Here is a 144,179-nt window from a genome sequence, read left to right on the forward strand (position 1 = left end):
TAGACAAAGATCTGTTAAATGAAATTTGAGTCCACAGGAGGAGGAGGAGGAGTGGCAAAAGCATTTCAAAAGCTTTCTAGCTTTAGGAAATATAAAATGAGAGGTGGGATTGGTACTTTTGGACTTTCATGTTAATTAGTGTTAATGTAACTTTATTATTAATGGTAATGGTCCTGGGTATACTTCTCTGGACCATGTGGCAATGCAACACCACCTGGAATTACTTTTGCTTCCACTGTCCTTTTTGCCACTATGTAGGTTCATAGTAGTGACTGGCCACATTCATCTTCTAGCCTCCAGCACCAGGGTTCTAGATGTCACTTCTGCTATTTCATTGGCTATGCTTGTTTAGATCTTTGGTCAGAGAGATATCACTTGGCTTCAATCATTGCAATGCCTTTATTTCTTCTGCATTTCAGAGGCAGAAATGAATGAGGTTTGTAGCTGATGCGCTTGTGAAATTGCTAGGAAAATCCCCAAGAACCCAGGCAGATCCACAATAGACCTTCAAATTCTTGTTCTAGAAAAGATTAGTCGTGGTGAGCAGAAATTATCTGATATGGAGAATGGACTAACTGTGCTGTCCTCCACCTTCTAATCATGGTTCATCTGCTCTAAAGTAGTGACCAGTATGGGTTAGGCCAGATATCCTCAACAACACAGACAAACACATAATTGCTATGAATCAATGAGCTGCTGAGCCATTTTATCTCCTTCTAATAGGGCCTGGAGATAGAAAATCCCTCAGCACTTACCATTTTGGAGTATACAGTAGTATTAAATTTTGTCAATATATAAGTAAGATTTTGCACTCATGCCTAAACATTGAAAATATAAGGAATTATTTATTTGCATAAGAACTTCACCTGTTGATTTTAACAGATCAAAAGACTGCTAGAAGCACAACAGATCTGGACTCCTTTTCTCCATTCTTCTTGGACATTCACTTCATTAAATGTAGCTCATACATAGCATTTAATTGTTATTATGAATTGATGGGATATTTTATGTCACTCACAAACAGGGCATATTAAAACCCCAATTTTCAGATTTGTGCCAGGTTGTGTGCAAATATCTATATTTTCTAAATCAGTGCTTTTCAGCCCCCAGCTACAACTTTTGCAGACATTTGCAATTGTTTGCTTCCAACCGACTTGAGCGATCTCTTACTTGCCCATGCCAGGCAGCGTGATGGCTGTGCTTCTGTGCTATATTTAATATCTACCCATGGTCATTTATTTTAATTGCACTCATCGCACTTCCCATTCCACTGGGCTGACTCCATTTAATTGGCTGCCATTTGTCTCAGCTTCCCATTGTCATGCTCATTTATCTGACGCCATTAAACCCCTGCTGCAGCTGCATTAACCCAATTCTTTCACTTTATATCTTCTCCTGGCCTTCCAACTTTTCAACTAGTTAGTATGTTGTCTCATTACCTGCAGCTCTCTTTTCGACCTTCACCAAAGACATTGTCTTCAGCCAATCTCCTCTGCGCACACGGATACACTTCTCAAACAGGTTTTCAACTTCTTCTGAATCTCAAATTGTAGACTGGCATAGTTAAAGGGAAGCAGACTTAGGTCTTAGCTAATTAAGTCAAGCCTCCTGCAAGAAAGGAACAAAGACTGGGGGAGTTGGAGCTCCAACTCATATTAGTGCATTCATATCAAGAGTTCAGAACAGCAACCAAACCCCATCTCCACTCCTATTAAAACTAATGGTGCCTCTGCTAAATTGCATTGACCTCATATTACTTCTGTCAGAACCCCTTAAAGTTACGGAATTCTTGGTTTCTTCATCTAAAAACTCAGTACATTCTAAATATAGAATAATGGGATTCCCAAGTAAGTTTGTTCAGAAGCTGGATGTAATTTCTATTTCAAAAGCAGTGAAAGAATGTAGGTAATGTTTACAGACAAGCAGTTTCTCATTTGCATTAATTTCAAGTACTTTAAAAAAAACCTACCAAAAAAAACTGTGAAGGCTTGGAATATGTTATTTTTTGTAACTTATTTATTCAATTTATGTAGTTGCCCTGCATTTTCCTTGTTTTTATTTATTTTTATCCCACCTTTATTATATGAATAGTTCAAGGTAGCACACTTATCTAAATGATCTTTTCCCCCCTATTTTCCTCACTACAAGAACCCTGTGAGATAGATGGATGGATGGATGGATGGATGGATGGATGGATGGATGGATGGATAAGAGAGAGAGAGAAAGAGAGAGAGAGAGAGAGACAGACCCTGGAGTCTTAACCACTACACCAAAGTGGCTCTCATTTTCTGCTTCTCCTTGGAAATTTTGCTGTATCCCATCAGTTAGGTTTCTAAGTTGGGTTAATTATTATTGTATTTGTTATCTTAATGCTAAACATAGCTTTGATGGACATAGAACTTGAAAGAAATTCTGAAACTTTGATATTATAATGTATATGTTGACAGTAGCAAGAAACCTACAGTATACGTGCAAAGATGAAAAGCCATACTAATTTCCCCAACAGAAAAATGGGGAATAAAGGTGATAGAGTTAACAGAAAATTGGCAAAATTGTTTTAATTAAAGAAAACAACTTATCTCATTTTGTATACGTGCAAAGATGGAAAGACACACTAATTCCCACAGTGGAAAATAGGCAGTAAAGGTGATAGAATTAGTGGAGATGGCAAAATTATGTTAATTTTTTTAAAAAAGAACTTACCTAGTTTTGTTTCTCTTTGGAAACTACATCTGGGCTTTTTGCTTGAGATGGAAAGAAAATGAAGTGTTGATTTTAGGTTTTGATGATCGGAATGATTTTGGAATTATAGAAGCTGCTTGAAATGTTGTGAAGTTAAAGAAAAGGGTTGATGTTGTATTATGTCTGTAGTCTGCAGCATTGAAGAAAGTTAAAAGCCATTATTTTGCTTTCCCTTTGCACTTCTCTCTCTTATTTTCCTAACTTTGCTTTCTTCTTTACTTTTTTATCTTGTAGTGAAACTTAATAATGGCACCATGTGGCATCTGTATAGGAGGGTCACACGGCGGATCGACCCTGAAAGACAATCTTCGGAAAGTGAGTGCCAGCAACGCCGAAGTCAACGCAGGCAGCACCATATCCGGGTATGCAACAAAAGTACTTCCTAACGGCAAGCCCCACCCGCCATTCCCCCCATTTCGCATGATTAATATAGGCCTTAATTTGGGGGGAGGGGCTTAATTTGATTTTATGCCTATAAAACATGCTGGGACTTCCTATTGGGGGAGGCTGTATTGTTGGAGAAACACAGTAGACCTCCCAAAGTGTCTCCTCCCCCCAAGCACCCCTTGGTCCGCTTAACAACTGAACTGGGAGAGCCTGGATTGTGGCTATTAAGCAAGGCAATCATGTGGGCATTAACAACCACCACAACATATGACAATCATTCTGGGATCAATTGTGGTCGTATGTCAAGGACTACTTGTATTCTCTTGCAGGGATCTAATAATATAATTTCCTTGATTGCAGTCTGGTTCTGGATCTAATATAAAACTTGATTGATTCTCCAAATAATAACATGGTATTGTGTATTGTTATTTCCATGGAAGCTAATGGAAGCAGGATTCTAGAACCTGATTATATTATGTTCACTGACTTATTTGGATATGATAGGATACTTAGTATAAGTACATTGTGCCAGTTAGATTTAGCTTATTGGACTAGATTCATTTACTGTGAGTTGTGATGAGGCCTAATTAGATTTTAATTGTGGGTATATTTTATTTTGCAAATGAAATATGTGTCTTGTAACATTATTAAAAATTATTTTTTTGGTAATAAAGATGCTACTATTATTTTTCGTGTTTTGTTCCCTCTCCCTCCCACTACCTCCAATGTTAAACATGGTGCATCCAGGATTCTAAATTGCATAGAAATACCACTCTTGTATTTATGCAAGCTTTCTGCTGCATCTATAGAGTACAAAAATTGTCATGTCTGTTTTGTAACTTTCAATTGGACAAAATTAGAAGGTCTGGATCAATAATTATTGAACTGAGATAACTCTAATGGATTAACTTTCAGAATGCCGGGACTTAGTACTCCTAAGGCAGGGATATCAAACTCACATCGTCACAGCAGTGTGACGTGACGTGACGTATCGGGACTTTCCCCCCTTCGCTAAACCAGGCATCGGCGTGGCCAGCATGTGACGCATCTGGCCTGCGAGCTAGGAGTTTGACAGCCCTGTCCTAAGGGAATGAAATTTGGGAAATTGTGGCTGCTTCAGTCACTGCAATTATGTGATCCTCATTTACAATGTTCCCTAACCCTGTCCTGGTAACTTGTGCAATTATTTCCTCGCCTCCTGGAAGAATGGAAGGGGAAGAAGAAGGGAATTTCCAATGTTCCCTGCCAGCTTTCTACAAGAAATTCAAAAGGAAGGAAATTGGAAGTTGATCCCACTACTTTTTTGCCTGTCATGGTTACTGTATTTCTCTGTTTAATTAACAAAATATCTCTGAAAAAATGACACATGGGTCACACATCTATTTAAAAAATGAAGTGCTGATGGAAACATAAACATATAGAGGAGAAATAGAAATTGTATTCTGAAGCTTTGATTTCTGATACTCTGTAATCTACATTTATAGTAATGAAAATTAGTGGAATATTCACTAGAAAATATTATTCATCAGTTCCTGCCTCTCTCCCTCCCTCTCTCATTGTATATTAATTTGATTGATTTCTATGCCAGTGATGTTTGTATCTTATACACTTATAGACACAAACCAAATATAATTGCAAGGCTGTGTATATAATTAAAGATCAACAGGTCCTTTTCCAAATGCCTTTAAAATTCACAACCAAGTTTAAGTTGTGGGAGTTTGCTAAGTACATGGGAATGTGCCAGTTGGCCTCTTATTTCTCTTCCTCTGCAATTATTGTGGTGAAGGAGAAAATGGGCAAGCTTGCTAGAATAACAATAGAATGCTGGCACTGCCTTGAACCAAAGATGTTATATTACCTTTCCAAATGTCCCATTGTTGCTTCTCCTACTCTGAAACCATTCCAGGCCTGCTCCTGCATTGGGTACAAATACATCTCTTTGTTTCATTATATTGAGCACATGCTCTGTGTTTCTTGGATCAAATCCCTACAATGATTTGAGGTATTCTTATGCTGTTTGTTCTGGCCTGCCCCAGATGCACAGGACCAGAATTCACCCGCTAGTTTTGCTAAATAAAATAGTCATTTATATCCTTCCATCATTTTGACATTTCTCAATTGTTCCACTGCATATGAGTGCATCAAATCAGAAGCTTTCATTATTTGATCACATCTCCTAGAACCAACAGATCTGTAAATTGCAAGGATGATCGTGAAATCTGATCATCAGGCTAGAATTTCATAAATCGGGGAAGAAAAAATGCTCTCTCTCGTCGCAGCATGTAAAAGTGGTATTTATTTTTTTTAATGTAAACACAATACCAAATGCCAGGGTAACTAACCATGTTTTAGAAATATCCACGGAAATAATTGTATCAATAAATCCATCAAAGACACAGCTGCCTCCCTGGAACTGTGAAGGCATCACTGCTTTTCAAGAACCACACACCAGTTTCCTTGGTCGTAATAACTTCCTTGCACCTTTATGCAGTCTAGTTGTTTACACAGCTGTTCCAGTTCACCTTCACAGAAGACGTGGTAATAGCGGTGAAAAACCGGGTTGGGCTCTGGAGGGCCATCCAGAGGCTGAGAAAGCTTGGCATGTCCTGTCTTTTTCCTTATTCCATCTTTCAGGTGCCAAGGGACTAAGACATCTTGAGTTTCAAAGGAAGTTCTATTTGTATGAACTGGAAGTCTGGCAGGAACCACCTTGTCTGGACTGTTGCTCGTCCCATTAGGCTGATTACAGTCCTTGCTGGGCTGTGCCAAACCTTGGCATTCAGTGCTGCCTGTTTGATTTAGCGTGTCGCTGACAGCTTTGCCAAGCCTTTTATCACTAGCATTTTTCCCTTTCAGATACTTCGACTTCTGCTCCTTGTACTCCTGTTCCATGGCCCAAACGTAAACAAGTGCTTTTCCACCAGGTCTCAGCAGCCGAGTCAGTTCACAGAGCACAGCCTGCCTCCTCTCCTAGTCAAGGGAGAGAAACACAGATACTCATTCTAAAGGTAAAAACGTAACAAACTAAAAACCGTACTCAGAACAAAAACAAAATACAAGACCGAGCTCAGAGAATTAGGAACACGGTACTATTCTGTAGTCTGTTTATTTCTACTTTTTAAATTATACTTCTTTCATGCTTTTCAGCTATTTAATAGAATTCTATATCAATGAAATTAATAGAATAGAATATAAAATGAAATATTTATTTTTAAAAATTCAGCAAAGAATGAAATAAACAAACTTACAGAACAAGAAACAGCTACAATAAACATGTCAACAACTTTATGGAAAGAAAGAACAACTTTATGGAAAGAAAGAACTAAGAACCATTTTAATTATGGGTAGTCCTCAACTTACAACCGGTTGTTGCCTAGCGACCATTTGAGGTCATGACAGACTTATGACCACATTCAGAGTTCGGAGAACTGTCCATGCCTTGCGGTCACATGACTGCATTTTGGGTACTCTGGAACTGCATCAACAGTGGTTTGCAGCATCCTGCAGTCATGAGATTACAGTTTATGACATTTTTGTTGGAAACTACATTTACTTTCAGTTTCTGTGAAAAAAACACCCTTTGTGAATAATGGTTCACTTAACGACTGTGGTGTTTGCTTTATGACTGCTGCAAAAAAAAAATTAGTCAAAAGAGGTCTTCCAGTAGCTATAAAATCCTTTATCCTCTGTTCTGATGCTTACAACAAATATATTGACTGTGATGTAGCTAGTAAAACTGAGAACTACAGCACGCAAGTTCTATGATCTGTTCACATCCAAAATAAGAAAAGTTTATGCCATATTGGCTAACTTGGTGACCGAAGTCTTGCAAAAAGAGATTCAGAAGATTCAGAAGGATCTCACATCACACAACCCTTGATTCATAATTTGCTTCGATAGACCCATCTCCAGTGAGGTTGAAACGGGATCACTGCTAAGTGGTCCAACATGGGCTTTGTATAAACATTTCAGATTTAGCAGCAGCATCTTCAGGGAACAAAAACTTAAGATAATATGCCAGAGAACATGAAGAACCACTGCCAATCAGAATAGATAGAATTTAGGAATTTGTATTGCAGACTGTACGGGGTGTAAAGAAACTTAAAAATTTTTTAACGGTACAGGAATTTCACAGGATGGGAAGTTTCTCCAGAATTTCTTTCCCATTTTCTTTCTTGCCCCCAATCCCACCCTAGAAAAAGGTATAGATTAGAAAAAAAAATAGAACAGTAAGCCTTAATTCAATGGCACCAATAACTGTGATGTAAAAATCAAAGGAGCAATCTCTGGAAGTTCTTTGGAAGATTCATAAATGGAACTGGGAATCACAGCTCCCTGGAATGAAAACAACAACCATGAAACAGAAGGACAAATTATTATTATTATTATTTTTACTTTTAGGCAGTTTTAACCTACCATTGTTGAAAAATGATGGATGACCGCAATGGATATGCAAGCATCACAAGAACCACTCCGTATTGGCACAGTGAGCGCATCGCACACAAAAGCCTGAAACTCCTTCTCTCCACAGATATCTACCAGAGTCTTACTACGGTCACAGCCCAACTGTTAAAATAAAATAAAAAAAGTGTGAAAAGGCTGTACATAAACCAGGAATGAACATTAACGTTATGTAGCTTTACAGAAATAAACAATCTAGTTTTCCAGCTACTGTGCAGAATACAGAAAATTGATTAATTTTATCTCTTTAGGGAAGAACCAAAATAATGATCTAAGTGCTGGATTAACAGCATGCATGCATGTTTCTTCAGTGAAAGGAACAGTAACAGCTGGCTGCCCAGATGTGAAGGACTGTAAACTCCAAATTACACCTGCAGGCATCAAAGCTTTTAAGTTTCTCTCTTTTATGCTGTTCTTTAACACAACCCACCACACCGATTGCCTTGATTTATAAACCTGCTTTTTTCCCCTACCAAGATTTAAGAGATAGTTCAATATTAGCTGCATTTTATAAAAGGTGAGCTTATCAACTCTGTCTAAACCAGGGCTGTCCAACCTTGGCAACTTTAAGACTTGTGGACTTCAACTCCCAGAATTCCTCAGCCAGCTTTGCTGGCTGAGGAATTCTGGGAGTTGAAGTCCACAAGTCTTAAAGTTGCCAAGGTTGGACAGCCCTGGTCTAAACGGTATCTAAAGCAAACTATTGTTTGATCCAGCAGTAGCATTAAGAAACCAGTTCTCTATCTCATTCCTGCCATCAAGACACCCCATCTGGGATAATTAAAAGTAAGGTTTGCATTTTAATTCCACTTTCCATTATCATTTGATATGCACAGAAGCAACTGGAAATGGATCCCGACTGATCCTGTGCTCCAAGTTTCCCACAGGGAAAGGGAATGTTTTCTCACTTCTTCCACCGATTGCATTCCCGCTTGTACGTTCTGTCAATTTGGCAATTTTTAAAAAAAAAAAAAAGCGTGGGGGAAGGATAGCAATGAGAGCAAACATGGCTACCTATGCCCTTTTTATTTGCTTTTTCTCCCGCAAGACAATTCACTTAGGAATGCTTGCAGCAATATTAGCTCTGACCCTGTTTATTTGAAATACATTCTCCTGCCTCGCTTCTCTTCTGTACAACACTCAAAGCAGTTTGGAATAAAATCAATACACATACAGTTATTCAGCAGAGGACATCAAAACTACAACGAATACAAGGCATAGTAGGATAGGCTGAATGCAAAGGCTAGGCCAAGCACAGTTCCACCCACCGTTTATCCAATTTCCACTAAAGATGGCTTTAACAATACATTTTTCATGAGAACAGTACTCTGAAAATGGATCGAGGCTACTGTTTAACTGGAGCCACTTAGCTGCTCTTACTGTCCAATGTGACTTTTGACAAGACTATTTTATAACTAAAAATTTATAAAATTGCAAAGCGGCACTCAATGATCTGAACCTGTGGGAATATGTTAGGAAGAAGAAGATTTTATAACTGAAAATATATATTTTTTAAAAAAATATTTGTACATTTTTCTTTGAGAAACACAACAAATTGCATGTCTATCTGAACCACGTGTTGTCTGGGCCCAATTAATTTTAAGTAAAAATACAGTGATAACCATAATCATACTAGTAATCTTAATAAATCTATCAATATTAATCACAGAATAATAATACAATTAGTTTATCCGTCTTGCAAAATGTTCAGTGCAAATTTTTGTTATCTTTTAAAATTCTGTTTAAGTTTCTAACCTCTGTTCCTGTTAGTTAATATAATAATTAGCAACCAGCCAGGTAATAGGAGACAACTTCAGATTGAGGCTGTTTGTCACTGGTAATGTATCTGTACAAAGCTATCATCTTTGCTTTAGGCCAGGGGTGTCCAACCTTGGCAACTTTAAGACTTGTGGACTTCAACTCCCAGAATTCCTCAGCCAGCAAAGCTGGCTGAGGAATTCTGGGAGTTGAAGTCCACAAGTCTTAAAGTTGCCAAGGTTGGACACCCCTGCTTTAGGCTGACCTGAACCACAAGTTCCTTCAGCCTGTCTTCATTGGTAGGATCAGGGGTGGGATTCTACCGGTTCGGACTTGTTCAAGCGAACCGGATGTTAAATTTATATCTGGTTTGCTGAACTGCCTGGCCCCACCCATCCCACCCCTCCCCTTCCAGGAGTCTCCACGCGGCCCGTTTTGGATGCCGGTAAATTCAGGGTCCGCACGAAGGCTCTAGGAGGGTGAAAAACGGGCCGAACCAGAAGTTCCAGAAGTCCGGAAATGGGCCTATTTCCAGCTTCCAGAGGCCCTCCTGAGCCTGGGGGAGGCCATTTTCGCCCTCCCACAGGTCTGAGGGAAACCTCTGGAAAAATAGCTGAACCAGAAGTTCCAGTAGGCCACGCCCACCCAGTAACTAGTCAGCGAACTAGTTGCTGGGATTTTTGACACCCACCCCTTGGTAGGATAGTATTTAGGTTTATGAGGAATATAAACCACGGTTCTAGAAACGACGAAGAGCAATTTTTGGCAGTGATTGTAAATACGGAAGAACTTCTATCCCCTAATAAACTTGTTCTTATTCAAATAGATTTATCTAAATTTTGGAACAAGCTAGTCTCAACTGGCAGAGGATTCCATCTATAGAATCACTGAGACATCTGCTTTTGGCCTGAAATCGGAGGTTTGTTTTTAACAATCTACGGCATGAAAAGGGCATTTATGCTGTTGCTGTTAGACAGCTATATAGTTGCCTTCCTCCCTTTTTTTCCAATCAATAAGAAGTTCAGAGGCAGCCTGAATTGGGTTTATTAATTTACTAGCATCTGTATGTTTCCTATCACAGCCCAGTTCAAATAGCATGGAAACACACAGCGGGAGAGATCACTTCAATTTTCCATCTCAAGAAAAGAAGCACTGTAGCACTCTCATTTGACCTTCAGATCGCATCAAACAACGTGGAAAGGCTTTGTGGATAGCTTTGGAAGGCCAGCGGGATTGTAGCAGAAACACTTCTACTGTATTATTGCTGTCCACTTGAGAGCAGCAGCTATAGAACGAAGGAGATTTGAAAAGGAAGCACCGGACTGAATCCCAAGTAGTTTTTCGATTGGTGGAAGAAACAAGCAAGCTTGGTAATTCTGCCCCACGCTTGTAGCCTAAAACTCTAGTACAGGGGTGTCCAACCTTGGCAATTTTAAGACTTGTGGACTTCAACTCCCAGAGTTCCTCAGCCAGCAAAGCTGGCTGAGGAACTCTGGGAGTTGAAGTCCACAAGTCTTAAAATTGCCAAGGTTGGACACCCCTGCTCTAGTATGGTCCCCAGGGATACTTCCTCAGTGGTTGGATTCTACAAGTTTCCCTACCGGTTTGGTGATTTTACAGTATCCTTCCCCTGCCACGCCCACCAGGCCATGCCCACAGAACTGGTAGTAAAAAAAAAATTGAATCCCAACACTGGTGTGCGCTCACCTAACACACGCACACAACTTTCCAAACACCAGTTGAGGCCCTGCTGCACCAATCAGCTGAGAGGATAAAGAACAGAAAAGCACAGGGGCGGGTGGGATGACCAATCCTGCGCTTTTCTCTTCTTTCTCCCCTCAGCTTATCGTCAAGAGCTTTTTTTTACTACAGGTTCGGCCGAACAGTAGCAATTTTTGATACCAGTTTGGCTGAACTGGGCCAAACCGGTAGCATTTCACCACTGTGCCTCCTGCAATGCCTGCTGGGCCCCATGTTCTACTTGGTTTTATTACTTTTTAGATTCTTTTTTTTTTTAAAAAGATAGAAAGCTAACATTGATTGGCAAAGCAAACTGTCAGTCTCGAGCATTACCTTCATGTCAAATAATGTTACTTCTACACGGACCCATAAAAGCCAGAAAGGGAGACTGGAAACTTTACTATTTTGCCTTTGGATAAATAGGTATTTTGTGACTAAGCATATCCCCTATGGCAGCCTTTTGTGAAAATGTGTATAACACGCTCTCAAAATTTAGTAACATCCGCTAAACCTCCATAAGTTGTGACTCCTGATTTACATTCTCCTGCAATATATCACACTATTTCCAAAAATCCCACAATGCTTTCTGAACAGAAAGGTGAGTGAAATAAATCTATGGATTTTTTATTCATGGATTATATGTAAACTTATGGTTATTCATAATCATCACGGCAATCCAGGAATCAGTCTGTTTACAGGCAAGATATTATATTTGCAGAAAGGTAATAAATGACATATAAAAAGTTTATTACAGCAAAAAACCAACAGCACAGGGAATCGTGTAAATCTGTGCCATGGATTGCTTGCTATGAATATAAATGTTGATCTACAAGACTAATTTTAGTTGATGGATTAGCTGCTAGAAGACAATAAAAACAGAATGCGAAAGCTGTAAACCTGGTTTGATTCATGCACTTGCATATATCAAATGAAAACAATGCCATGTAAAGTCAAAAGATGGGACATACAAAAACCAATAAACAGTTTCCTTTGGTAACTCTAACTATTTACGTTAACGATTGTGTTAACATAAATAGAACTTTTTAACAACATTTAACAACATTATTTATTTTAGTGTTTCCATTTAGTGTTTCCAGCCAAGACAGATTAAATTCTCAATTTAGTCAGCTTTAACTGCCAGTTACAAAGTGGTTTATTGACAGAATATATGCCAGATCTAATCCTCAAAACAGATTTGCTCCATTTCATTAAAGGGAAAGATCTGTAAGAAAAAAAAAACCATACAATATTCCACATTTCAGTTCTGTTGGATTAGGGTGAATGTAAAGTGCATGCCAATTGTACATAATGCTATTCATATCATAGATTTGCCATAACTGGGAAATCTTTATTGCTGATGGTGCCAACTTCATTACTGGGTATGATCATAAAGACTTTGATTTTAATTAAGAACATTTACAGCACCAGAGATCCCACCACCTGCAGAACAGATTGCCCTCCAAACAAACAAATTGATCCATTCTGGTGTTTACAAAGTCTAAAAGTATTTTTCATGACTGAGTGAAAAAGAGAATGTTAAAACAGTGATGAAAACAATTTTTGACAAGGAGCCCTATTAGATAATTTAGAGCTGGGAGAAAGGGGTGGAATTTGGTCCTTCATATGAACATCTCAGCAACTAAATAGAAACTCAAGAGGCAAACTTGGATCTCTTATAAAGAGGCGAAATTGCATTCAGCTTAATCACTTTTTGCTGTCCCAGTAAAAAAGTAAAAATGGACAGAGAAGCAGGGATTCAATCAAAAAGACAAGCCTGAGATAACCTTGCAAAAGACAATGACACTGTAGTGTGATGAAATGTAATGAGCCATAGCTTAGCTAACCAAAAGGAATAAAGCATGTGACAGCCAGAGTACAAAATTCCAATTTGCATCTAAAGTATATCAAATAATTGTGAAGTCATAATTGTACTGTCCTATGTAGCAAAGTGAATCCACTGCCCAAAATAAAAAGATTACATCTTGCAACAAAAATAAAAATACTTCGGAGCATCCATTATTTCAAGTGTGATAAAAATACAAAGGATATACCAGCTCCTGAGGAAATTTCCCTTTGGCATAAACGTGATGAATGCTGGATACACATCCACGGAAACTGGAAAGAGATGATTACTGCAAACTTTTTATTTTATCGTTCCCCCAATTAACGCTGTGATCTCATTCAGATTATCAGAGGTTATTTTAACATTTTTTTCTAACTAATTAACTTTCTTCCTCTCTCGACATGCTTCTGTGATCAGGATTTATTCAGAGACAACTTCAGTCCAGCAGCCGATTTGGAATGCCAAGGCTGAACGTCGGAGCATGTGCAATAATGCAGATGAATAACAATGAACTTTTTCCCAACAGCGATACAATCACCCAGCTTGCCAACAAGATGTTCTGCATTTGATATGCTATTTGTATTCATACCCTGGATAGACAGAAAAGACAGAAAGGAGAGATGCAACCTTGAGCCTTGTGGCTGCCCATATGAACAAATGGGAACAGAAAAGCAAGGAAGTCCAGAGAATGCAGAAGAGCTTCCGCTATGAGAATAAAGAAGATGCAGGATAGAAAGCAGTGCCTCGTGTAATGGGGACAGATGAAACTAGCAGCTGAAAAAGGTCACACTGCAACTGATGAAAGAATAGTGGAGAGTTCAGGCAAGGAGGCATAGACCCCCATGGACTTCAACTCCCAGAATTCCTGAGTGTTGTGGCCCAGCGGCGGCTGACAAAGCTGGCAGCAGAGTTGGACAGCGAGAAAGTTGGGGCGGAACCTGGGCCAGTCCTAGAGGCTGAGGAAGGCTCGGACGAGGGCTCTGCGTCAGAGGCAGAGATGGGGTCAGGGCAGGCTGACAGTCATCAGATGCCTTCGGGCTTGGACAGCAGTGAGGTGGGGGAGCTTCTGGAACCGGTTCCCAGCCTGCGCATGCACAGAGCTGCCAAAAGGAAGGAACAATTAAGAACTCGAGGTTGACGTGGGAGTAAGGCCACAGGTGGACGATGAATGGCCCCTCCCATAAGGATTAAAAGAGGAGCAAAGGAGGGGGGGCTTTTGCAGGAAACAATTCGTTCATTCATTCCAGCCTCATAAAGATCTATCTGTATAACCTAGAGACTCTGTGCCCAGCCCTTCCCTGTCAGCACTGTGTTTGGAAATATTTACCGGGCAGCTTTTCAAGATAGATAAGGTCTGAGCTCATAATTATACTTTTGAAAGAGTGTTTGCCAGGCCGTGGGTTGAATGTTAATGCAAGAAATTCACATTCATTTAATAAAAGAGATTTTTCTGGGACACAGAGTTTGCTTAGTGTTTTTTGGGGAAGCCTAGGACAGAACACTGACCCAACCATGTCCACAAGTCACAAAGTGGCCATAGTTGTTCACCCTTCAGTTAAGAGTATATCCAGGAAGGGTAGGGTCATATTTCCCTTTTCTCTTGTGAATTTAATTCCTGAAATATATTCGTGATTCTTTTGTGTGTATTCTTTTTGATCATGGCAAAAATGTCAACTACATGGTATGAATATTTGTGGATGTATCTTTAAGCGTACTCTTATTTTCAGATGTTGCATTACTGTCTGTGCTAAGAATCCTGAAATAGACAGGAATTCCTCTGATCTGTTTTAATTTATATGTTGATATTTTGGGTTGGCTACCAATATTAGTAATACTGCTGCTTCATTGTTATGTCATTGTTATTTTATGGCTAACATTTGAATCTTGTTCATGTACAGGTAGTCCTCAACTTACAGCCACAATTGAGCCTAAAATTTATGTAATTAAGTGAGTTTTGCTCCATTTTATGACTTTTCTTGCCACAGTTGTTAAGTGAATCACTGGAGTTAATAAGTTAGTAACTTGGTAGGTGAACCTAGCTTCCCCATTGCCTTTGCTTGTCTGAAGGTCACAAAATGTGATCACATGACCTTGGGACAAAGCAAAGGTCATAAATATGAACTTTGACGACAGACAGAAATCTGCAATTGTGCGCGGTTTCTGTCTGGGCTCGCTGCTGGAGCGCCCCGAGCCGGCTGGTTTTGGGGCCAAGCCACCCCGTAGAGCTGGTGAAGAGGGGGGAGACCGCCAGCAGGGTTGAGGAGAGCCGCATCTCTCCTCCTCAGCTGGCCATTACTCCCTTTCCTGAAGGCGGTTGCAGCGGTGGTCAGAAATGGCCACCACAAAGGAGAACTCGACCGGACAAGAATGTGCAGGAAGATAAGTGAAACTTTTGGCTGACCAGGTTAAATTGTAAAAGCAACAACTAAGGTACCCTGGAATTTAAACTTACAAAAAATAACATCGCTCCCAAAGAAGAGTCGGAAGCAGCGAAGGAAAGTGAAAAGGGAAAGGTTTGGCTTTTTTTTTCTTCCCTCTCCTTCCCTATACTGACAACTAAGAGACTTAAATAAGAAATCGGAAAAATCCGCTTTGACATCAATAGGCAATTAAGCTGAAAATAAAACAAAATGCCAAAGGGATAATAAAGATTTCTGGACATTAAAAATTTTCTTTTTCATAAGCAGGAAGGGAGAGAAAAAGAATAAGGGCAGGGTCTGAAGGAGGGAGGAGACTGCCTAGAATTAAAAAGAATCTACAGTAAAACTTCAACAAGACTTCTAAAAGATACATTTTAACTGAAACTTTGCAACTAAATAGTAACCCCAGGAAGAGAAAGTGAAAAAAAAGAGCAAAAAAGAAACAGCTTGCGTGTATTTGGATTATTTGGTGATCTTTGGATTCTTGGTTATTATATTTGAATGACTAAAATCAATCGGGTGGTTGTTTAAAAATTTATACAATGGCACCACTTCTGGATGAATTGAAAATGGAACTTAAAAAGTACAAAGAAGATGCACAAGAAGGGAAGGGTTCTTTTGGCTTCATTTTTCAATTCTTAGAAATGGAGATTTGGAACTATGAGAAACAACAAGAAACGACTGCAAAACAAGAAGACTGGGACAAAGAAGAAGCCATCTTTAATGAACAAGCAATTTTATGTGGGGAAGAAAAAGGAAAGGGGGAAAGAGAATGGAGAATTTAAGACTTAAAAAAACAACAAAAGAAAAGAAAAATAATTCGAAAAATAAGTATAATACTGAAAGCAACAGAAAAGGGGAATACAGAAGAGAGAAATAGAGGTAGAGAGACAAGGGGGTAAAAAGGGGAGAGAGAAGAAGAGAGGGAAGAAGGAAAGGAAAAGAAGTTACAAAGGACCGGAGCAAGATATAGAGAAACAGGACCTATTTAGAGATAATGGCTGAAAATCTAACTGAAAAAGGGATTCTGTAAAGGTACATAAGATTGTATTGTTATATTAGTAATAGAAATAACTTTAGAAAATTGGAAACAACGTATGATTAAAATGAGGAATAAAATAGTGTAATTTAGTGAAATGTTTGTGAATAAAATAAGTGAAATAAAATAAATGAGAAAATTGAATTAGGAAGGAATGGGAACATTTTAATTAGTTAATGTTTTATAAAATATAAGTGAAGGGGGGAATTAATTATGGAAAGCTTATAATTGTTCCCATAGAAGTATGATATTTAATTGAAAAGTAATGTTAAAGATGTTAAGACTTTAATGAATATTAATATTAATGATAGAATTGAATTGGAATGGAATGTTGTTTTAATTATATACATTTATAATTTTTTCTTTTTTAAGAATACAGTGTGTATTTTAAGAATGTACCAAGCAGAATCCGAATGGAAGTTATGTATTATATTGAATGTTACAACTTTAGGGAAAAGATATAAAGGCGTCATACTCCAATCAGTAACTACAGGAGAAATTTTGTTTAATGAGAAAAGATAATAGATAATTGAAACAGGACAGACAAAAAATATAAATACAATGATTTGAATTGAGATGAGATAATTAAAATAAAACTGAGAAAATTAAAAGAGGGGAAAAGCTATGCAGAAAATGTAAAATAGTAATAAGATATGGAATAGAATATAAAAATGAGCATGAACCTGAATTTGTGTCTGTATGAAGAAATGTAACCCGGGATTACACTACTTTCAAAAAAGATGTTTTATTTGTATTTTTTTTTCTCTTTGTGAAAACTCAAATAAAATTTACAAATAAAAAAAAAAAGAAGTTGGCTCTAAAATGACCACCAAAAACTACAACAACATTAAAATACAATCGTGAGGAGAAAGTAACTTCTAATTTACCGCTCAGTTGATGGAAGTAGCATTTAATAACTAGCAGTAAAGAGCCATTTTCAGTCAATTTCCAGGTAATGAACCTCATCAATTAGAAAACATGCTTTCAGAACTCATGCCTCTGCATGATAACAACTATTTTTAAAAAATCAAATGACTTTTACTTCACAAAAATTATCCTTCAGAAAAATTACTGAAAAAGCCATTTTCCTTAGATTTTTTTCAATAAAATAGAGGATAGAATATATAAAAGAATAGCTTCTGTCCCATTTTTGGTCTTGACATCGAATGACTGCGTTTCTTTAGACCAGAAAAGAAAGAAGTCAAAATGTTATGGTTCCATCCTAGACTGTAGCCATATTTCAGCAGTAGCCCCATTTATTTCTATTATCGAAGTAGCAATTAAGATAGAAAATGCAGAAGAGAATAATTGTAAGGGAGCATGCAACCCAGGAGAGATTAATTACTTATCCAAGTTCAGGGAACAAAAAGGAACATGAGATGCTGTGGGCATTTAGCTCTACTTCATAATAACTAACTCCACCAGGTGGAATTAAATCATTTAAGTCCATTGAAATCTGATTGATGTAATGTATCAGAAAGCTAATGGAGAGAGAACTACATCTAATTCTGAAATCCAGCCACCAAATGAAATTATGTGGCTCCCCAGAGAAATATCTCAGCTATAACTAATAGCATGAGAATCTTGAGAAAGCAAATTAAATTCTGGCAAATGCATACAAACACAGCAAGAAGGATGACAGCCTGCAGAGAAAAAGAGAGAAATTCCATTGGTCTACTTGTTCTGAATCGGCCTTTAACATTTGCTTCACATAAAGCTTTGTTTTCCACCACAGAGAATGCCGTATCACCTTTTTGGGCAAAAGATGCAATATTGAAAATCAGAAGCCTATCTCGCTGGCAGATGCGTTTCCGGCAACTTGCATTATACTTTTAAGCTTTCGCTGTTTGCTGTTTCTAGTCTTTAATGTCCAAGATACTTTAGCTTCTTGGCTGCTAATAAAATCTGAGTATCCAAGCTTCCCACAAGCGAGCCCTTGGTATTTTGTGGAGCAGAAATGACATCCATCAATGGTTTTTACTACAAATGGTTGCCTGGAATGCCTCCAAGGCATTTCAAAACAACAGAACTATTTTCCATGATCTGCCGATGGGGGGGTGGGGGTAAAAACCCACCCAGATTTATTCCATCAAATCTGAAAAGTGAGATGTTTCAAGGTGCTTAGAAGGGCATTACAAAACAGTTGAGTAGAGTTGGGCACCTGACAAGACTCCTGCCATGGAGGTAAGGGTGTTCTCCCCCTTATTCTGCTGTCTCCTGTTCGCTTTTCACCTGCAGTCTGCAAGGGAACAAGGAGAAGGAGCTATAATTGCCTTGACTTTTCCCACTGCAAAGCAATTCAAAATCAACTCAAAGGGAAGGATCACTGAACATTCAGTAGCAACAGAGAGAGATGATGGTGGTGAATCAAGCTCACAGGCAGGGAACTGAGACAATCTTGCTGAAGGATCACGGCAGTATGTTGCCGATACAGAACTAATTCACATATTGCACCAAGCCATGGTTTATCAAATAAACTACAATTGGCTGGGGTGATTTCACGGGCCTGCCAGAATCATTCTGAACATGGTGGACCTGTACAGTAAGGGTTTGCAAACTTTTTTAGACCACACAACGTGTTCATTAGGGGGGCAAAAATGAACTCCTGATAAAGAGACACAATCTAGAGCAGTATTTCTTGACCTTAGTGACCATAAGATGTGTGATTAGGGGGCTGGGGGCTAAAATATATGAAGAACGGTTTCAGGAATTGGATATGTCTAGTGTAATTAAAAGAAATAGCAGCGTTCTAATATTTGAGGGGCTGCCACAAAGAAAAGAGGGTCAACTTGTTTTCCAAAGCACCTGAAGGCAGGACAAGAAGCAATGATGGAAACTAATCAAAAAGAGAAACAACCTAGAACGAAGGAGAAATTTCCAGACAGTTAGAACAATTAATCAGTGGAACAGCTTGCCTTCAAAAAGATTTGTCAACCATTTATCTGAAATGGATAAGGTTTCCTACTTTAGCAGGGGGGTTGGAGTAGAAGACCTCTGTTATTCTGTTATTCTACTCTGGGAATAGAAAACTGGTGGTATTCAATTATTTTCTTTCCATTGTCTCTCTAAAGTCACAGAATACAAGAACACAGTTTGAACAGAACACAAGAACACGACCTTTTGTAATTAGCAGTTATTTTGTAGGAGTGATTTTTTAAAAAAATTGCACCAGACAGGATGATTTATATACTGCTTCAGACTAATAGGGTTCTAAGGAGTGTACAACTAATGGCTGCCACATTTTGTGTTAGCAGAAGTTTAGGTATGACCTTCTTTTCCCCTCTTTCACTTTTTCTCTATATTGTCATCATAAAAATGTTGGAGTCTTTCAGAGTAAAGGTTTATTATTATTATTATCATCATCATCATCCTTGGCAGACACATTTATCTCTTTTCTATTCATTTACAAAATGTAAGTTGCTATTAAAATCTCGGCTATTACAATGCATCTGCTTTCAGCAATCTATTTTAAATCATGAGGAATCTATTGAATTATGAACAGGCATATTTATGCCTGAAAGATGTAGCTTGGACATAATTATTAGTTACATTGTAGACTCCAATCTTTGAGCAAGACCTACTGGACAGAAAAATCAGAGCATCTTAATGATAGACTCCCACAAAAAGAAAGTTAAAAATTGTAATATTTCCTTGTTTCCTCCAAAAATAAACTGATATTAAGATTGACCCAGAGGTGGTATTCAGCAGGTTCTGACCAGTTCTGGAGAACCGGTAGCAGAAATTTTGAGTAGTTCGAAGAACCAGCAAATACCACCTCTGACTGGCTCCGCCCCCATCTATTCTCTGCCTCCCGAGTCCCAGCGGATCGGCTGGGTCTTCTTTTGTTGCCCTGCACAGGAGAACGGAGCTGGAAAGCAGGTTAGTCGGGTGGGGAGGGAATGGGATTTTGCAGTATTCTTCCCCAGCCATGCCATCAAGCCATGCCCACCAAGCCACACTCACAGAACCGGTAGTAAAAAAATTTGAATCCCACCATTGGATTGACCATTTGTTTTTTTGCTTTGGGAGGCTGTAATTTTTCACCTGTGGCAATCTGTCTTTGACAGTACCTACACAGGAGAACTGACAACTAATGTACTCATTAAAAAAAGTATTATATCCTTTTTAATGACCTTCATCCAATTGGATTTTACAACATCTGCATTTTCGTTCTTATAAGATTTCAGCCTACATATTATTTTGATTTGGATTTTTGGCTACTGCAATATCATGCAACGGTGACCATTCACTGTAGATGTTGGGTTTGTTGATCCGTCTTATGACCGAATGTAAGATTGCTACAAAGAAGTACTACAATACCCAGGCTGCAGGCATTCATAACAAGCCACAATGATATTAAAATATCATGAGCATCAGGGCACTGTTGCATAAACTATGCAATTGTGCAATTGTGCATCATGACATCAAAATCAGGTGTAACTTCTGTTGCTTGCATGATGATGTCAATTTCTCCCCCTGCGCATCATGATGGATGCCTTTGATTAGATTTGTATTATTCACTGAAAAAATAGGGACATGAAACTAAATATGAGAAGTTCCTTTGACACTCTCCCACTGTCTACATAATATAGGAATCTCTATAATTATTCCATTCATTTCTTGGCATCTCCATATCAAATTGTTTTCCTGATAATAAGTATCTATAGAAATTAATAGAAAGGTGTTTTTTTTTTAGCTTCAAGGATTTAACAAACATTAACAAAGATCCAGCGAAGAAAATAAAGATTTAGTTTCAAGGTTTCCACAAAGAGGGGGTCAACCTATTTTCCAAAGCACCAGAAAGCAAGGCAAGAAACAATGGATGGAAACTAACCAAGGAAAGAGCAACCTAGAACTAAGGAGAAACTACCTAACAGTGAACACAATTAACCAGTGGAACAGCTTACCTTCAGAAGTTATGGACGCTCCATCAATGGAGGTTTTTAAGAAAAGACTTGGGTCTCCTGCTTGTTGAGGGGGTTGGAGTGGAGGACCTCTGGTGCCCCTTCCAATCTGCTATTTTGTTAAAGGCCCAGGAGTTGAATAAAACAATGCAGTTCTTGAATTTGGATGTGGAAAGGGGACCATCTGATCAACATTGTCAGCTGCGTAAGCAGAGATTCTTAGCAATGCAGTTCAAAACAGCTAGCTGATCACTTGAGACCCAGAACACTGATTTCATGCTTCCAGCGAAAGTAAGAAAACATTTAAAGAGAGGGAGGGAAAGATGAGGTTTCTGCACTGTACATATGTATGTTATGTGTAATATATAGGGTTATATGTGCACGAGGATGCACCCACATTTCAGGCCATGACCTCTGATTCCACCGGCATTGTAACAGTCAAGACTAAACTTGCCATTCATTATCCATAGACTATGACTTGCAACAGTTTTGTAAGAATACAGCCAGTTGTTTATTGTAGTCTCAATATCTGAGGAAAGAACAATGCTTGACTGACACTAACAAATAAGCTTTGCTGTTTTTGACTGTCAAGTAAGCACCCACTGTGTTGTAGCTTAAAATTCCCATGGTTTTACCTGAAGCAAAACAAGCAACCTAGATTTATTATTCATTAGACAAAAATAATCCCATTTCCTAAAATGACCTTCAAAGAAAATAAAATAGGAAAGAAAGTCGTTTCTTCCAAGTAAGTCCCTATAAACCACCTCAAAATGGCCATTCTCAAGAAAAATAGCTACAAAGGCACATTTCCTCTTGAAACAGCTGCACTAAAAGTCAACAAATTCTTTTTTCATTCTTGCTCCAATGAATTATATGGAACCAAAGGACATTTATCACACTGCTCCGCCAAGCAATCACCAAGCAAGAAAGTTTCTGCTATACTCACAACTGCTCTATGGACTGACAGTGTAAACTCTCTCCTACTTACCTCACTCTTTGGATTGCCTACATTTTATTTCCCTCAAAACTTATTTTCTCATCTCCTGTCACCCCATACTATGGACAATACTCCATGCTACTGCTAATGTAGATGATGATCCAAAAAATCTCGGTAGATATAATTCTAACAAACAAAAAAACCCAAACAATTCTAATTTGGTAACCATGTTAAGTCTGAAATAGCAAAGGCAAAAAAATTATTGTGCATTTTTAATTAAATTTCAAGGTATCAGGTGTTCCTTATTTGTTTAAAGTCAGTAGAACCTGATGATCAGAAAATGTTCAGCTGCAACAAGAAGTCCTTTATAACTCTTCCTATCTGAAAAAATCCAATAATCATCTGAAATTGGCAGAGGCTTCATGAAAAATGACATGAGACTTGCAACCTGCAGATCAGTGAAACAATTATTCAGCTCCAGCAGCCCCTAACTGAAAGTAATTTCATCTAGCTCCTAAAATGCTATCCAGTTTTAATTAATTGTATATACTTAATTGTATATACCTCTGAGAACATGTAATTTCCTGATTATACCCACCACATGGACCTAACCTCTTACACCTAGATGGTAATGACTTTAACATATGGCCCCCACAATCAATATTTGGTTTGGGCGATGTGGCAATGAACAACTAAAACCTTTTAAAGTAGGACTTTGTAGGCAGGACAAATTTAGAGAAGCCAGGGAGGACAATACATTCACTTTACAGATTACACTCCATCAAGCCCAACACTTTGAACAGCAATTGTAAAAAAAACCCAATTAATCTGAAGCTAAGCAATCTCTCCTATGGTTTAATCTTCGGATGTAGATTAAAAACCTGTTGCTTCACTGTCTGTGCTCTCATATTTTCTTGACTTTTTGGGATAGGATTACATGATACTTCCAGCAGACATTATTTGATTTTACAACGAATATGAATCTGGACATAGTGAACCAGACTGTGGTTTGATTTATTCTACTATCTATTCTTTGTGTTGTAGTGGCCTGATTTATTCTATGAAAATGGAAAGTAGCTGTTTCAGACACACTCAAGGGGAAAATGTGAAAGCCATAGAAAGAAAACAAATGGGATTGGTAAATATAGTCAGAAAATTCCTTGCTAGGAACTGTGCAATCTAATATTAAGAACAGGCCTAAAATCCTATCCAGGACTATGTATGGTTAGATTTAAAGGCATACTTCAGATTTGTATGAGTCAAGTTGGACAGATCAGGAAACAGAAACTATAAGAACTATTGGAATTCCACTTTATTATTAAAGTGTACAATAATATAATCTTAAAGGCCTGGCAAAGATTATATTTTACTGATCTTGTACCAAAGAGAATCAAGGTTGATCAATATTCAACCTTTTGGGGCTAAGCTATGTTTATTTAATAGCTGCTGATACCTTCTTCAAGGCCAACTCAGTACAATTACAGTACAATGACATGATCTTGAGATTGTAACCATCATAACTACATGCCAATTGCCAAGCATCCAATTTTTGATCATGGTACCACAGGGATGCTGCAACAGTCGTAAGTGTCAAAAATGTCATAAGTCGCTTTTTTTTTTTGCTGTTGCAACTTTGAATGGTAACTAATCAAATGGTTATAAGTTGAGGACTACCTGTCCTCTTTCACAGCCTCCCCTAATAAAAGATTTGGGGGATTTTTCATATATCTAACTTAGCCAAAATTATTTTGCAGCTGGGTTTGTTTAAGCACTGAAACAACTTGTAAAGGTTCTCTGAAGATTTATTCAGTTTAGATGTGCTTTGATTATTTATGGATTTCACCATACTTTTAATCTGTTTCTTGACTCTAATCTAAAAATAAAATAAAATAAACTGCTATAATTTGGTGGGATGCCCGTAAGGACACCAACAACTACAAGTGATTATCTGTTCTAAATTTAAAATGGCATATAAATGTAGCACATAAACGAACACATTCTGGTAGGGAGAACTTCCACTATCTCGGAAGACTATACCTCTGGTCTCAGTGACTGAAGATTGGATCCTGCAACATTATCCTGGGACATATATTATTTGCCTTCATTCACATAAACAAAGCTTACAGAAATGCAAACCATATATCATCTTACCATATACAAGTCTTTGCGGAGGCCTAGGTACTTTCCATTGCCACAACCAACATCAGCCACAATTGCCCCATGTGGCAAACCTTTAAGGAACTCGACCACTTGTGGCCATGGACTATGCCTGGTGTTGCTGAAATGCCTGGCAATGTCTTCATACACTTCATGGACATACTTCTGCTCCAGCACAGAGGCGTCTTTGTCGCTATTGTGAAACAAGGGCGCCCTCTCTTTATGCCGACTGTCGCATACGGAAGGAAATGCTGGGAGAAGAAAGGTGGAAGATACATTTATTTTTAATTGCTATGTTTTAGACCCAGAACTATCATTTTTTAAATTTTTATTTTCTTTTTTTAAATATTTTTAATTGTTTTATATCATACATTTCCTTTCTATGTTGAACAGTGTGCTCTCTAGATGTCCAAGGTGTTAACATACAAACATCATCATCATCATGATCATACACACACACACACGTGTATGTGTGTATGTATGTATGTGTGTGTGTGTGTGTGTATGTGTGTGTGTATGTATATATAATGATGATGATGATTGGACTTACATTGTGGCATTTGTTAAAGTTGTCAGCACAGTTGTGCTTTTGGCAGAATCTCATCTGCCATCATCAGGCTTCTGTATTGTGTCCGTCTGTCAGATGGACAGAAGCCTGATGATGGCAGATGAGATTCTGCCGAAACGTTGCTACAACTTTAAAAGCACAACTACAATGACATGGGAAAATACCCGAACAAAGCTGAATGCCATACATGTAAGTACCCGTGAAAACTTGAGAAAACATATATATATATCTATATATAAAAACAAATATGCAGTAATATGATGACATCAATCATATTATAACATATATTATCTTCCATTATAGTATCAATTATATAACCGTCAGAAATATTTACTCATCTGTTTTTCTTTCTCCTATAAACCATATTTCACCTAATTCCACTCCTCTAACCTCAATATCTGTCATTTAACCATTTATAGAATAGTTTCCATGTTATGAAATAGTCCGAATCTTCTTTTCCTTTAATTTTTAGGGTTAACCCATCCATCTCCGCGCATTCCAGAATTTGTTTGATTATAATATCGTCTGTGGGGGTTTCTGGGCTTTTCCAACATTGTACATATGCAATCCTAGCTGCTGTTAGGATGTGTAGAACCAAATATGTGTTACCCTTATTGTAATTTCCTGGAATCAAGCCCAACAAAAATGTCTCAGGTTTCAGGTATATTTTGTCTTATCATATTTTCCAGCCATGTGTGTATTTTCTTCTAATATTTTTTGGCTTTGTTTTCTTAATGGAGAAAATACAGACAGTTGCAAATCGAACTGCAACTTTCAATTTTAATTTTTATTGCAAAATTTAATTACAGATAGTCCTGGGTCAACAACAGCTATTGGGACTGGAATTTCTGTTGATAAGTGATACATCTGTAAAGCGTGACATGATTGTACTGCTTTGCAAAGAAATTAAGGCATTGTTCACAGCACAATGGTGCTGTGAATCTTGTACCGTTGTTAAGTGAGGATGTCATGTGGTTGCTATTTGCAACCTCCTGATGCCTTCCCCATTGGCTTTGCTTGTAGGAAGCCAGAAAAGATGTCATAAACTGTAAGACTGTAGGACATTGCTACCAATTAACTACCAGTTGTTCAGCACCACAATAAATTTGAACAGTTGTTAAGGGAGGCTCACCCATAGTTCATTAATAAAAATGCCAGCCCCCAGTCTGTTGCTTATGAACAGATCTACTCCTCTTAAATTAGAAAATTTGCCATTTTCAGAAGATAGTCATCCCTAATTAGGACATTATGAAACAGGATTGGAGTAAGCAATGAGTCTGTAGATATCTCTCTTGGCAGCCAACAAACTTCCTGTCCCACCTAATACCCTTTTATAAGTTAAACACAATATATATAATTTTAGCCAACGGGCTAAAATCTGTTTATTTGCCTCTGAACCTCAAATAGATGTCTTAGGCATTCTTAACCATAGAAACTATGGTAAGAAACTATAGTAACTATGAAAATATTGCAGAACATACAAATTTAGGAGACGAAGAGGAAATTAGAGAATAATCTCACCAGATTGTTTATTCTGGGTAATTGTCAATGAAACTAACCACACCTTTTAGGGAAAATGCCTACAACATGTTCCCAAAATTAGAAATATGCCTAGCCCTGCTATAAAAGTAAATAAATGATTTACAGTGAATTAGCTGCTATGAAAATCATATTCCAGGAATAATACGCAGTAAACGGTATGGCCAAGATCTAATCTATCCCAAACATTTCTCTATTAATATAATAACAAATAAAAATGTCAGGCTGGTGGCTGGTAACATTCACACATTTATCCAGCCAACAATATGGATGAAGCTTGTCATTATGTTCCTCAAGGATATTTTTCAACTTTGCAGCATAGACTGCAACTCTTCTGCTGGTTCCCTGCCCAAAGACTAAGCAGATCCAACTTTATTTAGCCTGTTTGGGAATGGCCAAAGTTAGTTTGCTGCTGCCATCTACTGGACACTTGTATGTTGGAGCTCCCTCCTCTTTTCTACTTCCAGGTCCTTGTAATCTTCTAGCGTCTTAGAACCTTCTGGAATGGCCTTTCTGGAGACATCAAAGGGTTTCATTTGAAGAGAAGCCCCTTCTCAGGGATCCCAAAGAATCCCCTCTGCCTGCCTGTTTATTTTCCTCTGGTTCCTAGCAATTATAAATGTCAATATTAATTGTAATTTAGCTACCTATGCACTCATTTTTTTTAAAGTTAATTAGAAAAAATGGTCAATGAGATAAGGGGATTATTTATTTCTTCCATTTCATCCAAGATTTTCAGAGCTTTCGGACTGATCAAAACAGAAGGAAGAGAGAAAACCACAATGAAGGCAAACAATGTTTTTCTTTGCTTTTTGTAACCATGTACTAAACCAGCCATGTTAGGATTTTAACACCCAGAATTCCTAGTCAGTTTATACAAGGCCAAACAACAGAGAAAGAATTATGTGGGGAAAAAGTTGACCTTTATTGTCTAGGCTAGTAATTATGTATAATGATACCACAGTGACACCAATTTTAATGGCCCAGACTTTATACAGTGTATTTCAACATAACCCATTTATTTCCATACAAACTTTTTCATCAGTAGCCTAATGTACCATCACAAAAATAAACATAAGAAATCTGGCTGTGAATTTCATGTACACGATTTGAAAGAGGAAAACAAAGCTATTATCCCAAGACACTTCTTACAAGTGACCATGCTAAACAAACTATTTTATTTTTACATTCATATAGCATCCATTTAACTTCTATTATAGGAAATTAATATCCTGGAAAGCAAAGCAACAGCCTACAGCCTCATCTACATTTCTTGGAAGATAGAAAGAATTGATAGTTGGCCTTTCAGCTTTGTTGGAAATGTGCCATCTGCACAGAAAAAGAGCAGTGGGAAACGTCTGCGGGTGATGCTTGGTAATTTCCCTCAAGATTGGCTAGGGAATTCTGGGAGTTGAAGTCCACAATCTTAAAAAAGTTTGGAGATCCCTCCCTAAGAGCCATTCTCTGAGAACATTTACAACAGTGTTTCTCAACCTTGGCGAAATGAAGGCGTCTGGACTTCAACTCCCAGAATTCCCCAGCCAGCCTGACTGGCTGGGGAATTCTGGGAGTTGAAGTCCAGGTACCTTCACCTTGCCAAGGTTGAGAAACATTGATTTACCATATATTCTCCTTTATACAGGTATTCCTCGAGTTATGGCCATAATGGTGCTTGTCCATTTCAATCGTAAGTCATAACCCAAAGAACCGCGATGGCGCAGTGGTTAGAGTGCAGTATTGCAGGCTGCCAGCAGTTTGGCAGTTCGGGTCTCACCAGGCTCAAGGTTGGCTCAGTCTTCCATCCTTCCAAAGTTGGAAAAATGAGGAGACCCAGATTGTTGGGGGCAATATGCTGACTCTGTAAACCACTTAGAGAAGGCTGTAAAGCACTGTGAAGCAGTAGATAAGTCTAAGTGCTTTTGCTATTGCTTTGCCAAAAACTGGATCTAAGTGTCGGTTTTCAGCAAAAACATTGTAAAATGTGGTCACTTGACCTTGCTGCAAACAGCCATAAATAAGGTCACATTGCTGAGTAATGTGCAGTCACTTGACCATTGGGGGTGGGGAATTTCAGTTCTGCGTCATAAGTTTCCCTTTATCAAATAGGTTGTTTTTTAAGCGAACAGTCACAAATTGAGGACTTCCTACATATTCACAATATATTAGAGAGATTAAGGTGCTGAAAGCAAGATGATGCGTTCTAGTTCACTCTTAGGCATGGATCCTGGCTGTGTGACTTTGGGCCAGGCACTCTCTCTCAGACCAATCCATCTCATAAAGTTGCCGTTATGAGGAAGATACACAACCTTATGAACACCATTTTGAATTGTAAAAATAAAAAAGATATAAATTTAATAGTAAGTAAAAATTCTCATAACTCCAAATGAGTCCATCAGGACAAAAGAGCGTAGGAAACCCCAGAGCTAAGAACTAATAAAACAGACAAGTAGCTTTCTAGTTCTCCAGAATTTTAGAACTCTTGGCCTTTTGTAAGGTGGTTCAGTTGCTACACTGAGCTTGTTGAACAGAGGTCAGCAGTTTGGTGGTTTGAATTCCTAGTGTCCATAATAGAGTGAGTTCCCATTACTTGTCCCAGCTTCTGCCAACCTAGCAGTTTGAAAGCATGTAAAAAAATGCAAGTAGAAAAATAGGGACTACTTCGGTGGGAAGGTAACAGCGTTCCGTGCGCCTTTGGTGTTTAGTCATGCTGGCCACATGACCACAGAGACGTCTTCAGACAGCACTGGCTCTTCGGCTTTGTAACAGAGATGAGTTACCGCCCCCTAGAGCCAGAGGGGAACCTTTACCTTTACCTAAAGTTCTGAATGTTCTCTCAGGCGTATCAGCAGCTGGAATTTTAAACCAGCCTTGTGGGTAGATCTGTCTTGTTCTTACCATCATTGTCTTGTTCTTATCATGATTGAAAAAGGAATGATGACTTTTAGGCCCTGGATCTAATTATATTACTGAACTCTTCAGTTACTATTTTGGGTAATTATTTTAATAATCATGTTGTTTTATTTTAACCCTCTATAGACTGTCTAAAGCAGGGGTGTCAAATTCGTATCGTCAAAGTGACATATCGCAACTTTTTTTCCATTCACTAAAACGGGGGGCATGGCCAGCGCATGATGCATCCGGCCCGAGGGTCGCGAGTTTGACACCCCTGAACTAAAGTCACCTCTGAGGTAGATGACTATATAGGTAGCATACTGTAGTAAAGATAAGCTACAATGTAACTCACAAAAAATCAGACATGTCTTAATTCAATATCAATTCCATGATTAGATGGGTGGAAATTTTTTTAATACAATTCTGCAATAGGGACATATGATTGCTGTTTTCAAAAGCTAAAATGATTACTGAAAATCACACTGTTTTGAAAAAGATTCTCACCAAGAGGCTCAAATTGCAGCACAGTACTTACAACAGCAACAGGGGCTTCTCTTTATTTTCCTGAAAGTGAAAGATATTCTTTTTCTTCTTTTGTTTAAGGTTAACTTTCTGATGTCAGCAGTGATGCTTCCCACGTTCTCTCCTTCTGATGCTTGAACAACGTCAAATTTCCTTGGTGTAATGCTTTAAAATAAAAACAGAGGTCGGGATTTCACTCCCTTTTTTAATATATTTCATAAATATCACATTTTGCCACACATGCTTTGAGCTAGATTTTTAAAAGTCTATGAAACATTAAAGAATATGAATATTTAGAACAATTTCAGCAAAGACAGAATCTTTTTTTTATCTACCACTAATTTTTCCTCCCAATTAATTCAGGTGGTAAGTGTCAAAGGACAGTAGCACAAACAAGGATAGTGACCAAAAAGGAAGGTTAGCTAAGTAAAGCACTCCATAACAAAACCTTTGATCCCATTTGTATACAGAAGTAGCAGAAAAATCACCTTATCATACCATAATAAGGATGGTAAATAGGGAATATTTAGATTTAAACTTCAGAGCTTAATGTTAAATAGATAAATTGTTTGTTACAACAAAAGAGATGTGCAAAACCTCATTAAATTCAAGAAAAAAAATATCTGAAAAACTTCATAATCTGTTCCTGAATCTGCATACATGATATTCTTCCGATTAAAATCGAATTCAAATTTTTTCATCGCGCCCCCCTTCTTCTCCTCCTTCCTCTCCCCTCGGAGGTCCCCTGAGTCAGGAGCAGGGAAGCAGCTGCCCAGCTCCGGAGCTGATCCACACCACCGGCTGGAAAGGAAGGGTGTTGGGTGTGTGTGTGCGATTTCTTGGTGCGCGGCGCTGGGTCTCTTTGGCCGGCCCGAAAGAGCGCACGCGGGGCGGGCGGTGGAGATGCGGGAGCGAATGCGAGAAGGAAGCGAACCTCGTTGCAAAGTGGGTTTGAAACTTGCACTCCAGAGGCTTGGAATTAGTCCGGGTTTGGGGAGGGGGAGAACGGAGAAAGGTGAGGCTGGGCTGCTCCAGGAGAAGGTGGAAGGTGCCCTGGGGTCTGAGCCGCTCGCAGCGGAAACCACCCTTAGCCCGACGTGGGGAGAACGAGCGAGGTTAGCGCCAGCCAGCCCGTCCTTCCCGCCTCCGCGCTCGGTTTTCCCTACCGGCGGGTCCTCCTTTCGTGCGGAGGGCTGTGGGGGAAGGCGTTCGCCGAGAGGATCTCTCCTCTCTCTCCCTGCAAGGTCAACGTCTGCGCTGCGGAGGAGGGCAGGAGGTTCCTCCTGCTTGCTGAGAGGTGAGGAAGCCGCGGCTCGCCCGGCGAGAATTGGGAACGAGGGGCAGGAGGAGGCACGCACACACCCGCAGCTCACTTTCCCAGCTTTGCCCAGCCCTCGCGGCTCTGGCGCGGCCCTGGAGGGCAGCGGCGCCTCCCGCTGGACCCTCCGCTCATCCTGCCAGGGCGCGCCAGAGCCGCGAGGGCTGGGCAAAGCTGGGAAAGTGAGCTGCAGGTGTGTGCTTGCCTCCTCCTGCCCCTCGTTCCCACCTCGCCGGGCGAGCCGTGGCTTCCTCACCTCTCAGCAAGCAGGAGGAACCGGCTGCAGCCCTCTCCTCTGCAGCGCAGACGTTGACCTTGCAGGGAGAGAGAGGGAGAGATCCTCTCGGGCGAGCGCCTTCCCCGCAACCCTCCGCACGAAAGGAGGACCCGCTGGTAGGGAAAACCGACGTGCATCGGAGCAACCCCACAGTCCTCCATGAATCAAGAAGGGGCTTTAAAGAAAAACCTCTGGAGGTCCAATCGCCCAGGTAGAGCAGCCTCACTTCCTGAGAGGCGGGGGAGGGGGGGAGAGGTTTCCCGGGGATGCGGAGGTGTGGAAAGAGCCAGACGGCTGCAGCTCCCTCCGGAGAGCGAAAGCAATGTTCATTTAATAAAAAATTCCCCTGCGGGAAGTCGCGCAGAGGGGAAAAAAAAAAAAGAGCTTGGAGCCACGACTGGAACCGGAGCTCCCTTGATTAACAATTCTGATTTTTTTTCCCTTTCTTTTTTTACTCCCTTCTCGCCATTGATAGGGCGGTGGGGGGGGGATGATTAGATTTGGGGAGGAGGGTGAGGTCGGAAGGAAAAGGCTCCAGGATTGGGCTTGATTTGAAACGGAAGACTTTCCAGCCCATAGGACGTAATAGCCAGCAGAGTGAGCTAGTGTAGGAGCGCTGAGGCGCGTGCTGGCAGCGTGCATACATTGCATGCATGCCCAAAAGTCGTGGTGTGGATATTTTCTTGCATTTCGCGCCAGACTGCTGGATTTGACCTCCTGTACAAGATAGCAAAAACAGCATGGCTTCTCGGTGGAAAATTTTGGAAAGAAAGGATGAAGCCCTTGTCAGGAAAATTGATGGAACTGTCCGTGACAAGTGGAATTGGGAATGGACCCAGAGAACTGTTGATGGCACCATGATAGCTGAATGCATCAGAAAAGTCGCAGAACCAGGGAAAGCTTTTTGTGTCTGGTGTGAAAGTGTTATCACCTATGGAAAGGGTGGCCTGGTTGTGATAAAGCGGCATATGACCAAGAAGAAACACATGGATGTGAAAAAACTTAGGAAGACAAATTACAGCCTTAGTGGTAAGTTTCATCTGTGATTTCATTTATTTTATATTTTATGAATGGGGTTTTTATGCTGGTTTGATTTATTTGATGAAATTTAATTAGAGAGTAAGTGATTGAAGGAGTGTTTAGTGAATGCATCCAAACTTATTTTTCAATTTATTTATTTATTCTATTTATTTATTTTTGCCCAGGGTAGCTTTATCAGTGGTTATTATAAACTGGTTTACTGTATATGATGGCCCTGCATATTAATTAATATAGCATCACAAACAAAAAAAATTGAATAAACATATAATTAGACTTGATCACAAACAATTTTGAATAAACAACATGTAAATAAGCAATTGTGAACTCAGCAAGTTTAGATCAGGAGAAAAATCATGCTTCCAATTCAATATCTGCCTCAGAGGAAATCTATGAACATTTATGACTTTAGGGAAGATAAATTTGTAAATAATTTCAAGGTATTGAAACATGAAGTAAATGCGTCATAAATTGTACTTCTAAAAATGTTTTAAAGCGTGACAAATCTCACAATATCTTCAAAAATTATTTCTTTCCTGTAATATTAATTATATAGGAAATGTCAGTACATAGTATCATAAATTTTAGTAGTACATTGTTAATAATAATATAATAATAATTATAATTGTAGTTATTATTATCACCATCATCATCATCATTATTATGATGTCATATTACTTTGTTTTACCTCTCCCTCTCTCTTTTTACAGCTGCATTTGCTCCCTCAACTACATCAACCTCCAGCTCAATGTATGACTTGCACCCTTCCCTTAAGTCAAACGTAGCACCATCTTGTCCACCTCTTCAAGCCTCGGTTCCTCTCGTGGACAGAGTTACTAACCACGAGGCCATGCTGTTGGGGTTTCTTGCAGAGAAGTCGCTTCCATTCAGCTTGGCACCAGATTTGATCAGCTTGTCACAGACTCTTGCTGGAGATCCCAAGGTCCTAAGTCAACTCTCCATGGACAGAAACACTGCATCATATAAAATGCAATATGGCATTGCGAAGACTATCAAAGATGACTTAGTGAAGGACCTGCAAAGCAGCAAGTTCTCAATGAACATTGATGAGGCAACCTCTGACAGCAACAAGAAAATTTTGACTCTCCTGGTGAGCTACTACTCTGATTCTCTGAAGAAGGTTATAATTCAGCACTTTGCCTCACTTAGTTTGATAGTGGTGAACAGTGAGAATCTTGAAAAAGAAATCGATGCATTGCTAAAACAACACAACATACCATGGGAAAATGTCATGTCTATTCTCATGGATTCCTGCAATGTTATGAGGGGCTCAAAGGCTGGATTGGAGACACGGATAAGGACAAAGCATGCTCCTCATCTCCTGGACATTGATGGAGATGTGTGTCATCATATACAGAATTCTTGCAAGAAGTTCTCAAGTGCTTTTGAACATTATTTAGAAGAGCTATTCACCTCCATCTACAATGATTTCAAATGGTCTACGGATCTTCGCCAGTACCTGGAGGAGCTGAGCATCATTCTTGGAGTAAAGTTCACCATGCCAGAGAGATACGTTCCAACCAGGTGGCTTAGTGTGTATGATGTAGCAGTTGACACTCTAAGGTTGTTTGAAGTGTATACTATCTTCTACTTCTCCTTCCTACCTTTATTCGACCGTCAGCATTTTTTCTTCTTGTGCAAGGGTATCTTCAACACAAAGGATATTGGAGACAAAGCTGTCGGGGCTATCAGAGCAATTCAAGTCAAGCTCAGAGAGAAGAAGATGACAGGAGAGGGGAAAGAACGAAAAGAAAGAATCACACAGAAGCTGTTTGTGAATCGCAGCTACACAAGATTGCTCCTTCATTTCTACTGTGCTTCCTTGCCTCTATTGAAGAAGTTTGTTCTGGTGTTTCAGAAGAAGGAAACAAAAATCCACAAATTGCATGATGAAGTTGTAGACTTGACAAAGAACTTCTTTGCATGCTTTGTGAAGCCAGAAGTACTTCGTGACTGTAAAGTGTGTGCAGTAGATGTCCAAGCTGAGACTTCTTTGTTACCATGTATAGACATGTTTGTTGGGCTTGAAGCGAAAGAGATTCTCAAGAAAGAGAAGAAGGAGGTGAAGAACAGATTCCTTACTAGGGCAAGGTCTGCCTATGTTTCAGCTGGAAAATGCTTGCAGGGAAAACTGCCTATCAAGAACAGATTACTTGCTCATTTCTCAGCAACAGACCCCATTGTGAGAGGACACTCCCAAGCACTGAAGTGCATGAAGGCACTTCCACAGCTTCTACCAAATGTCTTGGAAGCTTCAGAGGTAGAGACCTACATACTAGAGGTTCACCAGTATCACAGTGATGCCAGGATACCTAGTGCAGCAGACCAAGCAATAATAGACAACTGGTGGACTGGGATTGCTTCAGCAGGAAAGTATCCTTGCCTCTTCAAGATGATGAAAGCAATCATGAGCTGCTTCCATGGACCCCAAGTTGAGAGTTCTTTCAGCCTAATGGGTAACATTATAACTTCCAAGACATCTCGCCTTGGCATAAGGACATTTGATGCTCTTCAAAGTGTTAAATACTCATTGAAGGCTTCAGGGAAGTCTGCTGTACAGCAGTATCAAAGGAAGGACCTTGAACATGGCCCAGTGAATCCAAGTCTTGTAAGAAATATGAGAAGGGCACATAAATTGTACATGGAAGAACTGAAGACAATAAAACAGAAGCTTGCAGCAAAGAGGGCCAATCTGGAACTGAAGAGGAAGACAACTGAAGCCAAAAGACAGGCCAGACTCAAAGTTATGCTATCAGCTCAACTAGCTAGAAAGAAGCATAGAGAAGCAATGCTGATCAAAGGAAAGGGAACAAAGAAAAAGTCCAATTAGAGATGAAGCATTGTGGCTGTTTTTCTGTCTGTTAAGCAGGGTTTGTTTGTTGTTTTTGTTTGTTTGTTTTATTTTTTAAATGTGAAATCCTTTGCCCGAGAGCATTCTCATGGTGCTTTTTATTATTATTTTTTGTCAAATAATAAAACTATCATGCAGACTCACCTTGAAAAATCACTTTTGATTACTTTACTCTGCTAAAGCTTAAAGGGGGCGTTGGCAATTTAATTCCCACCGGGGCACTGCGCGGACCGCGGCGGGTGCTTAGGTAACCCCTGCATCCCTGGCTACTTTTCAGATTTTTTTTTCAGAGGGGAATATCATGCCTGATCTGTGAGCTTTCCATAACCCATATAATAAAACAATTAACCCAATTAAAACAAATGTTAATTAAAATATGCAATAATAATGACAAGTATTAATGAAGTTACATAACTTCATTAATATTTGTCATTATTATTGCATATTTTAATTAACATTTGTTTTAATTGGGTTAATGATATATGAAAAGAGCTGAACATAACCGAAAGAGAATATAAAATCATATTCAGAAATGGTGGGAAGTCTGTCAAAATAAAAGTTAAAGCTCTGAAAAAGTGTAGCTTGCAAGAGATATCAAAATCAATAAAGATGTATTATTTGGGTATGTTAGAAATAGAAGGAAAATTAAAAAGTACAGGGCTATTGCAAGGAGAAAAATGGTGTAATGGTAGTAAGTGATGATAACAAGGTAACTCATTTAACTTTAATTATTCTATCTTTGTTTTAACTGCCTCCTTTTGTTGAAATATAATGTTTTATATGGTTTTTGTGTTTTTAACGGTACACCACCCAGAGTTGTTCTGTGACTGTGATGGACAGCCTCTGAATTTCATATATAAATAAATAATATGTTGTATCTGTATTCTCAGAAGGAAAATGAAGCTCTACCCGTCCAGGACTACTGAAGGAAGGAACTATGCTTTTAAGACTGACAAGGAAAAGATAAAGAGACAAATTAGCTAATTGAAATTAATTTAAGTAAAGACTAGAAGGAATACGTCCTAGGATATTGAAGGAGATGATCACAGAATCACTCTTGAAATCCCAATCTTCTGAAATATCCTGAAAGATTAGCAAAATCACAAGACAGAAAGGGAGCCAATGTTATTCCCATCTTCAAAAAAATGAAGGAGGAAGGGGGCGGAGCTGCGTCGCGACGATACTGCATGCAATCTCAGAGGTCTGAGATTGCAGCCGATATCTTTGCCTCTGGACGGTCCCAACGGACCTAAACCGTCCTGAAGAGACGGTGAAAGTGAAGGGCGCATCCTGCCAATCCCAGGGACACCGCAAAGTCCCTGGTTGATCCAGGAGAAGCCCTTCTTGCCGGCGGCACAGAGGCAGCCATCAAAGCTGCTGAAGTTGGGACAGCTCCGATCGGAAGAGACTGGAAAGAGAAAGTGTGTCGGTTTGGTGAGAACTTTTTTTTTTTTTTTTATCATTACTCTAAGACTTAAAGGGACACCCTAAGGAAAAGGAAAAATCTGTAAAAGATTTGACAGAACGGAATAAGCGGCGGTTTTTAAGCGGAAACGTCAAAGTAAGGCTTGGCTTTTTATTTTTATTTTCTTATTACTGGACTTCTATCGCGATTTAACATTTGCTAACTGGACTGGCTTTTTCTTATTTACATCTATTTTTTTCTTCTTTTTGACTTTGCAACATTTTAGGTTAGAGGCTCCCTTTAGTTACTTTTCTTTTTTATATATATACTTTTCTCTTTTTTTTAACTTCTATTACCTTTTGCCTGAGAAAGGAGGGGAAAGTGAGAGTAAAGAAACTTTGTAACACTGCCAACTAGAGGCTTGAAAATATCTTAGACGAAGCTGAGAAAGCTGAGAAAGAAAGGACATTGCAACGTGATAAGATAGAGGGAAGATCTTCAAAAGCATTATCAAGCTGCACATCTATGGAGATTTTAATAAGCATGCTTCAATTAACAGGGGTAAGAATGGGTTTTGTAACAAACAAATAATTCTGGATTTATCACCTTTTCCTTTAATAGAGATACTAGCTCAGGAGAAGGAAAAGATTGAGACTAATACCTCACAGTCTTTGACAGAATGCTTCATAATACTCTCCATTATATGGTAAAATATGGACTAAATGATATTACTGCTGAATGGACTCATATAAGATATTATGACTGTCAACTCAAAAATATTCCTCTGGTCTCTTAGAGTTGCCAGCAGAAAGGGAGTGGGGGCAGTAGTACATTCCTTAAATGCTTCATAAATAATTTCTAGGCAACCGAAGCTTCTGGCAGGCAAGATTATTACTGAAGGATGTGTCCCATCAGAGAATATACATCTAGGGGATAGGGGAAAGACCAGGGTCAAGGGTGAAATGAATGATGTGTCTCAGAGTCGGCTACACCCAGGTAGCACCAGCATGTTCACTCCTAATAAATCTTTAAACTCTGATGCAGCTAGACACTCATGATTTAAATAGGGGTGGATGCCGGAGCCCTGACAATGATGTTGTAATATATATATAAAACGCATTGAGTTGTATGTATTACACAATAATGCCTATTTTGCCTCAACTCCATTTGGTTTGAAGTGATAGTTTCTTTTATTAAAGGGTGCTGGTTGCAGTAGAGTCAGACTAGAAATAAATTTCCCACGCGAAAGAATACAGGCTCTCCCCTTCAATCCATCCCTCCCCCTTTGACCAGTCTATTTCCAGCCAATGGGTGGATGTTTAGGTGTTTTGGGAACCTTCAGTATTTGGAGTAATCAGCATTCCATTCCCAAGCATCTTCGGCTTCTCGGTGACCTTGAAAACTGGCACGAACTGTTTCAAAGCATCCCTGATCTTCCTTAACAGTCATTCCCCACTCCCAGTTTCCCAGCACTATCCTGATACAGGTTTATTGTCCATTTGTTCTCCCAGTGTCCCCACTCCCCTAGCTTTTGATGGCAGGATGCCGAAGATGGTAGATCTGACATAGTGTTAACGCTGAAGTCTCCAAGGACCTCCATCTATACTTTCTCACCTGTGGATGTGCCCTGAAACCAGTCTATGACACCTGTGCCTGAAATTCCTTCTGTAAAGAATCTCCCCCCCAAAAATAATAATAATAATAATAATACATATGTCTGACAATCAATGACGTGACCAAACAAGTCCACACACATACAGCTCTAAAACTAAAACCTTAAAAAGAAATGTGGATACTCCAGACATCACTAGCAAACTGTATGGAGGCAGCATAACTTCAGTTGAACGTTCATCCGGATGTTTAAAAGGGGACATGAGAACGGTGCCTTTCTATTAAAAGCAAAACACTTGCAAAGACATTCCTGCTAGTACCATTCTTGTTCCTACAGAGCAGACCCAGAGTCAAAAGAAGAATCAAAACAGGCAACATGAGAAAAAAAGGCAGGCAGACAGAAAAACTAGGTATTTCTAGGATCAGAAGAACAAGGGCTATATTGTAGTAGTCTCCCCAGTGGGATTTCTCATAAGTAAAGCTTTTCTGAGAGCACACAACAAATCAAAGGTCAACCTAATTGTCCAGGTGCGTCCTGCTTTTCTTCCTTACAACAGTGGAGTATTGTGTTGCCAAATCTGCTATATACTTGAACAAGATTCTGATGGGTTTGGTGCTTTTTTTTTGTTGCTTATATCTTAGATTTATTGATTTTAGATTTCTTTTTTGCCATTTTTGTCTCTTCGATCCTGTTTAGCGCAGAGCTTGTTTCTCTTTCTTCTATAGCTTTTTAACATAACAAGTTGGCATTTTACTTTTCCAAATAATAATAGTTCTTTAATGTAATAAAAATAAAAAGGTTTCCCTCATAGGAATATGTCCACATGCTGAATAGCAAATAATGTATGAGCTTAGGAGAGGATGGTGAAAAGAAGACAATCTTGAGAGGACAGTTCAAAGATGATGTGATGGCAGGAAGCAAACAGCAGCAAAAAGCTATTTCCAAAGCATCTATTTCATATTAAAGAAGGCAGGAAACAGGGAATATTGAATAATATGGAGAGGGCTTAGAATAATCCTGTTTGATAATCAGCTGCCACAGTGCGAAATCTGCCTCTAGGAACTAGCATGGCCTGGCATGGACCAGCTGGCTTTAAAAAATCCCCAGATTTTCAACCTTCAGGATCATCAGCATTTTATTTCCAACAAGATAAGCCTTCTGCCTGTCTATGTTAGAAACCTGAATTTAGCCTCGTCAAAGGAGCTACAGCAAGACAAAAAAATATTATTGGAGAGCAAAATAATGGGTGGCTGTAACTGATGAGCAAAGTACAGTTGTGGCCAAAATTGTGGAAACTTTTCGGGAAAAGTGTATTTTTAAGGTTTGATGGCTAATAACACCACTTTTTTTGGAGTAGTACCATAAAATTATATATCAATGGAAAGATAATTTAATTAAGAATGTAATGCAACAAAGCTTAATTATCTGTATTCTATGAAACTTTATAGCCAAATAACCAAAAAAAGGAACCACAATTTGCTTAGGTTGATATCAGGTAGCTTTCCTTCATCTGATTGTAGCCAATGAGCATGTGTTTAGAGAGCCAATAAGGTATCTTCTTGTTTTGGCAATAAACCAATCAGATCACAGTAGGATTCAGTTATTGATGTCATGTATTGAAGCTGACAGGAGGACATTTACCAGTGCCTTATGTGATCACTATCAAGTTTGTTGGGTTTTTTTTTTGTGTTCTTTCATTTAGTGAGCTTGTAATACATAATAAAATTAAAGTAATGGTGCAAAGAGTTGACTGGTCGCCCAAAATGCAATGTAAAATATTATTATAAAGTGAACAAGGCTACAGTTATAAAGAAATTAGAAAAAAAATGGTGGAAACTTAACCAAAGGTGGCATTTCTACGTTTTTGAAGAGGTATAAGGAGACCCAGTCACTGCAAAACCACACTGGTAAAGGCAGGGAAAGATGCACAACAGCAAGTGATGATAGAAGAATTAAGAGACTGTGCCTACGTGATAGAAGAAAATCATCTGGGTGTATACAAGATGAAATGGCGCAATGCAATGTGAAGTTGAGTGCAAGGACTGTTCATCACAAACTTCAGGAATTTGGCTTAAAATCTAGAATTCCACAAAAAAGCCACTTTTATCTCTCAAACAAAGAGACTGAACTGGGCTAAAACCCATGTTACCTGGACAGAGGATAGTGTTTGGTAGTGATGGCATAAAAATACACTTTTCCCAAAAGGTTTCCACAATTTTGGCCACTATTGTAAAACCAAACACAAATACACCTATGTACACATTTCATAAATGCCAGAAGCATAATCTTTCCTTTTCACGAAATGGGTGTTAATTGGCCAAATTGATGAACATTTTATGTATATTACAGGTAGTCCTCAATTCACAATCACAACAGGGACCAGAATTTCTGTTGTTAAGCAAGGTGATTGTTAAGTGAATTGCACCCATGTTGTGATCTTTTTTTTTTTGCCATGATTGTTAAGCAAATCACTGCAGTTGTTAAGTGAATCATGTGGTCTTTAAGCAAATCTGGCTTTTCCCCTGACTTTGCTTGCTGGAAGTCAGTTGGAAAGGTTGAAAATTCACAGGTGTCAAATTTGCGGCCTCATGTTGCCGTCATGTGACATATCGTGGTTTTTTTCTTTCGTGGAGCTGGAGTGGGTGTGGCGTACATGTAATGCATCTGGCGCACGGGCCGCCAGTGTCGCGACTACGCAACACACGCATTTGAATCGAAGCCACAGCGACCTGAAGGATGGCATTCCTTTTCATCAGAATAAACTCTGTATCGTAATAATATGCGCGGTCTATGTAAAATGCTGTGAGGTGAAGCTCTGTGCATTAACCACGATTCATGTGATTGAGTTCATACGAATAATTATCATTAAAAATGGTAATCATGGGTAATAAGGATAATCAGGGGTAATGAAGGGTAATGAGGGGAAATTATTATAAATATCGAATCCCAGGAAACTCGGGTTAGATCCAACATTATTTTGTTTGCTTAGCTATTTTCTCGGACTCCTTGCGGAGGAAGGAATAAACAATAAGCTTTTGTGTTACTAAATACTGAAGCGAAGAGTGTCTTATTTTCTCCCTGCATTTGTGCCAAAGAGTAGCTGAGAGCCAGTTTGACACCCCTGTTGTAAATGATGGTCACACAATCCCAGAATGTTGCAACCACTGTAATCACACACTGAGATGACAAGCAATCAAATTCTTAACATGTGACTTTCGGAATACCACTGCATAGGTTGTACGTCCGAGGCTAATTGTAAATCACATTTCACAATGTCATTGCAACTCTGAATAGCCACTGAATTAATTGTAAGTCAAGGACTACTTATAGATTAGATTTCAATGAGATTTACTACATTCTAAGTTCATAGATCTTATTACGCCACAAAGTGATACTTTGTTCTAATTTGACATGATGTATGGAGCAATTAAAAAGGAACTTGAAGCCCTGTTTTTTTGTTAGTTTGCAAATCCCAGCTTGTTTTTAAATGCAGTTTATCAGAATCATAATTTCTAGCCAGCTTTTCTATTCCACACTTTTCTAGATACAAGCTGACAAAAACAAACAAACCCAAAACCGAAAAACTAACCAAATCATCCGTGCTTTCTTTTCTCATTTGCAATGTCTGCTTCAAAAACTCCTAGTTCAATGTTATATATCAATGCATTTGCTTTATTCTACTAGCTCACTATTCTTAAGCTGCTGTCTTTAAATGTTGGAATTTCAACTCCAAACTTCCCAGCTAAGCATGACTATTCACAATAACTGAGGGAGGCTGCTTTAATTCTATCAGTTTCCTACTTCTTAAGTTTCCGGGAACTGCTAACATATCCTGCTCTCATTCTGATGCCCTCTGGAATCCAGGTGTTGCACTGATTAACAGGTTCAATTAGGTGGAAGGAGATTCCAATTCAAATCATTCATCTGCCATAAAGCTTTGCAGATGATTAAAGTCACGACCTCACAGAATTAATGTGAAAATGAAATATGCATCTGGGGAAGCTCCTTGAAGGAAAATCAGGGTTAAGAAATGTCATCCACCATAAATACTTGCACCTTCACCCAGGTGGCATCAATGTTTGTTTTCTTCCTCAACAAATAAGTCCTGTATGAAAACTTTAATTCTTTAGATGTTAATCGAACAGAAAACTGAGCTTAATATGTATAAGACCTCTTCCTTCATAACTGCTCTCACAGTCAATCAAAATTTAGATGATAGGTACCTTAAGATGGTGACTTGTCTTTTATGCATATTATTTACAGGATAAATAGGCTGTTTATGTTACTGACCGCTAACAAAAATAAACGCTCACTACAATACACTGCCAATTTATAATTATTTGACTGCAAGGTAAATACCAGCTCTTACCCATGGGTCCAGAGGTATCTGGACTCTCCAGACATCACTAGCAAACTACGCTGAGGCAGCAATACTGCAACTGTGCGTCCATCAGGGTGTTTAAAATCCATAACAATCTGCAGAAAAGGAATGGAATCCAGAGTTATTTCTTGTCATTGAAAGTTATCAAAACGTGTACTTGTAAGATGCAAGATTTACAATTCAGATCACGTGGTGAGAGACACACTAATGCCCTTTCTGCATTCTGTATCATAAGTTAATGGCCCTGAAAGGCACACTGGTATTCACAGGAGGAGGGTTAATGATACCATGCACTAAGAAAGAAAGAAGGTGGTCAAGAACTATTGTTCACGGCCACAGAAACGAGGACCAAAAGTAACAGGTTTAAGTTGCAACAGCCTACATTTCATTAAATTTTTTTAAAAAGGCTTTATGATAAATAATCTGTATAACTGTTCGTTAGACTGTCATAATAATGGAATAGTCTTGTTGATGTTGTAGGTTTTCCATTGTTGGAGGCTTTGAAGAAGATAGAAAACCATCTCGCGTGGATAGTTTAACTGGTTTCCTGCAGAGGGATAAATTATATTATCCTGGTAGTCCTTTCCAACTTTCCAAACTTACAATTCTAAGCTTTCACAGATGTAAGTGGCCTTGAGATCTCAAGGTGTGTGCTCTTGGCCTAAAACTTTTCTGTTTTCTTTAATACCACCCACATCCCCTTTTAAATATATATTTTTTTTAAATATATCTAGTTGAAAATCAGCATTTACAGCTTCTACATTCATCTTCAAACAACGTCTGCCCCTAATTCATCATCACCATCTTGCCTCTACGTGGGAAAGTCCTGATCCCAATCACTATTAAAAACCAGGTGCCAAAGGAGACAGAGATGACCTTGTTGTGCCTGTTTGTGAATCTTTATTTTTGTCCAACAAAAGAACTGCAAATTTCCACTTCTTTGTTTCATTCCCTCACACGTCCATAGATTCAAAAGAAAAGAGGCATATTAGATGCCTGGCCCTCTTTTTAATTCACTAAAGGCTCCCAATCAATAGCGCTACTTCTGCCACTGCTGAATCAATCCATCTCATGACAGGTTCTCTCCAACTGGAGCTATTTCCAATTACTATTTTTGTTCTTATCCATTTTCTTTATTCCCAGAGGTGGCAAAGTCAATAAAGATCAAATTTCTACCTTGCCCATAATACATCATCAGAGACCGCAGTCAATAATAATTTTTTTAGAAAAGAAAAAAAAAACAGAGAGAAGAGTAAGAAGCTTGATGTGTTGATCTCACACAAACCTTTGCCATATTTTTTTTTTTGCAACTATACGTAGGGGGAGAAACACACATGAAGATAATAATATAGCTCTGCAGGGAAAAACATGACGCTGGAGCCAACATTTGTGCTAAGGGGCTCTGTGATGGATCTTTCAGAGATGCTCAGACAGCTATAAGCCACCACTTGCATTTTGAATGCTGCTCCTGCTATGTGAGACACAACCCAAATAATGCAAGCAAAGTGTGAGCATCTGTTGGGATATGTACAAACAAGAACAGAGGGAGCAAGAGATATTTCTTAAAGGTATGAAAGTTGTGCAAGGCTGCTTGTTCAGAGATGAAATTAGATCTGGTGAGCCATAGAAGAGACGGCAGAGAAATAATTGTTGAAGGGGCTATAAAGATGCTATATAAAGTGAGTCATTGCTTAATGATGTTCATAGTCACTGCACTATTAGCACAGAGAATAAGCGATACAAAGCCCTTAAAACAAATATGAAAAACTTGCAAAAGAAAAACATTTAAATTCTGGGAAACATTGCAACATCCCATCAGCTACGGTGACCCAGTGGTTAGAGTGCAGTACTGCAGGCTACTTCTGCTGACTGCCGGCTGGCTGCAATTTGGCAGTTCGAATCTTACCAGGCTCAAGATTGACTTAGCACCCTTCCATCCTTCTGAGGTGGGTAAAATGAGGACCCAAACTGTTGGGGGAAATAGCTGACTCTGTAAACCGCTAGGGGGCTGTAAAACACTGTGAAGCGGTATATAAGTCTATTGCTATTGTTTCCAGATTGTGCTCAAATGGTTCTGAACTCCTGCAACAACAGAGTTTATAGAAAAGAATAGGAAGACCTCAATACAGTAATGTTGTATTGAATTTTTCAAGTGCAGAACTAGAGCCTGATTCTCACCCCCACCCTACACACAATACATACATGTATGCACACTTCTTCCTCCCTACACAAACACTGAAAGAAAAAATAAGACTAGGAATAATACCAATGCGGTATAGTAACTGAAGAGTTGAACTAGGATAAGAGATGCCCAGGGTTCAAGTCCATGATAGCCATTAAAGCTCACCAGATGATTTTGGGCCAGTTATTCCCTTTCAGCAAAGCCCTTTTCACAGAGTAGAAGAATTATGTAAACCACTTTAAACTCTGGAATAAATCTAAAAATAAATTACGCTAAATGATATGACAAATGTAACTTAAATAGTTTTAGTTAATGTTTAGTTTAGTTAGATGTAATGCTCTTTCAAATTTCTTATCTATTTGGTAGAGTTTTTATAACATTTGTTCATCCAACTGTAACTTGAAGATTTTTTTTTAAAAAAACCACACAATGATAGGTTTAATACAGAAATACAGGTAGTGACTGCCTCACACAGGAACTGTTCACAGTTATGACAGTGATGAAAATGTAACTTTGCAACCAACCCTCATATTTATTATGACTTTTGCATATATGCAAAGCAACAGAAAACTGAAGTAAGATTATAAGCACAGTCATGGTTTTACTTAGCAAACATTTCACTTAATGACCATTCCTAAATATGGTCACTAAATGAGAACTACACCTGTCTCTGAAACACAGCAGCATATTTTTCAAACCATTTTGAATCAGGAAATATCCATAAGCCTTAAATAGCTTTCAGTTTAAAACACACACAAACCCAGAAAATAGATAAATATTTCCATTTTCTATCATCACTTATTGCCTTTAGATTGCTCTCAAAATGAGCTAGCTATCCAAAAGTTCTCCAATTCTGTTTCATTACCATATTTTCACAACTGTATGTAATCATTTTGTGATAATGCTAATCCAATTTACATTTTGTCTCAGGCACCGGTGGCAACTCAGAGAAAGAACACTTATCACAATGAGCTTAAAATAGAGGCTGGAATCAAATGTTTCAACGATAGTCTAATGCAGATAGTTTCTATAAAGATGTTTTTGCTTCCGGAAATTGAATTACATATTCATCTTGATCAAGAGAAAAATACAACACAGCTTATCGTTTCCCATTAACTTTGTTTTAACTGTTGTGTGAACTCCAGGAAAGGGGTTTAAAATACAAGACCTCAGTTGGCCAAAAAAATGTTCTTGGGGGTATAAGTTCAATACCCAGTAAGACATGATGCTTCTGAGATCCAGCAGTATGAAGTGGAGTGAGTATGGATTTGGATATGAATTGGAGAGATACAATTTCAAGACTCCATTGGACCATCTATCTTAGAGAATGATTATGAGCCTATCACAGTCCAACCTAAAGGAGGAAATTTAGCTGGCTTGTATTACCTCCTTGAATGCTTCTTTGTGCTCCAAAAGAAAAGGTGGGTATACTGTAAATGCATTAAATCATATAATTAGTATTACAAGTTCCAAGGCACAATAGGAATGACCTTAGATAGAAAAATCTAACCACACGGGTTTCACAGCAACAAAGCTCATTCTAGGGAATGTTCCATTGTTATGTATTTTGTAAATATTATCACATTCCTTCTGATTAAATAATAGTTCCCAATTGGAAGGATAAAATTATATCTGCCAAGGGGATGTAATCCTCCACATGACTTCAACATAGTTTACTGTTTTATCCGTTGTCCAAAATTTCCATTACATCAGGCTAAGAGCTATTCCTTCTTCCCTTCCCAATCTGTTTAGAATGAGTTTGGTTTCCCTACCATGCAAAATATTTGTTATTGCAAGCTTATTGCCAAGAACTTTCGACTCCTGGGGCAGTGAACTTAATGGTGTTCATTGTCTCTTGATCTTTCAGCTGACTGGTATATCAAGAACTTAATCCCTCTAGGAAAAGTAATGCAGGCCATGGGCACCTTTTATGATTTCAAGACCAATGATTCACTTAGGCTTCCAGCATTATTAGATTTCACTAACTGCCCATGTTCTGCTCCAGATAAAAGACTCTCATAGTTGTCTAACTCACTTTATTTCTACAAGTAAGAACTATTTAATGCAATTTAGTCTCCTTTTTTGGCTGATATCTTTAACAATACTGGAACACATATTGAGTTGTAAATTAAGTAGAGAGATAGGAAACCTCTCACTTGACCTGATATTTTAAAGGTTTCAACAAATCTGTATAGGAACAATAACTCCTACCCCTTCCTATCAGCATGACTAGAATACAATCCAAAAAGCAAGGATAAATCTCTTACCGTTTATAACCTCACAACATTCCTTTTTGATTTATGAAACTGATATTGCTAAACCTCTAGAAATAAATTTATTTAATTATTATTATAGCTCGGTAAAGAGAACAAATTAAACTTACAATTTGAAAAATTTGAAGAGTTTCACACAAAAATGAAACAGACCTCTGGGTTATTATCATTAAGAGCAGGATTAAAAACAATGTAGAAACTGCAGGGAAGCAAATTTTGATTAAATATTAGATGAATCATAGAATCAGAATGTTAGGGAGGATTATACAGACCACCTAGCCACCTATTCAGTGCAAGAATCCAAATTAAAGCATATCCAACATCAATCAGCTTTTGAATGGGAGTTCTTTAATTCTTTTGATAATTGATTTTATTTAATAACTACTTAATCCCCATAGCAACATTTGGTGGTACATACAGCAGAAACAGCTACAAAAAGCTACAAAAGAGAAATAATCCTACCATAGCTCTTGAAATATTAATTAACTACACTGGCAGCAACAATTAGTTCCACCATCCAATAGATCTTATTATTAGGAAGTTTCCAGCAACTTAAAATCTTTATTCTATATCCTGCCTTCCAGGGTGATAAATAACAGATCTTGATCTCCCATGTGGCATTCTTTCTGTGCTACCATATTGCTCTTCGGTTGCCTTTTTTTCAAGGATAAATATATCAAATTCCACTTCCTCCCTATTCACAAGACTTCACTTCCACATCCCTTATCATGACATGTTTGAAACATGTCTGTTTTTGCTCTGTATACATACATATATATATGTATATATGTCTGTATATGACCTGTATACAGTATGAGTCAAAAAGAGGGCTGTGAAAATATCTACAGACCCCTCACATCCTGGACATAAATTGTTTCAACTTTTACCCTCAAAATGATGCTATAGGGCACTGCACACCAGAACAACTAGACATAAGGACAATTTTTTCCTGAATGCCATCACTCTGCTAAACAACACACCGTCAAACTACTTAGTAAGACTTATTATTCTTCTCATCCTTCCTATTACCACTTCTTCTTCCCACTTATGACTATAACTATGTTGCTGTATCTTTACAATTTGTTTTGTTTTCCTAGCATGTTTTGATTGCTTATTAGTAACCTATATATGATTTTATTGCTTATTAGTAACCTATGACTATCACTAAGTGTTGTATCTTATGATCAGAGGTGGGATTCAACTGGTGTTACTATCATTTTGGTGACTATGTTTTGTGCAGAAAGTAGAACAATTAGATACATATACAAATCTGTTACACAAATACAGTAATAGGCACACATTTTTATTTTCTATTTTTTTAAATGGGACTCTCTATCATGCACTAATAGGAATAGCCAGTTTGGGGACTGAAATATCAACAATGTTTATTTTGCATCCAGAAGAGAGACTATCAGTGAACTGCAATAATTGTTTGTTTTCTGACTTTTCACTGTTTGAAAAACCAATTGTGCCTCCTACTGGCAGTTTTAAACCACAGCTTCATGTACAGGCAGAAAACTTTGCAACTGAGACTTGCGAGCCTTAAAATAGACCCCTATAACAAAAGGGGAATGACATCACAGGCTAAATGAAATTACTCCCCCTTTATTGAACTCCTGAGGCAGAGACATTACTGAGTTGCAACAATTCCTTGCTAAAGCACCAGAGTTCACCTTGACAGCTGTTAATTTCTGACAAGCACCAGCAGTCTCATTTCATGCTCCATGTATTAATCTTCCAAAAATAGATAGCAAAAAGGGGTTTTGATTAAAAATGTATTAAATTTATTTTTGATTTTTTTTAAAAAAAAATCCCCTTAATTTGAAAAAAAAAAAGTTTACACAATGGGAGAGGCACTGTGTATAGAATTTTTGGGACTGAATGTTAGAACAAAGAAATGAAAATGTTATCCATTAGAAATAAGATGATCAAGTATCAGAACTTTCAGTCTTTTATTTTAAGAATAAAGCAAACACAGTAGTGTTGAAAGAGATTATGAAAACAGATTTAAAATGTCAAATGAAACCAAGGGGAGAAAAGAAGGCCAATTAGATGTTAATTGGTAAAATCTTAGACCAAGCCTGGAGAATTGGTGGGTCTTTCAGTTGATGCTAATAAACTTCCATTAGCTGTACCAACGGTAACAGATGTAAGAAGCTGGAGGTTAGCAACATCTGTAGGTCATACATTGCCCACCCAAATTAGAAGTACTTTTAGAAATCACTCTGAGGAACAAAATGGAGGTTAACAAATAAAGGTAACACACAGTCAAACACATGTCTTGGATGAAGGGGAGGAGAAATCACATCATGGTTGCTAGGAAACAATTGATACCCATCTTTACTCTAGAATCCAGTAGTTGCCTAGCAACTATTACCAGCTTTTCGTCTATCCCAGGATAGATCTCAGTCAAAAAGAAGACGCAGTTCCTCATAAAAACCCACCACTAGAGCTAAAGTGACAAGTGTGAACGAGGATGTAGTCAATTATTTTAATATCTGTATCTTTGGAAAACTGGAAATGTTTTCTGCTCCTTTCCCTCAATACCGGCAGCAGAAAAGCTTGTAATTAGCATATGATGTATGTTCATTATATACAGTTAACGTCACTGAGGGTGAAGGCGCACACAGGATGAATGTTACGTAAAGCCCCCTATTTTTAAAACAAATTAGCAATATGACAAACAGTGGTGTAGTAAGTGGAGGTGGACAACAGAAATAAATCCAAGGTGTGTGAAAGGCAACATTGTGTTAAGCTAATATATAGCCGGTCGATTAATCTGTGAATATTTATTTAACATTTATTCAGCTTGCAGGTGGGGAGGAAAAGAAAAAGACAAAATGGCCTCTCAGCCCCAGAAGGTCACCCATTGTTGAAATATTTCAAAATGTTACAAGTTTTTTCTTTCTTTTTTTTTTAAAAAGTGTGCTTCATATTTGGTATTCTGTTTTGAGACATGAATTAAAAGTAGACGTTCTAATTATAGCATGCTAAAATATTCAATGAATTCAGTCAGTAATGTTGCATTAATCTGAGAGTTGGCTCAATCATTCTGGCCTTGTGAAAAATGGGCAATTGGAGACATGTGAAGAGCAATCCATGTATTTCCCATAAACACAGACTAGTGACTTTCCCACCAAAGTTGTGCCCATTTATCTACTCACATTTGCATGTTTTTGAACTGCTAGGATGGCAAGAGCTGGGGCAAGATTGGGAAGTGCTCAGGTTTCGAACCCATGCTTTCAGCTTTCCAGCTGATAAGTTCAGCGTCTTTAACCACTGAACCCCATTACTTTTTACCTACACTGTAATAAAAATAATTAAAATATATAACGAAATAAAATTGAAATTCTGGAAGAAAAATACAGTATTTTCATTCTTTTTCTTAGTCTTAATTAATTCTAAATTCTGTAGCATCATGGAAAACATTACAAATAAGGAAGAAAGCCAGTAACTATATCTATATTTCTCAACCTGAGAACTTCAAGAAGGTTGGACTTCAGCCCCTGCTTGTGCAGGTGTGGAATTCTGGGAATTGAAATCCACCCATCTTGAAATTCGTAACTGGTTGTCTAACTTTCACTTGGGCATATTCAATGAAAAGAAACCCATTACATTTCTGGGCAAGTGATGCTATGATTGCATTGTTCATACTATTAGAAAAAAAAAATTCTATAACATGCAATTAAAATCTGTCTCCCTATAACTTAAATAATTATTTTGCATCTTGCTTTGACAAATCTTGACATTATTTTACGTGATACAATAGACTTGTCAACCTGAAAGATTCTTACAAAAGGGATGTACATCTTTTTCTGGACTGAGGGACGCATCCAGCATTGAGTACCTTGTCTGGAGCTACCTTCTGCAGCCAAACAATTAGCAAAATGTAACATTAATTTAACATACCTTTAAAAGTAATTAAAAAGTAAATGTGGCTAATGTGGTTACTCTCAGTCATGTATCTTCTTCTGCTGTATTAAAATTAGCTTGATAACGTATTTCAGAGGTTTCCAAGCACTATATTCAAGCAAGGTTTTCAGGAGCTTCATGTGCTCTACTCACAGACTTTATGTGATGCTACAGAAAAATATTCCATGTAACTAATCTTGACTCTCATCCTCAAAGCTGGTTTCATAGAGTGCTGAGATGAGCCACACGCTCTACTGTGAAAACTGTTGAAAGGCCTTATTCTTTTTCATACAGCTTACATGAGGCTAGCAGAAAGCATGCAAGAACTCTTCACCAGCATGTTCTAATCCCTTTATAAAAGATGTCCCACTGAAAATAATTTGGACAAGGGCACCTAAACCCTTGCTCATCTCAATTCCCTGAGGATAATCATCAACCTGAAATGCCAGAGCAGTTGAGCTAAGAACAGACTGTGGCTTGAAGAGGTCATTTGATTTGACAGGCCAATGAATCTATAAAGGCTTTCCTAAAGGCAAATGGTCTGAAAACCACTAATTTAAAGATGAAGGCTTTTTTTAAAATGCTATTCTCTTTCCACCTGCATTGCTTTTGCTGATGGTGCCATAATGACCAGCTAGACAAGCCTAGCTACAATATGCTATTTTCCTGAAGACTTCTTCAAAGTTATTGAATGACTCTCATGTTCCTTTTCTCTGACATGAGGATAAATAGTGCCTTTTACCACCTTTTAATGGAAGGGCTTGTTTACCATCACAGATGGGAAGTCAGGTTAAGGTTGCTTTCTATTCTACTTTGCACCCAGGGACCAAAAGGGTTGAATACAGTTTTACGTGATTTTATTTAAACTCAGTTAAAACTATCTATTACAGGTCAACTTACAACCTGTACGTGGGATTTTTTTTTGATTATTTATTCACTTATTAAATAGATTTATACGCCCCTCCAACTTATACAGTGGCTCCAGATAGCCTACAACATTAAAAAAGCAACAATATAAACACATCCGACATCCAACCCTCACCCTACAGCAGTGACAAACACAATCATACAAGCCTCTTGTTCAGCTCCAAATCAACCTGAGGCCCTCAGGCCTACTGATAAAAACCATTTCTTCAGGCCCTTTCAGAAAAGTAGCAAGGGGGGGCTAACTTTATTTCCAGGGAAATGATGTTCCAAAGGGAGGGAACCACTACAGAGAAGGTCCTTCTTCTAAGTCCCATTAGGTGTATTTCCTTCCATTGACGGGACCTACAACATACCCAGTCTTCCCACTCTGATGAGCTGGGCAGATGTAACTGAGGAGTGGTTGCCCTTCAAATGCCCTGGCCCCAAGCCAGGCAGACCTTTAAAGGTGATAAACAAGCACTTTGAATTGCACCTGGAAGAAAATCAGAAACCAGTGCAGCTACTGCAGAAGAGGCATGCACAGAACTATGTGAGCCACTGCATTTTGGACCAACTGAAGCTTCCAAATACTCTTCACGGACAGCCCAAGTAAAACACATCTATATATATAAAAAGTGAAATGCCATTCATGCATCATCACAAAATCTCCAGAACCATAATGCCTACAAACCTGAAATTTGGCACATATGTTCCTCTTGGTTTCTAGGTGCTCACTAAGAAAGGATTTTTCTAAATGACCATTAGAGCATTAGTATTTCATATATTAATTATTAACACGCTCTGATGCTAAGGAGTTATACTCCTCCTCCCCACCTGCAAAACACAAGTAGAGGAGAGTTTCAGTTTCAGTTTTAGTTTCAGAGCAGCAAGCAGATTTAGTACAGAACAGTTGAGCTAAGCCATGCTCAGGTTCCTTGCTGTCTCCTTCTTTCTCTGTATCCAAACAGCCCTCAACTCTCTCACACCCTGACAGGATGCAAGCCAGATGAATACAGATGGATGCTGGTAGGCAGAGGCAGAATTTTTCCCCCTTATTTTCCTCCCCAAAAACTAAGCCCGACCACATAGTTTCGTAGCACGGGTATCGAGCTAGTTTCAATATAGTTTAACTGGGAGGAGACTAGGCTATGGTGGTCCAGGAACGGTGTAGCTGGTATACAACACACATGAATGCCACCTGCTTCTCAAGTTGGAGTTGTAAGTCCAGCAGAACCTCAAATTATGCACCTGATCTGTCTGGGGCAATGTAACCCCATCCACGACCAAAGACGGTAATTCTTCAAGAAACAAAGAGCCGCACACCCAAAGCTACTCTGGCCTTAAAAGATTCAGTTTTAAGGATTCAGATATTCTCCATCCAGATCTTAACAGCCTCCAGACACTGGGAAAGGACAATCATGTCATCACTTAATTCACCAGAGATGTATAGCTGCGTATCATTAGCATACTGATATCTCACCCAACAGTTTCAGATTTATATTGAACAAAAACAGAGAGAGCACTAACTCCTGTGGAAACCCCCAAAGTAAGAACCGAGGGCTGGACCTTTCACTCCTGATCAACACTGACTGGACCAGCCATGGTGAAAGAGGCAAACTAGGACAACACTGTGCTCTTCACTGTCAGCTCCATCGACTGCAAGAAGGTACAAAGGAGGAGTTGAAGGTGGCGGGGAGAAGCGGGGGACGGCTGGCTGACCGGTTGCTCGGCTCGCCTTGCCTTGGTCGTGCGTGCTGATGCCAGTACCGGTCCGTGGATCGGTCCGTGGATTGTACCGGTGCGTGGTACAAAAAAGGTTGGGGACCACTGGTTAACGTTATCAAAAGCCACTGAAAGGACAAATAGACCAAGAACACTATTCCTGTTCTCATTCCCACCGGAGATCATCAAAAAGCATAAGCAATGCCATTTCTGTCCCGTATCAGGGCCTGAAACCCAATTGAAAGGGATCTAGATAATACATTTCCTCCAGGATCCTTTGAAGCTACAGTGTGAATACCTTCTCAACATTCCCCAAAAAGGGAAAGTTGGAGAGAGACAAAATGGAACTTGATAGACCTACTCAACTTAAAGTCTTTGAAATAATTCAGATTCTCCTTCTTTTGCACTTCAAGTTTTCTTTTCTATACATCAATGTCAACCTACGTAACTGAAGTAGAAAGACAAAAAGACAAAAGTTTCGGACCCGGGTGAACCAAGATACTTCAATGCCAGGAACATTTTATAAATAACATATAAAATAGCAGAATAAAATAACTTCTCATTTGCAAAGGCTTCTTAGGCATGGCTCCCTACAGGAGCTCTGCTGGCAGCAGAGATACTTCTATGAAATTCTCTTCTTGCATTAAAAATTCAACAGGGAGAGGCAGGATGACTCCTGGGTGAAGACAAGAGAAAGCAAAATCTTTCTTCCTCCTTAGTCAACTTATTTTTAAGAACAGCAGGACTTTTTCCCCCTCTGAAATGAGCTGTCAGCAAATGTATGAAATAGAAATATATTGCCTCAATAGAATACACAATATATATGCTGGGGTTGCAACGTGCGGAATTCCTCATCTGCTATGGGACTAAGATATCTTAGCAGCTAAGCCAAGAAAGCTGCAAATCCTTTGATGTCCTGACAATCATGTGCTTACAAAAAAGCTCAGGAAAAGTGCACAATGCCAGCTACTTGATTGTACCCTTCAGTGTATGCTGTTCCGGCCTACATCTTACACCCTGCCACTATGTGTTGGGCTGTACCTGAGTCCTGTCTACACAGGCTGCCCCTCTGGTTCTGTCTATTGTGGTAGACCGCTGCTTCTATGGATCTGGTGCTTAGTGCCTGGTCCTCAGAGGTGATATTCAGCAGGTTCTGACCAGTTCTGGAGAACCGGTAGCAGAAATTTTTAGTAGTTTGGAGAACCGGCAAATACCTTCTCTGACTGGCCCCACCCCCATCTAGTCTCTGCCTCCCAAGTCCCAGCTGATCGGCTGGGTCTTCTTTTGTTGCCCTGCACAGGAGAACGGAGCTGGAAAGCAGGTTAGTGGGGTGGGGTGGGAATGGGATGCCCACAGAACCGGTAGTAAAAAGTTTCAAATCTCACTACTGCTGTTCCTGTGCTATTATAATCAATCCCTCAATACTGTCTTTTACTCCAGTCCTTTCCAGACATTGGTAGGATTTCCAAATATATATTCCATAGATAGAGGGGTGGATGGATGCATGGATATGCAGTTAATAACATATGTTATAAGAAGATCCCACTGAACTGAAAAAGGGCTAACTTCCCTATATGTGGGTATCCAAATCCTACCTTAAAACACTATTGACCTTCGTAAAAATGATGATGTAATCTTACAGAATAGCTCAAGAAATCATGGCTAAATAAGAGATGTGAAATCATTATCTGTCTTCACAGCAGCCTTCCCAAACCTGCTCTTTCCAGATGCGCTGGGGCTACAATTTGCAGAAGATATACCACATTGGGGAAGAACGTTCCTGAGTTATTATAAAGACCACTTTCCCTACCGTAAACTATTTCTCTAATTGTCGTGTTCACTCCCGAAAAATCAAGCCTAGAAGAAAATACCTTTTCAAGAAAAATGTCTTCCTACTGGAAGTACACACTCTGCAAAGAACAGGTGCAAGGTAAAGCAACAAATATAAATTAACATGCTTTCAACTTCTAGAGGAAATATTTAAAAGATTTTTAAAAAAATTACCTCAGCTCCTAAACTTAGAGATATTATTTCATCTTCGAAAGCAGAATGAGTATCAATATGAGGAGGGATTCCTATAACATCAAATAAAAACAGACACAAAGAATAAGAGGAAATCAATCAGCCTTTATTCATCATTAGTCCTACTTTAGTGTAGAAAATAAGAATAACTACAGCCCTCTGATGACATTTATTTGGGGAACAAAGGTACATGAAATGGTGGGAAACAGATCTTCTAAAGCAGATATGGATTTCTCACCCAAACGAGCACATTATTGTGATTATATGGTCATACGTTTAGAATACCATAATGCAGAACATATGCTTGTTTTATCCTTTCTTCTATAGCACAGGTGTCAAACTCAATCACGTCACAAGATGTATCGTGATGTATCGCAACTTTTGCCTTTGCAGAGCCGGGGGTGGGCGTGGCCTGTGCATGACACATCTGGTCCGCGGGCTGCCAGTTTGACAGGCCTGTTCTATAGGGTCAAGAACTCCAGTTTGGCAGTAAAGAATGTGCAGGCTTGTAAAAGATATGAAGTCTGATATCAATGGGCAGCCTAAAAATACAGCATTATAACTGTTCATGCTGACTGGTCTGAACTGATAAAAGGTAGCACTGGTATGATCTTATTAATACAGAATACCTGATTTTATGTTACTGTCATGGGTACTTATCCTTATCCTTAGGACTGCCAATTCTCCTCAGTCTTCTCACATCTCCATGCTTAATATTTTTCCCCAATGCTGGATTTACAATACTAGAAAATCTGGTCCCAGAAGATCAGGTGAGGATAATATAGAACCCAGGTACATACCTTGTCCAGGTTCATACTGATTTATAGTCAGTTGATCAGGTTTCTGGTTAATGTATCCCATTTTCAGACACTTTGCAAGAATTGTGGTGCAAAAATCCGGGAGACCTGATATTTCAAAACAAAGATAAATTTTTGCCTCTTTTTTGTCCCCTCAGAAATTCTTCATGAGAGAGACTATATATGATAAATAAGCATGTAATAAAGTTTGAATTGAAAAACAGAATGGAGTCCGTTACTATTTATAGCTTTCTATAATATAATGTCTCAGGGTTAAAGACGTTGAACTTGTCAGCTGGAAAGCTGAGAACCAGGGTTCGAGTCCCTAGCACGATGGGGTGAGCTCCCATTACTTGCTCCAGCTCCGCCAACCTAGCAGTTCGAAAGCATTCAAATGCAAGTAAAAGGTAACAAATATTCTGTGCACCTTTGGTTTGTATCCATGCTGGCCACATGACCACAGAAACGTCTTTGGACAGCACTCCCTCCCTCAGCTAAGAAACAAAGATGAGCATCACTCCTTAAGAGTCAGATATGACTGGACAGGGGAAACTTTTGCCTTTACTTTTATAATATTTAGACTGCTACAATTTCCCCCAAAATGGCTTGGGAATTGATAAGGATTATTTTAATCAAAGCAATCAAGCTGCTCAAACACTGCTCTACATCAGGATTTTGCTTTCACAATAATCAGATTTTTACAAGCCCATAAACAAGACAGTGCTGTTCAATATCTTCTCATGGTTACTCCCCAGGATAACCATATCCTCCATGAATTTGTATCTTCATCATCATCATCTTCTTTCAATGACCCAATAATCCCTTGCAGGGTGGAGTCTGGGCAACTGAATGGAGCTAGCAGAATGTTTTAATGGCCAGATGCCTTTCCTGTCGCCAATGCAGAGTTTTGTTCATATTCTCAGTGTGCCCAGAGAGAGAAGTATCTGCCTCTACCTAGGATCGAACTCACAGCCTCCTGATTTGTGAGGCGAGAGTTCCACATCTAGGCCATCACACCACTCCTGAATTTGTATGATCCCTTGAAATCATGTAGTCTGTGATACTTCTACTCCGTATTCTAAAGTTTGGTCAAGAAACATCCTACTTAGATTGACCATTCTATAAACATACTTAGGCATGTCCTCATTAACTTAAATGGGAATTGAGTACACAACCCCATTTTTTATATGGACTTAAAGTACAGTAGTCCTTGATTTATGATCAGACTATCCCACAACTACTTAAAACCCAGATTCAAAGTTCCAATGGCCACTCATGCTACACAGTCACCTGATCACATTGGCAAACTGCATTTATGGCCACTCGCAATGTGCCACAGTCACAAGACCACGATTTACGATGTTCTTCCAGAGACCAGCATTTACTTCTTGTTTCTGACAAACAACAACCCATTGCAATAGATTCACTTAAAGATGACCACAAAATTGGCCATTAAATTATATGGATATGTAGTAACCCGCTTAACAACCAGAAGAATTTACAACCGTAATCCTGGGCTCAATCACAGCCACATGTCAAGGACTACCTGTAAGTTTCGGTTATTTCAATGGGACTGCAAAGAAACGCAGCCATATTTGTATAGAATGAAAATGAAAATGAAATTATTGCTCATTGGCATGAAAACCATTTCACAGACACAGGAAGACTGATAAAGAGATTCTGATTAGATACCCACCTCCAGGTAATGGTCTGTCTCGATCGACATTGTTGTTATCATATTGAAATTCATATCCAAAATGTTTTACCCTCCTATGTTTTAAAGACTTCTGAGCTATGAAATAGAAAGAAACAAGGGATTAAAAATATAGTTGTAAATACAATATTGGTTATGAGGCTATGTAATCCTATGCCTATGAATCAGTGCTCAGCTCAAATTCTGCCATAAGCTCACAATGTAGTCTCAGGAAGGTCATACTTTCCTACTTACAACATCTGCAATGAAATTGAATTGATGTTGTGAACATTTGAAAGTACTATACTGGTTGTTAACATTACTATTATAGTAATAAGTCCCAAAATGGAATTGCGCTATCATTGGAGCTGAATACTCTCAACACCCTTAAGGGTAACCAATCAGAGGTGGGCTGCATTTACATCACCAACTGATTTGATGGTTGTGAGCACCAATGGCTCTTCAGATATTACTTGCAGTTTCCCCTTCTGTTGGGTAGGTGAACTAGGATCATTGGCAGCTATAGTTCAGCTGGAGGACTACAGATTCCTCTATTCTGATTTCTCTAGCAAAAACTATTTTCTTGTCCCCAAGGAACATTTCTTGCACCTGGTCACCTAAGCCGCCTCCAAGTCAGAACTCTCTGATTGGCAGGGACCAACTATTCCAAATTATTGGCTGCACTTGAAAAGTCACACTTAAGCAACTTGGATAGATTGGAAAGACTCCACCTCATTTTCTGGATGGTTTAATGCCCAAGTCTGTTATTATTATTATTTTTGTATAGGGACTTTAGAACAAATCATGTGGATTGATTATGGAAGTATTCTGCTATGCCCAAGAATACTTTATCATCTATTGCAAATGTGGTTGAAGTCACACATCATGATAATCCATGATGTATTTATTCTTAATTTAATATGTATTATGTATGTATGCATGTATGTATGTATGTATGTATGTATGTAGAGCACATGTTTTTCAAGAACTTAAAGCACAAGCAAAACACCCACAATCTGGCTTACGCACTGTTAAAATAACATACCACTGGGAATGACCTCATCCTCTGTCCAATTAATGTTTTCCAGGAGTATCTTTTCTTCTTCAGGTGAAACCAATTCTTCAATTACTCTCAAACCAGGGAGCAAGACTGAACGGCTCATTTCTTCCCAAGGAACTAGTAGCATAGGAAATATTAAAAGCATTCATGAAAATTTGTGTTTTTTTTTAATTCTATGTGAATTAAACACTAATATTCAAAACAATTTTTGACAGATACTAAAGGTCTCCATCAGGCCAATTTTTTCAAAATTGATCAATGCCTCTCTGAGCTTCATGAGTTATGAACTGAGTTCTCTAGCAGTATGTTGAGAAAAACAGAGCGGAAAAGCAAGCTTCTTCAGTAATACCTTCTTTTACATAGTTGAAGTACAGAACAACCTTTTGGCTGGAGTTGTCTAATATTAGTTCCTTTCCATTGAGAGAGTCATAGGCCTGCTTGGAGTCAGCTATCCTTCCATATTGCACAAATGAATAGGGTTTATTTGGAGGCATTAAAAGGCTTTCTACTTGTCCACATTCTTCTACCACAGAGTGCAATTGGCATCTGTCAACACCATTACCCAGACCTCCATTGGCAATAACCAGACTCTAATGAAGGAGAGAATAAAAGAGACATAGATACCAATAATTAACATTGGCTTGTTCATCTGGAAATAGCATTCTGTAAACATGGTAATTAAAAATGAAAAATAGTTTCTTCTTCTTTTCTTTTTCTCTCTTACATTTATGTATGTGTTGTTGGTCTGTTTTAATTGTAAAATCAATAAAAAAATTATTTTTTTAAAAAAAAAAGAAAAATAGACCATTGTCCCAGAACTTCTGTTTGATCAATTCTAAAGATCTATATATGGGATGTGGTGGCTCAGTGGCTAAGATTCTGAGCTTGTCAATCAGAAAGGTCGGCAGTTCAGCAGTTCGAATCCTTAGCACCGTGTAACAGAGTGAGCTCCCATTACTTGTCCCAGCTTCTGCCAACCTAGCAGTTCAAAAGCATGTAAAAATGAAAGTAGAGAAATAGGGACCACTTTGGTGGGAAGGTAACAGCGTTCTGTGCACCTTTGGCGTTTAGTCATGCCGGCCACATGACCATGGAGACGTCTTCGGACAGCGCTGGCTCTTTGGCTTTGTAACAGAGATGAGCACCGCCCTCTAGAGCCAGAAACGACTAGCACATAAGTGCAAGGGGAACCTTTACCTTTACCTAAAGATCTATATAAAATCTTCGGATTTGAAGTAGTCTTGTGCTACAATTAATATTCATGGACTCAATGAAATGTGTGGCATATCTATATAAGCATTATTTAAGTTACTGGCCTTCTTCATGGATAACATTATCACAATATGGTTTATTGGTTTCTGGCTTCTAGATTTATATCCCACTTTTCTTCAAGAGCCTAAAGGAACCATGTACAACTTTCCTTCCTACAATTTTTTCCCCACAACCACCACCATAGAATATAGATTTGACTGAGAGAGAATCATTTTAAATCAGCCAAAGTCAGGCAATGGCCTCTGGTCCTAGTAGAACATCATAACCACCGAGAACCATCACACTGGTTCTCAGACAGTGACTTACTGAGTCATGCAAACTGACTTTTTCTAACTTAGTGTTTTATGCAAAGAAGACTATCACTTGTTCAAGTAAAAATCAGGGCGAAGGATATGTATGAATTTGAACCATAAACTGGATAAGTCACAATAGGCTAGATGGATGGACTTGATTACAGTGGTGATGGGTACTGAAAGACCTTAAGAATCAGATTGGAAAAATATAATTCCACAGATCTGTGTTTGATCAGTGTTGATACCAGTGGTGGGATTCAAATATTTTTACCACTGGTTCGGTGGGTGTGGCTTGGTGGGCGCACTTTGCGTGTGTGTACACATTTTGTGTGTGTGTGCCAAACGCACACTTTGCACAGGCGCAGAGGCGTTTGCGCAGGCGCAAAGGCATTCTAACTCACCTCCTGCAAGCCTGCACGATCCCAGTCGCTTCAGCAGCTGCCGCACAGCATTCTTCTGTGCCACGCAAAGCAGCTGCGCTTCAAATTCAGAGCCCGGGCGGGTGGGCCCAACAGCAGAGCGGTGGAGAGAACCAGTTTGGTCTCCGCTGCTCATCACTACTAACTTGGCCAAACCGGGCAGAACCGGTAGAATACCACCACTGGTTGATACCAAGACAATGGCACATAAATAGTCAATAAATCATCTCTTGAAACCATGCTCCAGACTTGGTTCATACAACTTACTAAGGTGAAATGTGATTTCTTGGGTTTTGGTTTAAGATGCTATACAAACCTAACCAACTATGCTGTATTCCTATTTTGTGTAAAATTGTAAGCTATGCCTAACGCAGTATGTGAATCCAACCAAAATGAAACAAACAAAATGTTAAAAAGTTATGATATTTGTGTAGTTACAGTACTTACCAAGCACATCTAAATTATGTTAAAGTAACCAAAATATCTTTACAATCCCCAAGGCATGTCACAACTTTTAAGCACCCCAATGTTTGGCAATTGAAAGTTGAAAAATCTGACACATCCTAAAAAGAGTCCAGTTTTTAATCACCTTAGTTGGGTATGATACACACTCAATACCCTCGTGTCTTAGCAAGGTGTATCTGGCCTTCATCTGTTTTTGCCGCAACTTCTTTTCTGCTTTGCTTAGTTTGTTGTTCTGAAGACTGATGTCATCTAGTTCCATATTGAAAGGGCCAAGTAGGAACTTATTGGAAGAAAGTGCCAAAAATGGGATTCCTTTAAAAAAAATGAAACAGCACAGAAAAAAAAAAACAGAATTCCAATTTTTTTTAAACTGAAAACTCAATGGGTGTGCCACACTGTGAACACAGGTTATTTCCATATAGTGTAATACCAGTTTTGATTTACAGCTAACTATTTGGGGATTAGAATAGCTCAAGGGCCACCTTTTCCCACCTGAAGCTGAATTTGTAGTCATCACAATATGCATATGAGGCCCCCCCTCAAGATACAAATTATAGCCAAGACACCTGAACAATAAGAGGTCCTTGGTGCTCTCTAAAATCCAAGGGGCCTCATTTCAACCATGAACTACAATTATTCACCTTTATTGGTAACACCTAAACAATTCTGTTAGACTGTAGAAACCAGGAATCTATCTGAAAAAATGAAGCAGGTTTGACATGGCTAATTCTGAAAAAGCCAAGTTGAGTTTTATCTGCTTATCATTAGGATGGATGACCCCTGGAAATCCTACAGTTATCTCCTGGGTGGAAAATTGAAAAATCATCCCAGAACATAATGGCAAATTGTTCCTGAATTGTTGTCAAGTTAAAAAAGTGGGTTTTTCCTGGAAATGACTAGAAATGAAAGATGATTCAGATATTTTACCTTTTTACAAGATTCACCACTGCTTAAGTTTTATATATTTATAAAAATAGCATACTTTATAGAATTGTTGTAAGGATTAATGTGCACATGCATGCATTATAAATTAATATTAAGGAATTTTACATCTTAGATTTATTGAAACTGAATATATTCTGCAACAAGCAAACTCTTTTCTCTTTGGGAGTTTTTCAAGGCTGAAGCAGCAAAGTATATAAAACATACAAAAAGATATGTTGATAAATAAAATATATTAAAAGAAACTAAAATATTAGATTTGAACAGCTTTTTGCAGATGATAAAAACGCCAGTTCCTTGCTTTCTCCCTGATCAAAAATATGAAAGCTCAATAAATAAAATAATTCAAAGAATCAAATCTATTTAATTTGTGCAATGTATTCAGGATGCAAAATCAATTTTTTATTATAGCAATATTTAGGTTAGCTCCTTATATGCCATTCCTATTATAAAACTTTTATTTTATAATAAAATAGTTTGTTTACCTGTGAGAAACACTCACTGAACATATAATTTGATACGAAACAAATGCATATGTTAGGCTTCCTACCAGGAAAATAACTTCTTTTCTTCAAAGCATTTAAGACTGTTTTTGTGTACCAGCAGATGGTGCAATGCCACTATTTATTATTTCTCTCCTAACCATTTTCAATTTCATTTTTGCACATGTTTAGTTTTGAAACTAATGACAATATTAAAACATATACACACTTGTGTAACTTTGCTATTAGCAACAGTTCAAGCTTTACTTTTTATACTTGCCTTCACTATTATTTCGGCAAGTTAGTTGAATAAATGGATAATTTTCAGTGGAAAACATATCTAGCATTTAGATCGTTATATAGAAACATAAAACATTCCTATAACATAACACAAACAACTCAGTGCCCAGTATGTTCATTCTCCTATAGTGGGTCTGGAAAAGTCTATTACACAGAACAGAACTACTAAGAGGCAATTGATAATTGGAGACAACAAACAATTCAATATAAACACAGCCTTTTATTAACTTTTATCAGATGTTAAAAACTTACTTTCAAATGCGGTCAGAGCAAATACTGGTTATAAAATTTTGACTCCCTTTTCTGATAGGGACAAAAATACAGCTTACGTTCTTTTACATCTGGATCAAGAGTGTTATTCGTGCATTAACACACACATTGAATAAAAGATTTTAAATTTATAGTACACGCTGCTCATGTACATGTGCCTAAATAACACATTTTAATCAAAGAATGCCACTATTGAATTTCAGGATTTTTTTTCCTGGGGAAAAGACCACCACTCATATCAGTAACATCTTTACAGTGAGGGAAAGAAATGGAAACTGTATATTAACTTGGTCTTTAGGGAGACATGATTAGGATCAGGCTAGAGGAAGTCCAGCAGCATATAACTTTGACATATTATTAAAAACACTGTGCTGAAATAATACCTGGCAACAAAGAGCCTTTCAGGAGCTTTTTAGTCCTTTCCCTTCAAACTTCATCATATATTTTGATATAGGCACCACCTAACTTCTCAATTACTCTGGGCAGCTTTCAATAAAACAGACAAAACAGTACGCTATGAATAAAGAAGCAAGCTAAAGAAGAACAAGTAAAAAATTTAAAATGATAAATCTAGCCAATGACCGAAAACATATACAAACCCAAAGGGCTCCAGACATCCATGAGATGTATTTGCATGTTTCCTCAACACATGATTAGAAGGTGTGTTGCAAATGATTATCAACACATGATTAGAAGGTGTGTTCTATGCCTGCTGATAAGGATTCTCAATTTTTGTGCTTTATCATGGTGCCATAAAAATCATATCCTTATTTAATGGCGTTTGACAGAGAAAGAAGGAAAAAGAAGCAGAGAAACTTTTTTCCTCTAACTACTCTCAATAAACGTGCTTAGTGCAACTATTGTAACAAGCACAGTACCGATAGAATCACTATTGTTAGATTATTTCTACTTAGTCCAGATTCAGTGGATTACAATTTTCAACCACATCAGATTAGATGAGCTAAGAAATTAGACATCTGGAGGAACTGCTTTGCCCATCAAAGTATTTCTATTTGCAGCAACTGAAATACAACATTGTAGTGTGCAAAAGCTCCGATGCAAATACAGACTTTAAGTCAGAGACAGAAATCTCCCTAAACTAAACTAAATTCTACCTCCTTCCCCTGCAAAAAGTAACTTTTCTCGGTTATTTTTAAATATTGATGAAGCACAGCGGACAAATATCCCCTTACCTAGCAGAAGGCAGCCATGTTGGAGGGCAGAACTGCAATTCCCATGAACCTCGTTGCCTACATTTCCCATCATGCTTATGAACGCCCAGCTATTTAACCCCTTAGTAGAAGCCTCCTAAAGCTTTCTACTGTACAATACTCATTGCATACCCGGATTTTAAAATGCACTAATACTGGTTTCTTTGCAATGGACTTATAGGTAACCTTTTTAATAGAGAAAAATAAGATATTATCCTTCCTTAAGTCAATTTCTAAGTTGCTATCAAAATATTGATTTTAATTGATTATGTGTCATGAAATCATTTTCAACTCAACAGCCACATAGGTAAATTTTCTCCATGGCGATTTATCCCTAACCTGGCCTTTCAATAGTGCACATCCCTACTGATAACTGAATCCATCCACCTTGCCACTAGTCATCTCTTCCATTTTTCCCAGCATTAATTAGATCCTATTCCAAAAAGCTAGGTCTTTGCATAATGTGTCTAAAATAAGATAATTTGAGCCCATTTGTGCATCAAGTAAGAACTCTGGGTTTATTTATTACAAGGGTCTTCAAACTTGACAGCTTTAAGACTTGTGGACTTCAACTCCCAGAATTCCTGAGCTAACTTGACTGGAGGAGGAATTCTGGAAGTTGAAGTCCACAAGTCTTAAAGCTGTCAAGTTTGAAGACCCTTGATTTATTTGATGATCCATTGCTTTTTTTTTTTTTAACTGTCCATAGGATGACTGGATGGATAGAAATATGCTTGTGCTTAAGTTTAGAAATTAACGTACAATTTATTTCCTCCAGGAGCTCAAGGCAGATTACACAAGTATCTCTTTTTAGCCTGCAATAAGCCTTTAAGGCAGGGTCTCCCACTTTGGCAACTTTAAGACATATGGACTTCAACTCCCAGAATTTTTCAGTCAGCTATGGTGACTGAGGAATTCTGGGAGTTGAAGTCCACAAGTTTTAAAGTTGCCAAAGTGGGAGACCTCTGCTTTAAGGTACATTAGCCTAAAAGACTGATCGAAAGTCACCCAGGTGTCCAGAGCTGAAGATGGATTTGAACCACAATCTTCTCAGAAATAGCCCAGTATTTTATTAATGACATCATAATGTGATGATGTCTTTAAAATTAATGAATGGCTAGCAACAGTAAATAAAATTTGTATTTTTAAAAAATTAATTAAAAAATTAGGCATAACTTTGCATTCTATCTGAGCACTTGGGATTAGCATCAAAGGAAAGTAAGTAGATGTTACAGCTGGCACATACGTAGTTTGTGCCTGCCTTCACGTGCAAGGCCACCCCAGATATGGAAGAGGGAGAAAGTCCCATTTAAAATATTGAATATTCCAATCCTTTATATTAATGAAAAAATGGGCAGAACCCAAATTGGGTTTCCCACACATTTACTGAATTATTGTTTATGTTGGTTGATCTGCAATTTTTTAATATACAGTAATTAAATCATGATCTTCTAGCATGACATAATTAAGGACACAGCAATAGAATTAATATACATAAATTATTGCCCCTTTAACAAATATCATTAACTTTAAATTCAAAAGCTGTTCAACCAAATCTATCAAATCCGGGCTGTAAAAATCCATATGATAAAAACTGAGCAATTTTTTGCATGTCTCTACTACAGGGGTGTCAAACTCAAGGCCCATGGGTTGGATCCGGCCCACAGGTTGCTTAGATCTGGTCCGTGGGGCCACCCTGAAAACAGCTAAGGACCGGCCCCCGGCACCTCTGCCAGCGAAAACGAAGCTCACACTTGGCCTTCCTCGAGCTCCATTTTCGCTGGCAGAGGGTTGCAGGAGGCCATCGCAGCCAGAAACAGGGGGCAGGGGAGCTCCGTTTTGGCTGGCAGAGAATTAGGAAAACAAACTAAAAGCAAAACAAAAGGATATATGTTTCCCTTTTTGCATTTGAGCATCCAAGAAGGAACAGGAAAAGAGAAAGGAAAAGAGGAAAGACAAAGAAAAAGAAGGAAAGATGCGAAGAGAGCAAGGAAGGAAAAAGAAGGAAAGAGGGGAAGGAAGAAGAAGGAAAGAGGGGAAGGAAGAAGAAAGGAGAATGAAGAGGGAAGGAAAAAGAAAAGGAAGGAAGGAAGGGAAGGAAAGAAGGAAGGAAGGAAGGAAGGAAGGAAGGAAGGAAGGAAGGAAGGAAGGAAGGAAGGAAGGAAGGAAGGAAGGAAGGAAGGAAGGTTTAGCATGCTTAGCACTTGGCCACCAGCAGCCCTGCTGCCCTTTAGCCATCCCCTTGTCTCCTCCTCCTGACCTCTCCTGGTGGTCTCCCATCCTGAGAGTGCTTTGGTTACAAAGCCGGGTCTCCTTGAGTGGAGAGGGAGTGGGCCTCCCTCTGACCAGCACCCTTTGCCCTCCTGCACACACCCTGAGCAACCTGGCCAAGGAGAGCGAGAACAGCAGCAGCAGGCTTGAGGAGGAGATAAGCACAGCTGGACACCCCCACGTGGAAGCAGGGCTGGGCTGTGGGGTCCCAATGCCCTGGGAGCTCGAGGGCCAGGTTGGGTGTCCTCTGCTGCTTAGGGCTCTGGATAGCCTGTGCTGCCGTCTGGGACTCCTCCGCATGGCCCAAGAGGGACGGCAAAGCTCCTCGAGGACAAAGGTCCCTGGTTTTACCTTCCTCTGCTGGAGAAAATGGATCCCCCCAGCCCCACCCAGGCCACCACAGGTGCCCCCAACACAAGTGACATCCGTCTGGCCATGCCCACCCCCAGGTGTGGGATTCAAAAATTTTAACAACCGGTTCTGTGGGTGTGGCTTAGGTGGTGGGCGTGGCTTGGTGGTCATGTGACTGGGTGGACACAGCTTGGTGGTCATGTTATTGGCTGGGTGTGGCCAACTCAATATCACTCACATCGAGGCAAGCATCTCCTCGCTTGGCCTTTCAAGACTATGGGGATGCTGCAACAGTCGTAAGTGTGAAAAATGGTCATAAGTCACTTTTTTTAGTGCCATTGTAACTTTGAATGGTCACTCCACACAAGCAAAGTACCAGCAAAGGAGGGGGGAAAAACTCCAGAGAAGTTCCTGAGACAGGAAGTCTAGTCTTGCCAAGAATGTAATAAGGGTTAACGGAGAGGCAGTTTCTGTAAGCAACACCAGAATGTTTCCTTCCTGCCTTCCTTACAGGATTAGGCCAGTAATTTCTTCTAACAACGGGTTCCCTGAACTGCTTAGAATGTTAACAACTGGTTCTACCAAATAGATGCGAACTGGTAGAATCCCACCCCTGCCCCCCCGCCATGCCCACCAGACCCCCGAGGTCAAACACAACCCTGATGCAGCCCCCAATGGAATCAGATTAGACACCCTGTTCTACTACATCTCTTGCTCATCTTATTTTTTCAAGCTCATATAACAAGATCTTGACTATTCAGCTTGTATTTTATTTGCTGATCTAGTAACTATATTTAAATAAACACTGCCAACCTCTTGCCTATCTGTAGCAATAAAACCATTAACACACAAGATACCACATCCCACATCATACCCAAACTGTGGATGTTGCTACAGAAGAGTTTATCTCCAATTAAAGTTACAATCACAGAATTGGAAGGGAAAGTTTAGGTCCCTGAGTCCAAATCAGTATAGGAATCCTAATGAAAGAATCCCTGAAGATATGGATGTTCAACTTGAATTTAAACACATCCAGTGTTCAGATTTCAGATTTTGGAAATGAAAGCGCCTCTTTCCACAGCAGAGAAACAAAATTATTTTGTTAGATAACTCCATTGCTGAGCCGGCTGTTTTTATTTCCCCCTAACCTAAGATTATATATATCTCTGTTCTATATTTATTGTTAGATTGTTATACTTTTTTATACACAGTATATCTATATATTTTTATGCATTGCCCAGACTTGCCTTCAGTGAGAGGGCAGCTATATAAATTTGATATAGATGGATGGATGGATGGATGATTTCCTGAACTAAAACTAAATGAAACATTTAACAACTTTTTTAACATTTAACACTTAATTCCTACAGCACTCTAGGATATTTACCTATGTAGTAGGGCTGTATTATTACCGGTATTATCCTTCTCATCTTTCCTATTATTTTCTCTTATTAGTATCTTATCATTATATTATTTTGTTGTTTGTATATACACTGAGAGCTTATGGACCAGAGACAAATTCCTTGTGTCTGTCTAATCACACTTAGTCAATAAAGAATGTTCTAGAACTAAATGAGATCAATTATTCTGACATTTAACAAGGGAACAATAACTGGTCCTTCTAACCCACATGTCCTATTTGCTGTGAGGTATAAAATAGCTAGGTAGAAATTTGAGCCATTATAGTTTTCTGCCACCGTAAATCTATTGGTTCTTAAGGTGCCCCTTTGCTCTGTTTATTGCAATGCAGCTACCAGTATGGAAAACCCGTTTGGCATTCGAAGGATTAGAAACTTTCTCTTCTTGTTTTGAGCTAGGCAGCAGGAACAAGCAAACTTTTTAAGAACATTGCTATCAGTAGTTCCTCATTTCCAAGGCCTATTGATTATTGAGAAGAATATGGTAAATAAAATGAATCTGAATTCTTAATAAAGGAAAGCAAATTCTGTTTAAAAGCTGCAACAGAATGAATGGCATACTTCTGCAATTGGAATATGGCAACTCAAAGATAACAGTTGTTGAAAAGGAACAGAAATAATAGAAAGGAAGGAGGAAGGTGTGTTCTGTGGTGGGATTCAATTTTTTTTACTACCGATTCTGTGGGTGTGGCTTGGGGGTGTGTGACTTGGTGGGTGTGGCAAGGGAAGGATACTGTAAAATCTTCATTCCCTCCCCACCCCACTAGCCTGCTTTCCAGCTCCATTCTCCTGTGCAGGGCAACCAAAGAAGACCCAGCCAATCAGCTGGGACTCAGGAGGCAGAGAATAGATGAGGGTGGGGCCAGTCAGAGGTGGTATTTGCCGGTTCTCCGAAACTACTCAAAATTTCTGCTACCGGTTCTCCAGAACTGGTCAGAACCTGCTGAATACCATTTCTCTCTGTGTTAAAAACACTCATTCCTGCTCAGAAGTCTAAGTGAATAAACTTGGCAATGCAGTAGATGGCCAGAAGTGAAAGGAGAACCAAGACCCACTGTATAAGCAGATCACTCAGAACTTCAGATCTTTGTCAGGTAAACAAAAAAAGTGAACCTGCTAGATCAAAAAACCAGGATGAAAAATAGCAATGAAATTCCCATATATAAATGTGAACTTCTTCATTCATTTGGGGGTGAAAAAGTCAGCAAGTATAGGTACAGGATGGTGCTATGCCACTTTGATGTAAAGAAGGTCTTGGAATTGTGGTTAATCATATGCTAATATGTGTCAAAAGTGATATCCTTGCTGAAATGGAAATTTTCATTTTAGGCTGCATTGAGTTGTGACCCCAAACCAGAAATAATTATGCAGAACTCCACTATATCTTACATCATTCAGTCCCTGTCTTAAATACACCAAGCAGTTCTGGGCATTACATTTTAAGGATGATTGAATACTGCCAGAAAAGAAAACCATGATTAGAAGTCTGAACAAACAATGAAGGGATACTACTGAATTTTAAACTCAAGGGAGTTCAAGACCCTTTTTTTATGAACCACAAAACCTGTTTTAGCATAGTTAGAATGTTCTACAAATACAGTCTATCTGTGAATGTGTATAAGATAGCAATATTAACAGAATATTCTTCCTCATTAAAACTTTGCATTAAAAAAAATTTGATTGCCCAAACAGTTGAATTCCCTGCATGATTTACCTCAAATGACCTATTTTAAAACCACCAATTTAAATTAATATAAATGGGAAAAGTAATGTCGGGTACAGTTCATTAAAATCAATGGTTCCCTGAACTACTTTGGGGGATATGTAAATTACAGGATTATGTAAATTATGGGAAGTAGCAGATATTTTTTATAGAGTACAGTTATGTTCTAGGCAGAAAGCAGGTCTAATAAATATGCAGTGACCTATTTAAATTATATTTCTGCTTCTAGGAAGGAAGGGAGGAAAGAAAGACCAATTCTCCATAGCAAACTCCAGAGATAAAAGAAAAATGAATACCGGAAAGAATAATACCAATGATTTCCATTCTAATAAAGCTCCTGATTTTACATTTTCATCATGCTGTCTTTCACATTTCAAGATTATCTAAGAACTGTATGGGATTTTGAGGAAGTCTCTCACCTTCTTTAATCATAGAAACAAGATGTCACATTCTCTCATGATAAGGAAGAGCAAGGAACAATATGTATTTTTAGCCCAGTGTTTTTAACCTTCTTTCACCCACTGCCTCCTTCCAACCTTGTTTTTTTTTCCTGTCCCCATCCCTCCCCCGGATGGCCACCCCAGGATATGGACATGGATCTTAACTGCTATCAACCAGACAGCATTTGCAGTACAATATTTTCTGCACAATGTTTTCTGCTTGTTTTTTATGGTGGCAATAAGTAATCTCAGGGCTAAGAATCTACTCAAAATTAGATTTCTTTGAATCAATTAAGACACAATTGAGAGCGTTTTAATAAACTGCATCACTGTTTGGTGGAGGCAGTGCCTCAGATAGAAAGTCCATACAGAGAGTGGTAAGGACAGCTGAGAAGATTATAGAAAACTCATGTCCTGTTATTCAGGATAGTGCTTATAAGCACTGTGTGCTTAGAGCTCGAAGCATTGTTAGAGACCCCACACACTTACTTTGCGGCCTGTTTCTGTTGCTCCCCTCTGGGAAGAGGTTTCGAAATATCTATAACAGGACTACTTGATGCTGTATCAGCTTTGTTCCTTATGCCATCCGTCTTATAAACTCGCAGGATTCTTTTTTCCCCACCATGTATATGTACACATTCGAACTAGACTGTGATGTTCCTCTGTGTCATATATGTGTGTGTATGTGGGTATATGCATAATGATTATCTTTTGAGAGGTGAATGCAACAAAATTTCATTTTAATGTATGCTGATGAGTGTACTTTTAAAGTGACAATAAATATTTTTTAAAATTCTATTTGAAGTGGTAGTACATTATTGTTTGCCAAAACAACATTTGCCTATTACAGACATTTGGAAGAGTTATTGAAGAATCCTTTCTCAAGGTACATTATTAATTTATTAAATTTACATGCTAGCCATCTCACTCTGCAAAGCAACTCTGGGTAATAATTAAAATAATATTAATAACAATATTAGGTACAAAAATATGAAAAAGGCAATACATAAATACATAAAGTAAGTGATGGGGCATGAACAAGCCAACAGGCTTTTGATGGTGGCTTCTATGTCAGGGAACAACTTATTCTAAGAAGTGTGTGTAGCACCAATTTTCCTTGTTTTCTGGAAGCAAGTAAACTAGTATTGTTTCAGAGCACTTTGGTGATCATACCAGGCAACCACAAAGGTTTGTGCATAATACCGACACAAGATGAAAAATCAAGAGCTTATCATTTTTACGCAATCAAATCAAGATGTGTGACTTTTCTAAGCTTGTGGACATAAATGTATACTGAATTCTACTGGATAAAGAAATTTGTTTTGGTTTATTTCAAATGAAATTAAATGTAATTACATTATTAAAAGTATTCTCCAGTAAAGTGGTTTTTTAAAAAAATACCCTCTTTTGTGATATTAAAAAGTATAATGAAGGAAAAACTTTTAGGGGCAATGAAGATCAACCCAATATTGTGCATTTCTGAAAAATGAAACACATGACTTCCCCCAATTCCATGTATAAAAACTAGTCAAAATGATGACTGAATTTTACTTTAATGCTGTCAAAAGAATTACAACTGCATGGGGGAATTTGGCTCTGGTCTTGAAAAGGAGATGGGAGAGTGAAAATAATTCATCATGGGAAAGTAGAAAGCATGAGAAAAAGATTCAGAACAGCCCCAGCTTGAGCTAGGTGTCATTTTATAATTCTGTTAATGGCTGTTTTGAAATAAAATAGCATTCCTGAAATCCCAGTGTGTCTGTTTCTTGATCTGGCCAATCTCAAAAATCTGACATCCTGATGGCAACATCTAGCAAATCAAATCCTACCTTATATATGCTTTTTAACACTTTGCATTCCTCCTCTATGGCCTACCTTCTGTTATCCAAAGCAACTTTCTTAGTCAAATGACAAGGCTAGCTCTTTCCTTCACAAAGAAATGGGCAACTCGCTTCATGCAATATATTTGGAGAAGGTGAGGGCCACAGAAAGCAGGGTGATGGTGCAAAATGGATGAGACTAGGATGTTCTGATCTTTTGTTGTTCTTTTCTGATTTTTTTTTAAAAGCTATTTTAGGACTTACATTACTTACAATACTGTAATATACATTACTGTATTACTTTTATAGTTCTTAAGAGTGGTGTGGTGGCCTAGAGGTGGAGCTCTCGCCTCACAATCAGGAGGCTGTGAGTTTGATCTTAGGTAGAGGCAGATATTTCTCTCTGGGCACAATGAGAATATATCTGCTGAACAAAACTTCACACTGGAGACAGGAAGGGCATCCGGCCATTAAACATTCTGCTAGCTCCATTCAGTTGCCCAGACTCCACCCGCAAGGGATTATGGGGTCGTTAAATGATGATGATGATTACTGTATAGTTCTTGCCTCAGATCATCTTGTTGGTTTTGGCTAACCAGATTAGAGGAAACTCTAGCAAAATTCAACTGCGGATTGTCTTCGAAAGAACACCAATAAATAACATTATGATAACATAAGGAGTAATTGTTCTATTTTTGCTTATGTTTACTTTGTTTCTGGTGTGAAAGACTAACACAATCACCTCTCTGTAAATTCAAAGAAACATTGTGTTTGAAGGATCATAGCAACCATTTATCACTAATGTTTTCCCCTTAGCAGCAGATTCCTTGCTGCAGTTGGAGATCAAGGATTTGATGGAGGTCACAAGAGACAACATCAAGTAATCAAGTGGGTTTCCAACAAAAGCCCTTCTTATCCTGCATTTCTGCATCTGTGTGTCTTGTTAAGGCACTGTAAAGTGCTGAATATCCTGAAAGCCTAGATGGCTTTTGGCTTAGATCCCATTGATTGAAGCAATGTATTTTTGGCTATAGTCCATAGTAGCGTTTAAGTTTAATTTACTTGCAAGTTTAATTAAGAATTTAAGCAGTCCCTAGTTGCTTTTTCTTCTAAGGTGCTAAATTGGTTGCCCAGTCCTTGAACTGTTCTATTGGCAGAAGCTTTGCAAAAATAAATGGAGCACTTAAAGGACCAGGGCATTCCTACTTAAACATTGCAATGGGGATAAAAGTCTTGATTCTTGAGACCAGAATGACATTTCCCAACTAAAAGAAAACAGTGGGTATATGGGACAGGCATCCAGCTTGGCAAGGTTGTGAATTGATGGAGGATAAGCCTGCATTCGTACACCATGCTGCATTAAATTAAACCAAAATTTGTGGAATAGAATAACTGGGTTGACCATACAATATGCAAAAGTATAAGCCAAATAGACAGCATTAAGCCTAGATAAAACAAACTATATTATGGGTTAGCAAAATGTGCACACACAGGTGAGATTTCTCAACAGAAGATGCTACAGGTATTAACAAGAAAACTTCTGAATTCTGATAAATTGAGCAGCATATGTTGAGAGGAGTTTGCTTTGTAGACCCATGTAATAGCAATAGCACTTAGACTTATATAACGCTTTACAGTGCTTTACAGACCTAAGTGGTTTTACAGAGTCAGCCTCTTGTCCCCAACAATTTGGGTCCTCATTTTACCCACCTTGGAAGGATGGAAGGTTGAGTCAACCTCGAACCTGGTGAGATCTGAACTGCCAAATTGCAAGCAGCTGGTATTCAACAGAAGTAGCCTGCAGTATTGCACTCTAACTACTGCGCCACCATGGCTCAGTAATGTTTAATATGGGGTGGGTATCAATTTTTTTTACTACTGGTTCTGTGGGCGTGGCTTGGTGGGCGTGGCAGGGGAAGGATACTGTAAAATATCCAGTCACAGGTGGTATCTGCTGGTTCTCCGAACTACTCAAAATTTCTGCTATCGGTTCTCCAGAACTGGTCAGAACCTGCTGAATACCACCTCTGGTATGAACAGTATAAAAGCTTAATGCAATGTGTAAACACAACCACTGAATCCATTCTGTTCCTACAGCAGTAAATGTGAGCACATTATAAGTAGTGCTCAAGTTACAATCAAAATTGGGATTGAAATTTTGAAGTTATAATAGACTTACAAAAGGTGATTTAAAACCTATTCTTGAAGTGATGATTGTCACACAACCCTACAGCCAAACGATCGCAATCTGAGCGGGTGGCAACCAGCTTACATTTACAATGGTTGCAGCATCTTGCAATCACATAATCGGGATTTTTGATCTTCTCAATCAGCTTCCAACAAAGTCAGTTGGGGAAACTAGATTCACTTAACAACCATGTGATTCATTTAACGTGATATGCTTAACAACTGCAGTAAAAATGATCATAAAATCAATCCTGTCTTGATGACTTGTTTAATAAAGGCATCATGTTACGCTCAAAATTCCAGTTGCAATTGTGATTATAAGTTGAGAACTACTCATAATGCATTCATATTCACTGCTGCAGGAACAGAATGTTGGACTCACATATTGCATTAACCTTTACTCTGTCTCTGTTCACACGCCATACTAAACATTAATTGCACCCAAACAGCAACACTACTGGACAGACGCTTCTCACTCTTACTCCTGGAATTTAGAATTTTTCTGGAGACCTCTCTCTTTTGAAGGGCATTCAGAGATCATATAGAAAGATTTAAGTCTGTAAGGAGTTCTAGGTTCTCACCATTCATGTTCTGTGGTTTTACAATCAAAATATTATGATTGCTTAATTGTGCCATTCATTAGATATTATGGTTGGCATGGATACTGTTTTATTGTGCACTATGTTGCTGCTATAAGTCATTTAGAGCTTTGATCACTGCACCAGCACTGGTAATAAGGAAACCATTCACATGGTGGTTTTAAGATGTGTCATGTGTGAATTCAGTCAAGGGTTTTTACCATTGCAAGTTCAGTGAGAAGTCTGCCAAGTTCAGACTTTTTTGTAGAAGTAAAACCTCTATCCTGCTACAGACTATAGGTGGACCTTTTATTCTTGCCTATAGGAGCATTTTAAAGTAAATGTACTCAGGGAAAGGAATATAAACCCAATAGGACAACTTGTATGGTATAAATGCCTAAGGAGATTCTCAGTCATCCAGATCATGGTTGTCCCAAAAGTGCTTTTTCAAGAGGCAACTGGACTTTCTGGTTTTTCTTGGAAGACATTTTGCTTCTCATCTTCTTGCTTCTTGGATGAGAACCGAAACATCTTCCCAAGAAAAACCCAGAAAGTCCAGTTGCCTCTTGAAAAACCACCTTTGGGATTGTAGGGCGTAAAGCAAGGCACAAAAAGGACATTTCCTTGAAGAGGAATTTTCAGTTCAATCCTTGGAAATGTAGGCTGCTGGGAAATATTTATTTCTCTTTTAGGCTCAAAAACAGTAAATGCCTGGATGATTACTGTCGTGTCCGTCGAGAAAGGAAGCTCGGAGTCAGTGACTTGGTTTCAGCTCTTTATTGGCTCCTGATACAGCTTAAGCTTGAAGGGAAAAACTGCGGCTTTATTCTCGAGCCGCGGCGGTCGCGCCAATGACACCGCTGAATCTCCCGCGATTAGTTTCCACCAATCGCGGGGATTCGCAGCGACCAATCAGGGCGGCTCGCTCGACCAATCCGGTCGCGCGCGCCTTAACCAATCGCGACGCGGGCTACGAGTATGTAAATTGACTTGTACAGAACACCCCTCCCCTCTTGGTTCGGTCCACGTAACGTAGTCCCGTAGGTAGGCGGGCTTCGTACTTGTCTACTTGACTTGCGCAGCTTAGTTGTTGTTTGGTTCCCGGCCGGTTCGGTCGGGACTTCTGTTTCTCTTGGCCCTGTCGATGGAACCCCCTGGAAGGTGTCGCTGGGCCTCTTGTTGCAGCTCCCTCCCGGTCTACCCGGGTTGGTCGAGCTGCGACTTTCGCCGCTCCTGCCTGGTCTTTCCGGGCTGGTTGAGCTGGCCTGGCTGTTCCTTCCTGGTGAGACTTCGGGTTGGCTGTTGACTGGTGAGTATTGCTGGTTATTTCCTATTTGATCCTCTGTGTCTTCCCTCCTCTTGGTTTGTGTTATCGGTGTCGTCTGTGTTTGGTTGCGTGTCGGTTGTGTTTTTTGTTCTTGATCTTATTTGATCGATGTGGCGTTTCCATGTTTGTCCGTCGGTTGTCTGTAGCCGGTAGGAGTGGGGTCCTGTCAGTTGGGTTATAGTTGCCGGTACCCATAGTGGGTCTCCGGTAAGGTTTTTTGCATAGACTGCGTCGCCTGGTGCAAAAACCGGTGCTTGCTAGATGAGTCCGGGGTTTTTCCGGGTTGTATGTGGGTGCAGTCTGTCGAGTGGTGACCTTAGTTTTCTCCCCATTAGTAATTCTGCCGGGCTTTTGTTAGTCGTTGTGTTAGGGGTGATATGTTGTATTAGGAGCATTTTATTTATTTTTCTTGTATGTCCCCGTGTTCGATCTTTTGGAGGGTTCTTTTTGTAAATTGAACCATCCGTTCTGCCCTACCATTGGCCGCCGGATGCGCCGTCGCTGTCAGTGCGTGTCGTATGCCTCGCTCCGCTAGGAATCTTTCGAATTCCAGTGAGGTGAACTGGGGTCCGTTGTCTGACACGATGACATCCGGGAGACCGTGGGTTGCGAAGAGTTTGTTTAAGACCTTGGTTACTGCATCTGTTGTGGTGGTCTTCATGTTGCTTACCTCCAGCCAGTTGGAGTAAGCATCCACCGTGATGAGGAATGTGTTCCCTTTTGTGGGTCCGGCAAAGTCTATATGGAGTCTCGACCATGGTCCCTGGGCGTTTCCCATTCTAAAATTGGTGCTGCGGGGGATTTGGTCTGGTTTCTTGGCAGCGCGAGCACTTGGCTACCCAGGCCTCGATCTCCTTGTCCATACCTGGCCACCAAGCATAGCTTCTGGCTAAAGCTTTAGTCCTCACAATCCCCGGTGCCCTTCGTGTAATAATTGTAATACCTTCCTTGCAGTTTTTCCGGTATGACCACCCTGTCCCCCATAACAAACAACCTTTCTGTAGTGACAGTTCTGTTTGCCGGTTTCGGAATGTCCTGAATGCATCATCGCTGTCTTTCTCTGGCCATCCCCTTGCTACCCAATGTAATACCCGCGCCAGACGCTTGTCTTTATTAGTCTCTCGGGCAATGTCTGACGCGGTTATGGGTAGGTCCGGCAATGTCTCTATGCTGAGGGTGGTCGCCGTGGGAGCTGGATCGTCGTCTAGGTCGGGAAGCGGCGAGCGGCTCAACGCGCCTGCATGGGAGATCGCCTTACCCGGTCTGTGTGTGAGCCGGTAGTCGTAGGCGGCGAGGAACTCAGACCACCTTGTCATCCTGGGGATAGGATGTTCGGGTGGCCTTGTTCCCCGCCAGGATGCCTAGCAGCGGCTTGTGGTCCGTGATGAGGGTGAATCGGCGGCCGTAGAGGTACTCGTGGAACTTCTTTACTGCTGCGACGATGGCCAGTGCCTCCTTATCTAATTGGCTGTAGTTTCTTTCGGGTTTGCTGAGTGTTCTTGAAAAGAAAGCGATGGGTGCTTCTTTTCCGTCTGGGAGTGTATGGCTGAGGACAGCGCCGACGCCAAATGGTGAGGCATCGCATGTGACGGCGATGGGTAGGGTCTCATTATACTGAATGAGAACGGCATCCGAGGTGAGCAGGTCTTTGGTATTCTTGAATGCGGTGTCCTCCCGTTTCCCCAGGTCCATTTGGCCGTCCTGTCCAGGAGCCTATGCAAGGGCTCCGCCGCGGTCGCTTTTGGGGCAAGAACACATTGTAAAAATTTAGCAGTCCCAGAAATGCCTGCAGCTCTGTTTTGTTCTTGGGTGTGGGGGCTTCCTTTATGGCTTTGACCTTGCTTCCGGTTGGGTGGATGCCATGTCGGTCTAGGAGGTACCCCAGAAACTCGACTTGCTCTGTGTATAGCTGGCATTTCTCTTTCTTCACCTTTAGCCCGGCCCCTTTGAATTTTTCTAGTACCTCCCTTAGGCGACCCTCTAGTTCCTCCTGGTTGGCTGCTGACACCAATACATCGTCAAAATAGGGAACCACCCCTTGATTCCTCGCAGCAGTCTCTCCATGAGGCTCTGAAAATTCCTGGGGCTACGCTGACTCCAAACTGGAGTCGGTTACACGAAACGCTCCCGGTGGGTGACTATTGTTTGCGCCTCGGCGGTTTCTTCATCGACCGGCAGTTGCTGATAGGCTTGCGCCAGGTCGAGCCAAGAAGACCTTGCCCCCCAGCGAGTGTAATAGGTGTTGCACTACTGGGACGGGTAGGCGCTTTGTTGCAGGGCGCAATTGAGGGTGGCCTTATAGTCCCCGCAGATCCTTACTGACCCATCTGGTTTGACTGGGGTGACTATAGGGTCTCCCACCGGGCGTGGTCGATTGGCTGCAAAACCCCTGTTTGACGAGTTTGTCAATCTGCTCGTCTATTTTCTTCCGGAGTGCAAAAGGCACCCGTCTGGGTTTTAGGCGTATGGGGGCGACATTTGGGTCTAGGCTAAAAGAGATAGGGGGCCCTTTGTACTTGCCTAGGTGCCGTCGAATACTTCTTGAAGTCCTCGCCAGCTGCTGCTCCCAGTCGGCCTCTGTGGTGTGGTTTACTCCCGTGACCTCGATCCCGAGTGGCGCGAACCATTGGAGTCCTAAAAGGCTGGGTCGGTTCCGGTCCACGATAGTCAGGGGAAGTTTGCGGTGCGGTTTTTGAAAGTCACCACGAACTGTCCGGTCCCAATGACGGGGATGCGGTTCCCCTGATAGTCCTTGATGATCAGTTTCTGGTTCTCCAGTCCTCTTTTCTGGATGTTTGGCACCAGGCGCTTGAGTTCTTTCCAGGCGACCATGGAGAGGTAGGATCCGGAGTCTACCTCCATCCGGCATGGTTCGCCTCGATGCTCACCTCCACGTAGACCTTCCGGGCATCCGTGGTTTCGGCATGGCCGATGGTGACCGTCTGGTGGGTTTCTTCTCTCTGTCGGCCTTCCCCGCTCCGTCGTCCTCGGTTGTCTCGGCCCAGCGATAGTCGGCTTGGCGATCTCTGGTTCTCGGGGGTGTCGCTCGCCCCGGTTGCTTGGTTCTCGCCGGCGGGGCTGTGTGTCTTTTTGAGTCGGCAGACTCGGGCGATGTGGCCCTTCTTGTTGCACTGCCGGCAGATCGCGTCGATAAAACGGCACTCGGATCGAAAGTGGTTTCCCCGCACCCGGCGCACTGGTTCCCGACTTACGACCCCGTTGATCTCGCCGGTCCCGCCCTGTTTGTAGTCGGTGGACGTCTTCCTCCTCGTCCGTGGTATCGGAGGCGGAGTCCAGGTCCCCGTGGTGTGTGGTGGTTTCTCGTCGGCTTGTCTCGGGGTTTCAGTGTGGTCCCCGTTGTCTGCCCTCCGAAGTCTGGCTGCTGACTTCCGGGTGGCTTCGCTGCGGAAGCTTCGCCAGGGCGCCCCGAGGTCGATGTTGCCTTTCGCCATCAGTCGACTTTTTAGTGCCTGATCCCTGAGGCCTAGGACCACGCGGTCTCGGAGGACATCGCCCAGGTCCCTGAACTCGCACATCCCCCTAGGTCTCGCAAGGCGGCTATAAAGTCGCTAATGCTCTCGTCCTGCCGCTGGTTTCGCCGATAGAACTCATCCCGCCAGATGAGGATGGGCACAGCGGGGCGTAGTGGTTCCGAAGGAGTGGCTCGAGATCGGCCCAGTCCATCGCCTTCACGTCCTCTGGCTTCGCGAGGGCTTTGGCCATCTTAAACACTGCGGGCCCGCAGTGTGTGAGGAAGACGGCCCTTTTCTTCTGCCCGTTCGCATCCTTCAAATTGCTACTTTCGAGGAACATCAGGAATCTATCCGTGTACGATTCCCAGTCCTCGGTAGCGGGGTTGAAGGGTGCTGGTGGGGTCATGCTGGCCATCTCGTCGGTCCTTTGTCTTCCTCGGGACACGTGCTCGGTGGTTATTCTCTGGATCCCACCTTCGTCGCCAGTGTCGTGTCCGTCGAGAAAGGAAGCTCGGAGTCAGTGACTTGGTTTCAGCTCTTTATTGGCTCCTGATACAGCTTAAGCTTGAAGGGAAAAACTGCGGCTTTTTATTCTCGAGCCGCGGCGGTCGCGCCAATGACACCGCTGAATCTCCCGCGATTAGTTTCCACCAATCGCGGGGATTCGCAGCGGACCAATCAGGGCGGCTCGCCGACCAATCCGTCGCCGCGCCTTAACCAATCGCGACGCGGGGCTACGAGTATGTAAATTGACTTGTACAGAACAATTACCAAACTACAACTGTACTCCCAGGCAAGCCGTATTTCCAGGTGGGACGGAGGGAGAAGCATGGAAACGCAGAAGCCCAAACTTAAAACTCTTCTCAGAACCAAGTCGGCAAAGGCTGCCTTCGCACAACTTCTCCTTGGCTACTAACACCTTTACTCAGCGAACCTAACCCTAAGGAGGCTGCCTTCCCAGAAAACCAGGCCCGACCCTCGCTGTGGGTGGGGGAGACGGCGGTGGGGGCTCCGCGCTCTCCCTGACCTCGCAGTTCTCCGTGCTGGCCGGCAGGCGGCGGGCCGAGTGGGTTCTCCAGGCTGCCGGCAGCGATTGCGCCTCACCTGGCCCAGCGCGGCGACTCTTGTCTGCGGGGCGGCCGTTGCCTTCCCTCCTCGAAGCCTTGCGGGGTGACCCACATTCCGGGGGCTCTCGTCGTTGCCGCGAAAAAAAAAACTCGGCGAGACGGCGGGAGGGATGGCGCTGTGGTGGCTGAGGAGAGGGTGAGCAAGCGGCAGGGGTTGAGGTAGGATCCCTTTGCCTTCAGATCGCCCCCCTTTTTTTCCTTTCTCGTTGCAGCGGCGGAAATATCCAAATCCTGGATCCCCGACCCCTCGGCATAACCCCCCACACACACACACCTTTTTAAACCTTGCCCTTCTTTTCCTTTGCACCTCAGCGCTGCGTCGAAATGATGCGCGCATTATTGCAGCGGGCAGCGCAAGCTTAATTCCTTCCCCACCCCAAGGCTGCGTTGCTTGCATTGGGGATTGGGGGTTCTTTCTAGCGGCCGAGCAGGCTGAGGTTGCTGCTGTGGGGGGAGGGTAGGGGAGAGACTTTAAATCCCAGCGCTGGTCGCCTAGCGACCGGCGATCAATTAATCATAAGGAGCTGCGCGATCTCCCGGGGGCGCACACGGTTACCCCGCTGCCCGGTTCCACCATCTGGATCTCCGAGCCCGCAGAAAGGGAGGCGGGGGGGGGGGAAGAGGAGGGGGCGGCGGCATTGCGGTTATTGATTGTGGCTTTGGGGCATCCGTCGTTTCTGCGCGGCCCGCTGTGGCGGAGTGGTTTTCCCTAGTCGATTCCGGGATATTGGGGGATCGTGCGGCTGGGGGAAGGGAGAAGAGAGGGGATTCCACTCCGCCTTCCAAAAGGCATCCCTGCCGTTTAGCAAAGGTGGGAAAGAGGCGCCCCGGGAAGGTGAGTACCGAAAGAAAACGGACTTTTCTTCTTCTTTCTTCTTTTTTTGTATTATTATTTGTGGATTTAATTCACAGGTTGGGTTTCTGGAGCGCTGTCACAGCTGACCATTTTAGGAAGGCGATCCTAACTCCGCGTGCTTTACCTGGCAGAAAATACCCGGGTTGCGATGCAAGGTGTTGCTGGATAGCTGTGGATAGTAGGGCTGTGCTAAGCATTGTAAACATTTGCTTCCAGCCCAGGGGGGAGATGAGGGTGTCATGAATACCTTTTTGTCATTTATTATTGATTCTGATGTGGGGTTGTGAAACAAACAACCTTGACACTTGAGAGTCCAGAAAATAAAATAGGAATAAAAGAGAGCAGATCTGACTTAAAAATCCACCTGGAGAAAGAGCACACTATTGCAGAGAAGTGGGACAGGAAAAACGATAAAAGCAGATGGGTTTAAGGTGCTCTCTTGACTTCATTTGTTTCAATCGATTTTTAAAAGGACGACTTTACTGTTCAAAGGAGAGGGTTTCCTTTCTTCCTCCTCCTTTTATTTCTCAGAAAAAGAGAAATATTAAAATATTAAAATTAAAATATTAAAAAATATTAAAATTTCTCTAGAAATTTTATTTCTAGAGAAAAAGATACACCCTTTGCATAAAATTCTTTAGGACAAAGACAATTTACTTTGTACCAGTACACTGAACAGGGTCTAAGGTGTGCAAAAATCTAGATTACCAATAGATGGCAGGAAAACAAATGTCTCCTGGATTTTGCATCTCAGATACAGTTCTAATCAAACCATAGTTTGATACAAAAGTCTGTAGAGATTCACAGTCATCCAGGTCATGGTGGTTCCAAAGGTGCTTTTTCAGGAGTCAAATGGACTTTCTTTTTTTCTTTTGATGATGTGAGCTGAAGAAGCTTCTTGGATGAGAAGTGAAACCTCTTCAAAATTAAAAAACAAACAAAGTCCAGTTGTCTCCTGAAAAAAAGCACATTTGGGACATAGTTTGATACCATAGCTGGCTGCAGAATGGCTATCAAGATTTTTGGGTGATTTGTTTATGCAGTGATTCTAAAGAGCTCAATAATTTCCTTCTGTTGTAGACCTGAAATGGTGGCTGTGTTCTTACAATACATTTTTCTATAATGTAACCATGAGTTATTCAGATGAGTAATATCCCATTTTAGGAGTTGGCGTTGAACTATACAGGTACACTGAATCATACATTAACCACATAGACTGGATTTACACAGTATACCAAGCGTTCACGTGTTGCAGTAACCCACTGTTTGCTAAACCATGGTTAAAAATGCTGCAAGTCACAATTCATAAAATGCACTAACTCAATATATTAAACCAAAATCAGTCAGATCCAGCATATGACTTAGCTCAATGGTGTTTGATCATCTAGAGTTCTAGGTAAGTTTTTGTAGGACTGCAGCTCAATCCTATGGCAATTTACTTATAATTAAGTCCCATATTGGTCACAGTACAAACCTACATAATCTACTCCTATGTATCTCAATGGGATATAACTCATAAATTAATTTTCAATGAGGCTGTAGAATTCTGCGTAGAAGAAGAGGCAGAGCCTGGGGGTGGAGTTAAGAGAGTTATCAGTCTGGAATCATTATGTTGCCACAAGCAATTCAAGTCCAGCACTCCTTGAATTCCATTGACTCTTATCTAGCACCAATTTAGTTGCGCTGAATAGCTGATTAGATTCTTGTGCATAAGTTTGAGCATTAAATTTTCTGAATTAGAACTTAACATGTGAGTCTGATTCCTTGTGCCTGACATTGGTCCCAAAGCAGAGTGAAATATATCTCTTTGCTTAACATCCCAATTTTGCTGTGCCTGTTTCTTCTCAAACACAAAAGAAGAGAGTAGCCAATACTGATCCCTGGGAAGATGTCAAGGGCTCCTCTGCTGGAGCTCTGCATACTGAAACAACAGCTGACTTGAGAATAGCTGTGGAGGCAAAGTAATATCAATTGCAGCTTTACTCCCACTTGTTTCCTTTTCTCCATAATCCACTCCAGCACTAAGCAAGAGCTGCAGAAATCCAAGTGATTACCAGTTGTGGAAGCAAAAACTGTTATAAAGTAACATAATACCAGGCCAAATAAAAACAGAATAAATAAAATAAATGGGAGAAAAAAACTAGAACATGGACATCAAACTCGCAGCCCACAGGCCAGATGCGTCACGTGTTGGCCACTCCCGGTTTAACAGAAGTCACGATACATCATGTAATGTCGCCGTGACAGTGTGAATTTGACACCCCTGACCTAGAGAATGAATATACTAAATTAATATATAATTTATATTTATTAATATAAATTAGCTAGATTTGCTATATTTTCATTTAATCATTGAACAGTAATCTATCAAATTTCACATAAAAATATATCAATGCTTGTAAGATACGAAATCTATGCCAAAAGGTATGGGGTCATTTTTTTGATTAGTAGAAAAACAGCCTTTTCAAAAAGTGGTAAGTTATACTCTGTGCTATTTAGGTAAAGCACTTTCCCAATCTTTCCATCTGATATAACCAAGATTCTTTGATTCTGGGACATAACCATGATATATTTGGCATGTCTAACCTGAAAATGCATCTCCTTATATACATTTCAATATTATTCTGAAATTAAGTAGTTATTAACTAATATAGTTCACAGTGTTGAACTGTGTTTACTGTATGAATGAGGATCTTCTCTGCATTTTCTCTGCATTTGTTTTTTAAAATTGCAATAATGTTGAGGAAACAAAGAGGAATGGAGAACTCTCTTTGCTGTCATCTGGTGATTATCCAGATGTTTATGGCTCAGATGCCACAGCCAACCCTGCAGAATCAGATGTCAGGGCTCTAAATAATACGCCCATAACAAACGGAACTCCAAGGCATGTAAATCAAAGAATTGGTTTATTGGATATATCATATTGGCATAGCCTGGTGAAAAACTGACTCTGAATATTCCTGCGGTTTTCACCTAATTAAAAGTAAAAGTTTCTCCCTCTTCCCAAACAATCAGTCACATGGTCCAATCACTGTCCTGTCCGGTTGCCAGGTTACATCGCTCCTCCTCTCTCCAGTCACCTGTGGGAATGTCCTTGGTTCCCAGGAGAAAGTATTTTGTTTTGACTACAAACCTCTCCCCCATCTCTATTCCCCCCCCCCATCCCTCAGCTCCAGTGTGGCAACACTGAAGCCTCAAAATGGCCTTGGTCAGGTCAGCTTCAGGGTTGACATCAGAATTGTCAAAGGTATGGACTGAGGAATTGGCAGGAAGCAGGGTGCCAGGGGGTATTGTATTTTTGGCTCCAAAGCTTCTGCCTTCCTTCTTTATAAGATGCTGTAAGCATTCCATTCTTAAATAAGTTAGATTCCAGCAATGGAAAGTGAATGCAGTTTACATTGCAGTTCTTTAAAACTGGGTACCAAGCTGTGTGGATTCTTTAGGTATAACAATCTGATGTCCCCAGGAGATACATAGCAGCTCTTTCATAGGGAGTTTTGACAGATGCTTTCCCCAAACATCTGTTGACGATGAGCCCTTCAGAGTTTGTCTTGATCTGTGGATGAAGATAGTGAAGAAATATTGCTCCCCAAACACCCAACTAAATTATAACATCTTTTTCTTTTTCTTTTTACAACCCTGCAATCCTTTAATTCGACATGGAGTCAGGGGCAACTGAATGGAGCTGAGCATTTACTGGCCGGATGCCCTTCCTGATTCCTATGTGGAGATCGCAGCAGATATTGTCTCTCTATGCCCTGCTAACAAAAACATCTGACACTACCTAGGATAGAACTCTCAACCTTGCGAGTGGGAGGCGAGCATCTTCACCTCTAGGCCACCACGTCTCTTGAATTATAATGTCAATATGTACCATTGATTTATTTATAATGTTTATATAGCTGTCAATCTTTCAGACAACTCTGGGTGGTTCCCAGTCAAAAATCATTTTAAAAACTATAAAATTAAAATTTTATAAAATTAAAATATAAAACATTAAAAACAACAAAACACTGGTGCCAGCCATGCTAATGTGCCATCTTCTCATCTTCTCCCAACCCTTGTCAGTCAGGTCTTCAAACTTTACAGAAAGCTAAAAAGATGGGAGGCCTGACAAACTTCAGGGGACAGTGTTCCATAAGGCAGGCGCTGCCACAGAAAAAGCATGCTTCCCAGCCTTCCTTCAATGGCAATATTTAGGGGAAGGGACTAGGGGTGTGCTCACCCTATCTGATTTGGTAGGATGGGTAGATGTCCTTCGGGAAAGGCAGTCCTATAGGTATCCTGGCCCTGTGCCCTATTGGGCTTCAAAGGTGATGATTTGTGCACCTTGAATTGCATCCGAAATGAAACCAGAAGCCAGTGCGGTTAGCGCAACAGAAGCGTTACATGGGCAAACCTAGGACCCCCCATTACTGTGTGCTCTGCTGTATTCTGGACCGGTTGAAGTTTCTGTGTCGTCTTCAAGGGCAGCCCCCATATAGGATGCGTTGCAGTTGTCCAATTGGGTGGATTAGTAAATATGAGCAAGGCCTCTCGGTCTAGGAAAGGGCTCCATTAGGTACATCAGACAAATTTGTGCAAAGTTCGCCCTAGCCACACTTGCATATGTTCCTTAGAGAAGCAATAGTTAAGCAAGGCAGGATGTAGGTTATCTTGTTCTGCTGGAATATTTAAGTTGTGCTGATGGTGTGGCATCTCCAAGCTTAAGAGGAGCAGTTGGCAGGTTTTTAACAAAAGCTCCAGTGAGATAGAATGGAAACAACCTCGATCTAAGTTAGTGATGGCTAACATTTTCGGCACCAGGTGCCCAAAGCGCAAAATGCAATGCACGTGCATGCCTCATGCATGTGTGTGTGCCCCCCACCTCCTGTGCATGCATGCATGACCACCGTCTGCACCCGCCCCATGCCTGCGCACACAATCACTGCATGTGCATTCACCCCTGTGCATGCGCGGCAGAGACCTGAAGACCAACTGGGCAGCGGGAGGCATGCATGCGCAGCAGAAGTGAACTGGGGCGATGGCTCGCGTGCCCAGAAAGAGGGCTCTGCATGCCACCTCTGGCATGCGTGCCATAGGTTCACCATCTTGGATCTAAATTATGACAATACCAAATTTGAGATCCATTTCTAAGGAGAATTTGTCTCCCTAGAAATGGGGACTACAGAAAGCAAGCAAAGCATGAGCTTCCAAGAACAAGAATATTTTTTTCCATCCTGTGAAAAATTATACATTCTGCTGTAGCTCTTGATAGTGGAATTTATGAGCTATTAAAGCAGAAGTTGGAGGAGTTTGACGCCATGATGGATCATACATTTTTTCTAGTTCTAGGGGTGAATGAAAACTATGCACACAAACACACATGCATGCATCCGTTTACCTGTAAGACAAGACCACTACTTGGTTTCTTGCCAAATCAGTATTTGTCAAAGCAACCTGTTTTCCCTAGAAGATGTCAAATTAAGGAAGGCTTATCTATAGCATAACTAAATGAGAAACGAGAAGTTTACTATGGGTTTAAGTTTGAAGTTTGTTTTCCTAAGTGGGTTGGCTTCTCCAAAGTCTATGGAGCGTCACCTGCCCACAGTCCCATTGTGGGAGCTTTGCCCTTCCACTCGTGACACAGGAGATCAAATCCATCAGGACAAGATTCAGCAGTCCATCTGCACCTGAAAGACAAAGGTTACTCTTTGGAAGTCAGCAAAGTCCACATTTTGGACAGAGAGAACCACTGGTTTGAATGAGAGTCCAAGAGGCCATCTATATTAAAATTGAACAACAGAGAGGGACGAACACGACACTACCTATCCCCTGTCTACAACACAGTCCTTTCAGCAGTCCCAGTAAGGTCCCATATCCATTTGCACTCTAATACAGGTGACACTGAGGTTACAGGTAAAGCCCCAAGTGGCCTCAACAATTCTCAGAGAGCTAACAACCAACCTTACCAACAAAGATTAACCCCTTAGGAACTTACATTCCCAATAATGTTGCTCTTAGGATCATTGAAATAAAAGAGAATCCACATTTTTTTTAATTGTTCAGTGCTATTAAAAGAAAAACGCAAGATCATTAATTCTTAATTCTTCAAAATGTATAGAAATATATATTCATAGAAAAATTCATGTTTCTTTTATTGAAATACAATTATACATTTAAATCTGTCTGGTTTTACAAACCAGGGCCTGCAGTAGAGAATGCTGCACCAGGAGATCCAGAGAAGTATGTTTATTTGAATTATAAAGTCTGTTGAATGACAAGATACCTTTACTTTACTGCTTGTGCCTGGGGAGTTGGCTGACAGATACAATAGGACTAGACAGCCAAGCTTCATTCTAGCTGCAAAGTGCTAATGTATTACTACATAAGTTGGCAGATTTTTTTCTCTCTCTTTGCCACTTATTCAAAAACCTTCTGCTTACAGGAGAGCAAAACTATTTGCCTCACTCCAGTTGGCAATCTTCAGTGCCTCATCTAAAAGTTCTGCAGATATATGTCATTGTTCCTGCTTTTTGCTAAATGTGGAACTTTAGTGGCCTTTCCAAATAGCATTGCTTAGTCTTATCTATGTGTGTCAAGGGCTACTGCGAGATTGTACATCTCAAATTGGAGTAACACAGCTGAATGCGAAATTGAGGTCTTTGAGAGAGAGGGAATTATTTTGAAGTGGAATGATTTCTTGCTGCTTTCCTTCCTCCTTTCTGTTCTAGAACTAGAGACAAACCATTTCCCTAAAATAAACAGAAAGGCATTAGTGGTATGAATAAAATGAATATAATAATGAGTAAAAATGCTGGATTTCAGCCAACATGCTTAATCCTTCTACCAATTGCTTTGTCCCTTGTGGGGGAATGACACTGTCAGACAAAATATTGGGTTGTAGCTATATGTCTTAAAGAAAGTAGTAGAATAGTAGATCATAGTAGCTACATTTCTTAAAGAAAATAGTAGAATAGTACAGGTAGTCCTCAAGTTACAACCACAATTGAGCCCAACATTTATGTTGCTAAGTGAAACATTTGCTCAGTGTGATGATCCTGGGGCATGACACAAAAGCAACAAAGTCACAAAAATAGGTAAAGTCCCTTTAATACCTCCAGCTTGGCCCCCAATGTCCAGTTATCATCGGCTGGAGAAAAAACTCTCCCGAGAACAGTTTCTAAAGGGAAGAAATTCTGTCCGAACCCAAAGTACATATAAATTATAAATAAAAACCAACACAAACCATGCTGCAGCAATTAATAAGACAGGGCAGGATAAGGAATTGAAGACTTCAAAAGATAACGAAACACACACAATTGGGAGGACGCCAGAACCCAGATAAGACTTGACAAACCAAAATAATTCACGCTTTGCTTCCAGCAAGGAGCTGTTTTCCCAGCTGCAGCTAATGAAGGGAATCAGGGCCTTTTTCTCCCCCATAACCCACGTTGCTCCCTTCTCTGCTCCTCCCTGCGTGCCCTAGGATGAAGAAGGGGTGGCCTGGTTCTTCCTCTGAATGCCTAGCCAGACTGTGCCCTTCCTCAGTTTCCTCCACAACCACCGGAGCCACACTCCCACTCCCTGTCAGCTATTCCACCTCTCCCTCGGAATCAGATTCCAACAGGGGCATGACACTCAGTGAGTTTCTCCCATTTTAAGACTTTTCTTGCCACATTTATTGTGAATCACTGCAGTTGTTAAATTAGTAACCCGGTTGTTAAGTGAATCTGGTTTCCCCATTGACTTTGCTTGTCAGAAGGTCACCAAAGGTGCTCACGTGACCCCAGGAACACTGCAACCATCATAAATATGAGTCAGTTGTCAAGTGTCCAAATTTTTGATCACATGACCATGTGCCGTTGCAGCTTTGAATGGTCACTAAGTGAACTGTTGTAAGTCGACAACTGCCTGTAGATGTTACATGGAGAAAAGAGTGTGCCATGCATCACAGAATCTATCTAAAGGCACATTTTTGTTTCTGAGTACACTGTTACTTATCTTGAATCTTGAGTCAGCTTTCCTCAGTCTACTTCTCAGGTGTGTTTGGACTGCATATTAGAGAAAGCTGACCTAGAAATTGGTGGGTTTTTTTTTTAACCTGCTTGACCATGATCAGTCTATTAATTCTAGACATTTTTCTATTTCTGTTCATATAACATTAAGGGTAGTTTACAAAGATTAAAAATTGCCTATGCACTGTAGCGGTTAAGATGTTCAATTAGAAATGGTGAATGTTCATTTTCTAGTCCATATTGGACCACAGAAACCCAATGGGAGACTCTGGAAGACTTTTCTCAACACAACCTACCAGCCTACTTATAGGGAAAATAAAGAGATGGAAGCACCGTACAACATGGTCTTGAGAATCTGAAGGAAAAGTGGGATACAAATTTATTTATTTAAAATTCACATTTCTGAGATCTCCCCACTTATTATTAATAGAATGATCTATTCACCTGATGGATCGATACAAGTAGACAGCTCACCCTCCCCATTTGTGTAAGATGGAGAGTCCAAGTGAAAGAATGAGGGATAGTCAGAATAAGTTGATATGGATATACAAATACTTTTTCTTAATGGAGCAACCATCATCGTCAGCCATCATCTTCCTGGCTTTCAGAAAGTCAGAGTGGGAGGGAAAGTGATGAGAAGAGAGTGGGATCTGTTGTTAATCTATCAACCACTCCCTCTGTGAAACCCTCACATTGGAGCCCCAAGACAGCTGGCAGAGCCAGTTTTATGGAAGGTAAGGAGGTTGGAGGTGACCTCACTGAGGGTGATGGTGGGATAAGAAGTTCCAAAGGACAGGAACAATGGCACAGAAGGGTCTTCTCCTGGGCCCACCAGCTGGAATACCCTGGCTGATGGGACCCGTATCTGTCAGGGATCTGCCTCCAGACCCCTTTTTGGAGGAGGAGTTGGCAGAGGAAAGAGCGGAGCTGAGTGATATCCTGTATGGGGCTCAGAGAATGCTAGCCTGACAGAACAGTGTCAGCTGGGTCGAGTGGATGAATGACAAGCTGAGGCTGAGAGAGGTGAGCCACAGCTGCAACAAGTTGGTCAGGAGGCTCCAGGCAAGGACCAGGAAGCAGCTGCTGCCCATTAGCAATGAGGAGGAGGTAGAGTCCATACCTTCTCCCGATCCAAAAACACATGGGCCAGAGAGGAGACAGGCACAACGCTGGTCAGTTAGCCTACTCATGAGGAGGCAACTTTGCCTCTTGCGAAGGGCTGCATTGGCGCCACTTGCTTAATCACTCGCCGAGGACTTGAGTGTTGCTGGAGCAACATGCCCAGCTCCATACTTCATAGACGGCTTTAGTGTGTATGCCTGTTGGACTCGATTATTCAGTGACTCTTGCCATGCTGGAATCTGAACCTGCACAAAGGGGTGTTTTCTGAGGACCTGTTTGTGGGGGTTGAATAAACACCTGTAGAACTCTTGCTGTACACCTATGTGTGTGAAGGGGGCAGGGCAGCACAGAACCATGCTTCCTCTGCTGACACAGGTGGGGCAGGCCAATCCCAGTGGGATGAGATGGTCCTTCAAGTCACCTTGGCCCAGGCCATGAAGGGCTTTAAAGGTAATTAACTACACTTTGAATTGCAACCCAGAAGCAAACTGGCAGCCAGTGCAGGTTTCAGAGCAGTGGGGTTATATGGTCTACCTTTGGGAGCCCCAAAACTGCCCATGTGGCTGTATTTGCTTAGTTTTTAAATGACCACTTACCAACAGGAAAGTGTCTTTTGAATGCTTGCTTTTAGCAGGTGACATTACAATAGATACATTCACAAATGTTCTGGAAAAAAAATATATGAAAGGAAGAGAAATTGATAGGTGGAACAAAGGATTGCCTTTAATCTTCCATTTTGTTGGATTGCACAGTCTGATTGTGTGATTTTCCCAAGGACTACCGAGTCCTTTAAAACAGTCTGAAGAGAGAAATGAGATTTGTCATTGAGCTATGGGTTATATTCGGTTTGTACAATCTTAAATGAATGGGAGTTTCAGCTCATGGCATATGGGATCCTTCGAATGATTTTAATTGCAGCATTGTAGTCAGGAGAGAGAACACATCAAGGTTTTGATACAGACAGAAATGGATTCTAGTGGATTTGGAATTGTGCCAAGATAAAAGCTGGTCTCTTGCTTGCTTCAAACAAAACTGTGCCTGAGAAGAAAGTGTCTGTGCTTGTCACTGATTCTAAAAGCAGGAATAGATTAACGCTGCATAGATTAGAACTTAGTTTTCAATGCCTTACTTAGATAATATTTGCACAGCAAGTCACACTCAGCTGAATTCAGTTTTACATTTAGCACGGGGTTATTCTTTTTAGAATAGGATCTCGGTAAGCAGCATATAGGGCGGGGGGGGGCCTAACCTTTTTGGGCTCCTTGCCAAAAAGTGTGCGTGTGCTTGCACACTCGTGCTCCCGTTCCAGCACCCAGAAGACAATGTGCACCCCCCACGCATGCGTGCGCAATCTCCACCCACCCCCACCCCCCGCCGCCTTACCTGCACTGCGCCTCACAGCTGATTTTCGGCTGGTTTGAGGCCTTTTTCAGCCTCCCAGAGGCTTAAGGAAGGCTTCTGCAGGCCAAAAACTAGCCCCGTTTCGTCACTTCCAGTATTTTCGGAAAAACGTGAAGTGATGAAACAGGGCTAGTTTTCGGCCTGCAAAGCCTGCAGAAGCCTTCCTCAAGCCTTTGGGAGGCCGAAAAAGGCCTCAAACCAGTCAAAAATCAGCTGTGAGGCATGCGCATGCGCAGTGAGGTAAGTTTGCCTGCGGCTCGCGTGCTGGCACAAATGGCTCTGTGTGCCACCTGTGACACGCGTGCCATAGGTTCGCCATCATGGATATAGGAGTAGTCCCTGTGATCATCATTGAGACTGGCAATTATGTTTATAAGTTGTGATAGTCATAAAAGAGGGCGACCACACATGACCCAACCTGATTTTACAATGTTTTTCATGGCAGTCATTAAGTAAACTTTGTGGCCATTAAGCAAACTCATTGTTTGCCTTGGGCTGGTTTTTGCCCGAACTAGAAATTAGTGCTGGTTTTTTGCAAAACCATTGTAAATTGTGGTTGTTGTGGCCTGTCAGCTTCCGGCCCCTCCAGCAGCCGAATTGGAGGAGGAGGAGGCATGGGAGTCAGGGTCAGCATCAAGGCAACCTGAGAGCTCTGAGGGGGAAGAGAGAATGGAGATGTCATAGAGAGAGACAGAAAAACAGAGAGTCAGAGGCAGAGCCTGGGCTGTCCATCAGCCCCCAGGTCTGGAGGTGACTTATGAGGAAGAGGAGGAACAGCTGGGCTCAGTCCCTAATGTGTGGATGCACAGAAGGCAGAGGAGAGGAGAGCAGTGGAAATCTATGGGCCGATCCTTCGGACAGAAGAGCTACTGCTGCTAGCGAAACCCCACCCTAACTCTGCAGATAAAAGGCAGGGGACAGAGATGAATATTCATCTCCCTGCCGGACAGACTTGTTAGCCTGTGTTGAGAGAGAAACTTTTTGCCGGGGCGGCTGGTGCTCCTAATAAAGGAATCATTGATTTAAATACAGAAGGTTTCTCGTGTTTGGGGAGCTGGATTAGAACAGCTGTCTAGTGATTGAAGGGCACTGCAAACACCTGGAAATGTGGGCTGGTTGCCAAACATCTAAAATGCAATCACATGACCATGGGAGGAGGGCAACAGGAGAACTTAAAAACCAGGTTGCAAATAACTTTGGGTGGGGGCATCGTAACTTCAAACAGTCACTAAATGACGCTTCATCAGTCAAGGGCTACATGTATAGCACAAGAGAAAGCCTGGAGGAGATGCTGTTCTATCATGAATAAGAAATAAAAGATCTGTGACTTGGACCATGTCATTTATTCGTACATGTGTGGAAGTTATAGATCAGCTTCCTAAGTAATTACTAAACTGTAGGGTTCTGCACTTAGGTACGGAAACCTAGATGCACAGGTATGGGATAGCTATAACAATAGCACTTAGACTTATATACAGCTTCATAGTGCTTTACAGAGTTTTCTAAGCAGTTTACAGAGTCAGCATATTTCCCCCAACAATCTGGGTCCTCATTTTACAGACCTCGGAAGGATGGAAGGCTGAATCAACCTTGAGCCAGTCAGGATTGAATTTCTGGCAGTGGGTTAAATTAGCCTGTAACACTGCATTCTAAACACTGCGCCACCACGGCTCTAATAGGTACGTTGCTTAAGAACAATTGTGAGAAGGATTTATTGTTTGGTAGTCCAGCAATTAAGCACAAAACAGCAATATGCTGCAACTGCTAATGCAATTTTGGGCAGCATCAACAGAAATGTAATGTCAAGATTGTGGGAAATGATAATGCTGTCTATGTTACACTGCTCAGAGTTGAATCTAGAATACTAGATCTAGTTCTGGTCATTATACACTGCTCAAAAAAAATAAAGGGAACACTTCAACAACACAATGTAACTCGAAGTCAATCACACTTCTGTGAAATCAAACTGTCCACTTAGGTAGCAACCACTGATTGACAATCAATTTCACATGCTGTTGTGCAAATGGAATAGACAACAGGTGGAAAGCAGAGGCAGTTAGCAAGACATCCCCAATAAAGGAGTGGTTCTGCAGGTGGTGACCACAGACCATTTCTCAGTTCCTATGCTTTCTGGCTGATGGTTTGGTCACTTTTGAATGCTGGTGGTGCTTTCACTCTAGTGGTAGCATGAGACGGAGTCTACAACCCACACAAGTGGCTCAGGGAGTGCAGCTCATCCAGGATGGCACATCAATGTGAGTTGTGGCAAGAAGGTTTTCTGTGTCTGTCAGCGTAGTGTCCAAAGCATGGAGGTGCTACCAGGAGACAGGCCAGTACATCAGGAGACGTGGAGGAGGCCGTAGGAGGACAACAACCCAGCATCAGGACCACTACCTCTGCCTTTGTACAAGGAGGGACAGGAGGAGCACTGCCAGAGCCCTGCAAAATGACCTCCAGCGGGCCACAAATGTGCATGTGGCTACTCAAACAGTCAGCAACAGACTCCATGAGGGTGGTATGAGGGCCTGATGTCCACAGGTGGGGGTTGTGCTTACAGCCCAACACCGTGCAGGACGTTTGGCATTTGCCAGGCAACACCAAGATTGGCAAATTCGCCACTGGCACCCTGTGCTCTTCACAGATGAAAGCAGGTTCACACTGAGCACATGTGACAGACGTGACAGGGTCTGGAGACGCCATGTCAAACGTTCTGCCTGCAACATCCTCCTGCATGACCACTTTGGCGGTGGGTCAGTAATGGTGTGGGGTGGCATTTCTTTAGGGGGCCACACAGCCCTCCATGTGCTCGCCAGAGGTAGCCTGACTGCCATTAGGTACCGAGATGAGATCCTCAGACCCCTTGTGAGACCATATGCTGGTGCGGTTGGCCCTGGGTTCCTCCTAATGCACGACAATGCTAGACCTCATGTGGCTGGAGTGTGTCAGCAGTTCCTGCAAGACGAAGGCATTGATGCTATGGACTGGCCCACCCATTCCCCAGACCTGAATCCAATTGAGCACATCTGGGACATCATCTCTTGCTCCATCCACCAATGTCACATTGCATCACAGACTGTCCAGGAGTTGGGGGATGCTTTAGTCCAGGTGTGGGAGGAGATCCCTCAGGAGACCATCCGCCACCTCATCAGGAGCATGCCCAGGTGTTGTAGGGAGGTCATACAGGCATGTGGAGGCCACACACACTACTGAGCCTCATTTTGACTTGTTTGAAGGACATTACATCAAAGTTGGATCAGCCTGTAGTATTTTTTTCCACTTTAATTTTGAGTGTAACTCCAAATCCAGACCTCCATGGGTTGCTAAATTTGATTTCCATTGATAATTTTTGTGTGATTTTGTTGTCAGCACATTCAACTATGTAATGAACAAAGTATTTAATAAGAATATTTCATTCATTCAGATCTAGCATGTCTTATTTTTGTGTTCCCTTTATTTTTTTGAGCAGTGTAATATCTGAAGGACACTAAGTAATTGGAAAGGGTACAGAGAAGAGCAACAATAGTAAGATTAATAGTGGTGGCCTAGAGGTGGAGCTCTCATCTCACAATCAGGAGGCTGTGAGTTCAATCCTAGGGAGAGGCAGATATTTTTCTCTCTGGGCACACTGAGATTATATTTGCTGAATATAACTCCGCATTGGCGACAGGAAGGGCATCCAGCCAGTCAACACTCAGCTCCATTCAGTTGCCCAGACTCCACCCTGCAAGAGATTATGGGGTCATTAAAAGATGATGATGATGATGATGATGATATAACAGTAATTATGTTTCAGGCTAGGGTAGCTAAATATTTCTGGGAACTAAATTCACAAGTTGCACTTAAAATTGAGGGCCTTCCGTTATTTCTTTTTCGTGAAGTAGACTTGATCAAATTAGGGAGCTTGCACTTAGCTATCATAGCTGACAGGTATTTATCATTAGGGATTAATAATGTGTGGCCAGCTACTCCTAATGGTGTAAATCTGTCATGCCCTTGTTGGAGTCTGATTCTGAGGGAGAGATTGAGCAGCTGACAGGGAGTGGGAGTGTAGCTCCAGTGGCTGTGGAAGAAACAGGAGAAGGGCACAGTCCTTGTGGGCATTCAGAGGAAAACCCAGGGCCGTCCCCTCTTCAACCTAGGGCAGGCAGGGAGGAACGGAAAAGGGAACAATGTGGCTTATGGGAGAGAAAAAGGCCCTGATCCCTTTCATTAGTTGCAGCTGGGAGAACAGGATATAAGTGGGGCATTTGCACACAGCTCATTGCTGGAAGCAAAGCATGCATTATCTTTGTCGAGGCTTATCTAGGTTTTGGCATCCTCCCAACTGTGGATGCTGCATTATCTGTTGGAAGTCTGTAATTTGTCATCCTGGCCTGCCGTGTTAATTACTTCAGTGTGGTTTGTGTTGGTTTTTTATTTCTAATTATCTTTACTTTGGGTTTGGACTGCATTTCTTTCCTTTGTAGACTGTTTTTGGAAGAGTTTGATATCCAGCCGAGGATAATTGGACATTGGGGGCCAAGTTGGAGGCATTAAAGGGAATTTATTCTACTTTTGTGACTTTGTTATTTTTGTGTCATGCCCCGGGTCATCACAAAATCGGTCGAGCCCGTGGTGAAAGATTCTGGGAACTGAAATATCTAGCAATAGGCTAGAAACCAGGAGACCCTCAGATTTAGTCCCGCCTTAAGCACAAAGCCACTTGAGTGACCTTGGAAAAGTTACTCTCTCAGCTCTAGGAAGAAGACAATGCCAAACCACGTCCAAAAATCTTGCCCAGTAAACTTCAGGGATTAATCCAGGCAGGTGCCAGGAGTCAAAAGTTGACTCAAACACCTCAAAAAATTGTTAGGTTTTTCATGTATCTGACACTGAACTTCATTTAATCTAGTGTGCCTCACATTCTAGGTAAATATTTTCTGCAAAAATATATTTGAACTTCAGCAGTAGGATGATGTTTGAAAAGAAGATTCAGCTGTGCTTCGAGACTGTTTATTTTTCACTGATCACTTTCTCTTCATAGCCTCAACTACTTCTGGAGACGTTGTTTGCCTGTGCCTAATTGAAGATCATTGCTATAACTGAAAAATAAAGCCGCCATCATGAAGCACTTCCTCAGGTAAAACTTTCCTTTGTTTGTAGAAAGGCCTTGATTAAGACAAGTTCCAACTGTGATTGGTTTGAGACTGCTCTAAAATATTTCATCTAGGAAATCAGTTTGCTCAAGGAAAGCTGGATTATATAATTGTTTGCTATTGAGCAAATTACATAACCAACCATAATTTATTCATTACTTGTTCATTTATGTACTCATTATATTTCTATCCAACATTTCTGTGAAGTGTGTAAGGCAGGGGTCTTCAAACTTGACAGCTTTAAGACTTATTTTAACTTCAACTTAACTCCAACTCCCAGAATTCTCCCAGTTATTAAAAGCAAACAAATCAAATTAAAACACGTTTTTTTTTTTTTTTTTTTTTTTTTTTTTTTTTTTTTTGGTGGTTTTTTTTGGGGGGTTTTTGTTTTTTTTTTTTGGGGGGGGGGGGGGGGGGGGGGGGGGGGGGGGGGGGGTTTTTTTTTTTTGGACGGCAGTGGGCGCCTCCTTAGGCAAAATTTCTGGAAATTATCTTTGCCTTGGAATTTTGTATGCAGCAAAATCTGATCGTGTGATATTAGCATGTTGATTATATGATTTCCAAATCTCCAAGATTTCTCGAGTTTTTTTTTTTTCTTCGAGGGGGCCCCCCGCGCCGGGGCGGGCGCAACCCCGGAGCCATGCTGGGTCGGTCCGGGGCGGGAGGCGTCCCCGGGGCGGGGGGGGGGGGGGGGGGGGGGGGGGGGGGGGGGGGGGGGGGGGGGGGGGGGGGGGGGGGGGGGGGGGGGGGGGGGGGGGGGGGGGGGGGGGGGGGGGGGGGGGGGGGGGGGGGGGGGGGGGGGGGGGGGGGGGGGGGGGGGGGGGGGGGGGGGGGGGGGGGGGGGGGGGGGGGGGGGGGGGGGGGGGGGGGGGGGGGGGGGGGGGGGGGCGCGGGGGGGGGGGGGGGGGGGGGGGGGGGGGGGGGGCCGGGGGGGGGGGGGTGGGGGGGGGGGGGGGGGGGGGGGCTGGGGGGGGGGGGGGGGGGGGGGGGGGGGGGGGGTTGGGGGTTTTTTTGAATGCAAGGTATTTTATACTATTTCCCGTAAAGGTACACTTCCAAGCAGTTTACAGTTAAAGTTGCACCATACAAATTGCATTGTATTATAATATACAATTATGAAAGCAACAAAAAATAGTGGAAAAAGATGTGTACCGTTACGTAGGAATAAAGTCATTGAAATATTTAGGTGTCACAATTCAGTCTTTCTGAATGTTTTGTGTCTCTGCACCTGTTGAACTGTATAATTCTGATGCTCGAGTTGTCTTTAAAAATTGCGCTGGTCATTGACCACATTAAAATCTGTGTCTGCCTCTCTTGTCTATAAACAGTTGTCATATATCGCTGATTTAAGATGTTAATTGAAAATAGCCACTGAGTTTACAGTAATTTCATGTTTGTGGACTTGTAGGATTCCCAAGACGTAATTTCTCAGTTTAAGACATTCCTAAAGCGTGTCATAATTGGGATATTTGAAAAAACAATACTAGTAACAAATTAGTCTGTTCAAGAAAAAAGGAGGAAAGAAAGGAAAAGAAGCAGTTTGTGCTTCTTTGACTAAGAGAAATACTGTGATACAATCTTTTTTGAGCTTGAATCTCACTCTGTGCTTCTGGTGAAGTAGGGTTTTCTTTTTGTTTCTTTTTTATGGGGTCTTTTTTATTCTATTGTAATGTTTGATAAGCTGGAGGAAAAATACCATTCAAATTGCTGGGAAGATTACAAGCATCAGATCTAATTTGGGCTGTTGAGGTTGTTCTTATTAGAACGCAGAAGTTCAGTGACCAGTGCAAGATAGAAAAGACTTATTGTTAGAACTGGGCATTTTACAGCTGAGGAATTTATCTTTTGCACCATAACTCAATAGGTTTTTTTTTTTAATACAAGCCCATTTCTGGTAATTTTGACCTTCATTTCAGCAAGAACTCACATTGCTATTGCTAAAAAGGACAATCTCCCAGTGTTAGTTCAGTGATCTCATTCTGTCTTTAATTCTTCTACTCATTGTAGAATACCTTATGCCACCAGACTTGAAATTCTAGAACTAGAAAACCTTGAATTACGCCGTCTTCGGTCTGACTTAAGCATGGTATATAAAATCATACATTGCAATGTCCTACCTGTCAATGAATACTTCAGCTTCAACCATAACAACACAAGAGCACACAATAGATACAAACTCAAAGTAAACCGCACCAAACTTGATTGCAGGAAATACGACTTCAGCAATAGAGTGGTCAATGTCTGGAATACTCTACCCGACTCTGTAGTCTCTTCCCCAAACCCCAAAAACTTTAACCTTAGACTGTCTACTATTGACCTCACCCTTTCCTAAGAGGTCTGTAGGGGGCGTGCATAAGCGCACCAACATGCCTACCGTCCCTGTCCTATTGTTTCTTTATTCTTTTATTTTTCTTATATGTACCCATTTCATGTATTCACAACTATGTATACACTTATACTTATTATCTTGTAAACAATTGGCAAATCAAATAAATAAAATAAATAAATAAATAAATTACCTCTAATATACAGTATTACAGGTAGTCTTCAACATTATTCATTTAGGGACCATTCAAAATTGCAATGGTACTGAAAAAGATAGTTATTTATTTATTAAATTCTATGCTGCCCATCTCACCAGTGGTGCTATTCTACCAGTTCGGCCCGGTTCTGGTGAGCTGGTAGCAGCGATGAGCAGCGAAGACGGTACCGGTTCTCTCTGCCTCTCTGCTGTTGGGCCCATCCGCCCGCCTGGGCTCCCATACTCACCTTCATCCACTGAATTTGAAGTGCAGCTGCTTTGCACAGCACAGAATAGTGCTGTGTGTCAGCTGCTGAGCCAACTGGGATCGTGCAGGCTTGCAGGAGGTGAGTTAGAACGACTCTGCGCTTGCGCAAATGGTTCTGCACCTGCACAAAGTGCGAATTTGGCATGCGCATGCATGCAAAGCACGCCCACCAAGCCACGCCCACCAAACCGGTGGTGGGTGTGGCTTGGTGGTCATGTGACTGGGTGGACGTGGCTTGGTGGTCATGTGATTGGCTGGGCATGGCCAACTCAACATCACTCACATCGAGGCACCATCTCCTCGCCTAGCCTCTCATGACTGTGGGGATGTTGCAACAGTCATAAGTGTGAAAAATGGTCATAAGTCACTTTTTTCAGTGCCATTGTAACTTTGAAAGGTCACTCCACACAAGCAAAGTACCAGCAAAGGAGGGGGGAAAAACTCCAGAGAAGTTCCTGAGACAGGAAGTCTAGTTCTGCCAAGAATGTAATAAGGGTTAACAGAAAGGCTGTTTCTGTAAGCAACACCAGAATGTTTCCTTCCTGCCTTCCTTACAGGATTAGGCCAGTAATTTCTTCTAACAACTGGTTCTCCGAACTGCTTAGAATGTTAACAACCGGTTCTAGCAAATAGGTGCGAACCTGTAGAATCCCACCCCTGATCCCACCACTGCATCTCTTCCATAAAGTGACTTATGACCAGTCCTCACACTGCAACATCCCCATAGTCATGTGATTAAAATTTGGGCACTTGGCAACCAGCATATATTTATGACAGTTGCAGGATCCCAAGATCATACGATCACCATTTGGAACCTTTCCAGATGACTTCTAACAAGCAAAGTTGATGGCGGAAGTCAGAGGTGACCTAGTGACCATGTCATTTACTTAACAACTCTGATAACTCATGTAATGATCAAAGCAAAAAGATCATAAAAATGGGTACAACTCACTTAATAACCACCTGCTTAGCAACAGACATAAACTGTTCCTAATAGTGATTATAAATCAGGGAAGACTTGCATAGACATTCCTGTAAATAATGTCTCTATGAATTACTCCTATAATAATAACTAATAAGGTCCCTTTTTTGAACATTCCCCTCTGTGCTGCATTCTTCCCAGGTGTCTCAAAGCAGAAATGTTTTGTTCTGGCACGGTGAAATGATCTGCTCATACATAATCTTCTACTTTGATGCTGTGACCTAAATTATAAAAGCAAAGTGGTGGCTCAGGATCACACAGCTGTCTGCAGGTCACAGTTGGTGCGGAGGGAGGATTCAGCATGAAGGGAATCCTGTTGCATGTGTCAACAGAATTGCAATTATTCTTTATTCTGAATTGGCTTTTTTTATGAACTTGGATGGGGAATTTTTTTTTCATTGAGTTAGAGATTGTAGTGTAAGGACTGTACAGAAGAACCCTGAATCCTGAATCTATAGGCTGCTGCAGCTGCACATGTTAGAATCAAATTATTTCACCTTCTTATGCTAAAAATCCCATTGCTATCGATACCAAAAGTTTGTGAAAACTCAGTATTTTTAGCAAAATCCAAGCCACACAAGGAAAATAAATCCTGGATTGGGTATATATGAGAATGACTGACTTCTGAAAATGAAGACTATAAATGTGCTATATATCCTAAGGCGTGAGATTGCTATTTGAGTTGCTCATCCCAATCTATCAGAAGAAGAAAACACTTTCCTTGTCTCTGTCTAGACAGAGTGTTTAACTACAACTCTTTGAGTTGCTTGCAAAACAGACCCAGTGAGTTAATCTTTGCAGATCAGTCTCTCTGGTACTCTCCATGGTCCTGTTGCTAAATAAAGAGCTATTTAGCTACAAATCAGAGCTATTCTATCAGGCCTCTTAATTTATTTTAAAAAGCAGTCAGAGCAGAACAAAACTGCCTAAAAGGGGAAGGAAATTAAAATACAAGAACCAGTAGTTTTCCTTTACTTCATAATCAGGTGCAAAAAAGCTTTAAATAGAATTAAGGTCTTAAGGTTGTGGAGGAGTTGTATTTGTTCTCTAGAGACTACTCTGGAGAGTATTGAGCTATGTTGTTCTAAGAAACATGGGTGGGAAACCCAGATTCTAGCCAATGAAGCATTTTAAAAGGGAATGATAATTATCTGAAGCTGAAATGCTATAGATATATGTAGAGGCGAAGATCAATAATTAAATAAGCACTTTTGAGTTATGGTTAGAAGCAAATGTTTCCTAAAACATCCATTTTGATGGAGTGGTAACACATAGCTTCATGAGGGAATAGTCACAGATTTAGTCCAATTCATATGTCTGGGAAAAACTGGGAAACAGCTATCCATTCTACTAGTCATCTCTATCCATATTTTAGTTGGGGAATTTTTGACACTTAAGCTCATCATGGAATTGATAGGTGGGATTAATTAGCCGGTTGCTTTTGTTAATTGTGCTTTTTTTCCAGATTGCCTATGCTTAGGATCCATAGATCCATTTTTACTATATTTCTGCACACTAATTTTATAGCTTCCTTACAAGGGACAGCAAATATCTATGGTGGGTGTGATATTTATTCCACTCACATCTAGAGAAATAAATCGTTGCTGAATCGTGAGACCAATCTGCAGAGTCTGCAGTGTTTTTGAACGCTTTATTATGTTAATAATTCTGGTTGCCATGGTGCTTTTTTTTATCTAAACAGATGGATAAAATGAAAAACCAGTCTTGTTTTAATCTGAAAAAATCTAGTTGTTATTGGGGGAAATTCAAGGAAAACCAAAATAGCATCAGTGAAAGACAGAGAAAGGTGGCCAAATCCAAGTTAGGTTTTTTTTAATTGATCTTATGTGTTATAAAATATGTACTCCAAGCTTGAACAAATATTCAGACCCATTATCTCTTACTTGGTAATTTTCTTTGTTTCTAGTCTCTGCCCATGTATGGTTTTTATTATCAGGCAATAGGCTTGCATTTATATGTTGCATTTTGGTAACTGCAGGAAAACAACCATTGTTAGTTGTCCATAAGGCTGGGTGTAATGCAGGGGTGAGCTACTATGGCAACTTTATGACCTGTGGACTTCAATTCCCAGAATTCCTGAGCCAGATGGTCATAAAATTACCATAGTTTGCCCACCCCTGGTGTAATGAGATGCCTTTGCATTCAGTTCAGAGTCCATCATTATGTCGCTGGAGATTACTTTCACTTCTGCTTTAGGCACTAAGCAGATGCTTCTTTCTATAGATAGACCTCCTGTAAATTAAATAGGGAAGGTGGAAAAAATCCAGAATCGATTGCTGGATCAGGACAATCACAACAACATCATAACAGATACATAAAAGATAAAAATTCCCCTGAGTCAAGCTTGAGTCCTAGAAATATTTCCAAGACAAATGTATCCATTTCCGAAGCATCATGATGCTTCCATGCTCAGTATTTACATATTCTGAGAATGTTTTTCAGGGCCTTAATAAATTAAGATATTGCTGGAGACAGTTACGTTATTTGCAACATGACTATATATATATATTTTTTTGTCTTTTAATGACCCCGTAATCCCTTGCATTGGGTGGAGTTGGGGCAACTGAATGGAGCTGAGTGTTTCCTGGCCAGATGCCCTTCCTGTCACCAATGCAGAGTTTGCAGCTGATACTTTTACTCAGCGTGCCCAGAGAGAGAAATATCTGCCGCTACCTAGGATCGAACTCACATCCTCCTGATTGTGAGGCGAGAGCTCCACCTCTAGGCCATTGCACCACTCTGCAACATGACTACATATATCTCGTATTTCTTGCTCTATAAGACTCACTCCCCCCACCCAAAAAAGAAATGTCTGTGCGTCTTATAGAGCAAATGTTGTCGAAGCTTCGCCCACCCACCAGCCCCTACCCTTCGGCCTCTACCTCCCAGCAATTTGCCTCCCTGCAGCAAACAACAAACAGCCTGGTCAACTTCAGCACAGCCTGATTTAGCATGAGGAGCTGTTTGGCGATTGGATCAGCCACCCGGAATACCGCCAATCAACTGTTCCAAGCTGCAGGGATCACCACCTCTACACGCCCCATTTTCAGCTTCCACGTGTCCCGTTTTCAGTCCGTTCCAGGTGGCGGGGATTGCCACCACCAATTGCCATGGCTGCAGCGATCGGCAGGGATCGGCAGAGGCAGCAGCAATCCCCGCCACCTAGAATGGGCCAAAAATGGGATATGTGAAGGCCAAAAATAGGGCATGCAGAGGCTGAAAATGAGATGTGCGAAGGCAGCGTTAGGCGGTGCGACAGCGATCAACAGCGCTGGCGATGGGCATCGGCAATCCCCACAGCCTGGAACAGCTGATCAGTGGTATTCTGGGAGGCCGATCCAGCCACCAATCAGCTGCTCGTACTAATCAGGCTGTGCTGAAACTGACCAGGCTCTTTGCTGTTTGCTGCAAGGAGGCAAATTGCTGGGAGGCAGATTCTTGTTTCCCTCCCCCAAAGCTAGGTGCATCTTACAGTCTGGAGCGTCTTATAGTGCAAAAAAATATGGTACTTGGTAAAATCCATTTTTAACATAAGTGGGTTGCAAAGAAACAACCAGCTTGCTCCTTCCACCCCAAGTTAAAAAGTTCCTCAAATAGTAAGGTTGGAGGTTTATTTGCTGCAATAAGAAAAAAGAGAGAGCTATTCTTTTCCTAGGGAATGGCATCCAGGCAAAAAGAAATCAATATTGATGAGGAAAAAAAAACCTTACAACTCTCACTGATTCAAATGTAGTTTATTAGAAGAGGTAGAATTAGGCTGGTGACAGCTCTCTCCCCATCTTTGGCCATGTCCTGCATTCAAATTCATTGGAGAAGGCAACGCTGCTAGAAATGGTTAGCGGAACAAGAAAAAGGGGCAATCTAAGAACATGCTGGCTTGATAACATCAAATCTGATACAAATGTGAACATCCAACTATTGAAAGAAGCTGCGCTTGACAGAGTAACATGGGGAGCATTCGCCTATAAAGTCACCAAGAATCAGACACAAACAAATAGTTAGAACAACAATACACATGTGGTGCAAGAGTATTTGGCATTGAAATTGTACTCCTGTTTTTTTTTAAAGAGAGGGGCATTATCTTGTGATCTTGGTAAAATTAGAAAAGTCAGACCATCTTAAAAACCTAATCCATTTCATAGTGTGCTTTTATTGCAGGATTTCTACAAGCAAGAATTTATACTGTATATAAATAAACCATTGAAATGATAACAGCCTTAACTGTACTTAAGTCAATACCATTTTGCTCCTAAAGAAGATCTCCAATGTCATAAGTTTAAGATGGAGGAATAGTGTATCATTTAAAGGTACCCATCAAATGAATGTTCACTTCCTGTAGATAACCATTCTGAGATGTAGCACTTCCTTTGTAGTACCCCACTGTAATATAGTTATACGCCCCACCATCAATTTTAGTGTTATGACTGTGATGTGGTCTTTACTACTAATTCTATTCAGTTTAATTTGCAGTTTGACTAAGGCCAAGCAGCTCGATCCTTTGAATGTTGGGTTGGAAATAAAATGGTCTTAGTAAGTGTGATTGGGTATAGAGTAGAATGTGTATCCTGAGGAATAATAATTACAGGGTACAGATTCCTTGTGCCAGGTTCTCTTAAAAACACAGTGTCACTGGTCATATAGGTTTCTTAACCAAATGCAGATAGATCAATTCTATCACATGAATTTGTTCTTGATAAGTGTGGAAAAAAAACATGTCCCCTGAGAATTAGAACTAAGCAACATACATTTTTCTACTTCCACGGAAGAGGAAGTGGATAGAAAGAATAAACTAATTCCTTTTTAGCACATGCCTTTTAAAGTGTACACATTATTTTAATTTATGTAGATTGCAACCCTTTGTGCATTTACCAGGGATTAAGCCTCAGTAAATACTGTAGGGCTTTGTTCATACAATGCTGAATTTAGCTAATTGTCTGTTTGACCAATATGCTCATTCATAAATTAACCATCCTGACTGCCTTCATCCAATGCACAGAAATGAGCCAACCCGATTTTTAACCTAATTATGTTGTATAAACAATGTCTGAGACTTTTGAGAAAAGGTATTTAGGATGGTGCAGTTCATAAGTATTGTACAAACTGTAGTACGATAATAGAACATGATGGATCCTTGCCTCAAGCTTGTTTTCTAAAGTTCACGGAGTTCCTATATAAGCAAGCTTCGTAACGTCTTTAAATGACAGAGGCCACTTAGTGCTTTCAAGGACAGCATGTGGAAACAATATGCAGTGAAAGATGTAACAAAGGGGAAAACTGCATGTACAAGATCTCCATGTGGCCAGATCTTGAGGATGACTATGTTCATTTGTTAAACGGTAATTCATCTGAGCCTGCAAACCATGAACCACAGCAAATCTTAAGTTCACACATTGTGCGCGCACACACAGAGCAAAGAAGAGCATGAGGATGAGGATTGGCTACATGCACTGTGTGTCTGAAACCAATAAACAGTTATAACTCTTAATTATGGTTTGAAAAAAAAAAACCAATATGAAACCATCATTTATGTACTCAGCATTTTTTTAAATAGCATTAACTGAATACGTCAACTGTCACACATGCAAAAAGAGATATTTAATTAAGGCACAATGCTCCTTTTCCCCAGTCAAACCATAATGCCCATACAATGTACTAAGGCCAAAATCGAAGGCCCTTGTGGGGTTTAGGATTTTGACAAACCCACATAGTGTAATTATAGCCTAATGAACCCCTTTCATTCTGGTTTAATCACTATAACATTGCTTAACTATTTGCTTAAGCCAGGGGTGTCCAACCTTGGCAACTATTTGCTTAAGCCAGGGGTGTCCAACCTTGGCAACTATTTGCTTAAGCCAGGGGTGTCCAACCTTGGCAACTTTAAGCCTGGAGAACTTCAACTCCCAGAATTCCCCAGCCAGCTGGGGAATTCTGGGAGTTGAAGTCCTCCAGGCTTAAAGTTGCCAAGGTTGGACACCCCTGGCTTAAGCAAACCATACAGCGGCCCCCAAATCTTTTGGGTGCCAGAGACCAGTTTCAAGGAGAGGGGATTTCCACAGACCGAAGGGGGGTGATTTTACATGCTGCCTACACCCCATGCATGCACGGATGGGGCTTCGCTTTTTTGCATGGCCCGGTGTCTGGCACCCCGCAGACTGATGCCGCGCTGCAGACCAGGGGTTGGGGACCTCTGGATTAGTATATTGTATGGACACATCCAGTATGGGTGCATGGTAGAGTAATTTAGGTCAGTTACCTTACTGGAACTGTGTTTGCACATCCCACTAACTATGCAATTCTTTGTACCACGTGAACAATGATTTGAAAAGGCAGTGGTTAAATTAAACAAGCTATGCAAAAATAGTTGGGAAGTAGTGCCATTCTGTAGTCTAGATCAGGAGCCGCAAGTCTTAAAAGTTTCCAAGGTCAGAAACATCAGGTTTAGAGAATCCTGCAGTATGGAAGAAGTTGGACTTGATAACGGTTTAAGTCCCTTCCAGTTCTATGATTTTATAAGAGTGCTTGATGAAAAAAAACCAAGGGAAATAAGGCTGAAGTTTTGGCAGAAGCTTTTAGGGGTCTGGTTTTATTCATAGCCTTTTGGAGATTTAATAGTCTTATTTTGCTCTTCATTTCAGCAAAAATATTATTTAGAAAGGTTTTTTTTTTCTTTTTTAAAAAGTCGTATGGCTCATGAGTTTCCCATTCTGCTCTAAAATATAAAGGATGTGCTAAGCGTTTTCCTCCATAACATAGAACAATTGCATTGCTACAGAAATTAAGTCATGGGTGTGATCAATCATGCCATTGGTGTCCCTTGTTCATACCCTATAGCCCTAGCAATTCTCAAGAACAATTATTTTTGTTAGTGGTTCTTTGTTTACAATGCTAAACCTTTTTTAAAAGTCTAACTGTCCTAAAAAATATTGTTCTTAAATTCAGCGAAGTTCAGACATGTTGTTGCCACCAAGGATCATTTTGCTGATTTAAAAAAAAAAAAAGGCTTTCCTGGTTTCTAATTTGAAGGATTCTTTTGACAGAATGCTTGTCCAGGTATGCCTGTACTTCTATTGCAAATGCTTATGGCGCTGCCTGAAATTTGTGGCGCGGAAACTGACCGGACGCTGTGAGCTGCAAAGGATCTGCTATAATATCAAGCCTGGAGCCGAAAGAACCTTGAAAATTGGTAAGCACCTTTAGGGCAACTCTTAATCTTTATTTTCATTCACCATGCTCATAATAAAAGGGTTGACTTGTTTGTTTGGTTTTATTGAGAGTTTCGCAGCCATAATTCAGTGCCAGAAAACGGAACACAGATGTCTGATTTAACATCTTTATAAACGTAAATAGATTTTACAAACCAGTTGTAGATGTCTCCAACATGGAGCAAACTCAACTCTTAAGTTGGACTCTTTGTGTTGTGAAATATTTCTTATCTGTGATTCTTGGCAGTATCGTACAGTTTTGGCAAGGTTTGTGCTTATCAAAGTTAATTAGTTTGCAGCAGCCTTTTAACCGGGGATTCGTAAGACTCATTAAAAGGTTTCTGTTCCCTTTGGTTATTATTTGTCTTATTGGAAAAAGGCTTGGGTTAGAACAGTTTATCTGTGACAAGATGTTTTCAACAGAAGACAAAAGTTAGCAAGCAAGCAAACTTTTTATCAAGTTGGGTTCGTTTATCATATTACATCAGTTTCCTTATTAAGAGCAAACAGTGGTTGATATAGGAAAAAAACAATTTTTCCTTGGACTACACAGAGTTATTTCCAACTTTCTTTTTCCTGCGGAATTTAGCAAAATGGAAACAAAATGGAACAAAAGCCACTTGTTCTGTTTTCTGGTGTAGTCTGGGTTTCTTATCATTAATTCTTCATAGTACTTGATCTAATGCAGGTAGTCCTCAACTTACAGCCATTGATTTAAGGGTGGTTCAAAATGATGACAGCCTTGGAAAAAGTGATTTATAGCTGTCTTCACATTTAGAATGACAAAGTTGGAAGGGATCTTAGAGGTCTTCTAGTCCAACCCCCTGCTTAAGCAGAAAACCCTATACCATTTCAGACAAATGGTTATCCAATGTCTTCATTTACAACTGTCACACCATCCCCACTGTTACATGGCCACAATTTGGGTGGTTGGCAACCAGTTGTAGTGTCCTTTGATCATGCGATTGCCATTTAAGATCTTTCCAGCCAGTTTCCAGCAAGCAAGTCAATTGGGGAAGCTGGATTTTCTTAACAACCGTATGACTTGCTTAATGGACATGTGCTTTCTTTAACAACCTCAGTAAAAATGGTTGTAAAAATGGGTCTGTTCCCATAATGACTAGCTTTACAATTGCATCAACTTACAATGGAAATTCCAGTTCCAATTGTAGTTGTACTTTGAGGACTGTCTATATACTGCAATAACTTCTGACTTGTTCTGTTTTTTTATCCTAAATATGACTTTGGTTATATCGTCCAATGTTTGATGATTTGGGGATCCCAATTGGCCATCCTGCCTCAAGAATAACTGAGTCAAACAGCTTATTTTTTAAAAAAAACTTATTAATCTTTAACATCATTGATTCCCCCCAAATATTTTGTATGCATGTAAGAATTTGACCCTCTTTGTTTCCTAATAAAATCCCTCCCTTTGTTCATTTTTCCTTGCTGGTGAAATCCCATTGATAAAATATTATGTGGTTCTATTAGCCATATTGTTAAAAATGCTAACATATAATAAAATAATTAAAATTTCAAAAATATTTTTCCCAACAGAGACATCATTGAGGAATTCAAAAAACAAGGTGGGTAAAAGTCTCTGTATTGTGTTCATTTGGTGTGACAATTTTAGCTCTGTGATTTATATTACAACAGGAGTATTTGAGCTCAGTTACAAATAAGACTGAAGGAAAACATTCAGATAACTGAAGGAAATGAAACATAACCTCTATATCTTATTGGCTCTGAGATGCTTATTTGACGTATTTAGAGGTTCAGGAATTGATTGCCTGGTACTATCAATGCTCATTGATTTGCCTTAGCAAATAGTGGTCTTTCCACCCGTATCCTTTTGATAGCTGTCAAATATGCATGAGATGGAAATTTGAAAGTTCCTCATGCATTGAAGACTTTCATTACTATTCTGTTTTATTGTTATTCAGTTAAAAAGAACACAAATGATCATCTTTATTGGACACCATGATGCATAGGTGTCCAGAAGATAAGGAGGACAGAAAACAATGGCTGCCACCTTTTTATAACATGCATAATGGATCACAAAGGGGAACAGAGTTTGAGTGCGTGATACAGCTCTCATCATGATTTTTTAAAATTTCCCTTGCTTCTCCCCACCCCTCAAATAGGCCCTACAAATATTTCAGTGTGGAGTTAATCATGATTTGGTATGATGCAAGCCTAAGTAGATCAGGGTTCTATCCCTCTGACAGCGATTAATAATGGTTTCAGTAATTTATTTTTCTACTACATTTCACTTCCTGTGGGAAAACTGATATATAATAAGTTCTTTTTGTTTCAGTTCCTCCAAAATTCCATTAGCGTTCATCCAGATGCAATTGAAAAAACGGTAGATGCCATCATAGACTTGAAAAAGATTAACCCAGATGTAAATCCACAGTAAGTTTTAAATAAGCAGCATTGGGAAACAGAATGTTTCAGTCTTCGCCCTTTAATTTCTTTCAAAAGTTGGTTTTCCCACACATTTCCCATGTTTTGCACGTTTTGACAAACATTTTGTGAAAGATACAGGTATTAAGAGCCACAGTGGCGCAGTGGTTAGAGTGCAGTACTGCAGGCTACTTCTGCTGCCTGGCAGCTGCCTGCAATTTAACAATTCAAATCTCACTAAGCTCAAAGTAGACTCAGGGTTGGCTCCATCCTTCTGAGGTCAGTAAATAACTAAGATATGAATGTGCACGCTAAGCATTATATATGAAATGATCATTAGATAGTAAGGTAAAGTGGTAAAGAATTGGTTCCAGATACAGCTGTGCCCGCTGTTGTGGCGCAGTGGTTAAAATGCAGTATTGCAGCCTACTTCTGCTGACTTGCCGGCTGCCAGAAGTTCGAGTTTTACCGGCTCAAGATTAACTCAGCCTTCCATCCTTCTGAGGTTGATAAAATGAGACCCAGATTGTTGGGGGCAATATGCTGACTTTGTAAAAGCCCATCTCTAAGTGTTTTACAAAGTCAGCATATTGCCCCCAACAATCTGGGTCTCATTTTATCAACCTCAGAAGGATGGAAGGCTGAGTTAATCTTGAGCCGGTAAAACTCGAGCTCATGAGGGATCATGTCAAAGAATTAGGTAGTTCTTGACTTACGACCACAGTTAAAGATAGTTTGTTGCCAAACACCCGAAATGCAGTCACAGGACCATGAGTGAAGGGAATGACATTTCCTTAGAAGCAAAGCAATGTCGTAAGTTTTTATTTCAATCAGACAAAATATACAGATTTCTTTTATCCCCAGCAAAAAAGAGAGAGAAAAATATTTCTTTAGCTGTGAGGATAAATGTCCAAGGAAAACAGAAAAGATGAATTGAAAGATGGCATGGCCAGAAGTTCCTTATAGTCACTCTAAGCAGGCAGCTTGATATAGAATGCACAGAAAGTTCAGATTCTTGAGCAGTACACGTTGTCTCAAAAAATGCTGATCATCCAGGAAAAAAAGAAAAAAGAAATAGACCACCATTCTATACTAAAATAATACCAATCCCACAAAGCCGAATTACTGAATTTGCCATGTTCTTTGCCTTATCTTTTCATTTTAGGCTAAGTATATCTCTGCAGGCCTGCCTTCTGCAGATTGTCGGATACAGAAATCTGATTGCAGAGGTGGAAAAACTGCGTCGAGAGCCATATGATTCTGAAGAGGATCAGCATGAAGAAATGCTTCTGAAGGTATGTGCTGGAGCTATGCTTACCAGTGAGCTTTATCTGTTTAAGAAGGCCATGGATGGTCAGTTACATGCTCAGAGTCTTGATAAAAAGATTTAGATATCATTGAGTGAATTGGAGAGCTTCTAAACTGGGTGGGAAGGTACAATTTTTTGCTTATTTCATTAGCTTCCAAAGACCACAGGCAACAAACTGGTATTAAAATTAGTATAACCAAGATTTTCAATCTGATGTTATGAGAGATAGGGAAATAAAAATGGATAAAATGGGGAAAACCTGACTTTTGGGAGCATTAATATGGCCAATAAATATATATAATTCCTGTTCTGTTCCATTCACTATTGCTTCCTCTATTTAAAAATCTCTCAGAGGACCACAACTTTTCATAGTAGAGAAACTCCACAGCTGATCAACCTTCACTGCCAGAAAGTTTGCTCTTAAAGGAAGCAATATATAAATTAATTTGGTTTATTAGTATGGGCCAAATCTGCTTTCGCACAAAAGCACCAATATTAAAGTCTTTGCTGTAACGCCAGTAGCCTTACTGATCGAATTCTGAGTGCTGACCATTACCTGAAAGCACCAGGATATATCCAGTACCAAAATGTAGAATGCCTGGCCAGTTCAAGCTTTTAGAGATGACCATCTGAATCCATTTCTTTGAGAGGGCAATAGTCAAGTGGCAGGCCTTTTCATTAGTAACCCCCACAGTTTGGAACATGCTGCCACACCACACAGGTACTGTCCCTTCCTGAATTTCCTAAGGTCATTAAGATAATTTTTTTCAAGTGCAAGAAATCAGGAGCCAGGATAGGCTTCAAAAGTACTGCAAGTTAGTTTCATGCTACCTAGACACAACAATCTGATACTAACGGTCAATGCAAATTGACGTCAGATAAGAATCAACAGACTTCAAGGGGGACTAGACTTATGTCTCTTACAGGGGCGTAAAGACTCCAAACTGATGGTGCATTTGACCCTGCCCTCAGGTTCAGCTTAGACAGCTCCTACATCTCCTTTATCCCACTGTGTCTTTGGCCTTGAACAATTCTAGAGAACCATTATTATGCTATTCTATTTTTGTTATATAGTTTTATCTGTTTTATTCTTTGTTTTACATTACCCGGGGTCTTGGTTAATTGGGGCAGTTTTCAAACAAGCAGAAGAAGGCATGGAAGATGACGATGAGAGAGACTTGTCATCTCACAATTAGATGACTACAATTCCACTTGCACTGAATTGACTTGAAGATGACTCAGAGGCTCCCATTGGCACAGATTGTGGCTGCCTGCCTGCCTTTAATTGGTTTAGCAGATTAACACCTATTTTTGCAGCCAGTTCATTTGTTGCCACAAGCTCCTGGACACAGTTCAAATGCTGGTAATTAACAGCTTCAACAAAGTTCCAAAGTTAATGAAAACTTACCAAGTATTTTTTCATATCAGTTCTCTGAAAACTGAAAACATTATAGCCATTTGCTTGCCTGGTATTCTAGCAACATTCTGATCTGAATTTTAAGCCCTAGCTGAGGCATGAATATCCATTTTTGGGGGCAACAGAGTCTCCAGTATGACAGCCCCTGATATGCTCTTACAAAATTAGCATAAGGGAGAGGGGAAAAAATCCCTTTATAGCTAATGGTATTTACAGCCATTCTATGATTTTCAGCTTTGCCTAGAGGTTTGTGCCAAGCTAGAGAAAATAACTATGAAGGCCTGATCAGGATTCTTGCACCATTTCTGTATTAAAGCAAATCAGATTTCCCAGGGGCCATGTTTGAAATGTTTGCAGTGTCAAGGAGAAAACCTTGCTGATTTTTAGCTGCCACATCGCCCCAGGATCCTGCAACATCATGCATAACAATGAAGGCAAAGCCAATAAGGATGGATTTTTTAAAAAGTAATAATCATTGCACACAATGTGTTATAACAGATCTGTGATTTTCTTTTACTTCCAAAGCTATGGAAATGCTTGAAACCTGATTCTCCTTTGGAAGCTCGGATTTCCAAGCAGTGGTGTGAAATTGGTTTCCAAGGTGATGATCCTAAAACAGATTTTAGAGGAATGGGGCTCCTGGGGTTGTATAACTTGATGTAAGTATCTTTTTATTTCTTTTCATATCATGAATTAAAAGGTACAAATTGTATTGGTCTTTCTTTCTTTCTTTCTTTCTTTCTTTCTTTCTTTCTTTCTTTCTTTCTTTCTTTCTTTCTTTCTTTCTTTCTTTCTTTCTTTCTTTCTTTCTTTCTTTCTTTCGGAAAAAAATCCAGGCTTTGTCAAGACAACTATTCTTCAAACATTTGGGTAGTCTGTATTCAATTCATTGCAACTATCTGTCCCTGGGTTGATGATAATTTCTTCAAAATCAACACGATAGCGCCTACAGTGTAGGAAAACTAAACCAAGGGTTTAGTTTTTAAACACAACAATTATAATGTCAGCAGTTGTTTTTTTTTTAAATAGGAGTATCAGATCTCTACCTTTTCCACCCATGGTGCTCATATATAATGATTTGATTCTTCAGTTGGTGTACGTTCCCATATATTTTTAGACAAGTTAAGAACATTTCCTGGTATGCATTTGGTTAGATCAGTGGTTCTCAATCTTTTCTTTGCCATGGGCCCTCTTAACATCTTTTGTGGCCATGGATCCCCAAGACTTAATTAAAGATTTAAATCATAGCATTTCTTCAAGACTTCACGGACCCCCTGTGACGACATTGTGACCCCCTCGGGATCCGCAGACTACAGATTGAGAATCACTAGGGTAGATCATTTTTAACAGGAGAGTACTTCATTTACGGAAAGAACAGGTCTCAGTTTCTTACACACACAGAGTGGTTTGTCTGTGCATTCTAAGACTATCCAGATGTTGAAAAAAATATATACCTGTCATGCATATGTGTTTTTCACTCTCCCTTCTAGATACTTTGCTGAACATGATGGACCTGCAGCTCAGCAAATTCTCTTAGACTCACTTCAGCCCAAATATAGGTAATGTTTGAAGCTGGAATTAGCAACAGCATCTAATAAATCATTTGAAAGATCAGTTTGCATCCCCTTTTTTCTTGATATAAAATACTCTGCTTTTCTTGCATTCTTTTACTTGGGGGTTGGGCTAGGGATGGGATAAAATGCTTTGACATATTTATTTCATTAACAAATCATGAACATGAATCCACGTTTAGACTTTTTTTTTTACTTCTTTTCTTTTCTTTTCTTTTTTCATCTTTCACAATCAAGGGAAATCACTAAAGAGGAAATAAGGTATATATACATATATTTCTTTTCTATTTTATAAGCTTTGCACTAAAGTTTGGAATCAGTTGTAAAGGAGATTCAGGGGAATAAACTAAAACAAAATCTGGGAAGTTGGCTCTACCAAAAGTCAGACATTATATAAATTAATTACTATTGGTGGTAGTGATGGTAGTTGCACAGCCAACCAAGTGTTTAGATTGAATTTGGCATTTTTGCCCACCTATCGAGTCACTCCAGTTTTGTTTAATAATGTTAAAGGTATAATCCCAGGATGTAAGCTGTTCCAAGTAAAGCTGCCTTTGCAATTGACTAATGCTGACGGTGTTCAGGTGGTGCTCCTGTTAGTTAATTTGGCATTGCATCCAAGGTACCTATTGTTAATATTATTAAAGACCCTGAAAGGCTTCCTTGCAAGAAGACCTTGGTGAGGGAGAAAGGAGTGATTGCATAGTCTAGGTGCAGATGAGGACAAAGAAGTCAGTCAATAAAAAGAACCAAGAAAGAAAGGTTGAAAGAAAGAAATATGTTTTCCTTACCACTGATGAGGCTGAAGGAATGACTCAATGAAAGTTTAAGTGTGTGTGTGTGTGTAAAAGTGTAAATATTCTGAAAAATCTCTGAAAATCTCTCAGATAAAAAAAATGCAAAGTCTTATTTCTAAGAGGGCAGGTCTTCATCTAATAAAGGGGTGTCAAACTCGCATTATCATGGCATTGTCACGTGAACTAACTTTTCCCCCTTCGCCAAACCTGGTGTGGGTGTGGCCAGCACAGGACGCATCCAGCCCATGGGCTGTGAGTTTTGACAGCCCTGATTTAATAGATTTAAGTTATAGAAAGCTATATTTTGCCTTCATCAAAAAAGAAACTTCTGCTTAGAAGTTTCAACAGCCTCAACATTCTTCTCTGTTTCAGGATTTTGTTCATCTGTGAGTTTGAGTAGATTCCATGGTCTCCTCTCATGCCTATTTGTAAGTCTCCTCAAGGGGGGATTTTTTTTTTCAAGTCTTACAGTTGGGTTGACTTCTGGGGCACTTCCTGAGGGCCAGATGAGAGCTAAAGAGGAGAAGGCCCTCTTCTCCATGTGATAGTTCAGCAAGCTTTGGGCAGCAGGACATCTTCAAAAGGACTTTTCATACTGGTAGAAATAACAAAGCAGGTTCATAGCAGGAAAGAGAATTCCTCAGATATCTACCTCAGATATCCCCACAACAACCACATTGCATTGTAACATGTCAATCAGTAATCCTACTATACTATAAAGTTCCAGTTCTTATTTTTGTAAAAAAAAAAAAAAAAAGGCAATAGCCAAGAATGCTGGATTCAAAAAACAATTGGAGAAATATATTGAATGTTGAATGTGACTTGTTAATTTTGCTTTTAAGGGAAAATGCTGGCCTATTTGTCTATTTTAGAGGACAAATTAAACTTTATTGGAAATCAGAATATACACCTTTCCACATAACAAGATGAAGTCATTCTTCATCTTCCAAAAGACAAATAGGAGTTTCAAATGTTCCTATTATTCTGTCTCAATGTTTCTTTTCCTAGAGATTTTAATTCAGAATTAGTTTTGCAGACATGCATGTAATTCTCCAATTAAAAGCATCCATGAAAGAGGGAGGGAGGGAGAGAGGAGAGAGAGAGAGAGAGAGAGAGAGAGAGATTAGCTAGGTAAAGCAACTAACTCCAGTTGACTATGGGCATCTCATGACTTAAAAAAAAAACTGGCAGAAAAGAATATTTGTAGCTCAGTATTGACCTGTGAGGTCCTTGGTGCTCTCTGAGCTTGATTGTTTTCTTGCAGACATTTCATTATCAAACTAGGTAATATAATCAGAGCTACTGATGATGTTACCTAGCTTGGTAATGAAATGTCTGAAAGAAAGCAACCAAATTCAGAGAGCATCAAGGACCTCACAGTTCAGTCCTAAACCACAAATATTCTTGGGGGTTATTGATGTTTAAAAGTTAAAGGGAATGGTATCGTATATCTCCTCTAACTGAAAGTTTAGTGATTTAGAAACAGAATAACAGAGTTAGAGGGACCTTTGGACCTCCAACCCCCTGCTGAAGCCCTACTGAACTATCTCTAATATTAACTCTAACTATCCAAAATGTCTTAGTGGTATTTCTGCCATTTCACCTATGACAAGCTTTTCTTTCTTCACTCCCAGATACTTTTTCCTCCCAGGAAGGTGTTGAATAATTGTCATGCAAAATGTAATAATGGAATCACCATTCTCCATCTTAGTAGCACTCCCCCCTCACACACCCCTACTCCAGTAATCCAGGGAATGTGATTACATTGCAATCCCATAAGCTCTGTAACTGGGTTTGTTTTCCTTTTAGGCAGGATAAGATGGTGGGGGGGAGAGTAAATAGATTCGAAATCACTCCTTTCTCTTTTAACAATCTTCTCACATAAGAAGCCTCCTGAGATGCAGCCTATCTTGCTTGAGGGCGTAAGGCAGCTTGGTGACTCTTCTGGGGAGAGGGGAGATGCTGGTGGTAGTGGCACGTGGGCCAGGGGTTGGGGACCCTTGATTTAAGGGAATATGGGTTATTTGTCCATTTTTTTTAATGATACTAAGAACTGCGATTTCCCATCCAGATTTAGGGGAATTCACTTTTCAAAACCAGATGAATACATTATCAGGAATGTGGGACATCACATGTAAACTAGTTTTCAGATGTTTAAAAACAATTCCACATGAAGGCAATGCATTTTCCTCTTTTCTCCTTCCAATAAGAAAACGTTATTTTTCTCTGACTTTTTCAAGTGACTTGTCTGCAGTCAGGCTTGCAAAAATGTGAAAGAAATATAGAACAGTTACATTTTTCCCTCTCCTTAGTGTACTCTAATTTTTAGGCTGCCTGAAGAATTAGTCCGTGTCTATGACACAAAGAGGATCCGTCTCAGAAACATTTTAACACGGAAATAGGTTTATAAGCCAAACAAGTTACATTGGCTTCAGAGATAAACAGTTTGAAAGCCCAACTCAAAAGACAGAATACAATGCTAGCAAACTGATTAGCTTTTCCATTGGCATACTACGGGGAGAAAACCATTTTCATTTGTAAACCATTCCTTTATTTAACTTTTTCCAGCAAATATAGCAAGACTGAATGGGAGAAGAAAAAGTATGATAAAGCTATTGGGTAAGTGCAACATTCCAAACCTGAAATCTCATTAGAGTCATCCTCATTTGCTGATCATTTTATAATTAAATTCCTGCTTGCTTTCCATAGAATTATAGAAGGAGATTTCTTATCTTCCAGAAATACTTCTGCTTCATGCAGTTCATTTTTTGAAGTCATGGGTGATGAGAGTGGTGCTGTGGCCTAGCAGTGGAGCTCTCACTTCACAATCAGGAGGCTATGAATTCAATCCTAGGTAGAGACAGATATTTCTCTCTCTGGGCACGTCAAGAATATATCTGCTGAATATAACTCTGCATTGGTGACAGGAAGGGCATCCGGCCAGTAAACACTCAGCTCCATTCAGTTGCCCAGACTCCATCCCACAAAGGATTATGGGGTTGTTAAAAGGAGATGGTGATGATTGATGAGATAAGATGTGCAATGTAATAACACTCTGCTTAGCTGTTGATTTTAATAAGCTCCATGCTGTCCTCCATTGGGGAGTGAGCATAGTCTAGGGGTTACCATGGTGGACTAGAACAAATTCAAGTCCACCCTCCACCAAGGAAGTTCACTGGATGACTTTGAGTTAGTCATTCTCACTCTCAGCCCACTTGCACAGTTGTGGAAGGGATACAATGAAGGGAGACTGTGTACACTACCTCCAGGTGAAAAGACCTCCAGTGTGCAAATCCCTGTGACTGCAGAGATGCTGCAGGGTTCATAAACGAGAGGACTGGTTGTAAGTCCATTTTTCAGCACTGTCATAAGTGTCAGTTGTTAAATGAATGGTCATAAGTTGAGGACTACCTGTATACTCTTTTCCAATCATGCTGTGATGTTGGGGGAAAAAAGCATGAGACAGGAAGTAGACATTCAACAAAAGATGGCAAATTCAGATTTTCATAATGGCATGCAATTGCAACTGAAAAAAGAAACTGTTAAACGTGACTTTTTGGAGAGAGAGAAATGACTGTGGATTTTCTAGTTGTCATAGTTCCATCCGTTTTAGTTTCATTCCTTGCAATCTCATTTCTGTATTTCTTGCAGCTATTCCTTTGCTATTGTTGGCATCAACATAACAGAACTTGCATACAACCTGCTTGTGAGCGGTGCTCTGAAGACACATTTCTACAATGTTGCCCCGGAAGCTCCAACGTTAGCCCATTTCCAGCAAACATTTTGTGAGTATTTGTGTTTGAGAGAGAGAAAGGTTGGGTGGGTGGATTTCTCTGTGTAAGAGAGAATGACTGCATTTATGTATGCATGCAGGTGCACAATTTTTCTTCAAATCACAATTACATAAAATGTTGCTGCATTCCAATGACTAAATATATGCTTTATATTAAAACTAATATTAGGTTCTTAGAATGACCAATATTTGGCAGGAATAGATCTGTTTCAGGAAAAATAAACCATTTTTTTTAATGCAAAACCTCATAACAAATGAACATTTTCCCCATGTTGGCTAAAGTTGACTTGTCTCCCCCCCCAGAAAAAAACAGTTTTCAAATGTCTCCCACATCCCACTTTCCTCTGTATTGTTTGATGATTAAAACTTTTATGTTAGATAATTTTTAACATTATTCAGGACGATTTGTGCAAATGTGACATTAGGATGAAATGTTGTTATTATTTGCCAAGGCCAGCAGATGGTGCTGTTTTATTTCTGCCACAATCAAACACTCATTTTTTTAATTCTTGTCTTCCAATTCTGCCCCTTCCTTATTCTTTCTGTAATAACATGGACTTTGACTACCTCAGGATTTCAACATATCGCACAATTCCTTTGTTGCTTCAGCCAAAGCTGTGATAGTTTCCATTCACTAAGCAACAACAGGTTTCAAGAGAAAGAAGTCATACATTTCAGATCTTTTTTTTTCCAAAATGTCTCCTAGTGTCAAATACACTAACGTTGCTTTGCAGTAACCGGATCAAATTCTGACTAATTTTGCATTCATTCATTCCCACTGCCTTTTATTGCATTTTCCTGTGTGAAGCTTAGCCATCAACAACTGAAGTAGAATTTTTGGTTCTCCCAATTTCGATTTATCTAAAGCTGCTAAATACGGAGGGTTGATGCATACTTTCAAAACTGAACGTACATATAGGCTGTATGTGACTTACTACCATAATTGAACCTGCCATTATGGTCACAAGTCACAATGGTCATTAAGCAGGTCACCATATGACTGAGCCTGATTTTACAATCCTTTTTTTGCAACAAAATGCCATGGTCATTAAATGAATGCTGCTGTTGTAAAGTGAACCCATGGCTCACGCTGAGGTGTCATTCACTCACTCATTCATTCATTCATACGAATTTCTGTAGCTGCCCAACTTAACCAAATAATTCTGGGAGGCTTTTTGCCAAAAAATACAAATAAACACCAGCAAAAAGGCATAAATCACGGTCATGGGATGTCAGGACACTACATATAGCTGCAAATGCAGGCCTGATGCCAAGCACCCAAAATATATGGTGATGTGACTGCATGGAGGCCTGGCTATCAGAACTTCGAATCTGGGTTGTAACTAGATTTTTCAGGATCTGACAGTCAACTTCAAATAGTCACAAAGTGGTGGTTCATAAGTCAAGAACTACTCATTATGAACCTGCCAAAAGTTGTGTGTATGTGTATGCATGTGTATTGGCTGGGGAATTCTGGAAGTTGAAGTCCAAGCATCTTCCAAGTTACCAAGGTTGAGAAACACCAATATATATCATATATTTGGGAACTTCTTGATCTCTTGGAAGAACTATTGGTTCAGCATTTATATTTCATTTTACCTGATTGAAATGGCTGCCATACCTGAATCATAAGGTACTATTATTAAATGTTGTGTCTTATGATTCTTGACTTTTGACGAATGTATCTTTTCTTTTATGTACACTGAGAGCATACGCATCAAGACAAATTCCTTGTGTGTCCAATCACACTTGGACAATAAAGAATTCTATTCTATATTGAAAATTCTGGTGCACAGTAGTTCTCCATTGGCCACAGATTTACATTTTCCATTCATATCCTTGGTTTTATACTGTTTATTCAAAAAATGCTCTTCGACTAGCAGTGTGGACGCTGTCTACATTGCTAGTTTGAGACAGATTCTGCTAGAAAAAAACATTCAAAAGGATAACATTGTGAGGTTCATGTTTTGGAGGTTTTGTTTTTACTGTTATTTGGGTAAAGTTGGAGGACACTTTTGCAAAGATACTTTGAGAAAAAAAAACCTTCTGGGAAACTAAATTTTTCAATTTTTGTACCTTCTGGGTTTTTGCTCTGCTAGAATTCCAACCGCAGGCTTCTTTTTCATTTTTTTCCAACTTTATATGGTTTGGATTATAGGTTCATGCAAATGCAGTGTTAAAATGCACAGTTTAAAAATGATGGTTTAAATTTTAAAACAATAACTTAGCTATTTGGTTTTGATTTTGTCCTTACCTAGAAAAATTGCACTGAAGAAACAAGTCAAGGCCTTTTGGAGAGTTAGTGATAATAAGAATGATAAGAAAAAAACATTTTCTTGGGATGGCGTAAAATATCTTTGATACAAAATAGTCTATGGAGGTTCTCAGTCACCCAGGTCCTGGTTGTCCCAAAGGTGCTTTTTTATTTCAAGAGGCAATTGGACTTTCTGGTTTTTCTTTGAAGATGTTTCGCTTCTCATCCAAGAAACTGAAAGAGCTTCAGAGCTGAAGAAGTTTCTTGGGTGAGAAGCAAAACGTCTTCAAAGAAAAACCAGAAAGTCCAATTGCCTCTTGAAAAAAAAAAAAAAGCACCCTTAGGACTTTGATTTTTAAAAAAAAGAGCACCTGGAAAAGGTGAAAAAGTAATTACATACACTTAAATACTGCAACATTAAAATGTCTGTAATTCTATCTGCATTAAAAAAAAAAATAGCACATGGCTTTTTTCCAAACTAGTCCTTTTCACCTGTCTTGTGTGCATGCGGGCAGAGATTTACGAGAGCCCATTTGGGCTGACTTGCCTTCAGCAATGCTTCCTTCTCTCCATGCAGTTTGTATTCTCCCACGTTGCCAAAGAAAGTCATAGCATTCATTGACATTTGGATTAGGTTATATTTAGAAGAGGAATGGTAAAACTTTTGACGCACCAAAGGAAAACCCTGATTCACTTGAATTCAAATTTCCGTTGACTTTTTGTCCCCGTAGGCTACTTGATGCATGAATTTCATAAATTCTGGATTGAAGAGGACCCCCTGGACATAATGGAGTTCAATCGGGTGCGAGAGAAATTCCACAAACGGATTATCCGGCAGCTGCAGAATCCGAATATGGCATTATGCCCTCACTTCGCTGCCTCGGAAAGCTTGATCAACCTGTAGCCATTCTCATGGTTTGATTTGGAAACACTGCCTGGTTCTTGTGTTATGCCACCATCTAGAGATAAATTGCTGATACATTGAATGATCACAGCAAGTGCATGCCTGCTTCTCTTGACGCAGTATTCATTTCTCGCGCTCTCTTTCAGGAACCGCCTCCCACTGTTCCGATGGAGAGTTTGGTTACTGTCAAAGAGAGCTCATATTGCAATATCTTGCAGTGTTAAACACTTTGAATTGATGTCCTGTGTTTCTTTCCTTTCTTTTAAACCAATGTGTCTCAACCTTGGCAGCTTTCAGATGCGTGGACTTCAACTCCCAGAATTCCCCAGTCAGCCCCTGCCGCCTGGGGAATTCTGGGAGTTGGAGTTCACACATCTGAAAGCTGTCATGATTAGGACACACTTTTTAGGTTCTTAGCTCTTCGCTTTGCTACTGGATATTTCATTTAATTAAAGAACTGTATTTCTGTAGCTGGGTGGGGGATATTTTTTTTTGTTTGTTTGTTTATATAGACAGAATAATTTAGTTGGAAACTTGTACTGTGAAAACCTTTTAACTTATTCATTTTGTTTTATGATAACTGTTTTCTTTTTTTAAAAAAAGGGTTGTAAGTCAACTTTTTTCAGTCCTGTTTAACTGAATGGCACTGAAGTGAAAAGGACTGAAAAATGCTTGTATTAAACTGGTCTCATGCATTGAATATTATTTAGAAGGCAGTATACATGACTTCAGCCTAGTCTTGGCAAAATACATTAAATGTAACGATTTCTCCCTCATGCAAACGTGCATGCTTCATGAAAAAAAAGTCAATAGTAAGATTTGTAATAAAAAAATGTGTGAATAATTTTATCATACATAAAGAATTTATAATGAGGCTATGATGGCAGGGAGGTTGAATGAATTTGAGGGAATGAGTTAAATTGATAAGAATTAATGGATGTAAGCAGGTCACCAACATTATGTAACTTGGTGGCCTTCATACAGTATGTGCTGGACTGTTCTTCTCATCAGATGTTCTTCTCACCGCCAACCACCATGCTTATAAAAAAGTATCCTTTTGGAGAAAAAGAACAGAGAGATTTATTCCTTGATGGTTTATACTGGACTACAGTCACAGTATTCAGCTAAACTTTGAAAGTGCAGAATTCACTGGTTGTATTTCTGCATATCTGAGTGCAATTGGATTGTGTGTGAGTGTGTTTTTGATTGCTTTAAAGGGACAAAGCTATATTTTCTTCATTTTTCAATTATTGAATTTTGGCCTTGGATGATCAGCTTTGTTCCTAGCTGAAAGGAATTAACAAAGACGCATGAAAGGAGCAAACGTAACTGGTTATTAAGCAAAGACAGTGATTTAAGGGAAGAAAATGTGCACATTCTGTATAGAACATTCTCATAAAATTGTACTGAAATGACTGGTAGATGCATTACCTTTTCCATGAAGCTCATGCAAATATTCTTTTTTTTTTTAAAGTGGGATTTCAAAGGAACAGGTCCATTTCGGTTGTCCTCAGCTCCCTTTGATACCCTGGGTAATCTACACTCAGTTGTATTTATCACGGTATTTCATACTGTACCATTATTTCTTTTAAAATCATTCTGACTGTTATAGGGTAGGCTATGAAATTGCTAACATTGAAAGTTTGAATTTGAGGTATTGCCTAATTATTTGTGAATTATATGAATAAACAATATCATTCCAAATAGGAAAAGTGTGTGAGGGTCATTATTTAAAATGAAGCAATGTTAAGTGTTTCTGCTCAAGTATTTTCAAGAGAAGGATTTGGAAGAAGAATGATACCGTCTTACTCAATTCCGTTCACTAAGGAGAAATAGTGTATAATTTGTTTCCTAATGATATGGTAGAATCCAGATTTAGCTGATTTTAAATCCATCCCCAGATCTGGGGAACCCACTTTAATGTGGTTCATTTCAGAGTGTGTAGGAAGTTCATAAAGGCAAAAGGATCTCCTTTGAATGACAGTAAAGAGAGTTTAGGGACGCGGTGGCTCAATGGCTAAGATGCTGAGCTTCTCAATCAAAAGGTTGGCACTTCAGCGGTTCAAATCCCTAGTGCCGCGTAAAGGGGTGAGCTCCCGTTACTTGTCCCAGCTTCTGCCAACTGTTCGAAAGCATGTAAAAATGCAAGTAGAAAAATAGGGACCACTTTGGTGGGAAGGTAACAGCGTTCTATGCGCCTTTGCCACTTAGTCATGCCAGCCACATGACCATGGAGACATCTTCAGACAGCACTGGCTCTTCAGCTTTGAATCAGAGATGAGCACTGCCCCCTAGAGCCGGAAATGATTAGCACATATGTGCGAGGGGAACTTTTACCTTTATCTTTAAAGACTTTCTCTTTTGTCCTTCCATCTTGTCCCATTTTATAGCTCAGATGTGGTACAGTGGACCTATATTCTCTGGGTTGCAATGTATTAAATAAATAAATCTTCCTGCTACATTTCCCACTTTTTTAACCTAGGGACAAAAATCAATGGAATGAAGATTGATGTAGATGCAAAATAATCTTCTGTCTGGAAACACCCCATTTAAGTCTCTTGCTGGTCCTTAGTCCAACTGGAACAGAGTCTGATAGAGGGAGATCTGAGTTCTCTGTAAGGATTAAACATCTGGGGGATCCCTTTAAGTTTGATATGATACGGTTGCCAAGCACTAGCAGGTTGTTAGAGCACTTGAAAACCACAACCCTTTGCATCTTTAGGGTTTAAGTGGCAGTGAAGTGAGTGGTTCCAACATCACCATAAATAGCATAATTGATGCTAAACATTGAAAGACAGATTCAAAGGGCTGGACTGACATGCAGAATAAGTAAGACCTCTAAAGAAGGCAGAAAGCAAGTCATAATTTATGTAATACTTTTAGGGATATCCAAGGTAATTTTTCCGCTATGTCATCATGATCTCTGAATTTACTATAACCCATAGTGCTCAAGCAGCTCTGCTCCTCACCATTCTTCTGGTTTTTGACTCTAAAATGTAAAGTGTAAAATCACCGAAACGGTAGTTACACCGGTCCGGATCCCACCCCTGATTGTTACCAAGGAAATGTTACAGAGCAGTAGAGGTCAGCTCCAGTGTACATATTATTTTACCATTCACCAAGAATTGCCCACTCCTGTTCTAAATGGACCTTTTAAAAGATAAAATATAGCTAACTATGTTTTATATAGGGAGCCAGTCCAGTGAGGTGGTTAAGGTGCTGGCCAGCCTAGAAAACCAGGAGGCAGTGAGTTCCAGTTCCACTTTAGGCATGGAAGTTGGCTGGGTGACTTTGGGCCAGTCCTTCTGTCTCAGCCCAGCCCAAATCACAGGAGGGTTGAGGGAACAAAGGAGGAGGAAAGAGTATTATGTATGTTCACTGCCTTAAGATATTAGAAACAATATAATAAAATGATATTTTAAAGAAGTTTGTATTTCTTGCAGCACCCCATGTCTTTTCACCATTAGAAAGAGGGGGGGAAAGCTATAGGAAAAATAGTATTTCTGCTTCTCGCTAGCTTTTTTGCTTAAGCCTAAAGTGTCCTGGGCTGGGACTCTTTGTTAATTTTTAAAAAATGCCATACAACTGTCTCTCATGGGACGGGATTTCCCCCGGCTTCTCTGATGTGTGTCAAGCAGCTGAATCACATTTTCTGCTTGCCTTTAAACATGGCCTTTGAATCAATGAGAAGTATATTTCGAGCACATTCCATGGCTCCATACTTGACCAAAGGCAGGGAATCTAGGCCAACAGCTACTGAAGCACTAAAGCATTGGTTTCATATGTATATTCCCAAGGGGTAGGGAAGTATTTTTAAGCTGGGGTAGAGATCTGAGAATATGTGATGATGACACACATATTCAAGTAGGATAGATACCAGAAGAGTATATGAAACTGCCTCAGTGACAGGAAAGTCACAAAAAATAGATCGCTTGTTTTCTGTATGGTGCTTGTATTGGTCAGCAACTAGCCAGGAAGTGGAATAGAAATTTGCAAATTACTCAAATAGTTGTTGCTTCTTTTGATTGAAGATGCTAAATGTCAAGGCTATGTATAATCTCTCTTTTACCATAAGTCAATTTCATTGACCATCTTCTCAGGTTACCTTGCTGGAAGGATGGTGTGATATGCACGAATGTTTGGCATCATGTATGCAACAAGAAGCCTGAGAGGGTGCAAGAAGATCTGATGCAATGGGTCTTCTAACATTAGGGGTAGAAGTGGACTTAGTGACCTGCAAATTGGACAACCCCAGGGTCACATACAGCTCTGAAAGCTTTGGATGAGACCCCTCAAGACTTAGAGTACATTATCCAGTGTGACAAAAGCAGGAAAATGGTGAAGTATTTGAGGATTAATGGTACTCATCATATTTGTTTTATGTTTCAGTTAGGGTTTTAAAAGATGAAGTCCATTTCTGGACAACAGGAGAAATGAGAAGACTATTTCTAGTCTAATCTAGAAAAAAGTCTACAGGGAATTTGCCCATTTATTTGTGGATAAAGTCTCAATGAATGTAATGAGATCTCCCAAGGGGACGAATCTCTGAGAAGATATATACCAGGGCTGTCAAACTCCCAGCCCACAGGCTGGATCCGTCACATGCTGGCCATGCCCCCGCCCAGTTTAGCAAAGGGAGGGAAGTCCCAATATGTCATGTGATGACGCCTTGATAACGTGAGTTTGACACCCCTGATATGTATAGTATATTTATTTGATATATTTCTGTGCATAATTAAGAAACTAGATTGTATGTTAAATAGATTTAACACACCATATTATGCCCTTCTTCTGCCTTTGCAAGATCCTTTCTGCAGATCCCTATTCTGGAACTCTTCAATTGCAAGGTTTTATGTTTATGTATTTATGTTTTGGTGGGGAAATGACATGGCTCACTGATATGCAGGGTTGAAGGCCCCAGATTCATGGTACCTCCAGGCATTTAAGATTCATGTTTCAACAAGTTATCCGATCAAAACTCTGTTTATTCATCCATTCCTGATCTAGGTGTTTTGCCAAATTCCTGCTTTTGTATCTGCTGAATTAGAATGCATACAACAATATTTAAAGATCTGAGTTTAGTGTTCGTGAAATACCATAACCTTCTGTTATCCTGTAAGAAAAGGCTTGCTTACAAAGGCAACATCAAGAAGACAATTAAAAAGAACAGGAAGCGCATCAAATGTTATTATTTATCCAAATGATAACAAATGGTAGAGCAGCACATGTCCACTAATTGATTACATAAAATTGAAATAATGAAGACTTCATGAGCGTCTAAGTCACGGTAAGCTAATGCATTAATGAGTTGTCATGTTTGTAGCTACTTTCGTGATTCTAATGAGATACACCCATCATTTACAAAAAGAAATTCAGGTAAAAGAGTGTTTATGCCGTGCTTTGAAGAAAAATTAATGTACACCTTCTTAGATCCATTTGAATTGTTAGATACATATAAATGAGGTATTTTTATTTTTTTAAAAAATGCATTACATTTTTTTCTACATTGAAACTTGTGGAGCACACCGAGAAGCACTTCTGAGGAGTAGCATTCTCATCCTTCACCAGAAGCAGATCCTTCCATGATTCCAGGAATATGAGTCTTTCAATCTTGATAAGACTTCACCAGAAGCCACATGAGCAGTACTGTTATCAGGACTATCATAAAGTTGAGGAAAAGCTCTTGCGTGGATCTATCCATGGCCAGGAAGAATCAACGTGAAGGAGATACTTCGTCTGTGGGATGAACAGGCTATGGAAGCTCTTGCTTCTCTTTGTCCTTGTGACCAACCTTGTCCTCACCTAAAGAACAAGAAAGATCCCAACAAAACTAGAGGTGTGAGTATCACAAGCATCCTCCAGGCCTATTAATAATACAACTAGCATAAGTAAATGTTATTACTATTGCTAACCTTTATGCAAGCAAGAGATATTAAAAAAGGCAGAAGATATCTCTAACAGCTTATCACCTTCTTCAGTTTCTATCAAGCCACAAGCCTTCTTGTCGACATCACCCAGCTGCCCCAACAAACATAGCCTTCGTGAGAATGCTATTTAGATTTGCAATTATTTTTGTTTTTTTATGGTTTTGTATACACAAAACCATAACTTTGAACATTGAAATGTTATTAGTGATTACATTCTTATCAGCATTAAAACGAAAGGAAGCACAGGTTTCCTTCCATGTATTTTGAGACCCATTTTCAGCTGTTTCAAAAGTATATCATGGTTAAAATCCAAATACTAGAACATAGGTGTGTCTGTGTATCTGTGTGTCTGTCTGTGTAGACATGCTTTCGAGTCATTGTTGGCTCTTGGCAACTGCCTGTGTAAGTACCAACAGTTTTCTTGGCAAGATTTCAGAAGTAGTTTGCCATTTCCTTCTTCTTAGGGCTGAGAGAGTGACTGTCACTGGCCCAAATCACTGAGCTGGCTTTGTACCTAAAATGGGATTAGAACTCATGGTCTCCTGGTTTCCAGCTGGGTGCCCTAACCACTGTATGAAACTGGTTCTCAATAAGCAAATACTAGAACTAGTTTGCCTTCAATGTGTTTTCTATTGAAATGTGAACATGCCAAATTTCCACTTGAAATTGCTTTTGTACTAGGGTGTGAGTTTCTTTCTTGGAAGAAAATCATTGAAATTTGGGTATATTTTGGATGCGTGTATTGTTAGTCTGTTTTACTGGAACTCAAGATTTAGAAGTATCTATCCCGATGTAAAATACATATTTTATTAGATGCTCGACTCTAGGAATTCTGTTCTGAAAATGAAAACTCAGTAGTTTTGGGATGTAATAGTCTATTGCTGGTTACTATTTATTTCTTTATTTGACTGGGAATGGGAATGTGATCTGGGAACGTGAAGAAAAATGTGTGGGTTGAAGTTGAAAATCCTTGATAAGCTATTTCAGATTTACCCACATATCTACTTTTGATTTTGATCTATTTTTGATCCATCCTTGAGGTAGAAGGATCCATGAATGGTGAGATTTTGGTTTCTCCCTTGCATAATACAACTACCGTGTTTCTCACATAATAAGGCCGGGCCTTATTTTATTTTGAGCCCGAAAAACGGCTAGGCCGTCTTTTCGGGTGACTTAATTCCCCCCTTGCATCCTCGCCAACAGCCGCTCCTAACGGGTGATCATGGCAAAGCGCAGAGAGCTCCCTACTCCCACCTTTGCTGCAGACACCTTTGGCACCCGCCGCTGTTGCTTTCCCTTCTGCCCATTCCACCACAACGTTTGGAGCTGGCGCTTCCGTGTTTGGAGTGCTGCCACCATTTGGAGCTCCAACGTGGAAGTGGCAGCTCCAAACATGACGGCGGGCGATCTTTTTATTTTGGTCCGTGTGAAGTTCAGAGCGAGCAAGAGAGGGAGACTGCGATGCCTCCATCTGAGAGGGCAACCTCACTAGTGGATCACAACGTGGCTGGAAGCCCGAATCGGCGGGATACAATGACAATCTTTTTGGAGCGAGAGGAAAGGGAGAGAAGAGTTGCGGGCGTAATTTGCAGGAGGAAGTGGGTGTACCCCACGGCAGGGAGCCCAAGGAAGAAGGGCCGGTAGGCAACGGAGAGCGCCCGTAGCTCCGGAAGCAGCCTAGAGACGCGCCGGGAAGAGGCGCAGATGCTGCCTTGTAGTCCCCAAACCAACTCCAAATGCGAATGTGTTCCAAACGCGAAGCCGGTCGCTAAAGAGCCAGAAAGCAGCAAGGGCGCCAGGTGGAAAGGACAGGGTCACGATCACACGGAGATGCTCAGAGAGCGGAGCGCACATAACTAAAGGCGGCGGCACTCCAAACACGGAAGCGCCAGCTCCAAGCGTGGCGGCGGAATGGGCAGAAGGGAAAGCAACAGCGGCGGGTGCCAAAGGTGTCTGCAGCAAAGGTGTTTGGTGGGAGTAGGGAGCTCTCCCGCTTCGCCATGATCGCCCGTTAGGAGCGGCTGGTGGCAAGGAATTCCTGCCCGCCGGGCGCTCCTAACTGCAAGTCTCCCGCCCTTCCCCCTTATTTTGCATATTTTAAGATAGGCCTAAATTTGGGGAGGGGCTTAATTTGATTTTATGCCCCAAAAACATGCTGGGCCTTCCTATTGGTGGAGGCCGTATTGTTGGAGAAACACGGTAAAAAATTTATTAGAATTTTTATATGAATAAAAATATTTAAATATTATGGAAAAGATAGGCAAGCAAGGCATCTGTTTCATGGTACTATTTGTTCAATAACTATTTTAACATTAATGTTAAAATGAATTTACAATTAATTACTTAATTGTATTGAATATTACTTATTGTATGTAATATTTAATATATTTCAGTAGTTGTCAGTAATAGCATTTCAGGACAAAAGGTTATCATAAATAGTTTAACAATAGATTTTAAGCATCTATTTTCTTAGGCTGTTACTAACTAAATATTGCCAAACACTACTATGTTTTTTTTCCGTTTTATTGGCAGATTTGTCCAAGATCATTTGTAAAATATTGATTTAACCATTGACTTTTACTATTGTTTAACAGCAGCTTGGAATAGCATTTTGGAATTATAATTCTATAATGGTCTTGTACCTTGTATGAATGTTACATTTCTTTTAACATAAACTCTTACTATTCTTATATCTTCAGTGATAAGTTAAATGAGAATAAATCTTCAGCTGTTTGGATGGAAATTCAGTGACTCCTAATCTCATTGTTTGATTTATATAGTGTGGATTATTGTTGTTGATACTTATATATGGCTTAGATTTTAATAACTATCTGCAATTTTTATGATACAGTATATTTCTTTAAAATCTATGTAATATTGAACATTCTTAATTCCATGTTACCCGTAAATGCTCTATTTATGTAGTGTTTAGCTGCCCTTTCTTGCCTCTTTTTTTCCTTTCTCAAAAATGTTTCCTAAAAGCATAATTAAATTGAAATACCTAATTAACCTTGGCTAACTTCAAACAGCAAGGCAGTGCCAAATCTAATGAATGACAGACCAGCAGAAAATCTAATAGACTGAGTGGTTGAAAACCATTTCTGTATTGTTGCCAAGAAAACAACATGGATGTCAATCTCATTTTATATTATCTTATTGCACTACTGAAGTGCTATTGAAAGGAGTGACATTACATCAAATTGGTGAAATTTCAAACAAGAAATCAAGTGAACCATATAGATGGCATGAAGACTTCCTTGAGATTACAAAGATGAAAGCCATATCATAATCCCATGCCACGTATTTGCTCAGTTTTGACATTTTTAAAGAACAAAATGGGATCCAACTACATGTAAATATTTGCCAGACGAAAAGACAGAGATATCTCAGATAGTGAAATTGATAATTCAAAAGTTTAACATACTTAAGATCCACAATGCATCACCTTTAATACTTTGTTGATATGATAGCAAAGTGTTACTATCAATAATTGCAATTTTCCTGAAACATTTTGGAAAATAGAGAAGACAGCACAAAGAAGAGGGTGTCAGTCTATTCTCCAAAGCACCCGAGGATAGGACAAGGAGCAATGGGTGGATAATCAAGGAAAGAAACAACTTAAAACTAAGGAGGAATTTCCTGACAGTTAGAACTCATGTTGGAACAACTTGCCTCCAGAAGTTGTGAATGCTCCAACACTGGAAGTTTTTAAGAAGAGATTGGACAACCATTTGTCTGAAATGGAATTGGGTTTCCTGTCTGAGCAGAGGGTTGGACTAGAAGACCTCCAAGGTCCCTTCCAACGCTGTCCTTTTGTTACTATGTTAATTCCAACACCAGCAGAAAGTTGCAAGTGAGTATCTCTCCATATGGTTAGACTTACCATCTCCAACCCGTTGCCCATTGTATTAATGGATTTTGACTCTCAGACTTCCCAGTCAATAGGATATGATAATCCCAGTCTATGATAATCAGGGTGATTAAAAAGGTAGTAGTGTCAAATGTATTTTGATGGGATCTGATCTGAGCAAATGAACCCTGTCTAGAGACTGCCAAGCTGAAATTACCTAGACATCTAATCCATCTGTATGCATGGCCAGGGCTATAAATGGTTTGCACTGGAGTAATTAAAAATATTTCTTGATCCCCCTCCATCTAGAGGACTCCAGGACAATGTGGGGGGGAGCCCAGATAAAGCTATGCACACAAATAGAACATAACAAAACCGACACACAAGCAAAGCAGAACACAAAACAGCAATCAAAACCAGTAATTCAGATTAAGGAAATCTGAAAATAAGTATACTAAAGCTGCGCATCTTGGGACATTGAGAAGTTATCAGTTGAGTTTTATTCTTCATTGTAAAAGAGGGGAGAGAAATCATTTATTTAGAGAGAAGATTAGCATTTATTTCCTTCCTCACTTTTCTGCAAGGCCAGTTCTTTTCAAGGGTGTGAACCCTGCATTAGGAAGTTCAAGGTCCATACAAAATGAAAAATAGAATCCATTACCAAATATGAGGCAATGAAAATATAGTAGCCTTCTTCCATTGATCCAAATGACCTTTATAATAAAACAATGTATGGTGTTATAGAAGGCACATTCACTTCTGCACAGAAGTCTTAACTATTGCATCATCCCTTTTCCTGCGCAGATCCTTCTCCATCAATCTCAATCCCAAAAGCTTGTGTGATCTTTTGAGAACATCCTTCCCTCCCTTCAGTGCATCACAAGAGCTGCAAGGGAATGCAAAACACTCATGAGATTTAAGATTTACTGAGATCTGGGCCATTTTTTTCCTCCTCAGATGAGGAAGTTGCAGACACTCAGATTAATTAAATTGGAGAATGAGAGAATGAAACCAACAGGATGTTTCTTATAAGACCACAATTCACTTCCTAACTGCTTGGATACAATGGGCTTTATTTTTGAACAAGCATGCATATGTTTCTACTGGAAGTATTAGACTGCATCCTAATATTCACTTCCCTAAGAATATGTCTCATTGCACTTAAATGGAGCTTATTCTAAAGCAAACATACAAAAGATAGCGCTACTTTTAAAAGCCTACAAAGTAATAAATGGACATTTCATAAGACAAGAAAAGATTTTCATCTCATAGTCATTTTTCTTAGCAACAGTAGAGATCTGGGTTTGGGTTTATGATCTTGACCACAAATGTTAATGAATATGCAGCTGCAGATGTAGTTCAGGTTTGCAGATGCTGGAGACTTACATATCTGAAGTTAATTTCTTAGGAAAAATGTCAAAGCTGTGAAGGTCCTGCACTGAAATCTTAAAGGAAATATTTCCCTATCAGATACCCTCCAAAGGGGTCAGAATTACAATGTTCAGAATATTGGCAATTTCATGGCTAGGAATCTTGGACTATCTTGGAAAGGACCTGCTAGGTATAGGCAGGACTTTCTTTCCTTCCTTCCTTCCTTCCTTCTTTCCTTCCTTCCTTCCTTCCTCCCTCCTTCCCTCCCTCCCTCCCTCCCTCCTTCTCACCCTCCCTCCCGCCCCCTCCGTCCCTCATCCATCCCTCCCTTCCTTCCTCCCTCCCTCCATCCCTCCCTTCCTAGGGAAGGACAACTGGGGAGGCTGAAAGGTCTTCAAAGACTATGCCTTCATCCACTGCATTGTTGACATGAACCAAAATATAACCATAACTCCCAAATGAAAAGAAAAAGAGAAGTAATTCTGATTCTGCCCTATTTTGATCAAATTGCTGCCATGACCTCAGTAACCCTCACAGAATCTAGAATGAAATGAATAATAATCCCACCACCCTCTTTATGTAAGAGAATTCCATGCCTATTGGGCTTTTCCAAGCATCTTGGTCTAAAGAACTCTGCTCAGTTATTACAGAAATTGATGCTGGAAAAAGCCAGTAGTCTTGCAACAAGATAGCCTTTAAATTGGAGGATCTTTGTTGGTTCTCCTACCTACAGTGCTGATTTAATCGTCATGTCAGTTTTGCTTTAAGGTACAGTTAAACTCTAGGTGAGCAAATGGTAGCCTTACCTTTCATATTTTTTAGTCCAAATTTGCAGCACACACTAAGCTTTTTAGTATATAGGACAGTGAATATTTGATATGCATAGAAGTCTCTGCAAAGGAGTTTAATCAAGGCAAAATAGGCAGCATTAAATTTCATGCCATCGTTCATATAGATTTCTTGATTGGATGTAAATTACTGCAGTGATTGCATTCTCTCTTTTGATTCCCTTCATACATTTGTGTTAGAAATTTATCTTGGGAAGAACTGTCATTTCCATTGTTTGGAAAAGTTGTAATCTTTCATGTAGTTAAGAAAAGAAATTTATATTCTTTGCCCCGCCCTCTCCTTTGTCCTTTTGCAGATATGGTCTCTGGGCCATATAAAGACATGTAAAAGAATAATTATTAAAAATAGCATAGCTATTATTCAAGATTCATTAACTCTTTTTATTCTCCCTGATTAATACCCTGACAAATAGCATTCCCAGCCTGGTGCTTTTCTGATATTTGAGGACCACAATTTTACATTTATTTATTATTTTTTGCATTTATGTATTATATTTATTTAATACATTTATTTCTTGCATATGCAGGACTACAGCTCTATATTTGCAGGAAGCAAGAAATTCTTAGTGCCATATTTGGAACAACAAGTTTAAGATAAACTAGTTAGATATTCTGCAATTGTGTGAATGTTTTTTTCCATACTTTTTTGCCCTAATAGTAGTTTAGTCCATTTATTTTAGGAATTAAAGAATATTAAGAGGCTACAGGAACATCTTGCAAAATAATCTGAGCATCAAATACTTTCATTTTGTTTGGTGATCTTGAGTTTGATTTATGTATTTAAATTTTCAAGCTTTCTACATGATCCATAAGTGAAGAGACTAACTTCCACCAAATTCCTACACTGATTTCACAGTTCCATGTATCCAGGAAAGGATACACAGCTAAGGTATCTCCCAGCTATAGGTTAACTTGACAAAATATTACAATAGTATTTTTATGTTAGTACTATTAAGTGGGGAGCAATATAACAAAGCACAAAGCTGTAAACATAATAAACATTTGAAAAGTATAATGTCCATAGTAATGCTTGAGAGTCTTCTAAGGGACATCACTAACTAATGTTTGGAAGTTGAGCCATGGCAACTGGATTTCCTTTCTTGTTGATTCGAAATATTTCATTGCTTATCGAGTAGCTTCTTCAATCCAAGTAGCTGGTTGGCTGGTTTCCCCTGACCAATTTGCTCAGACTGAAGGATAAGCAGCCAAACATTTCGAACCAATAAGAAAAGAAGTCAAGTTGCCGTGGATATCTGAGAATCTTCATTGATATAACACTAATTAATGTTTTCTGTTCTACAAAAGTCTTGGGTTGAGAGGTGGAAGCTTGCCTAAAGCTCCTAAGTTGGTCCACCAACAAGCTGAGATTCCATTCAGGTTATTATTCAGCTTCTATGTTAAATTCAGCTTCTATGTTATTCAGCTTCTATGTTAGTTCTGTGAAAGGTAAATCTGCATGGCCTTGCAATATTAGAATTCTAATGACCCTGTCCCATCAAATCCAACCAGTGTTCCTGATTCATTCAGCTTCACTGAACCTCCATTCTAAATATGTACATAAGGATAATCCTGTGTCCCTAATAAAGTATTATGTCCAATGATTAGTAATAGTACCTTAATAAGAAACAAAGAATGTCAACACTATACATCATTAAAAGTTTCCTGGAAACATAAATACAATGGGAAAGCCAGAAGTTCCTATAGCTTTAAACCTCAGGGGGAAGTTAGTTTTCTTTTTTTGTTTTCTTTGAAGAAGAAATAAGATCTAGGCATATCAAATGCATCTATTGCTCTACCTGCAGATGACGGATGGAGCACCAGAGTGTGATGCCCAGAGCTTCTCAGCTTGTTCTCATCATCCAATGCTGTCTGTGTGAGAATTCTGCTGCTGGAACTAAAGTAGTCGGAGGGAGGAGAACATTGGTAACATAAGCAGTGATGTCACAGGCTTCCTATTTAAGTGGGGTTAAGCTGATGAGCAGAATTCAGTTGAGGTTATTTAGGTATTGGGGGTAGGGAGGCAAGAATATGTTTAGATTTACATATTTTCAGATCCAGATCTGACTTGGTTATAAGAATGTCAAGAATTCTGAATCAGGGAGGGTAGTTCTCTATTTTTTTTTCCAGAAAGTTGATTCTGCTTCAAAGCATCCAGTACATAGTAACCTACAGAGCAATGAGAAAGAGAAACAGGTAATTGCCTGGAATTCTCAATATTCTTTAGGCTCAAGAAGTCTTAATCTATTGAGAAACGAACTTCCAAATTCCAGGTTCTGTGCAGATTATTTGATAAGCACAGCCACTTGTTCTGTCCTGCCCCACATTCTTATTATAGTAATCTTTTCGCTTCTCATATTCCTATAGGATGAGTCCAAGAAAGAAAGAACAACAGGTGCCAAACCTTCTTTGTATTACAAGATGACGTAACTAGCTAAACTATTATAAACTGAAGACCAAAGGATTCCAATTTTCACTCTGAACCTATGTCATGTGGACTTAGTTATTCATAAGTTTACCCTATGTTTTCATCTCCTAATTCATCGTCTCAAGAAGTTTATTGGAATATAAATTCATTCATAAATATACTTTATGTTTATATATACTTTATTGGCCAATCACCCTTGTCCAATAAAGAACATTCTATTTTATATTCTTTGGTGTTAAATACCCAGTAACAAGCTTCCTGGTGGGACTCCCATTAGCAATTTTGGCAAGCTATAAATTCTTAATTGATATTACTTGTATTATGTTTATGTTTACTTTTTGTTTCATTGTTGTAAACCTCCTCATGGTATTTGTACATTACCATTTGTACAAGCAGAAAGACAGGATGTAGATTTGAAGAATAAATGCAAGAAAATGTTACTTCTGTTTTTAATGACAGAAATAAAAGTGCATCTAACACAAACATTCCTTTTTCACATTTGAAAGCTGATAATGTAGCATATTAAGTACAATTGAACTTCTCACGAAACTCTCTGGCTACCAATTTGTAGAGTTCCATGAAGAAGACAGGGTTTTCAAGAGACTGTTCATAAAAGAGGAGGTGAACAACTATCAAATCTGCCATCTAGAATTAGGCCATTGAGCACTAATGATGTTACTTAGTTGGATAATGAAACATTTGCAAGAAAACAATCAAGCTCAGAAAGCTTCAAGGACCTTACAGTTAGACCACTCACTGAAATGGGGCAAAATCCTGAAAGAATAACTATTAAATTCCCTTAACCAACTGAACAAATATTCTGTTTCTATGTTAACTGCTAGCGATGTAAATAAATATCTCATTCCAACAGTTCTATTTTCAATACAGATGCTCAAGTGTCATGCTAAGAAAGTAATGTTTGGATTTCTAATCTTCAGCCAAGGGCTGCATGTATGCACCTTCTCCTTCCTATGAAGTTTCAGTGAGCAAATCTAGAACCAGCCATATAAGGCTGATCTAAAATGGTGCTGCTTTACAAACTTGAGAGACGACTGCTACTTTCAGGTAAAGAGTTGGAGAAATGGGATAAACTGAGCAGGGCCAAGTCCTGCATGTGGGGGCACCAGGCAATCTTTTCTGGAAGTTCTCTTAAGTGTTTTCCCAGTGAAACCAGTCTATCAGGGCAACCTGGTCTACCCAATTATGGGACGGAGCATACTGCTGCTGCTTTTGCCTTTCAGCCCCAATCCAGGAGCCTTCGCAGGCAGTCGCTTATGCAACAAATTATTTCTGTGTTGAATTTATATTTTACCGACAAAGAAATAAAGAGAGACTGGAAATTCTCTTGTTTAATCGTGCACTACATGTGCATTACTCACAAGATAAATTTCTCTCTCCATGTACATGTATACATCCGAACTAGATTGTGTTGTTTCTCTGTGTCATATAGTATACGTGGGTATATGCATAATTTTGTATTTATTTGTTTGTTTATTCTGTCATGGTTATGTAGTGCACATTGGAGGTGATGACCCTTTGAGAACTGTATGCAACGAAATTTCATTTTAATGTATGCCAATAGTATACATTCAAAGTGACAATAAAGTTTCATTTCTATTCTTTTAATGTTCATTATTGTTAGGCTGTGTACTAAAAAAAGAGGCATTAACTTTTATCCACTGAATCAAAGAGGGCTCTTCAGGATGCCAAAATATGTGCAGGCAACTCATTTGTCCCTGTTGCATGACTATTCCAACAAGTATCCACATGGGGGTAGGTATGTGTATCATGTCATTGTTATTCAAAGTATTCCTCCTATGTATTTGCATGCAGTGTTGCAACACGCATTCAAAAGAGCAGCATTCACATCATGACACATTCATGCACATTTTGTCATTTGGGTGTCATCATCGTTAAGAAAGAGGGTATTGGACAGTATCTTTCTCAGTTGATATGGGTGGCAAAATCATGTCATATGCTTCAGTATACATTATTTAAGTGAAAATATATTCTATCATCCCTCAAAAAAAATGCAACACAAAGACAGAGTGACTGAAATAACACTTTTCTGATTTATCTAACAGAAGATCCTAGCAGTTAACATCACCAATGAGTAATATTTTGCAAGTCTAGCAGCCTATCCAATTTAATTTTTCTTTCTTTCTATTTCTTTCCTTCTTTTTTTGTTTGCCAACTGGCAAGATGTATATAATACTTACAGGTGTGCTGCATTACTTAAAGGATGCCCAAGCTAATTTGGACAGAGAAGATGAAGTATTGATAGTGTACATTAATTTCCCCAACCTGGACATCCTTCAAAAAAGTGTCATTTCAGAATTTCCAGCCCATTACCTTAAAATTAAAGTCCAAAATAAGTGGAATTTACCCAGGCTGAAGAAGGTTGAACTAAGCTCCCTTGCTTAGCTATCTTCTCATTGGTGGGTTACTGAGCAAGCTGGCTAAATAAATCTGGGAGTTGAAGTTTGCATATCTTAGAGTTCATGAAGTTGGGAAAAATTGACTTAGAATGTATCTGTGTTATTCCACACCAAAGTCACTTTCCTAACTGGTTCTTACCTCTTCACCTTTGGTGAAACCAGCAGCAGGTTCTTCCACTTAACTAGTAGCTCTGTGTCAATGAGGTTTGAATTCTGTAGAGGAAACTATGCAGGGGTGGGATCCGACAGGGTTAACTACCAGTTCAGTCATTTACGAGGTTCGGTGATTTACGATGTGCTTCCCTGCACGCTGCGGTGCACGCCTGTAAATCGTCATCAGCATGCTGCGTGCAGAGAAGCAGCCTTTCAAAAAGCCCCTTTTTCCTGCTTTTTTAACTGCAGCTGTGCCTCGCACGGCAACTGAAGTTGAAAAAATCAGGAAATAAAGGTCAGGTAAGAGCCCGGGTGGGCGGGTGGCCAAAAACATCAGCAGACATAGAACCGGTTCTATGTCTGCTGCTCTTCAGAGGTACTGGTTCTACAGAGGTGGACAGAACTGGTAGAAACCCACCCCTGAAACTATGTGTATGTAGGCTGCTGTTTCTTCAGTGCTCTGCAGAATATAAAGAATGTAGAATGTCAAGAATGGTATTGCAGAAAGTCATTGAATAGGACAGGCTGGAATCCTGTATTCTACTCCTTTTCCCATTGTTAACATGCCTACATATTAGTCTTCCCAGGGAAGGCAAATAAAATTGGATGATTGACTATATATAAAAAAGTATTCTCTTCTGGAATTGGGAATTGTGTAGAAACTGAACTGAAATATCACAAGTGTACCTCCAGAAAACTCCTGCAAAATGCAACATGGAATTTTTCAAAGCCAGGGGTGGAGGGTAAGGGGAAAGGAAGTTCAAAACAATTTTAAACAGATAGAAAGAAATCACACACACACACACACACACACACACACACACATATATATATACACACACACACACACAAACATACATATACATACAGACGCACACACACACATTCTTTTTTTCTAATATAATGATGGCCTGATTAGAAATTTGCAAAGAGATAGAAACAAGAATATACACCTTTATATGAAGCAATAGTTAGATGGAAAGATTGGAGGTTGAAAAAGGGTATTATGATATAATTTTTTAAATAATCGAATATAAGTAATAATTTGATGGGAAATTATTAGAGGGTGAAAGATGATATTATCATGTATGCTTATAACTTCATTGGCATTAAAATGGAATATTGAAATATTGAATAACCACTTTTTAAAAACCATGTATATTAATAGATTATATAAATTTGATTAATATAGCAACTATTATTATTATTATTATTGATGTTTGTATCAAAATGAATTAAACCCAGGGGCCACACTGTTCATGTATTGATATTGATATTTATTTATTTTATAGACATATACATACATACATACATACATACATACATACATACATGTATATATATAAAATATTTATTTAAAAATAAAAATCTAATAAAACATTAAAAAAAACAATTTCAAACAGGATGGTTTCACCTGTTACTTTGATAAAAACTGAATAATATTGGGAAAGCACCTATGGTTTTTGAAATATGGGATGTATTAATTACTGTTGCTATTACAAGTATTTGAAACAGCTACCCTATTTGCTAAATGTCATACCATACGCATATTGTTAGATCCTCCATCCAAAACAAAAAGCAGGTGGCTATTCTAGTTTCTGCTGGCAACAGTTCTGAGGTGTGTTGTGCTGAGAGATAAGAGCCTGCCAGAAATACTAAATCGATGTGTGGGTAGAGAGAAAGCTTACATAAGATGAAATGAAAATACACATTGAAGGAGAGCCATGTTAAATCATGCCAATAGAGCATCTAAATTCTCACCCTGGCCAACTAAGCTTTAAATGGAAAGCCCAGAAGAAATATTAAGGATAAATATAACTGAAAGAGTCATCAATGTTTGCAACAAGATTATTTTATCCTGAGTTTCAGTGCCAACGTTAAATAGTTTGGGGTCCTCTGAGCCTGGTTGTTTTCTTGTAGACATTTCATCATGTTACCCAATTAAGTAGCATTATAAGTGCTAGAAGGTTTGTATGAGGTGGCATAGTGATTAGAATGCAGTATTGCAGGCAAACTCTGATGGTGCTCAAGATTGACTCAGCCTTCCATCCTTCTGGGGTCAGTAAAAGGAGGACCCAGATTGTTTGGGGGGAATGTGCAAATAATGCTTCTTCATTATAAACTACTCAGAGAGAGTTGTAAAGTGTTTTGGGGCCATATATAACCCTAAATGCTATTGCTATTGCTAAATTCAATATGATTTTATCCCAAGTTTCAGTGCCAAAGTTGAATAGCTTTGGGTCCTCTGAGCCTGGTTGTTTTTGTTGCAGACAATTCATTATGCTACCCAACTAGGTAAAATTATAAGTGCTAAAAAGTTTGTATGAGAGCCCTGGTGGTTCAGTGGTTAGAATGCAGTATTGCAGGCTAATTCTGCCCACAGCCTGGAGTTCGATCCTGACCCAGATTGTTTTGGGGGAATGTGCAAATGATGCTTCTTCACTGTAAACTATCCAGAGAGAGCTGTAAAGTGCTTTGGGGCCAGATATAAACCTAAATGCTGTTGCTATTACTAAATTCAAATGTGGAATCCCATCGTCCACATTCAAGCAGAGTATGAGAGTGTGGTTGAACATATAAATGGGAAGGCTGAGGGTGCTAGCTTCTCCCCTTCTTGCCACTGGTTCTTCTACAAGCCACCTATTCATCTTATCCTAGTTAGCAAATCATTCCAGCTGAGAAAGAAGAGAGCTGCAATGGAAAAAGAAAGACTATTGTTTTTTATTGGTTAATATGCTGTCCATCTCACTATTCAAAGTGACTTTGCAGAAGTTTAGTTTCGGAGGGAATTATTGCTGTTCCTTTTTATTAACTCCTTTATATAATATAGTGTATTGAATGCTAGTTGAAAAAATAGTGTATAATAAATTTAATTGTATACATTATATAGATCTTCTAGGGCCCTCACCCTGTTTAGGAATGCAGTGCAGAGCTACCAATCATCTGGGCTTAGAAATCCATTGGATAGCAATTCATTGGATGGTAACAAAGCATTTTAAGGGTGTTTTGTATCTCTTTGTTGATCTCTAGCACTTCTCTGGATTTTTGCTCTCCAGCTTTGGTCATTGGGGTTATTAGTCTCTCATACCCTCTATGCATATTTGCAAACTTTCTGCATGATTGGAATAAGCTCACATTTGAAATTTCAAGCCAACCACTATTACAGATATAGTAGCTTGGCCTTGTCATCCAACCCCAAGAAACAAAGTCATATATTTCCTTGATGACATGGAACCTTTGGGGATTTTAGCTCTTGGTAGGATCTGCTTACAAATGGTTACCAAAGTTTCTTCAAAACAAAGCTTAGATGCCCCACGTTCTTGGGGGAATTATATACTTTTACTACACTATCAGACTCTTTGCAAATTATTATTGTTCTGAAAATCAGTTTAAATCCTCTAACCTTTGAAAAATCTGGCTTAAATTCCCTTCTCATGTTTTATGGTGTAATTTAAGATACCAG

At 39.9% G+C, this 144,179-nt stretch overlaps 3 protein-coding genes across 14 annotated transcripts; 1 reads left to right on the forward strand and 2 right to left on the reverse strand.

Annotated features, from left to right (window-relative positions):
- Positions 1 to 5,407: 5,407 nt before the first annotated feature.
- On the reverse strand, positions 5,408 to 65,065 carry ALKBH8 (alkB homolog 8, tRNA methyltransferase). 6 transcript variants are annotated; one of them, XM_026685345.2, is made up of 12 exons: positions 65,016 to 65,065; positions 61,953 to 62,140; positions 59,729 to 59,969; positions 59,365 to 59,496; positions 58,323 to 58,418; positions 56,630 to 56,734; positions 55,812 to 55,882; positions 42,801 to 42,907; positions 29,923 to 30,074; positions 24,383 to 24,639; positions 7,546 to 7,695; positions 5,408 to 6,099 (listed from the first exon to the last, which is right to left on the reverse strand). In XM_026685345.2, exons 2-12 carry the CDS (start codon positions 62,085 to 62,087, stop codon positions 5,554 to 5,556), a joined length of 1,992 nt encoding a protein of 663 aa, XP_026541130.1. In that variant the 5' UTR covers positions 62,088 to 62,140; positions 65,016 to 65,065; the 3' UTR covers positions 5,408 to 5,553. The 6 variants fall into 6 exon arrangements, with proteins under 6 accessions (XP_026541130.1, XP_087822347.1, XP_087822345.1 ...); XM_087966221.1 differs by having other exon boundaries at positions 61,811 to 62,140; positions 65,016 to 65,060; XM_087966219.1 differs by lacking the exon at positions 65,016 to 65,065 and adding an exon at positions 64,206 to 64,314.
- A 16,610-nt stretch (positions 65,066 to 81,675) lies between these two features.
- On the forward strand, positions 81,676 to 125,410 carry ELMOD1 (ELMO domain containing 1). Of its 6 annotated transcripts, XM_087966227.1 has the most exons (13): positions 81,676 to 81,907; positions 98,148 to 98,243; positions 106,210 to 106,358; positions 109,089 to 109,234; positions 110,811 to 110,839; positions 111,571 to 111,668; positions 112,825 to 112,954; positions 114,911 to 115,044; positions 115,876 to 115,944; positions 116,194 to 116,217; positions 119,322 to 119,372; positions 120,405 to 120,538; positions 123,532 to 125,410. In XM_087966227.1, the coding sequence occupies exons 4-13, from the start codon at positions 109,090 to 109,092 to the stop codon at positions 123,702 to 123,704; spliced, it is 987 nt and encodes a 328-aa protein (XP_087822353.1). In that variant the 5' UTR covers positions 81,676 to 81,907; positions 98,148 to 98,243; positions 106,210 to 106,358; position 109,089; the 3' UTR covers positions 123,705 to 125,410. The 6 variants fall into 6 exon arrangements, with proteins under 6 accessions (XP_087822353.1, XP_087822351.1, XP_087822354.1 ...); XM_087966225.1 differs by lacking the exon at positions 106,210 to 106,358 and having other exon boundaries at positions 81,676 to 81,884; XM_026685344.2 differs by lacking the exon at positions 106,210 to 106,358 and having other exon boundaries at positions 81,677 to 81,907.
- A 3,729-nt stretch (positions 125,411 to 129,139) lies between these two features.
- On the reverse strand, positions 129,140 to 137,586 carry SLN (sarcolipin). 2 transcript variants are annotated; one of them, XM_026685352.2, is made up of 2 exons: positions 137,497 to 137,586; positions 129,140 to 129,506 (listed from the first exon to the last, which is right to left on the reverse strand). In XM_026685352.2, the coding sequence occupies exon 2, from the start codon at positions 129,403 to 129,405 to the stop codon at positions 129,310 to 129,312; it is 96 nt and encodes a 31-aa protein (XP_026541137.1). In that variant the 5' UTR covers positions 129,406 to 129,506; positions 137,497 to 137,586; the 3' UTR covers positions 129,140 to 129,309. The 2 variants fall into 2 exon arrangements, with proteins under 2 accessions (XP_026541137.1, XP_087822355.1); XM_087966229.1 differs by lacking the exon at positions 137,497 to 137,586 and adding an exon at positions 135,659 to 135,796.
- Between the last annotated feature and the right edge of the window lie 6,593 nt (positions 137,587 to 144,179).

Source organism: Notechis scutatus, chromosome 5, assembly GCF_049901735.1.
Source record: "Notechis scutatus isolate UNSWTSFEM ecotype Mainland chromosome 5, rNotScu1.2, whole genome shotgun sequence".
In the NCBI taxonomy this organism is placed as follows: Eukaryota; Metazoa; Chordata; class Lepidosauria; order Squamata; family Elapidae; genus Notechis; species Notechis scutatus.

Excerpts from the sequence above, each read along its gene's own strand:
- ALKBH8 (XM_026685345.2), bottom strand. The coding sequence starts at position 62,087 with ATGGAACTAGATGACATCAGTCTTCAGAACAACAAACTAAGCAAAGCA. Across the intron at positions 59,970-61,952 it reads GTGTATCATACCCAACTAAG|AGTCTGGTTATTGCCAATGG; the intron begins GTGATTAAAAAC and ends CTCCTTCATTAG. Across the intron at positions 7,696-24,382 it reads TCCGCAAAGACTTGTATATG|TTGGGCTGTGACCGTAGTAA; the intron begins GTAAGATGATAT and ends TTATTTTAACAG.
- SLN (XM_026685352.2), bottom strand. The coding sequence starts at position 129,405 with ATGGATAGATCCACGCAAGAGCTTTTCCTCAACTTTATGATAGTCCTG.
- ELMOD1 (XM_087966225.1), top strand. Across the intron at positions 110,840-111,570 it reads TGAGGAATTCAAAAAACAAG|TTCCTCCAAAATTCCATTAG; the intron begins GTGGGTAAAAGT and ends TTTTTGTTTCAG. Across the intron at positions 111,669-112,824 it reads AACCCAGATGTAAATCCACA|GCTAAGTATATCTCTGCAGG; the intron begins GTAAGTTTTAAA and ends TTTTCATTTTAG.